The sequence below is a fragment of the Vanessa cardui genome, chromosome 6 (assembly GCF_905220365.1).
Source record: "Vanessa cardui chromosome 6, ilVanCard2.1, whole genome shotgun sequence".
Classification (NCBI taxonomy): Eukaryota; Metazoa; Arthropoda; class Insecta; order Lepidoptera; family Nymphalidae; genus Vanessa; species Vanessa cardui.
Window position 1 is genome coordinate 10,807,542 of NC_061128.1, and position 127,990 is coordinate 10,935,531.

The 127,990-nt window shown below is 32.1% G+C and overlaps 3 protein-coding genes across 5 annotated transcripts; 1 reads left to right on the forward strand and 2 right to left on the reverse strand.

Moving 5' to 3' along the window:
* Nucleotides 1-1,345: 1,345 nt before the first annotated feature.
* On the reverse strand, nt 1,346-4,589 carry LOC124530493 (elongation of very long chain fatty acids protein 7-like). Its single transcript, XM_047104678.1, has 5 exons — nt 4,538-4,589; nt 3,799-3,986; nt 3,652-3,720; nt 3,264-3,563; nt 1,346-1,567 (listed from the first exon to the last, which is right to left on the reverse strand). The coding sequence occupies exons 1-5, from the start codon at nt 4,587-4,589 to the stop codon at nt 1,346-1,348; spliced, it is 831 nt and encodes a 276-aa protein (XP_046960634.1).
* A 12,936-nt stretch (nt 4,590-17,525) lies between these two features.
* Nucleotides 17,526-121,273, forward strand: LOC124530226 (elongation of very long chain fatty acids protein 7-like). Of its 3 annotated transcripts, XM_047104277.1 has the most exons (9): nt 17,526-17,597; nt 51,321-51,550; nt 78,769-78,989; nt 90,207-90,397; nt 93,223-93,303; nt 97,666-97,828; nt 98,099-98,235; nt 119,155-119,219; nt 119,938-121,273. In XM_047104277.1, the coding sequence occupies exons 3-9, from the start codon at nt 78,890-78,892 to the stop codon at nt 120,254-120,256; spliced, it is 1,056 nt and encodes a 351-aa protein (XP_046960233.1). In that variant the 5' UTR covers nt 17,526-17,597; nt 51,321-51,550; nt 78,769-78,889; the 3' UTR covers nt 120,257-121,273. The 3 variants fall into 3 exon arrangements, with proteins under 3 accessions (XP_046960233.1, XP_046960231.1, XP_046960232.1); XM_047104275.1 differs by lacking the exons at nt 17,526-17,597; nt 51,321-51,550 and adding an exon at nt 55,515-55,730; XM_047104276.1 differs by lacking the exons at nt 17,526-17,597; nt 51,321-51,550 and adding an exon at nt 78,557-78,696.
* LOC124530227 lies at nt 112,630-116,129 on the reverse strand. The gene is made up of 5 exons (XM_047104278.1): nt 115,748-116,129; nt 115,326-115,370; nt 115,055-115,148; nt 114,461-114,544; nt 112,630-114,371 (listed from the first exon to the last, which is right to left on the reverse strand). Exons 1-5 carry the CDS (start codon nt 115,828-115,830, stop codon nt 113,937-113,939), a joined length of 741 nt encoding a protein of 246 aa, XP_046960234.1. The 5' UTR covers nt 115,831-116,129; the 3' UTR covers nt 112,630-113,936.
* Nucleotides 121,274-127,990: the final 6,717 nt, after the last annotated feature.

Genomic DNA, 127,990 nt, shown 5'->3' on the forward strand with positions numbered 1-127,990 from the left:
TAATAGGAAATGGTCACCATCAGGTGACCATTTCCCATGATTTCATAAAAGATGTGTTAGATTTTTCAAACATTTTTGTAACTATAAAATGAAATCCAAATATTTGAACTGCAACCCACTAATTTTGGAGACAAAATTTGCACGAAGCGTTCGTTTATTATTTAAATCGATTAAATAGAATTAAATAAATATATTATTTATTTAATACACTTAGTTAATATGTGAAAATGTTTCATTGAATATACTACAAACATTGTAATCGTTGACGAAGATCAATGGTTCAATAATCAATACCTATTTTAATTATTAATCGGTCATTGTTACGACCTAGTACATGTAATTTAGAATATAGGTAAAATTTTACATACCTGAATAGAGAGTACCTAATGAATATGTATTATATTTTATGTAAAACGATATTGTAGTACCAATGCATGTTTTATTTTTTATTTTATAGAACCCTAACGGGCTATCTGATGGTAATTTCTCATCATAGCTTTTAAATATTGGTACTTTAATTGGAATCTTAACGGAGAATTTAAAGGGATAAACCATCAATTACCAGAAATTTTTATGTGCTTCTATTTGGGTTCATGTTGTGTGTTGACCGTAAGAGAAAACGAGAAATCATCATCACGAGAAATTTGGCTTATGACGAGTAATATGTTATCCACATGGCCAATAAAGATCCCCGAACCCATTGGAGTAGCTGATAGAGCAAACTCCGACACTTCTTCAAATAACAGTACTCAGTATTGTTGTGTTCCGGTCTGAAGGGTGAGTGAGCCAGTGTAACTACAGGCACAATGGACATAACATCTTAGTTCCAAAGGTTGGTGGCACATTGACGATGTAAGGAATAGTTAATTTTTCTTCCAGTGTCATTGTCTATGGGCGATGGTGACAACTTACCATCAGGTGGCCCATGCTCGTCTGCCAATCTATTCCATAAAAAAAAACTTCCTTTTAAACATAAAATTAGTTCGAACAACGGACTAATTTTCTTTTCAAAAATTGTGTTACATACAACTGGAACACACATATGACCATTGTATTGTTTAACGATATTACGATACAATAGTCACTGTCGTTTATGCAAATGGAAATAAATGTATTGTTACGTTTGTAATGTTTTACTTTCAAACTAATCAATGCTACACAATCGTTTAATTAATTAACATTATAAATAGTTTGTCCTAAAGCTAATTTTAGGTATTACTTAAAAATAATCTTGTATTATACAAAATTTTTGGAGAACATCAACTCACTTCACGTGAAATTAAATCTTGTTTCTCTCAAGCATTTTAATCGCAAAATCTTCGTAGACAAATGATACACACTGTGTTTAATTGGTTTTATCTACATCTACATTACATCCAGTACTATTAACAGTGTTCACAATGTTCTTCTCTTTTCTAGTCCCATAACTTCTGAAGTAGAATTTCATGAAGAGGAAGAAGAATGAGCTTATACTGGACAAGCAAAAGTAGTGGAAAATTGAAGGAATAGGACACGGTGACAGCTTCTGCTGGTAGTGCAGGTTCAAGAGCACTAAGATAAATTGGATCTGTTAAAAGAAATAAGCGTAGTCAATTATTATTATTCACTGCGCCAATTAATCTTCTTTGTATTTTCTTAATAGTATATATTTTTGAAATAATCGAGTAAGTGATTCAATTAAAATTGAATAATATTATTATGATGATCTGAACATTTGCTTAGATTAATTGGTAGTATAAATCTACGCAAAAGTAATTATCACTGTATACATGATTATAATGTTTATCTTACTAAAATTTTAACAAAAAGAAAATCCGACTTCAAACAAAACACTATTTTAAAACAAATGAATATGTTAACATTTTTATTTATTTTTTGATTTTAAGTGAAGCTGATGTTGACTAACTAATTTTTTTATATGGATAGACTAAGCGTTCCGTTTATATGAGTCAGAAACTACTTCGAGGACAATTTCAAAGGAAACTTGCGAATATAGCAAAAATAGACTTTCGAAAATGCGGATTTAATACCTCACGCGGCGTAAACTACAAGGATCCCGCGAAAGAGCTGTAATCGAACTCAAAAAAAATCTTTGAAAAAGACCAACTATATTTTGGACATCATATGACATCACATCACATACACAAAATTTGATTAAAGATAGTAAGAAATTCTGCCCCATATCGCACCCTAACTGCGAGCCGTATAGGAGTTCCATCACTACATAGTATAAAACAAAGTCGCTTTCTCTGTCCCTATATCTTTAAATCTACGCAACGGATTTTGATGCGACTTTTTTTTAAAAGATAGTGTGATTCAAGGGGAAGGTTTGTGTATATAATACATGAACAATATAGTAAAGAAACACTGATAATTTTAGAAGTTTGCGATGTGATGTCGTAAATAAACAAATTCTGTAGTATATTTAGTATCAGTATTGCACCCGTGCGAAGCCGGGGTCGGTAGCTAGTTGATTATAATATTCGACTATGATAATTACATAAACATAACCACATTACGGAAGGTGACTCAAATATCCAAATAACCTATAAATAAAAGATTCGACTGAGTATCGCTAACGTGCTCCTCAGAATTGTTCCGTTCCCTTCCGTTCCGTTACTTTGTCATGGATCCTGTGCTCAGAACCTTACCAAACTTTCACCAAATTACCCTTGAAGTATATACTTTATAATAAAAAAAGAATTATCAAAATTGGTTAACGTGATTTTCAGTGATTCACCTATTTGTCGCGCGTATACATAATGCAAATTTAAGACTTATGTCGTTTTCATATGGACACCATCATCGGAAAAAAAAAAAAAAAAAAAAAATGGGACCCCACGGGAAGCACTACCTTTCAAACAAAAAAAAAATTATCAAAATCGGTCCGCCCAGTGAAAAGTTATGAGGTAACAAACATAAAAAAAAAATACAGACGAATTGATAACCTCCTCCTTTTGGAAGTCGGTTGAAAACTATATAATTATATTAATTTTAATGATTACTATTTCATGTCAACTAGCATTATTTGTTTATATTATTTCATTCAATCAATTTAATTCAATGTTTGAGGGATTAAAGACTCGAAAAGAGAGTAAAATGAAGAAAGAAAATGATAATACTTTAAATTAGCCGTTTTAGTAACATTATTAAGGAACATAAATTTCATGTTTATTTATAATCCTGAATAACAATAATAAATGTAAACGTAGGACTTATTGTGGTCAGATTTAATTAATTTATGTATTATTTAATCAACTTACCAATTGAACTTTGGTCAAATGTTTCTTCCACCACACAAACTTTGCGTACTTTGGTCCTAAAGACGATAATCCATAGTATGCATACATTAATACATGGACGAAACTATTAATAAGTCCCACAACAACAAAATGGTCTGAAGGATGGTACATGAGATGGAACCATGTCCAAGTAACCATCAGAGTGTGATGTAAGACGTGGAGGAAAGTCACTTGATTATCCTTCTTACGGAGAACAAAAAATACAGTATCTAGAAGATCTATATGTTTTGCTATGAAATAGGGCCAGATTTCTGTAATAACCTGAAAATGATTTATAGCATATTTGTAATGTGTAGTTTTAGCTTCAATATATTCACAGGCGCATTTTTTTTATAGTAATAATACTCACTGCTTTCAAATCGTCAGCTTTCGGGCATCTTGTTGTTATAACACCATGATTTAATATGTATCTGGTATACTTTAAAGAAAAAAAATATTATAGCCAATTGTTACAAAAATAATAAACATTCACATTTACAACTATATTAATACTCACTAGGAATACTGCATATGCCGAAAATGCTACTTGAAAAGCATTATATAAAAGTAGTAGTTGTTTCAACTGATACGGCGATCTATTTTTCATGAAATATGGCAGTAATTTTAGAACTAGAACTAGATAAGATGCTATTACAAGGGCCAGTCCGACTGAAGTCTCACCAAATGACCATGTTGGAACTAATACTGAAATAAATAAATTTAAAATTTATATTTTAATTAAGGTAACAAACATTATTTTGTGATCATTATTAAGCTCGGTTCAGGATTTCTATAACATTTTTTCAACTTGAACAATTGTCGTATATTTGATGGTTAGGACGTCATTCAAGCCCGTCTGGGTAGATCCCACCCACACATCATAAAAAATACCACCTAATAAATAAAATGATATTATTTTGATATCATTTGAAGGACAAATGAGCCAAATACAAGGGCATACTCCAAACACATATATATATAATCATCACACATCTTCCAAAGTCTGGAGTGCATTAGCAATATTAAGAATCATTAATATTTCGTATTGTTGTTGTTGTTGTGTTAGTTTTCTTTTACTTATATTTCATTATAAACCGATTATGTTCGTAAATTAAGCACATTGTTTTTTTAATGAATACAATAGGTGATTTCTGAGATGGCTTTATAAAATCGCTGTAGACAACTTAAGAGTTTAAGTGATATCATATTTATTAATTTTTTTTTCTTCATTATTTTTATTTGATTAATGTACTTACATGATTCATTGTCATCACTTTCTATAAAACGTTCTTCTAATCTCGTAGCCATTGCTAATAATCTTAAAATAATTTAAAAAAAAAACAAATTGACGAATATTAACGTGTTCGTTCAAAAGTCTTTCCTAAACTAAGCTCATGTTAAGGTAAGTCAGGGAACCTTATAACTTGGGCTGTAATGTCACTAAAAAGACATGCAAATGCAAAGAATTATAAAAGAATCGGTTTGACAAAAGATATTTAACCTTTATCCCTAATAATAAGAACTACTTTTGTAAAATTTCTTTTCGATTTAGTAAATCTCGTATTAAATGCATGTATAACACAAATCACTTTGTATTCAAATTAGTATTTCTATTTAGCTCATGCTGATCAATAGATGTATGTTTGTATGTTCAACAGAATTTCTAGATTATTATTTTATATTTTTTACAAAAATATCAAGCTTCAATTTTTATGTGTGTGTAACTTTATTCTTTAAGCACATTACAAAGAAACAGTATTATTGTAATGTAATTAAAATGTAAAGGTTTTTATAAGGAAAGCTGGAAATCATAAGTGATCAATCTATGAAATATAATATAAAGTTTAATAAATATTAATTACTTTTGCACTCCTTTCAGGAATACTCTACTGGCTCATCCTTAAAACGTATACAAGGCGACACAAAATACTGTTAAGCTGTAGAATGACTGATAAATTTAAGGTACCCAGCCAAATCAGAGAATATATTATAGTTCTACTGCCGGCTAGATCGAAATATTTTAGATGGTACGGCTATTCTATTCATTAATTAAGGTTTACTTAAATTTGCTTCATTTAATGTTTAATCTCCTCAATTTTATGTAGTGAAAATTATATAAAGATTACTTCACAGTTGATTCTTATTAAAATTAAAAAAAAAGTATAAATAAACAAAAGCCGCAAAAAGCGACTTAATTTATAATTTTATAAGTTATTTATGAGTGAAATTTAGGTTTTCAGGTGTGTAATGCATATTTACATATATTAACTTTAATTTAAGAACGTTAGTCATCATTGTTGATTTGAAATTATTACTATTTTTCCTAACAGTTTTTACTTAGTAAAGTCACGTGCGCATATTTTGCTATTAATGTTTAACAGGCGTTTTAATATAACGTGTAATTTACGAAGAAGCTAATTTCTGAGAATGATATAATAGAGTCACAATTTTTTCGTGTTAATCAATCGAGATAATCTAGTATATTGTACGTGAAATCTTTGAAAGTTTTGTATTTTTACTCGGTAAGGTGTCAATGGGGCAAAAGGATATGTTTTAACCATTCATAACACCTACAGTCACATATATTATTTATAGATATTATATATTATTATAGGCTCTGGGTACCACCATCCACCTTTCAACCCAAAGCGTCGACCTCATGCAGAGTATATTGTTGATACGACAACTGTCAGGAAGATTTATCGCTAAACTTCGCGAAATTAGATCTGCCATGAGATCTGATGTCTTACTAAGCTTCTTGATTTGCAGCTGTTTCTTAAACCATTTTAAGGTATTCGACAAGACAACCGTGACCGCTCGATATCTGTGTAAGTCAAGAGGCATATTGTTGATCGAAGAGTGAAGTATGAATCCGTACATATATTAAGGACAAGGAACAGTTTTATACAGTAAGACATTCGATACAATCTTTATAATTATATTATTTATACATATAATAAAATTTGAGTGGCTGTTTGTAATATTAAAATAGCCATTTACATATACCAAAATAACATTTTTTACAATTTTTGTATGTAGTCTGTCTGTTTGTTTCGGCTAATCTCTGGACATTCACTGGCAGGTAACTGATATAATAAGGAGTAACTTTTTTCACAACTTTTTTTTTGTCAAATTCAAACCCGTGCAAGGGCACAGCGATATATATAAATAGTTTACGTACATATATATATATATATATATATATATATATGTAAGATATCATAGTTTATTCTAGTCAACTTAATTTTATATTCAGCGGGTCATTTTCCAACAGTTGAAGTACTTAGTAAATATGGAAGAATAGTTTTCGCCCCCGGCTTCACTCGCGTTTAAGGGTGTTTATTGTCATGTGTTAGGCAAAAATGTCCTTTCTGGGAGTTCAAGTTTGCGGGATACCAAATTTCATCAAGTTCGATTCAGCGGATTGGTTAAGCGTAATAGACAGACAGAGAGACAGAGATTTTCACATTTATAACATTTATTAACAGATAAGTACAAAAAATGACATTAAGAAAAAACTATAGTAATTATCAATAGAAAAATCAACAAACTTATCGATTATAAATTTAAAAAAAAATAACTTATGTGATAACTTGCACTTAATAAAATGAAAATTGAAGAATCGCATTTGGTAACGTCTACAAATCGGTGTAACAAGTTGTGACATCAGACGCTGCACTTTGTGTCAATCCGCCCGTGTTCTACACGATTGCTTAAGATTTTGTTTCCATTGTATGGATTTATCGATTCTATTCATTGACTAGTTCTAAATTAATGGAGTACGATTTTAGTTTGTTATATAAATAACTTAATATTACATCTCGGTTTAATTTAATCTAAACGTTCTTTTCAGGTTAAAGAAAAAATTAATTTTAATTTTTGTTATTTATTATTTTGTTTCAAAACAAACAAAAAGCGTTATTATCATTTTTGATATACAAAAAAAAATTATAAAAAAAATACGAGACCTAGGGTAGGTCTCGTATTTTTTTTTTATATATTTTTATTCTCGTATTAAATAGCCCTTTTTTACTCCATGCATATGTATGTATACACTTCAATTTTTGTCTTTTTGTCTGTTTGTTCCGGCTAATCTCTGGAATGGCTGGATCGATTTTGACGGGCCTTTCACTGGCAGACAACTGATATAATAAGAAGTAACATAGGCTACAATATTTATTTTTTTGTTAAAGTCAAACGCGTAAAAGGTCACGGACACGGCTAGTTCTCAATATAAATCACATAGACTAAGATTGTTTGACGTCAATCAAACGCAATGGAAACAAACTCTTACTCTTGCAAACACGACAAAAAATAAGTGTGACTATTGATCCAAGATACATTGTGTCACACGCTGTTGAATGATCTCGAAAAACTTGCGAGTGAATGATAAGCGAATGGATAAGTATATGATGATTATTTATTATTCATTAATTATGTAAATTCGAAATAAACTATATTAGTGTATTTATCAATGTTTTTATGATGTATAAGGTCGTTCTTAACTTTTATTCGTATATATTTAGTAATCAATCTCATACGATGCAATTTTTTTTAAATGTAAATAAATAACGAAACTGATATCAGTCCGTTTATAATATTCGTTCTACTGTCGTCTGTGGTTTAAATATAATAATAATAAATATATGAAATGAATGGTTATACTTATTTCTCCATATCGCACATACAATTGTTTCGAACCATTATTTTTCTTAAGAAGTAAAGCATAAAATTATCTTATTCATTATACGAGTGATTAATAAAATCTAATCTAAATAGTTTCACGATTGATGAAATTGCTAATTTTGGACTATCGCCAACCATAGTTATATATCTAACCCATTAGACACCGGCATCACATTTTTGTATCTCTTCTGAGAGCAGATATGTTTATCATAGATTAATGAAATCCATAATATTAATATACTGTACTTTCCTTTACAATTTATTTTTTTATTTAAAATACTTTATTGCACAACACATTACACGACAGTTAATGGTAATAAAGAAATTAAAAAAAAAAAAAAATGGTGCGCAAAGGCTGCTTATCGCTTAAAGCGATCTCTCACAGACAACCTTTGGTGATAGGAGCTTGAGACAAAAACAGAAGAGTGTAGATAGAAAGAGGAGATAATAATTACAATGTAAGTATACTAATATTATAATAACAACAACAACAACAACAACAGCCTGTAAATTCCCACTGCTGGGCTAAAGGCCTCCTCTCCGTTTGAGGAGAAGGTTTTGGAACATATTCCACCACGCTGTTCCAATGTGGGTTGGTGGAATACACATGTGGCAGAATTTCAATGAAATTTGTCACATGCAGGTTTCCTCACGATGTTTTCCTTCACCGCTGAGCACGAGATGAATTATAAAGACAAATTAAGCACATGAATCAGCGGTGCCTGCCTGGGTTTGAACCCGCAATCATCGGTTAAAATGTACGCGTTCTAACCACTAGGCCATCTTCACTCTTAATTATAATATTATAATAAACTACACACAATTACATCCAAATAAATAATATAATATATAATACTCATATAATAACATAATATATATATATATATATATCAAAATATATACATAATTATAAACTACATATCATTTCATACCTACATACATTCTTGGCATATGGACAGATAATAGTTTTTCAAGCGATGTTTAGACGGGCAAGGATTTCAAGTGCCGAATATCATCGGGTAGTGTAGTAGTATCATTCCAAAGTTTGACGGTTTTCATAGTAAAAGAGTTACTGTAAGTTTGTGTCCGGCTGTAGGGTGTTACAAGTGTTTTTTCTTAAGATTCATATTTTGCAAGTACAAAACGATGAACGAAACGATTACATTATTTATTATTCTCCAATCACAAATTATAATTGATACAATTTATTGGTTACAATCTTTATTTGCAAACTTATAAAATACATAGATAATATACTTAAGATCAGTTTCACTTTAATATTAAGCTCTTCCAACGTCCAATGTTCTCTTAACTAAAATATAGAAAGAACTGAACTCACTACTCAGTATCCATCGATCATACGAAAGATCGCTGTAGGTGTCGCTACTTGTCAAAACAAGCTAGCCAACTTCGTAGCAAACATATTTCCATAGTAAATCCAATGGTGACAACATCCTACATTTTAGTGGGGGGATCTACTAATTAGCCATGAGTTTCTAAAAGTTGTGTTTGTCACTCCGTTGTCCGTCAATGTGGTTCATTGGATTTAAGTATGAAACGCCAATGCCTCCATTTGACCTTCCGTAAAATACATTTTTAAAGCCTTTTTTTAATTAATCTACTGTAACATAATAAAAACTTTTTGTTAAGCTGAACAATTGATTTGTTTGTGAATAACATAAACATAAGAATATACAGATTATATATAAACTTGTTTTTTTTTTATGATAATAATTGTATCGTTAATTCTTTGCACTTTCGAAGTCGTCGTCCCGTCAATCATGGACCTGACGTGAACGTAGATTTAAATGGTAACGCGATCAAAGATATCACAAACAGCATAAGTTAAAGATTTTATTCTCATAAATTATTCCATGTACAATCATTCGTATTGGTACTTATGTAAAAATATTCTTTAAAAACTATAGCTAGTGTTGTAAGGCTTATTTTATATTCACTATGGAATTCTTGGAAAAACTTCGATATGATTATATGTTTTACGAAATTATATATTATTAGCTGTGTTCCTGACATTTCGCGAGATTTTCCAGTACCTAATATTCAGAATATAAAAACACTAGTTGTTAAGATATACACCGGTAGAATTCAGCCACAAATCGTTGGAAGCCGTATACAAATATTTACTATCTGTAAAACACAATCCAAAATCTTTTCTGCTTTAAAGACTAAATAGGCGATGTTTATGGAACACTTAATATATATCAAACATTTTTTTTAAATAAAATAAAATACCAAAATTAAAAATAATTCTGTACATTACCTAAGTAATAAAAACTTTGTTGTTAATCTGCAACAAAAAAATTGGAAATGAAGATATGTACGAGTATAGAAATCCTGTGTCAAATAGGTACCATTATCTTATAATATCAATGTGTATTGTTATACTTATTACTGAAACATATATTTTCATGTCTGATACATACAAACATTTATTGAATTACATGTCTATATATAATTAATAAATAATTCTTAAGACATTTAATAAAAAGTGCAATCTTTAAAATTCAATTTTCTACATGTCATGTTTCGTAACTCAATGTTTTATTGATATAAACTTAGAAATGAAATATCAATGAGTATCTTACTCAATTGCCTCTAGACGTCGAGTAGGCAGAGGACGAGATGGCCCAGTGGTTAGATCGCGTGCATCTTAACCTATGATTGCGGGTTCAAACCCAGGCAAGCACCGCTGATTCATGTGCTTAATTTGTCTTTATAATTCATCTCGTGCTCAGCGGTGAAGGAAAACATCGTGAGGAAACCTGCATGTGACAAATTTCATAGAAATTCTGCCACATGTGTATTCCACCAACCGGCATTGAAACAGCGTGGTGGATGTTCCAAAACCTTCTCCTCAAAGGGAGAAGAGGCCTTTTAGCCCAGCAGTGGGAATTTACAGGCTGTTGTTGTTGTTGTTCTTTTTGTCGAGTAGGCTGAGGATAATATAGCTTTTGAATACAGTAAAGCTAAGTTTAGTTGTAACTTGTTTTATGATAAAATTGATGTATAAGTCTTCATATATATAATAAGGAGAAATGATCTTTGTAAGTACTAGTAGTCCCCTAATAGTCGAAATTTAACCTTAGTTCACCGTGAATAGGCTAGAAAGTACACTTGTGAGAGTTCTTTGTATTTTTTTTTACACTTTGAACATATTAATTGTCCAATTATTACACCAAATAAAAAACTACAAAAAAGTAGTATAACGCATTTTTTATGTGATAGGTTGACGGACAGACAAATGGTCAACTGATGTTTAGTGGTCACCACCAACCACACACATTGGTGCCATTCAATTTTAACCATTCCTTATATAATCCACATCCTCAAACGTTATATCGCTTGTGTCTGTAGCTGCACTGGCCGTCTCACCAACTAACCGGACCACAAAAATATTGAGTATTGCTGTAGGATGGCAGAATACTTGATGATGGGTTGTTCCTACACAGGCGGCTTCTTTTTTTTTGGTACAAGTACATAATTGTAAAGACCATACAACATTTTGATGCCTATGCCAGCTGGTTGGGGAAAAGAAACAGTTAAAATGAATTTAATACAATATTAATAATAATAATAATATGCATTTATTTCAGATTATTAATCTATATACAAATAAAAACAATTACAAACAAAACAATTAAAATTTTAATTCGTGATACATTTAAATAATTTAGAAATAATTTAAAACTAACCAATAAAAAATGACAAAACAAATTTACGGTTTCCGGTGAGACCCCCGTTCTAAAAAAGATGTTTAGTAGAGGGAGCTTTAGACATATGTAAATATTATCTACACTTCTTCCAAACAACTGGTGTATGAGAACTAGAGAAAATTACATAAGTTCTTTTTCACAAGGTTTTTGCCTCCTATATCTTCTTATGAATGTCTTTTAATGTACTACTGTGGTGACAAGACTGATTGGTGTGTGGATGATGCGTAAAAGTCGAGAATTGCGCGTCTTTATTTCGATTCGTTGTAAGATGGTACAGATTTCTGCAGACTTGTCTTTTTTTATATCATTGATTCAGGCCTAAGAGCAAATAATCCACCCCTATCACCTCCTAACGTATATACGTCGGATAACCAATAACCCTGTATACATTAAATAAATTACAAGAGACATAACCTAATGTCGAAGTGAAACTTCTTCATAATAACAATAATAAATGAGATAGAATAAAGTTCCATCATCAAATCATAGTAAATACTATTATTCTCATAAGAAAATATTTACATATTAATAGTTAATTAAATAATTATAACATAATAGCCGCGTGGACCATTCCGTTATGATTTTTTTTTTTTTGTAAACAGTTCTAAATTCTATTTTTAAATAAGTTTTGTTATTTCGTAATTAGGCACATACTTTAAAATCATTAACACTAATGATTGTCCTAGTTTCATATGACGAAGTTTCGACACGTTTTTTTTTTATACAATTATAAAGTCATCATCAATGTGAACTTAAAATTAGATTCGTTAACATTTGAAATACAATTTATTACTTCTTTAAAAAAAACAATTTTGACATATCGGTACATCATTCCAATTTCAAATTGTTATTACTTTGACAGATCTGAATGTTGCAGAATTAGATTTATCATTTAAATTAATATGTACATAAATGTCTGTGTGTTTGTGAGTTTCTTATGCATGTCAATAATACATAAATGGCAATTAAGATTTTTCGATTTAATATAAAGAAGTATCATAATGAAAAAGTATCACATCCATAGAAGTTAAAAAGTAGAATATATAGGAGCCTGCCATTCAACAACAAGACTTCGATTTAATATGTATAATCTTCACGAAACGTATATCTGTCGGTTGTGATTTCACAGCGAAACTATTGAACCGATTTTGATGAAATTTGTTATAAAGCAACCTTGACGCTTTAATATCTACCAATCTTAAACGCGAACGAAACGGCGGGCAACAAATAGTAAGTACATATTTCTCTAGCTTTACGTGTCATTCTTGAACACATGATATTTATAGTATTCGTTCCAACGCAACATCTTGTATCATACACATAGCAAGGTCATAATTGAATTAAGCAAGCCTTTTCAAGAATTTCTTTTGTATGCAGTATGTCTTCATGTAATTCATTATACAATAGTAAATTGAAATTGTCAAGATAATACTAGGATTTCGTACGAAATTCGGACTCGTTTGCAATTATTCACGCTATGTTTGGATGGAAGTTACAAAGGTTAAATCAAATTGAATATGATAAATGATAAAATTAAATCTTCGCTTTTTAGATTTCCTGATAATAATAGGCTATTTGACTGGTTTTTTTACCTATTTTACATTGCTTAGTAGAGGTAAAGGAACCTAGTAAAAGTTGATTTTTTTATTCCTAGTGCATATTTGCCGAAAAATATCATATTAAAAACTCTATATTTAAACAGCGCGCGAAACGCTAATTGGACAATATGGAACTGCAATGGGGTCGGTGACATCACTTGCCTGTATTTTAATCCGTGTTACACATAGCAGGCAATCAAGATTAACAAGCAAGTGACTTCATCATAAGCCCGACCAATGAGAAGCGTTTCGTCACGTGACAAACTTTTAAAACATTGCATTTTTATTAATGGATTATGTTTGCTTGGTAATATGTTCTTTCTTGGTGGTAGGGCTTTGTGCAAGCCCGTCTGCGTAGGTAACACCCACTCGTCAGATATTCTACCACCAAAAACAGTACTTAGCATAGTTGTGTTCCGGTTTGAAGGGTGAGTGAGCCAGTGTTACTACAGGCACAAGGGACATAACATCATAGTTACCAATGTTGGTGGCGCATTGGCGATGTAAGAAATGGTAAATATTTCTGACTGCGCTAATATCAATGGGGGGTGGTGACCGCTTACCAATAGATTCCCCACATGCTCGTCCGCAAAAAAGAACATAATTCATCTCGTGTTGGTAAAGGATAATATTGCGAGAAACTATATGTCTTATATAATTTATTAACATAAGAATTTATAACATTAAATGCTTAAATATATACAAATATTAGCTAAAACTAGTTACTGTATAAATCTTGACCGCGTGGAAAAGTGGCAAGAATGCTAGCAGCATTTCCCCGTTGAATCGCAATTCCGATCCTCTGGGCAAAAAACGAACCAGCCCTCCTGTCACCAGTGGAGGCAATGAGGCGAGGTGTTATACTTTTGATTAAGCTTTTTGCACCACTACTCCAAGAGCCAAGTGTTTCGACAGCAAATGGAAAAAAAACATGATAATGTGTGTCTTATTCAATAAATTCTATCACATGTGTATCCACTGGCCTGCACTGGAACAACAGATACATGGATCATGCCCTATTGTAAGCCTTTCCTTAGCAGTGAAACTTTTACAAGCTGTTAAAGTAATTTCCCACAAGTAATATTTAATATGATGGTATATATTTTTTGGCCAGGAATAAAGCAATGGATCGATTTGTTAAGGTAAGGTATGTTATAAGGTAACTCTTTATACTGATTACAATCATGAAAAATCTGAGAATGATAATAATAATATCTTTAGTTTTCTCTGCTCTAGATGGATCATCAAAAAGGCCGCGCTTAAGGAAACTTGTAGGTTTCAAAACGAATTCTAGGACGTGTATATCCGCTAACGTGCAATAGACCACGACAAATCTATCAAGAATGCCTACATGAAACTTACTACATCTTAATGTTGTATTAGATAGTACAGACAGACACTTCATTTAATTCATTTGAATGATTTATATGTGTATTTCTCTAATCTAATCATCGATTAATCTCTGTTAGTTACTTAAACGTAGCTACTACTAACATTTATTTGATAACTTAAGTACTCTAATTGCAGGTGAAATTAATTGATCACATGTCAAAAATAATCTATAATTTTAAACAGTAAGTGGTCACCACAGCCCATGGTCGTTGGAACTGACTGATTAACCATTCTGCATTCATTACATCAGTTACTTCCTTTGTGTCTGTTGTTTTTGATTACTTACACGCCCTTAAAACCAAAACTCAGAGGAAGTTTCACTTAATATAGTTTTATTAAATAACATTTCAAAAGCGATTGTAATAGCTTAATAAACAAATAAAGTATTTTTAATATGAATAAAGTATATTTTGATTTAGACTTTGATGTAGACGCTTGCACAAGACCTTACCAAGTGCTGTAGTAAGTATAAAAAAACAGGATATTTAATTAAAATTTAAGTAGAATTATAGTAGGTTGTATAGTCCCACACGAAATGTTCTGATGGAAAATGCACTGAATATTATCCGAGACATTGTACATTGTGACACACAGACGTATATTTGTGACATATGAGTGTATAAATTCTAAGAAATCTATCTTCTCTGGATTTCCGAATAGCATTTAGCAACATGCTAGCTCGCATTGGATACTTGCAACATTGACTTATGCAACGGTCCCTTACCGTGACGACTGGCCAGGTTACTCACATTAAAGTATGGGCTTTTGACCGGATTACATATCGAAACAGGGGTACCTAAAGACTGTTTTATACCATCACAAGACCTAAATGTAATAATACAATTTCATACATTTCAATGAGTCTTTTTATCGAGTGTTCCTTGATAATATTATGAACGCTTCTGATTGTTAGGTGGGAAAAGGTTACATATTTTGACATTGTGGATATATAAGAAGAGCTGACATGGCCCATGGTTAGAACGCGTGCAGCTTAACCGATGATTTCGGGTTCAAACCCAGGCAAGCACTACTATATATATACGTGCTTAATTTTTGTGCTTATAATTCATGTCGTGCTCAGCGGTGAAGGAACACATCTACCACGTGTGCATTCCACCAACCCGCATTAGAACAGCGTGGTAGAATATGCTAAACCTTGACTGTTACTTTACTTTTTTTATTTTTAGATGTATTAGTTTTATATTTTATGAAGTTCACAAAGCGTTATTTTAAATAAGCTTACAAATAAGCCTGTTAGTTAAAATACGTAAATCTTATCCACTGATTTCTAACTTAAGCAAGTACCACTGAATTTTCATAAGTTTAAATTGTGTTTATTCTCGATAATCAATGAAGATTTAACCATTCATTTTTTGCATAATGTTTGCTGTTTAAATATTAATTGAGGTATACTCAGGGTAAGAAAACCTTCGTCAGTTTTCAAATTCATTCCTTTAACAAATCGTAAACTCTTAGTACCTTTTGAAACTAAAGTACTAAACTGACAACTGCATATAAAATTCAACTTACATAGTATGACAACTTGGTTCAAAAGTGTATAACATCTTTGGACTACGTCTAGTTTTATATCAACATGAAACCTTTTTAATGGCGTAACATACGAATTAGATATTATATATTCTACTGAATTGTCAAAATATGTCTGTCAGTGTCATATATTCTCGATCGGTACAGCAGATAATCGCTCACACTGAGCACACGAAAATAGGTCTTAAGGTGACGAACCTTTTCTTACCGTGTCTGTACGTATAGATATATACAGGATTTTTTTCACAATCATAATCTAAATCTTTATTCCTATAAATCTATTACTGGAAAGAGATATTGATATCGGCAAAATTTCTCCTAGAAATGTCGTTTTGTAATTGCTGTGGAATAATAATAATTCATATTCATCTTTCTTCTTTCTTTCTTTCTTTCTATAAGTGTGTCATCTTTGATTATACGTATACAGTTTCCTATAAAAAAAAGGAAACAAAAACAATTAATTCAAACAAATAAAAATCTTCAACACGGCAAACTTGACAAACGAATAATTTATAAATCGATAAAATGTTTTTATTACGCATCGAATTAAAACAAAATTGACGGAAAAATGTATTTTCTTGCTTTACTTTGAGACGCAAAAACCGGTAACGAAGAGATATTATCACATGATATTATTTTTGATTCCCATAGTCATAAAAAACATAAATATTTTTAGTAGTCATGTGTAGCCTGGACGTGTCATGTTATATTTGTGAGTACACTTGTAATATACCTAATTATACCTATTTAAAATAACTTATACCGCACAAAATGGTATTTCATTGAATGATTATGACTAAGGTTTCATTAAAATATAGTTGACATTTTTAATCAAATAGTAAATAAAAAAATACTTTAACGTTCAGACCCTCAGTGGAATGAGAAATAGATGGAAGAACAGAGACATCAAGATAAAAAAAAAAAAACATAATCTAGTACGATTTATACAACTATTTGTAATAACCTGGAATAAACCATTCCCACAAAAATAACCATAACAAAATAACCAAAGATAGTTCTTCCAAGAACTAGCAATAGACGTAGTAGTTGTTTCAAGGACATTATATATTCGAAAGGACTTATATGGTAATAATTACGTTTTTGGCGTCAGATGACCTTGAAAATAAAAGAAAATAGGTCATTCATTCACAAACAAGTTTAACAAGAAAACTGTAAAGTAATGCAAAGTAAATAATGAAAAAAAATCACTCGTCCCTTACAAATACAATCACTGCGAAATGTTAAGACACCACCACACGGGGTTGTGAAATCGCTGAGCGTTCGAGCTCGGCTCTCAGTAGTGAACCGACGGTGGAAGACTTGCTTTGTGCGCTGCGCAACCTTCGAGTGACCTTGAGGTGAGTGTGGCAACGTCTTAAACTTGACTTTGGCATTTTACGCGCATTATTTGACAGGTATACTTTTTTATCTATGCCTTGTTTATAATCTGTGGTGATGAAATGACATTGCATGCAGCGTTGTATTATCGTATTTATTTTAATGTATGTGTTTCAGCAAGTACTTATTTCATTTAGCCTTTAACTAATATTTAAGAGTTATTGAATTTGGCAAGCTTGCAATTACAACGATAATAGTGTAATAGTTGTGTAAGAAAGTTGTTGTAATCTGCCAATTATCTATTTCTTTTTAGATTCTTCGCTATTCGTTTTATTATTTATATTCTATAGGAGGTATCCACTATTTATAACGCTTACGTTAAATTCTATATGTTAGATTTTTTAAAATTAATTAAAAAAAAACTAAATCACCTAGATATTTGAAATAAATATCGACATTATAACATATAAAGAAAATGATCTCACGTCTAGGTTCAATAGGAATGTACCAGAGAATTTAAAAAAAAATAGCAATTTACCCAAATAGATCTGTACATTATTCCGCCTATTATGTAAATAACCCATTAGTTGTCAATCCAGTATTCTGAATTCCACACATGTAAAATCGATGAGTTTTATAGTTCCTAACTTGTTTCTATTTAAAAGTATTTTGTAATAAAAATATAAAACATTCTAAAACGTTATAAATAAATATATACATTCGATTTTAAATAAGTATTATTTATAAACATATGACATACATATTATTCACAAGCTGAAAAAATGTTCTTAAACTCTTTTGGAAAATGCGGTATAAAGTTTTTGCTATATATCATATATTATTATGATATATTTATGAACAGTAATTAATGAGATTTCATTAATTCTCCTTTGAATCAATTCAAAGATTTTCAAACAGTTTAAAACAATTAAAGTGTTTTTCTTTTTGAAACTTCAAGGAACTTGGAATCTGCTGCCATGTAAACTAACCTTTGGACGAGGGCAGAAAACAATATTTATAGTCACATACGACTTTTGTTACTTTGACTATTGCTATCTGCCATCGTTAAACAATGAAACTAAAAAATAAAAAATCCAACTTTTGTTTTTAATATTTAAAAGTTTCATCATCAAAATCAAAAAAAATACCCATCTAACATATTATATGTTATTATAAAATTTAGAGACATTTTTTTGTTTCTACAGACGAAGGTATAACAGATGATGCTATTTATAATTTGTCGTTATAATATCCTAAAAGTGGATAATATAATCGGCAGTAATCGGTTTTACGAATTTTGCCGATGGTACATCTAGATTTTGTCGTACTATACCTATTTACATGGGCTTTTTTATGATATAGTTATCTGGATGACCAATGGTCAATGGTAAATGGCAACCTGATGCAAAAAAGAAACCACCGCCTCAGACAACGGCGCTATAAGTATTACTAACCATTCCTTAAATTGCCATCAACCTTGGAAACTAAGACGTTATATATCTTGTGCCTGTTACACTGGCTCACTGACCTTTCAAAACGAAACACAACTAACGGGTACTATTGTTTAGCGGTGGAACAACTGATAAATAGGTGGTTCCTAATCAGACGCTTGCAAAATTAACTACAACCTAGTATTTATCTACTAATATCTAATTTAAGCTTACTTTCAAATTTATTATATAATTTAATCGACATTCAAAGCGCAATTTTTTCACGTATCCATAATGCCTGTACTAGATTACTCTCGATCTCCAGCAATGATATTTTGTCAATTCAATGTCAAATTTCTTTACAGTCAGAGTAAGAAAACCTTCGTCACTTTTCAAATTCATTCCTTTATTAAGTCGTAAACTCTTAGTACCTTTTAAATCTAAACATCAAATCATTGCGACGCAATATGTCATTCTCGATCGGTAAAGCAGATTATCGCTCATACTGAGCACGCGAAAACAGATCTTAAGGTGACGAACCTTTTCTTACCCTGACTGTACTAATCATTACTTCTGTGATTGGAATAGGTTATAGATCGTAATCATATTTCGTAACAATGCTAGAGTAATTTAAAATCATATCGATACAAAGCTATTTGTAATACGTTTTTAATCATCGCGTTCATTGGCTATCGGTTACCTGTGTGACAAACCTCATTAATTTGATTGCACAAATTATTATTGTTATTTTTTATACAGTGTATATACATGTATATACATACACTTATTTGATTATAAAGATGAGATCTTAGGCGATAATTGCGGACTGAAACCCAGGAGAGCACCATTGAATGTTCATTTGCTTAATTTGTGGTTATAATTCATCTCGTGCTCGGCGGTGAAGGAAAACATCGTGAGGATACCAGCATGAGTCTAATTTCACAGAAATTTTGCGACATGTGTATTCCACCAACCCGCATTGGAACTGAGTGTTGGAATTTGTTCCAAAGCTTCTCCTCAAAGGGAGAGGAACTTAGCCCAGCAATGGGAAGTCTACAGGTTTTTGTGGTTGATAAAGATGAGCTATATGATAAGATATAATAAAATATGGTCTGACATAGATTTGGATTCGTACATTGGATTCGGTTGTCTAGATACTCCTAATAAAATAAAATGCCGAAGATCGCACACAAAGTCTCAGACCGTGTAAGAAATTCGCATAGTGTGTTATATTTCTTATATATATTTTCGGTCATATCAGACTTCCGTCTCAGTGAAATATGACAGTGAGTGAATCAAGTAATTGGCTAATCTTCTTTGCGTGAATCAATTTTAACTTTGTGATGTCAAAATTCCAAATTTTGATATACGTTTGTGTGATATTGATTACGATATAACATTTCAAATTCTTTTTTTGTCATATATTTAATTTTGTTATTTTTTTTATTTTTAATTCGAAAATTCAAGTGGCATATGAGAACTTAATTAGATAATTGTCCATGTATTGCTAGGCTAAAAAATTAAATATAATATAATTGAGGAATACGGCTGAAACTTTTTACTTACCTTTCTTTACGTTTCTCTACTCGCATATACATATGTTACACTACATAAAATACTTTGAATTTTTTAATACATGTGAATTTTAACCTTGGTGTAAATACTTATACTCAATTAAAACAAATCGAATGGAAAAGATATGTTTAGTTGGTGTGAGTTCATATGAATTCGCATAACTCCTAAGCTAGCTATTATATTTTTTACCTTTACACATCTCTGTCCCGCGAATAATAACCGCCTTTATAACGTGACATAGATAAATAATGAATATAAATAAAAAAAAAAAGTATTGATTGCCTGAGTTTGAAGCCGGAAATATCGATTTTAATATACATAATAACTATAGATGCATCGTAGGTTAAAAAAAAAATAATAACAAAAATTAGGTGCATATACTATTGATTAATCGTTTTCATTTAACAAATGTTTTAAATGTAACGTAACGTAAAAAGTAACGTATAATATATTAAATATAAAATGGCATTTTAAGTATATTTCTATGGCAGTTCGTGTTTTGAGTATTTAACTTTATCAATTTGGAAGTTCGATACAAATCAATGAAGCAAAATACAAAATAGTATTTAATAGTGACGCAAATTATTATTGCAGATCTGTCAGTTAGCGGTAATTTCGACAACATTACATCACTGCTCGGCTGAGATCAAATTCACAACACTGTAAGACGTTGGTGCAACTTAGTAACAAAGTTAAAATTAAATAGAGAATGGATATATATTTTTAATACTGTTGTAGACTAAACTATACATAACCTAAAATCATTTTGAATACTGTTTTTAACCGACTTCTAAAAAAGGAGGTTATCAGTTCGACATGTATGTATGTAACATTGTTAGAATTGAATAATATTTGGGTATGACGATCCAGTTAGACTTCTAAGCATATGAGCTTAATTTTGTAAGTGTATGTTTGTATGTTTGTCTACGGAGTAGATTTAATTTTTTTTACAAATAAAATAATACGTAAAGAATGAACATGAATAAAAGAGGTTCATTAAACCTCTTTTAACCCTCTAGTAGAGTAAATGACAGATTAAAAATGAATTATTGAAGCTTATTATCGACACACTGTACGGATCGGTGGAAACACGCCTCTATTAGATAACATGAAACAAAAGAAAATACTGTAAAAAATATAATATAATATTTTAACAAAGCCTATATTAACAAATATGGACTATTATTGTCTGAAAATAAATGAATTATTATTATTAGTATATAAATATGATAAAATTTATTAGATTCTCTTCCGTTTTTCTATAAATTAATAAATAGTTGTAAGAATTACTCGTGAAGGTGAAAAAGTTTGACTAAATACAAAGATTATACGCGGCATTTATTTTTTATAAGGAAATTACTTTTATAAGATAAATAATCACGAATTATTTGTTATAAGCTTATGTTCGTACAAAATATAATATTGTTAAGCATTGTTTTTCCGGTTTTATGACAGTTGGACACAAAGTAAATAAATGTATTATAAGTAACAAGGAATGTTGGTATATCCGATTAATATGAAATTTAGATAAACTAATCAGTGGGCAGACCAGGTTAAATCGAATTTATTTACTTGGTGGTACGGCTTTGAGCAACCCCGCCGGAGTAAATACCTAGGTGGTATTTACCGGATCGAAAATTGTACCGTTGAACAGAAATTGGGGGGGAGGGGGGGGGGGCAGAGTGAGGAAGCTGTTGTAACTACTGGCACAAGGGAAACAATATCTTAATTCTCAAAGAAAGGAATGATTAATATTACTTACAGAGCTGCTATGAGCACTTCCCATAAGATGGTCCATTTGCCATCTACTGATGCCATCAAATTTAAAAAAAATCATAATTAACGAGGCTTAGTCTTTGAGCTAGATAAGCGCCAACTTTTAGGTCACCAGAAGTTTGAACAACGCTCCTAATTGTGTTAGTATCTTCGTAAGAAAACAGACAGAATATCTCGAACGAAACCCGACGTGGTTTGTTAGTACAGTACGACATAACCTAGATGTAGCATCGGCAAAATTCGTAAAACCGATCACATCCGAATTAAGTACACTATCCCAAATTATAAATATTTATTTCTTGTGTGAATATGATCTTTACACAATCATAATAACTTGTAATAACATGCACTTGCTTTCTCGGGTTGAACTGACGCGAGAAGCTATAGCGACGAATATCGTCGAATGGCGCGATAGGGAGCAATTAATATTGGTTGTGTAAATCGGCAGTAATCAGTTTTATTGAATTTGTCGATGCTGCATCTAAGTTGTGTCGTACTATACAATGTTCGTACGGTCTTTAGTTATTCTAAAGGCGAGTCACACAAGTCGTTCCGTTTCACATGTACTTGCATCACGCAATTAGCGTCAATATGTTTTGCTTATAGTTAACATATTTAACCCTATATGATTTGGAAAGACGATTATCATTTGACATTACAATATTCGTGTCATTGTGTGAAACAATTACCGTGAAAACGGGTATATATTTTAGAATTCTCATGAAATTATTACTAAATAACCACCATTCATAAATATGTATGTAAAAAAATAAAAACACATTTAACGGGCCGTTACTTTTTACATTATCCTTACATAGTATCAAAAAGTCGCTTACCGCTGTCTGTCCCTATGTATGCTTAGATCATTAAAATTACGCAACGGATTAAGATACGGTCTTTCTGTAATCAATAGAGTTACTCGAGAAGAAGGTTTTAGAAACAAGAATTTTTTTTTTTGTATATTCAGTATCAGTATAGGAGTGATACGAGATATTTTAGAAACAAGAATATTTCTGTAGTACCTATATTTAGTATCAGTATAGCACCTGTGCGAAGACGTGACGGGTCGCTAGTACTATTTAATATAGCTTTCCATTACAAAACATCGAAATAATAGTTATATATAATAGTACTTAGATAATTAATAACATAATTTGTATTGTCTATATATAATTAGCGCTCCAAAACAAACTTTCTATCGTTTTGATCGCGTAATATCTTTTGTCTCACACAATGCTCGAATACAGCCTCCCTTTAAAAAGAAGGTTGGTCTTGCTCAATCTCAGTGCTATAAAGCAAGTTGGTGACACTTAATTGATTGGTGAACACATAAAAATTCAGAATAGCGTAGCGGATGTAAGTCCGAAATTTACGATTAAGATTTACGTTCTCTAAGAGTGAAATGTCGATTCATAATGATGAATACTGCAAAAAATATGAGTCATATTTGATATTCATGTAATTTTATATCATATACGTTTAGAAGTAAAATGATCCGGTACTTATCTCAGTTAGTAATAGCCATTCCGTTCTGTTTTAGGTTTTACCTTCAAAGGTGAACGGCTTAGAAATGTAGCAACAGTTTGCAATAACTGCAAATCAAATGTGTTTGTAACGGTATACTTAATACTGCATTAAAATGCAGTATAAATACCCGCGACTTGATTTATTTCGACATTTATTATTATTTTTTTGATTTTCGTAGTACTTATTAATTTATTTAACTAATAACTACTATATCAAGTTAAGGAACTTTATTACTCATTAAGAACCTTATGGTTTACTGTACATATCAATATGAACAAGACTATATTGTTATCATGTTGATAATTATTTCGATGATTTAGTCTCATTATTGAAATAATATAATTATATTTTTATTTTTGAAAATATTACTAATTTTGATAATCAAAATTTAACGAAATAACCCAGAACTAACTTTCCAGTTAACTGCTTGGAATAATATATAGAACGCAATACATACAAGCCCCGGCGCATTATTTATTTTTATCAATTGATTAGACCGCAACGCTGGACCGAAAAATTAAATAGAACACGAGGAACAGTAAACAATCTATTTTTTTTTTATTGAAATAAGAATGCACACTACGAAATTCTAACCAACAGCGATGTTGTTAACACTGTGAACACTGAAATGTTAAAAAAATTATAGTACGACAAAACTTAGATGTAGCAGCGGCAAATTCAATAAAACCGATTACTGCCGATATACACAACTAATATAAATAGCTCCCTATCAGTTCTATGTCAATTCAACACCAGAAAGCGAGTGCATGTAAATCGACGTATCAAATTGACGAATATATTAGGTCAAACGATATTACAAGTTATTATTTTTGTGTAAAAATCATATTCACATAAGAAATTAATATTGATAATTTGGGACAGCGTACATAATTCAGATGTGATCGGTTCTACGAATTTTGCGGATGCTACACCTAAGTTGTGGCGTACTATACTTAACTTATCCTTCACAACAAAGCATCTGTCACAGACCCTGGGCTTCATTATCATTATCATATCATTACATAGTATAAAACAAAGTCGCTCACCGCTGTCTGTCGCTATGCATACTTAGATCATTTAAATTACACAATATATTTCAAAGCGTTTTATTAATAGATTGATTCAAGAGGAAGGTTGATAGAAAAAGGATGTATAATACATGTACAATATAATAGAGAAACACTGAAAATTTTAGAGGTTTCTAAAGTGATGTCGTAGATTAAAAACACTTTTTTTGCGCTTACATTGTACAAGATAGATCAAAATAAAAGTATTGTACTCATTATTAAGGTCTTCAAAAAAGTCAGTCAGGCATTCTGTAGTATCAGAATTACAGTCGTGTGCAGCCAGGGCGGGTCGCTAGTATTCTTATAATCATAGACGGACATTAAAACTACCTCCGAGTTATATAAAGTAAATATAATAATCATGATTTGTAGAATAAAAGTGTCAAGTTATTTCAACAATATGCATTTTCACAAGTTTAACGCAATAGTGTGAAAAGATTTTGTTTGTGCCCCGCATTGGCCAACGCCTTCGCACTTTAAATATTGAATAGATACTATATTGGGCATAATATTTGTCTTATTTGTAATCTATACTGGTTTGTTTGAATTAAATTGTTTCATACAATCTGAAATAGTTGTTACAACGTAATGAATATTATAATATTTTGATTAATGCCTTCATAATATATTAATGTTTTGTACAAGATTCTGAACGCGTTTCCTCCACGTGTTAGGGAAGGTTAGTATTTGGTAAGGTTTGTACTTTTCTATATCCCTGGCAGCTCACAAGAGACAATTCTCACAAGAAAATTACTGATCCATTTTCACGCAATAAACACTACGCTTTTTGGATAAAGAAAACATAAGTAACATAATAACTTCGGTTTTTTTATATTGTACAAATAGAAAATATTTTTAAATCATTTCGATCGTATATATGTAAAAAATTGAATATTTCATACCTTTTTTTAAGGAAAAAAAGGTATACTCATTACTAACGACACCTAAGTCGTATCAGTGTGACATGAGATCTATGTTATAGAAAAACCGACTTTTTAAAACACTAAAACAGTTCATCATTCAGCACAGCTGTTTAATAATAATAAATCGTTTCAAACGCACGTATAAATCGTGCAACAACATATTATGTTCTAGTGTTGTAAGTAATTTATTTTGTCATTTATTCCAAGGATACAATTTAATACATATAATGGAAGAGACAGTCTTTGTTTAAAAAGTTAATAACACAACATAAAACTAATTATTTCTATATAGTTTATTGAATGAGCCGAGATTGCCCAGTGGTTAGAGCGCGTAAATAACCGATGATTGCGGGTTCAAATCCAAACAAGCACCTCTATTTTTACTTGTTTAATTTGTATTTATAATACATGTCGATCTAGACGGTGTAGGAAAACATAGTAAGGTAGCCTGCATGTGTCTAATTACAACGAAATTCTGCCACGTATAAATCCTAAGAGAGGGAAAGCCTTAGCCCAGCAATGAGAAATTTACAGGCTGTTTGTATTATTATCATACGATAACTTTAATAAATTCCATTTATGAATATTTAAATTGAGTATAAGCCCATTGCTATATTTTCGTAGAGTGTATAAACTAGATAACACTTAAATGTCCAAAAAAAGAAACAAGGTCGTATCATACATTACGAAGTAATTCACATTCACGTCACAATTTTAGCGAGTTATTAAACACGAGATTTTCACAATCCACTATGACAATATTTGATAACCTTGGACTAAGAAGCAAGGCTGAAATAAGTGAAATTTGTGTTTTTTTTTTTTTATTTATGTTATGTTATGAGCCGATATGGCCAAGTGATTTGAACGCGTGCAACTAAACCGATGATTACGGCTTCAAACCCGGTATTAAGAGAACTTATCTCTGTCTCAGCGTTATAGGAAAAGATAGTGAGCAAACCTACATACATAACGTGTCTAATTTCAATTAAATTCTAAGGCATGTGTTACTTTTAAGGGTGGGAAGGCCTAGCCCATCAGTAGGTCATTATAGGCTGTCACTTTTACTTTATTTATATGTTTAAGGTTCATAACAATAAAGTATTTCATTTAATAATATTGTTTAGAAGCTAAGATGCAGCTATCGTAAATTTCATTATCTTAGATTCGAATCCGCGTCAGGACAATATGACTGTTGCACAACATCACAGTCCCTCGCTGGTCTAGCAGCTACCTTATAGGGCTGGTTAGTAATCGAGCTAAGCCAACAGATGTTTTTGATATTTTTAATAAAGAAGTATTAATTTTACGCTCCCATACTTTGAAAAATACGTAAAACGTCCATAGGATTAATATCCTATGACTGACCTTTTTCAGAGTTTCTGGATTACAGGATTGGAGGAAATAAAGACTTAATACAGACAGTTATATTTTTTCCAACATATATTATATCTAAGAAATTAACTTATACTTAAGATTGATTAACACAACCAAAATTCAATAGGAATAAAATCAATGAAATAACTAAACTTGCGATTTATTAATTATGAATTAATTAAATTAACGATGCAATATTATTTGAACCTTGGGATGACCCACTAGAGCTGTATTTGAACGTGTCGTATGACGAAACTTTTCATCGAACAACCATCAATAGAGCCTTTTAAATCTTAACTATTAAATATGCAACAATTAAATTTACGACAAAATATGAGGTTTTTACTGTCATTAAATCTTTATTAATTTTAATTATCAACAATGAATATTTGTTTACTTAATATTAAATATTTCCATCATATATATACTCTGCAAACGTCAGATAGATATGGACACTTCTGATATTTTGACGTATCAAGTTTGTCTAATGTAAATCACTTGAACAATTCCGGACCTAAAAGTGCGCCTGCTGATGAAATTCAAACAATTGTAACATCGTTCTCGATCACTTCGTATCTGACTCGTTAAATGTTAAAAAACGAACTTGTGTAACACTATTCAGATGCATGTATCGTTAAATTGTTATTATTATAGTCAGTATTACTTATTACTTCAGAAAGTAAACCTACGTGAAATGTCAGATAATTTCGTGATCGTATTCCGTAATTATTTTCGAGTTTGTGGTCACCGAATAGTTGTTAGAAAATTTTGAGCCACTAATTCTGTTTTAATAAAATAAAATTAAATATTCTTTTATATTTATAAACATTATTATTCTTAAGTAAAGAGAACAATTTTATGTAAGCACTAATAATGTAACAAATAAAGCAGCGTTCGTAAGCACTCTAAGACGAATGCCTTACTGCTAAAAACAATCTCCAACAAAAAAAAAAAAAAAACTTGTGTAAAATCATTTAAATCACCAGTTACATAGTGCATCATTTCTGTCGAATTTAAATGAAATGGCAATTCTCAGTGTGCATAACAATTATGTTGATTCAATTTTTTCACAACTATATTATATAAGATTTGGGACTTATTCAACCACCCGTCTTCAGTGAGATTTGATGTTGTAGAGTTTGGACTATCAATTTTAGGTTAACATTCATATGCCCAAACGACTAGAGTGAGCTTTATTCTATGTATAAAGCTTTATAATTGAAAAATATGTTAAGTATATCTTAATACAAAAAAAAATGACGAAAATAGTTTTTCATAGCTTATTAAATGTTCGATCATATTATTTCCTAAAGCATTTATGTAATCAACTTTTATAATAAGATAAATCATTTTAAAATACATTCAAGGTTTCAATTAAGATAAAATACAATCCATAATAATGTATTGTGTACACTGATTTACGTGATACACATATCGCTTCCACCAGATATAGAATTGTTGAGATATTGATCCCTATTAAATTATTTAAAATCAAAGGGAAGAATATAATATCTAAAAAGTAAACCAACTTTCATACTTAATATTTCTGTTCCAGCGATTGAACACAGAATAATAATACATTTTTCAAGTACAAGACGATAATAAAAAATTATAACATGGAGGTCTCCTAAGAAACTTCAAACGTTTGGCAATCCTATCCTTGCATATGCAAGGCTGGCATTTTGAAATGTTCTTTGAAGTATCCCTTCAAAGATTGCAAATATATTCGAGATTAATTTTGTAATGATCTTCATGAGTTCTTCAAAGATTTCGTAATTGAATACGCGGTTTTGTTAATTTTTCTTAATATTGTAACTATATTTTTAACTTTTTTTGATTATAGTATTTGAAGTTGTTTTTCGTATAATGTATTATTAAAGAACGAGTGAAATTTAAACTATAAGATGAAGTTGCGCGCCACCAACTAAGTGTCAAATCACTATTTACTTGGTGGTAGGGCCTTGTGCAAGCCCGCCTGGGTAGGTACCACCCACTCATCAGATATTCTGCCACTAAAGTCAGTGAGCCAGTGTAACTATAGGCACAAGAGACATAGCACCTTAGTTCCTTAGGCCCATATGCTCGTCAAATTCAAATTCAAATTCAATTCAAATAACTTTATTCAATATGGAAGCATTACACTTTCTTATTGATGGTCAATTGAAACACTACCACCGGTTCGGAAAAGAAAATACACTGACCTGAGAAGAACCGGCGAAAGAAACTCAGCGGGTTTTTTTTTTTTTTTTTTTTATTTTTTTTTTTTTTGTCCGCCGTCCGCCAACCTATTCCATAAAACAAATAAAAATAAAGTCAGTCGAAATTGACAACTCGGTATCTTTAATCTTATCTTACAACATTTATTTTACTACAAATTAAAATTATCAATATTTAAATTTGGAAGTGAAGTGGTAAAAAATAAATCATATTGAATAAAAAAAAAATTTTAATTAGTTACTATCTGCATGAAATAAAAAAAAGTTATTTTAAACTAAGCCGAAGTAATACACCTTCTCACACACATACATAAGTACACTTACTTATTTTATATAAAAGTAAAATACTGATTAAAAATACATTAAATATTAAATAACAAGACTCTATAATCAAAATAATAAATCGATGCAGACTGGAACGGTCATTGAACTCGAACCGGTGAACAAGATTAAACCAACTAGATAATGATTAATACAAAGACATTTTGCAACTGAACGTTCTAAATTTATAAATTAAATTACTATTAAATCGTTATTTTAACAAATCGATATAATAATGATTTAACATTGCTGCGATAAATTCTTGACAGAAAGACCCAGTAGATGTTATTGGGTACTTTGGTCCAACTTGGACCAAAGTGATTGGTATATTGGACGATTCGCGAATAGCAGTCAAAAGTAGTGCGATTCTGATGACTTGATTTACTATCGATCCCACTACTATCACATGTTTTACTTAAAAATTGAATGACCTAACTATTAACGCACAACCAAATTTATTGCGTCAAGCAACTTGGAAACAAAAGTTTAATTTATAAGAGAGACTTTGCGCGGCTGCAAATCTGACAACCGACTATGTCACTGCATTTTAAATATCTTCGAAAATATTCATTTAAATTACATTTGGTAAAAGGCTCTTTTGATCTATATTAAATAGACAATGTATTTAAGGTATTTTATTTGATAACGATTAATTGTGTCATAAAAAAACGTGCTTATTTATTTCAAATCATCAGTGTTTCTCTATTATATTGCGCATGTGTCATGTTTCAAACCTTTCTCTTACATATATCTATCTATTAAAAAACGCATCAAAATCAGTTGTGTGACTATAAAGATCAAAGCATACAAAGGGACAGACAATGGTAAGAGACTTTGTTTCATGATGATATACAGTAAAATATTACAATAATTTATAAAAATAAGTAAAGGAGAGTGGGTTTATTTATGTTTCTTTTCCAAACAATGAGCTAATTTACAATGACAAACACAGTATTATATATTTAAAAGAATGTCGATAAAGTAAATCTAATATTAAATACTTAATGAGTTGATACCTGCAAAATAAGCTCGACACAAAATCAACGGTCACCGAAGGAGGTCAAGATCGTGACTTTTCACAGCTACGACATATTACGACATATTATGCTTCATTTGCGAGATGACACAGAAATTTTATATCAATAAAAGTATGACAGATGTCGAGTTTAACTTTAATACTTTTGTTAATAAATCTTAATATTCTTTATTCAAAACTTACAAACATTCTGCTTAATATTTGTTTTTAATTGATCATTTGAACGGCTGTGAGGAAAAACATCCTATAATGCCATGTATGTCCGTGTATAATCCTCCCTTTTTCCACCAGCAAGGTAGAATAAACTTCAAATATTCAGCAATAGGATACTAGTAATTGTCAAGGTGTTCATTTGTAAAAGCACATTTACATACATGTTGTCAAGCTAGACAAACTGCTTAAACCGGTTTGACAAAAAAGGGGTACAACCACGTTTAAATATGATGACACTACTATATAAAATGGCGGGTCATCAAATTGTACGAATATTTTTGACGTTAGTCAGCTTAATATTTTATAACTATGGCTTACAATACTCTAAAAATTCGACTGAAAGACTACGAGGAATATGTCAGAAAAAAATTCAACTTAATTATTATAAAAATAATAATAAATTCACTAAAATAAAAAATATTATTGAATTTTAAAGAGCTGTTTTTAGTACGAATTCGTTCATTTTCGAATACGAATTTCCACCAGCGTCCTTTCTGATCATTTTATTACTGTTGCTTTGATTTTAATTTATATAATATAATAATAATATAACAATAACTGCATAATATAATCTTAAATCGAATTTTAAGTTGTCTAATATTTTTCATTTCATTTTTACTAAGGTGATATTTTGAATACGCAATTATTTTTGCTACTTCTAGTGCATATGAATTTGTTTTAAAATAGTTTCTAGTTAGTGTCGGTTTTTCTTTTTGTTAAATTTTTTTTTAAATATTCCGTTCTGAATTTGTTTTCGTCATAAATTATTCACTTATATTTCCTGGTCAAGTGCTCTCGTTCTAAGTGTCGGACTTAAGCGTACCTTAGTCGGTCAAGGTGAATGTTTATGATCGGTAACGCATTGCGTCAATACGCATCGCACTAAAGACTTATTGCATCGTGTGCCTTAATAAGCATTCCAAAATGATTTTAGATAACGATTAGGCTAAGATTTTAATTTTATTTATGAACAGATAGACTTACAAATGACCCACTTTTTAAAAAAAGAATGCAAGCAGTGCCCCTAATTAAATAAGGAATTACTAATATTCCTTTCACTTCTGTTAGAATTGGGTAAGACAATAACCAAATGGATCAGGATCGAACCTGCGACTTTTACGGTAGGCAGCTTGTAAACCACTATAGTAAGCTCATACACATTAAGCACTGTAAAACTATGAATCATTCCTAACATCGTCCTATATAACTAACACTAGTTCACCCAAACTACCAGGGTACCATACGATCGAATGAATATCCCTAACAAAAAATATGAAAGCAATCTTTAGCCAAGATACATTTTTTAATCATGAATATTATTCTTTTTTTGAATTTACAATTTAAGCAACATTTCTATAAGTATAAGTAATGTTTGTTTGTAAAGATTCTCATCAACAAAGGCACCACTGTTGTCACATGTCAGATGGACGCTTTGTCATTTATATCTGCTGCATCCATACGCGACTTGAATAGAAAGTTTAATTGTTTATTTATTGATGTTCGATACTATGGTCGTCGAACTCATATACGTGGCGATTGGCAAGTGAGTCAAGGTTGACGAATACGTCGTATTATAAACGAGAGATTCGACACAAACTCACTCAAACCCTTATAAAAGCAATTCTAATATAGAATTATTTCTTGTATGAATCACTATTTAAAAAAAAAAAGATAATATTAGCAATGTTCTTTTTAAGGGCTTTATATATGTATTAGTCCTTCTTATTACCTTAAGCTTGTGTTAGGATTAGGAATGACGTCGAGGTATCCCGAAAGATATGGCCCTGTTGAAGCTTCAAGTGCTGGAACAAGTTTCACATGTCATGGCAAAACAGTCCTTACAAATATACCGCGGATTTAGCAGCGCAATAGCGCTTTATATCTGAATTATTTTCCATAAACACTTACTTCAAGAATTAAATTATATTATAAAAGAAATTAGTATATTCAACATTTCTTGTGACGTAATTTTGTAATGGTAATAAAATTGTTGGAGTCGTTTCAATGGTAGAAGTATCTTTAATTAAAACAACCCTAAAAACTTACCTCTTTATAAAATTAGTAAGTATTGCTAATCTCCTGTTCGATATCTCGTGACGGAAATCTAAAGAAATTGACATTACACACTCCTTAATGTAAATTGTCAGGCGATTCAATGGTTCCATTTCAATACTGATAATAGCATAAAGTAAAGTAAAGTAAAGTAAAGTAACAGCCTGTACATTTTCCCATTGCTGAGATAAGGCCTCCTCTTCCATTAAGGAGAGGGTTTGGAACATATTCCACCACGCTGTGGGTTCCAATGCGGGTTGGTGGAATGCACATGTGGCAGAATTTCAATGAAATTAGACACATGCAGGTTTCCTCACGATGTTTTCCTTCACCGCCAAGCACGAGATGAATTATAAACACAAATTAAGCACATATATATAGTGGTGCTTGCCTGGATTTGAACCCGCAATCATCGGTTAAGATGCACTCGTTCTAACCACTGGGCCATCTCAGCGAATACGAAATACGATTTTGCGTAATTATTAAGTTAAGAGTTATGAATAAGTTACCCCCCAATCGGCGTGCCAATTGACGAATAATTATTTATTTTCGTACAATTACATCACTAAAAATAAAATTTTATTTAGACTAGTTAATTTATTTGCGTATTGAATATAATCGTATTCATTCATTGTAGTCTATATTATTGTATGAAATTTAAATATTATACGTAATTATAGGCGTAAAAATAAAGTGCGTATTATAATTATAATATTATGCGTAATATAACTATATAAACATGTCATTCATAATTACATTTAAATTCGTATAAGTGATAACAATTTAAAAAAAACTCATAACTTTTGGCATTCTATTACACAGATTATTGGCTCTTTTACTGTGCAATTAAAAAAAAATATCTTTATGATTTAAAATATAATTTTAAAATTGGAATGCATTTGAAAGCGTTTATTTCACGTTTTGTTAAGCATTACCCTATCGGCGAGTGTTTCAAGGATGCATGAACGACAACCGGTACAGTTACAACACTACATCGTACGAGATGGGTGTTTATAGATATGAATAAAAATGTTTTGTCTCTTTCTAATGCTTACAAAACTTGTGAAGACGTATGAAATAACAATAATGTACATGATTTATCCTCCTTTGTCGTTAGTGTTTTGTTTTAATTAATCTCGAGAGCGATTTTGTTGACACAGAAGTAGGACCTGTATTTCCAGAAATAATTATAAATAAAGCCAAAATGAGCCACTGAATTTGAACTATAGGTCAACTGCATAGTTCATCTTGTTTGCAACGGTACCCAGTAACATCGTGAGGAAACCTGCATATATTTCAATTTCTTGATTTAATCTACTTCCCAGCTGTGTCTTTAAATAAACTATTAAATATTTTCCGTAAAAGTACACCTTTTCGAGCATGACACAGACTTAGTTTAATTGAAATTTTATATTTAAAAAAATCTGTTTTTAAAAATATAAATTATGGGTCTTATTGTATCTAGAATGCTTGACTGAATCTCTTATACTCCTAACTTAATAATCTGTTTAGCTCATACCAAGTTACTGTAATGTAATGCCTACTATACACAATTACTACGCACAGGTCCACCTCACTTCGTATTGGGACCAAAAGCAATACTTTCTTAGATCTTCGTCTTAATATTTAGTTTAAGATTATATCGTAATTTTATTAGCCAACTACTCCTGTACAAAAATTGTAAAATTATTTCTTCTTTCTTAGTAATTATAGCACATTGTTTTTGATTGTTTTGCCAACGGTACTAAAACTGCGTGCATGTTTTGCTAAACCGATTGCTGAAACTCTAAAACGTACTTGTGAAATATTTATATACAGCTATAGTTAAATTAAAATGTATAAAAATAATCTCAACGAGATAAAGCCTAAAGACTACTGTTACCTAGTAGAATTAAAAGTGAAAGCAATGTATGTTTGTAATGATTTATCTGAAACATTATTCAAACAGACGGTATAAGAAATTAAGGCACCTTAATCATTAGTGTAGTGAAGTTTTTGAAGTCCAAAGACTTCATGTCAAAATATGCACCAGTGGTCATTTGGGCCAAGGACACCAGCCGCATTTTCGTGTTGAGATACATTAACCAATGGCAATAAGGAGAGCGGAGAACTGATTTGTTGGTTTTTTTTTATTAGAATCAATTTTTTTTTTCTCATTTCTTACAAACAAATACTACTTAATATCTTCATAGTTACTTAATCTTAAATTGCAATGTTATCAATTTGTTGACTGCTTGAGAAATTCGTTTCAGCGATTTGCTAAATTTATCTTTGTTAAACCTTTAATTATGGTTTTGATTTTGAACATTACACGAACATATAGATTAGAACTGAACTCCAATTAACTCTCAATCAAGAATAAAGTTTAACTCGGCACTAAGTAATTTAGATGTATTAAATATTTATTAATATATAAAATATTAACGTGAGTTATTCATTAATAACTATTAATATTAAAAATACAGAAGTAATTCTGTGTATATGTATGTCTGTTGAATTATCAGGACCGAACCTCTGAATAGACTTTGATAAAATTTGATTAAAAAATAAAACATCTAAGGAAGGACATAAGCTGTTCTTCATAGCTGTCAGATGACGGCCAACCCCCAAAAAGCGAGGGAAGCAAAAACTAGTACTTTATATTTTTTATTCCGCTTTTAAGAGAAATCTTCATTTTCATCTTTTTTTTTAATTTACCTAACGTTTCCACCTGCTGTAGTCGATATCTAACTAAATGTAACTTATTTAAATACACAAAATTTATGACACATCGATAGTTTCATGTACAAAAAGATCATTATTTTTGAGGTTTTAAAAAAGGAAGTTAAGTCTAATTCAAAATGTTAGGAAAATTTTACTTTAAAGTAATCTCATTAAGGTCGATTTTGCAATAATAGAGGATATGCTTACAGTTTTAGAAGTGTTTAACTTTAAGTAGCGTCAATTAATGATTAGGTTTGAGTTCCACTGCGAAGATAAAGCTAAACGATATAGCTTTAAAAGATGCTACGTAAAGATAAAGGAAAATAACCGAACAATTCTTCACATGGTAAGGGTTGAAACGTATACCATCGGCTGTTTTGAATATCCTCCAGCTAAAGCAGGTTTCTCCACGATGTTTCTAACGTTGAACATACATGAATAGACTTTGTTTCTGACCTCTTAAGGATTAAAGCGTTGAACAAATTTGGATGAAATTAGCTATGGACGTAGTTTGAATCCCGAAAGGACTAAGGTTACTTTTAGACATTAATGATGTAGGTGAAGAGATAAGGTTTTTAATAATGTGCAGATAAAGCCGCAGGTTCAACTAGTTAGAATACATCCACAAATATAGAACTTGAGTCAAACTCAATGGTGCTTGATCGGAATTAAGATCACGAAGTAAAATTTTAAGCCAATGTATTCTCATTATACGTACTCTCGCAGCCGACTCACCAAGAATAGAATTATAGAATTTGAAACGATGCTAAACATATACAAAATTACATTATTAAAACAAAAGTTCACGCATGTTAATGTACGCGCGTGAGAAGTTCAACTTCGGCGTAATTAAAAATAGTTTTTATATGCATGCAAGTGATTAATTACATAATAATAATAATCGACTTATTAATAACAAAATATAAATACTATTATGATAAATTTAACATATTTTCTAACCAGTACTATTTAAAAAACTATTAGAAAAAAAAACATAGTAAAGCAAGATAAGGTGTGAAGTTGTCTGAGCGAATTGACACTTTAATTGACGGCTTACCTCTAACATTTTAATTCACTAAAAGTTTTTCATTACGTGCCAAAGAATATTACTTCAACAAAACCGCGATAAAATCAAAAATAATTTGTTTTTTTTTTTTATGGAATAGGTTGGCGGACGAGCATATGGGCCACCTGGTTGTAAGTGGTCACCATCACCCATAGACAATGACGCTGTAAGAAATATCAACTATTCTTTACATCGTCAAAGTGCCACCAACCTTGGGAACTAAGATGTTATGTCCCTTGTGCCTGTAGTTACACTGGCTCACTCACCCTTCTAACCGGAACACAACAATACTGAGTACTGTTATTTGGCGGTAGAATATCTGATGAGTGGTTGGTACCTATCCAGACGGGCTAGCACAATTTGACTTCTATCAATTATTATATCTGCTTAGCTGATGTTTATTACGTATTACTATAGTATTGGCATAGTTCATTCAATAAAACAATAGAAATGTGCGAACTGTAATGTTCGTCTTGACGTATTATATGACGTAAGTATTGTTTCTGAACTGTTACATTAAATGAAAATTTTTCATTGTGAGTAAACTTGATTCTTACATTATTTTGCACTAGAATAAACTACATTTTTTTTAATTTATCGGAGGAAGTGCCATGTAGAGATATAGTTTTAGAAGTACTGTTTGTAAATTAGACACTAATATTTTTTAAAGTATCGTAACCCTATAAATTAATAAATAATTTTGTTTGAAAAAAGTAAAAAAAAATGAAATATTTTAGTAAATCACACTGTTAATTTTTGTTACTAGTTCATAAAGTGGCATATCACCTTGATCTTGTAACTTTAAGTAACACTTACCTTATTTCAACATTTTTAAGTATCCATTTATTTTTAGAAAAACTTTTTAAAAACCAGACTTTACGTTATACAATAAGTTACAATAAATACAAGAAAGAATATAAATACAATATGTTTATCATTAAACAAGAAAAAATAAACAAATTTCTTACAAAATAAACTAAGAAATATAAATCTACGCATTTATCGCTCGCCGTGGAACGCCAGCATAAATCTCGTTCCGTTAACTTAATTCATATACTTCTAGAAAGGTGACTTGCGAAAGACGATTGCACACCAACTGTACACCGGATTCCGTTGTGACAGGTCATTCTGGAAACTTCCGAAGGAAAAACGAAATATAAGAATAACAACTACTATATAATTATTATAAGCAATTATTATCTAGTGCCTTACTTGCAGATTTTAAGGTTTTGGGTTCAAATATCAAATCGAGTCGCTATAAATTTATTGAGAATTTCTCTTAAATTTGTCTGGTAGCTAAGTGACTGGAGTATGTAGTTTTAATATTTACAGTATTGCATCACAGAAATCTCGCAAAGCGATCGTTCCTATCTTATATATAATATTTCTCAAACTTGATTCTGTAAATACAATTGTTTTTTTCTTAAAAACAGCTGATATTGTTCATTTTTCAAAATCTAATATTTATTAATTAAATTATTTAACTGTATACTTGATATGACTACATGCAGTGCGGGTAAACACAACTTACCAAACATACATGCTACCTTTGAACAACAACTTAGGATTACTGTTAACCCCGGGCAAAGGGGACATAACATTAGCCCCTTAGTTGTGATTAATATTTCTTAAAGCGTTTATTATAAGTGATTGTAGTGACTATCAGGCTGCCCATTCAACCTTTTTTCCTACCTATTACATAAGAATATGAAATACGTTTAATTAAGTCAATCATTATGGCCTAAATACGTTTATAAATTTTCTTTATGCGTATTATTTGATCAGTCAATAACCTCAAATCTAAAATATTAGGTTGGGGAAAAAGTCTTTTCGCATATAGTATGTATGAACTTCTAATAAAATCTCTTTGGCTATACCATTTGTATCTGGCTGGTTTTGGGATCATTAAAAAGTTTTAATTTTAAAGAAGGCACTTCCAAATTAATATAAATAAAATTTTAACAAAAAGAAAAACCGACTTCAAACAAAACACTATTTTAAAACAAATGAATATGCACGAAAAAGTAATAAAAATAATTGCGTATTCAACATATTTTTTAGAGTCTTCCTAAGTTAAAGTAAATGAAAAATATTAGACTACTTAAAAGTCGATTAACGATTATATCATGTAGTTATAGTTATTGGTATATTTGGAGCCGTTGTCAGCCACGGTGCCCTTGCCCCAACAATCAAAAGAAAGAAGCGATACGAGCCCCTTGATTGATCCAGTATATTATTGTGTTAAAGGTAATTTGTAAAAAACATATTTGTTAAAGTATTCTCGTATTGTTTTTTGATAGATATACTGTAGGGTTTTATTGGCTGACACCGACTCCAAATATAACAATAATTATAACTACATGATATAATCGTTAATCGACTTTTAAGTAGTCTAATATTTTTCATTTCATTTAACTTAGGAAGACTCTAAAAAATATGTTGAATACGCAATTATTTTTATTACTTTTTCGTGCATATTCATTTGTTTTAAAATAGTGTTTTGTTTGAAGTCGGTTTTTCTTTTTGTTAAAATTTTATTTATTTTTTGATTTTAAGTGAAGCTGATGTTGACTAACTATTTTTTTTAATACGGATAGATTAAGCGTTCCGTTTATATGAGTCAGAAACTACTTCGAGGACAATTTCAAAGGAAACTTGCGAATAAAGCAAAAATAGACTTTCGAAAATGCGGATTTAATACGTCACGCGGCGTAAACTACAAGGATCCCTCGAAAGAGCTGTAATCGAACTCAGCAAAAAAACTTTGAAAAAGACCAACTATATATCGTACATCATATGACATCACATCACATACACAAAATTTGATTAAAGATAGTAAGAAATTCTGCCCCATATCGCACCCTAACTGCGAGCCGTATAGGAGTTCCATCACTACATAGTATAAAACAAAGTCGCTTTCTCTGTCCCTATATCTTTAAATCTACGCAACGGATTTTGATGCGGTTTTTTTTAAAGATAGTGTGATTCAAGGGGAAGGTTTGTGTATATAATACATGAACAATATAGTAAAGAAACACTGACAATTTTAGAAGTTTGCGATGTGATGTCGTATATAAACAAATTCTGTAGTATATTTAGTATCAGTATTGCACCCGTGCGAAGCCGGGGTGGGTAGCTAGTTGATTATAATATTCGACTATGATAATTACATAAACATAACCACATTACGGAAGGTGACTCAAATATCCAAATAACCTATAAATAAAAGATTCGACCGAGTATCGCTAACGTGCTCCTCAGAATTGTTCCGTTCCCTTCCGTTCCGTTACTTTGTCATGGATCCTGTGCTCAGAACCTTACCAAACTTTCACCAAATTACCCTTGAAGTATATATTTTATAATAAAAAAAGAATTATCAAAATTGGTTAACGTGATTTTCAGTTATTCACCTATTTGTCGCGCATACACGTAATGCAAATTTAAGACTTATGTCGTTTTCACATGGATACCATCATCGGAAAAAAAAAAAAAAAATGGGACCCCACGGGAAGCACTACCTATCAAACAAAAAAAATATTATCAAAATCGGTCCACCCAGTAAAAAGTTATGAGGTAACAAACATAAAAAAAAAAAAAAAAAAAAAAAATACAGACGAATTGATTGATAACCTCCTCCTTTTGGAAGTCGGTTGAAAATAATTAAGAGATGCTAAACAGCCTGAGCGATTCTTCGAGACGAGTAGGTTTCGGGATGAACATTGAAAAGACCAAAATTATGGCAAACAATCATGTATCCCCAGGACCAGTGGTCGTAAATGGCGCTCCACTTGAAGTTGTGCAGGAATATATCTACCTGGGCCAAACTATACAACTTGGCCGGCACAACTTTGAGAAGGAGGCTAAAAGAAGAATACGTTTGGGCTGGGCGGCATTCGGGAAGTTGCGTCATATTTTTGAATCGTCGATCCCACAGTCGCTTAAGACCAGGGTCTTTAATCAGTGCATCCTACCTGTAATGACTTACGGTGCCGAAACGTGGACACTCACCGTAGAACTGGTCCACAAATTTAAGGTCGCTCAGCGAGCGATGGAACGCGCGATGCTTGGGGTTTCTCTGGGCGATAGAATCCGAAATGAGGACATTCGCCAGAGAACTAAAGTCACCGACATCGCGCGGAGAATTAGCTCGCTGAAGTGGAAGTGGGCTGGCTCTCCAGACGCATTGATGGCCGATGGAGCCGACACGTGTTAGAGTGGAGACCGCGCTTAGGCAAACGTAGTGTAGGGCGCCCTGTGACAAGATGGACCGACGATTTGAAGAAGGTGGCGGGCACGGGATGGATGCGGACTGCCCAAGATTGGGATGGTTGGCGTTCTATGGGGGAGGCTTTCGTCCAGCAGTGGACGGCAAAAGGCTGAAAAAAAAAACTTCCAATTTCAAATTAGGAATTTGTGTGATTTTCATTTGTTTTTGTTGTTGTTAAAATGAGTGAATCTAAAGAAGAAATTCGATACATTTTAAAATTTTACTATAAAAAAGGTAAAAATGCAACTCAAGCCGCGAAAAAAAATTGTGATGTTTATGGACCTAATGCAGTATCTGTGAGAGTAGCGCAAGTTTGGTTTAAGCGTTTTCAAGCCGGAAATTATGATATCAAAGATGCATCTCGCTCTGGTCGCCCTGTTACGGACAAAATTGATGCCATTTTTGAAAAAGTGGAGCAAGATCGGCATATTAGTAGTTACGATGTAGCTGAAAAACTGGCAATTGACCACAAAACGGTTTTGACTCATTTGAATAAAGCTGGGTACACAAAAATGCTCGATATATGGGTGCCTCATGAACTCACTGAAAGAAACCTAATGAACCGTATACTCATTTGTGATTCTTTATTACGACGTAATGAAACCGAACCATTTTTGAAGAAGCTGATAACTGGTGATGAAAAGTGGATCACATACGAAAAGAACGTGCGAAAAAGATCGTGGTCAAAGGCCGGTCAAGCTTCACAGACTGAGGCAAAACCCGGATTAACTCGCAACAAGGTAATGCTGTGTGTATGGTGGGATTAGAAGGGCATCATTAATTATGAGCTGTTACCGCCCGGCAGGACCATCGATTCAGAACTGTATTGCGAACAATTGATGAGATTTAAGCAAGAAATTGAGAGAAAGCGGCCAGAATTGATCAACAGAAGGGGTGTGGTCCTCACACATCTTTAGCCACTCAACAAGAATTACGAGAGTTGGGCTGGGAGGTATTAATGCATCCGCCGTATAGTCCTGACCTTGCACCTTCAGATTTTCATCTGTTTCGGTCTCTGCAGAATTTCTTAGGCAGTGTCAGGTTAACATCACGAGAGGACTGCCAAAACCACTACATACTACTATATAACTACATAGGGACAGACAGTGATAAGCGACTTTGTTTTATGCTATGTAATGAAGAAGTGTACCTTAAGAATTATTCAGTAGTTAAACCTCCCCAAAATACCAGACATTTAAAAAAAAACGTATTTTGTTGAAAAACCCAGGAAACAAATGCGTCAATGTAAATGACATAACCATCCGTGGCATCACTTAAACAAACAATCACGACAATTATGTCTAGCGTCACATGCTGACGTCGAATCGAGATGCACTTGACCTATAATTATGTATGTATCTTTGTTAACATGTAAAGTTGTTACTGAATAATACAACGACTTACGCGATAGCAAAAAGAAAAACATTTATTCTGTCGAATTGAGGGAGCAAGTAAGTGTTCTTCTTGGGGAAAAATATTTGGAGAAAATTCCATCATGCTCCATAATTGGTTTGGATATAGATAATTATCTCTTACTTACAGGGTTTTGTATGATTTTGAAAATACTACCTCACTACTAACTACTTAACTAAAACCTCTAAATTCTTCCAGTATAATCGCTGGCCCAAGAGACATAACCAAAATAAAAAAAAATCGTTCATACAAATAACTAAACTTTTAGGAGCACTTAGCTTTATCGATTAGAACAAACGTATTATGTCAAAAGGATCCCAAAGACAGTCTGGAGCTACAAGGTTGTAGTAGGTACATTTATTAATACAAAATAACCCTGAAAATATCGATCGAAAATAGAGATGATCAGCAAAAAGTGGATTTGAACCCGAGAATTTTGTTGATTTTTAATTTATTTCATCTATTCTACTATCTCCATCCTATACAAATTAATTAATAATAATCTCTAAAACAGCTGAAATGGCCCAATGGTGAGCTGAGATGGCCCAGTGGTTAGAAGGCGTGTATTTTAACCGATGTTTACCGGTTCAAACCCAGGCAAGCACCACTGTACATTTGTGTGTGCTTAATTTGTGTTTCTAATTCATATCGTGCTCGGCGGTGAAGGAAAACATCGTGAGGAAACCTGCATGTATCTTATTTCATCGAAATTCTGCCACATATGCCTTCCACGAACCCGCAGCTTGGTGAAATATGTTCCAAAACCTCTCATTAAAGGGAGAGGAGGTCTTAGCCCAGTAGTAGGAAATTTACGGGCTCTTACTTTCTTTACTATAAAACAGGCAATTACAATCCACTGTTGAACATCCTTTCATCACACAGTGCACCAGAGTTCCATATTCTACTAGTTCACATTTAATCGAATCTCGACTTCAACGCCTAAAAGATGTGTACATAATTAAGAAATCGTAACTAATACTGATATATAATATAATATAACAAAAGATTATCTTATTTATAGGGGAATAACCTAGCTTATCAACCTAGGTTGATCTACCGCTTCAACCTAGGTCGATGTCGTATTTAATAACGTTCAAGTCATGTACATAGGTTTAATAATATTGTAGCGCAAATTTGAGCTCGTTATCTTTGTCAAGCTGCCTATCCGCCATCATCTCAGGCCATATGTAACACTGAAAAAAAGTAACTCAAGGCCATCTACGATGTACTAATCTCACGTGCAAATCTTTCGTAGGTTCCATATTCGTGATGTTCTGACGCAAAAAAAAAAATCGTCGGCTAATTTTAATGTTGCATGATTATTACGCGAATTAATAAAAAAAAACCCCGGAGTTTACGGGCTTACCTACTTTATCACTGTGTTATCATTACAGAATATGAAACAAAGTCACTTACCGCTGTCTATCCCTATGTGTGTTTAGATCTTTAAAATTAGATTTTTCATAAATAGAGTGATTCGAGAGGATGGTTTTTATATATAATACATGGATAATATAGTATAGAAATGCTGATAATTTTAGGAGTTTCCAATGTGATGTAAATAAACAAATTCTTTAGTATATTTAGTATTAGTATTGCCCCCTTGCGAGGGCGGGTCGCCTAGTACAAGATAGATAATTTTTATAACGTTTTACTACGTTATGAAAATGCGTCTCTTGTTTCATACTGGAGAACTCATAATATTACAATGTGATCCTTTCCTCACCATTCACTAACGTCTTTATAAGTTTGAGTATAGTTTAAGTAACGATTCAATTTGTAAGGTATCATTATCGTTGCACACACAAGTGGCTCACTCACCATATGGAACACGACATTTCTGAGTAAGGCTATTGAGCAATAGAATAAATAAGCGGGTGGTACCTACTTACAGGCTTACACTCAGTCCTAATACCAAAAGCACTTAAATTGTGTAACGGATAAAATAACTTTTATTACCCACACGACGGTACAAATGGATTTAAACAAATACGGCTTTCAATCCTAAAACAAAAGAGGAATAATTTAATTATAATATATTAATTGATAAACCTCTAAAGTATTTTATGATCATTACTGACATTATTAATTTAATAATATTTTATGTTTGAAAGTATGTAAATGACAGCTATTTAAATTTAAAAAAATATGGAAAGAACAAAAAAAATTTAAAAACATGTTTTTAAAATTTTTTGTTTCTATATTTTAATTGATAATAATTCAAACCTGAGATTTTTTTTGTATTAATAGTAATGATTGACGTCACGTGGTGTACTTACATAAGTATGCAAAATTTCAGCTCAATCCGCAACTGACACTTGGATAAAATTAAATTTCCAAGATTTGATAAAAATCATCGGGACAGAAAAAGCTAAATAAAAATCATGTAAAATAGCTCAGTCTAAACAAAGCCAACTTCTATTTTTCGAGCACCGACCGAGACAGGAAAATCGGATAACTTTTTAATCCGAATTTTGAGCCCAGGACCTGACCCTGACCTGATCTGCGAGTCAATCATGCATTCAATAATAAAAAGACAAAATACATTAAATTCTAATCAAAATGTATACTACTATTATAAAGAGGAAAACTTTGCTTTTTTGGGAGTAGGAGTAAATTCAGAAATAATAAAGTAAAGTAAAAGTAAAGTAACAGCCTGTAAATTTCCCACTGCTGAGATAAGGCCTCCTCTACCATTAACGAGAGGGTTTGGAACGTATTCCACCACGCTGTTCCAATGCGGGTTGGTGGAATGCACATGTGGCAGAATTTCGATGAAATTTGTCACATGCAGGTTTCCTCACGACGTTTTCCTTCACCGATGAGCACGAGATGAATTATAAAGACAAATTAAGCACATGAAACAGCGGTGCTTGCCTGGGTTTGAACCCGCAATCATCGGTTAAGATGCACGCGTTCTAACCACTGGGCCACCTCAGCTCTCAGAAATAATGATATACTTAAAATAAAAATTAATCATAGGAAGCTATTTCTGAGTGTTATAGTGTATAAATTATAGTTAAATAATACCAATGTTTATACATAAAATGCATCCATTCGAAATAGGGATGAATAGAATAATTTATTATACAAATATGTATAATACACAATTAACTTTATTGACCTTTAAGGATTGTGTGCTTTATGCTTGTAAAGGCTTGAATTAAGCAATGAGTATAGCGCATCAATAGGTTAGCTATTGCACATCTTGTATTAAGAAACGGTTATACCTTACTAAATGATTTTAATATTGCCTTTCGATGTTCGGGATATATTGTGCACACAACCGCAGGTTCCGAGCAGCTTATTTCCGAACCGGTGCGGTGGATTTTTGACAATAAATAAAGTATGTGAAGGCTTCTTTAATCTATATTCAATAGACATTTTTGACTTATGACTATTTAGTGTCTAGGATATGTGTTAGTTTAACTCCGGAGTGAGAAGTTATTTTGTATCAAAATAGCATAGTATACATTTTTTATTTAGTAGTAATTTATTATTATTTTTTATTCCAGTGATTTCTTATAAGGAAATTACTCGGCATTCTAAATGTTTTTTTTTGTGTTTGTACCTGTATCTATGCAATTCCATAACATTAATTCATTCTTATTCATTAGAAATTCCCCAAATAAACAAGACTTTTAACTTTTTACATTTTTTTAACATTTGTGAAACGTTCAATCGTAATAAAAATTGATTATTAATCAAATCATAAAGCGTTACTTATCATGCACGGTGTAAATATATAAATATCTGTATTTACGAGCAAATGTAAACTGAAAACGTTTACTTCCCACATAAATTAAGTTATCTAAAATTGTATATTGCAACTAAGAAAAAAAAATACACATGTTTTAACAAGTCTTAATATAATTACGTTTTTTTTTTCTTATTATGTTTTAATTACTTTACAAATGTTGACCTTCTATTTTACACGGTGTATGACTAACTAGAAGCCACTATTTTTTATGATATAGTTTGGCGGACGAGCATATAGGCCACCTGATGGTAAGTGGTCACCATCACTAATAGACAATGATGCTGTAAGAAATATTAACTATTCCTTACATCGTCAATGTGCCACCAACCTTGGGATCTAAGATGTTATGTCCCTTGTGTAGTAGTTATACGACTTCGTAAGAGTAAAATTAGGCTTCAGACTTTTTTTTATTCGAGATATTTACAAACACATACATACATTGCTATGATTATTATAATTGAGCCATCTCCATTCTTTTATCGGACTACTAGGCGCAGACAAAAGTTTCATCCATACATTGTTGACATACCCAAAACTAAACGGTTTGACAGCTCGTTTTTGGTGAGAGTCGCCAAGATTTGGAACGACCCTCCTTTGTCTATTTTTTTTGATAAGTTGGACTCCGGAGCCTTTAAGAGAAGTGAACAGGTTTCTTTTGGATGGGTGTGTACCACCTTGGTCTTTATCTACACTTTCCATCAGGTGAGATGGAAAACAAACGCCTGTTCTATTAAAATATGTATAAAAAAATATATGTATACATTACTATGATCCAAGAGTAAGTAGCTAAAGCACTTGTGTTATGGATAATCAAAACTAACGGTACCACAATCAGTCAGACCCAAGGTAACATAGAAAACCAATGACATTTTTCTAAACTATTCTATTTCTATATAGACTCGGCCGGGAATCGAACCCGGGACGTTAGAGTAGCATACCCATGAAAACCGGTGTACATACTACTCGACCATAGAGGTCGTCAAGCAGTATAAGACCCATATTGCTTACTACAACACTTTATACATGCCTAATGTAGCTACCGTCTAATCCACCTTGCAGAATTTCAACTAGCGAAAATTGAATGCAGGTTCTTAATATCATACCTCAACATCAAGCAGGAACATAAATTTACACATTAGATTTACATATATTGATTATAAATAATGTATTCAAAATCTTATGGTAAACCTGAGACCTGCCTTCCTCCTATTGTACGTAACAATCATGACAAAACATTCGAGAAAATAACAAAGAAAAAATGTCCAAAGTTCAAACAAATCGCATAGAAAACAAGTGCGCATAAAAATTCCTATTGTATTATATTTTTAGCAGAGGTTAATTATCAATTTAAAAATATAACAATTTTAGTAAATATTAAACAAAAAAGAATAAAATTCAACCACATTATATCAGATGCAATTTAACAAACCACCAGTAACTCTCTAATAACCCAAAGACTCGACTCATCGACACAGCTGCCAGGCCTATTGTCTACCAATAAATTAAAAATTAACAATTTTAATAATCATTTTATAAAAAAAAAAACAAATTCAACGACATTCTACCACATACAATACTTACAAACCAATAGGCACCGTGCAGAAACAATAGAGGGCGTTATAATCCCGACAGTAGAGACACCGTGCGAGTAAAAAAAGAAACTTCCCATACACATTGGTGGCAGGCTGGCAGCTGTCAAGTCTGTAAATATGATTTTACAATGATCAAAATTATAAAACAGGGTATTTTACCGATTAACAATGAAAGTAATGGGCGCTGCAGACTACTAAAAGAAACAACGGTTATAGGTTAGATTCAACGATCGACGAAAATTAAACTGTCTTCCATAACAGTTACCCACAAAATTGGTGATTTTTATATAAATAAAATCAAATAGTATTTTTTAAATAATTGAAGGTATACTTACGTGTGTTTTATAAATGCATTTATCCATTTCACTCTTTTATCCCTAAGCCACAGAAATAGTAAAATTTTACACCCTTAAATTTGTTTTTGGATGTATTACGGCATCCAGAAATACGACAATACATTTTGATAGCTCAAATTATCAAAAATTAACACGATAATTTAGAAATATTTTCCGAATAACCGTAAAAAAAGAGTTCTAAATTCAAATAACTGTCACGGGCACAAAAGCGTCGAAATGCATGCTGCCAGGCCTATTGTACACTATTAATTGATAACAGTTTTTTTATGGAATAACACTTTCTATTTTTATCGCATAGTATTGGTGATCTGGGTAAATAATCACTGGGCATATCGCACCTTTATTTATATAAGGAATCAATTTTTGTGAGAACTGTGATTTTAAAAGCTAAAGGCAAAAGATTAGATGCGTTACTGATTAGCGTTGACAGAGAGAGAAAAAGAACCATAAGCTGTTCCAGTTCCCCGCTCTTACTGCTACAAGGGCGCAATTCGCGTTTTTGTCCTTCTACGACGAAAAACCTGATAAGTTTGGTTTTAAATATTTTGTATTATGCAAAATGTAATAAACAATTGGGTCTAATTCATAATCGATCGCTATATTGCCTTAAAGTAAATTTTATTTATGGAATCATGTCTTATTTCTTTGTTATAGTATGTAAATTATTATATATTTAATAATTAAACTTATTACTTCCATTACGTTATGTTTATTGTACTATAGGTATGGGTCTAATTTGAAAGTGTTTTTTCAAATGCTGTTAATTTTAGTTTCTTTTTAATATTATTTCTTAATATGTATACATTGTGATAGTGTATTTATCAAAGAACAAATCTGCCAAATTTCATGTTTACAACTTAAATAATAAAAATGTTATTTAAAAAAAATATCTGTTATGTAAGAATCTAAAATCTTTGAATGCTATTTCCCAAAAATCTACTTTTTTGGATTGTGCCTTTATATTACTATGAGTGCGATATATTCTTTATATAACGAATGTGCCATCAATTTTGGGTACTTATTTTATGTCCCTTGTGCCTTTTGTTACACTAGATGCGTCGTCACCCCCGGTAAACACAATACTAGGGATTGTTGCTTGGCGTTAAAATATACTACGACTGGCTAAAATATGCAGACTAGAAAATGAAACATTCTATTTATGAATTTGTTAGTTAATTTTTTTATACCAAATCATTGTATGCAAGAGATGGTCTAGACAGTCGTTTATCTCGTATTTTGTTGAACTATACAGCGTCATATAAGAATTAATAATAATAATTCTAAAATATTCGTTACCGCCATGAAAAGTCAATAAATAATAGTAACAGCCTGGAAATTCCCAATGCCGTTCTAAGGCATCCTCTCTCTCTGAGGCTAGGAGCATATATCAATCACGCTGATCCAATGCGGGTTTGGGGGTTTCAATTGTGGTTGGATTTCATTGGAGGCGATGTTTTCTTTTACCACCGAGCTCGAGATGGATTACTAAAACAAATTAAGCACATGAAAATTCGATAGTGCTGGGTTTGGACCCGCAATTATCGGTTGAGTTGCACGCTCCCTAACCACTGGGCCATCTTGGCTCTGAAAAGTCAAACAGACACGTCTTTCAAATAGTCGTGACTACAAATTAAACTCGGAATTTACGTAAATAAATATTAAAGAGATCACGACACAGGTGACTCATTGGTATTATATCGTTGTCCTGTTAAATTCAGTATTCATCTCGCGTCTAATGCGAACGATCACAAGATCATGTGAGTTTTATTACTTATTATAACGATTACTATTACTATTGACAATGTAATAATCACACAAATATCATCAAATGATATATCAAAAACAAAACCGATTTGCACCTTTTTCTATTGTCTGTTTTATTACGTATAATAACTATTACTATTACTATTGACAAACTAATAAAAAAATAATATGAGGCAACATCACATACATTACTCTGATCCCAATGTAAGTAGCTGAAGCACTTGTGTTATGGAAATCAGAAGTAACGACGGTACCACAGTCACCCAGACCCAAGACAACATAAAAAACTAATGGTAATCTACATCGACTCGGCCGGGAATCGAACCCGGGATCTCAGAGTGGCGTACCTATGAAAACCGGTGTACACCCCACTCGACCATGGAGGCCGTCAAAATAATCACACGTATATTATATATCAAATGAAATATCATAAACAAAACCGATTTGTACTTTTTTCTTTTGTCTGTCAAACGATTTTCCCTTTCTCGGAAACTATTGTCGAGTCAAATACCCATATAAATAAAGTTGTTTCAAATTTCATACTGAGTTTTCTTCAAATTTTCAATAAGAATTTCAACCTTGTTTTATATACATAATTGCAGTAACCACAAGTTATTTGCTTTACAAATTGTTGAATTAAAAAACATAAGTTAGTTTTTATTTTCTCATGAAATGGTAGGCGTCAGGGTCAGTGGTCAAATAGGCCATTTGATGGTAAACCTTCTGATAATTGGTCACCATCGTATCTATAATGCGCCATCAACCTTGAGAACAATGATGTTATATCCGAAATGTATACACTGGCTCACTCACCCTTCAATCTGGAATATAATAATATAAAATTATAGTACACAAATCTTAACACACAAACTAACTTCGATATTTAAAAAAAAAGGAAGAGTTTCTTAATTTATAAAAAAATACCCTAATACAATTATTTTCTGTCAGTAATTAATATACATTATTAACAATAAGTAAAAAAAATCGCAGAAGGTGATATCGTACGTATGTTGTATTCAATTAAAAAAATATAATATGATCTACATTATTATACTACCAATGAGATTTGAGAATTCAATTATATTACTTTTAATTTTTTATAACTCACAATTAACATTTTAAAAACGTTTTAAAAATTTATAACATTTATTAATATTTTATAGTTATCGTACGACACCTCGTCAAATATTCAAACACATAAAATAATAATAACGCAATTGTAATAAAAATTACGTAATGTTATCACTATTTTAAGTTAATTTTAACAAATTCTAAATTATGTTATTATTTACTAGAAAAATATTCTTTTCAGATTGGTATACCATCTACTCAAAAGACCACAGCGATGTTGTTCACAATTCTCCTTTACATTATATACTACATGGTGTACACTGTCCTTCTCGCGATTGCTGGACTCTGGTGCTTCGAAGAATGTGCTCTTACAGAAGAAGAGGAATACGAGTTCATGCACCATCATCGAGCAATGCCGTATTGAACGTCGCCAGCATCGAGATTTGTTCTACTTGGTCTACTTGACAGATTGTAAGTATTTTGTACTTCGATCAGATTTTATTCATCTAGACACGCGGCAGCGTGTCAAAGCCAAGTACTAATAACAGTACTGGCGAGCAGCACCGTGTGTATTACCCGAACCATTTGGAGCCACGTTTGAGTTATGAGGACTAGCCAAGTCAATCTTTAGGCTACAATAGTTTATCCTAAGATATAGAAATAAATGATGTTTTATGTAGTTATAAATACATTCAGGACTGGTCGTTGTACTTGGCACACATTTAGATCTCACTTCTTTTGTCGTTGGAGTCAACAACCAAGGCTTATATCTTAATATGGTACTTGGCTTGCATTTTACATTTATGTTTTTGATGTGAAAGTAACTCTGTCTGTCAGCCTGTCTGTCGCTCTTTTACGACCAAACCGCTGAACCGAATTTAATGAAATTTGAAAAATAAGTCTTGAACTCCAAGAAAGGACTATAAAATCTATACAAGCACCAGTGCGTTTTCATTTACTTACAAATTAAGGAAGTTTGTGTTTATTTTATGTTAAGCTTATTAATATTTTTTCATTTATGTGTGTTTATTGTGTGGGAATCCGCATTTGACGAAGCGTAAAGAGGCATATATGTATATATAAATGTATATATAAATAGCATAAACTACAAACCAAAGAATGTTTAGTACGAATCGACAGGACTTTGTCCAAGTATTGAGACAATCTAAATTAATTATTTCAAAGGTCTTATCGTAAAAGATCGTCATTGTTATTTAATTTCAGAATAAACAATAAACAAATACACGTGTCATTTATAAAAATTAAAGGTTTTTGTTTTCGACGAACTGACGAGGAAACACAAATAATAATTTAAATATATTTTATATTTCAATACATAATACAACGGAATGCCAATCATTTCTAAATATTTTGTTTTTTTTTAAACGATATTTGTTGACATAAGAATTATTTACAGTAGGCATGACCTTAATTTATTATGCACAAAAAAATAAAATAAAAAATTATAACTATAGAAATAATTACTGTTACGAATGTTGACAATGAGGATAGCAACATTTCCCCGTTGAATCGCAGTTTAAATCCTATGGGCAAAACAATAAAATTTCATTTTAAGATGAATACACCCCCTGCGGGAACAAAGTTGTTTAAATTGCTATATAATATTATGTAATAAGTAAATAATTAAAAATCAACAATGTTTGAGAATAATGAAATGATAAAAACTAAAATTGTTATTAAAAATGCCGCGAGAATTAAAACTAAAATGAGGTTTAGTAATCTGTACTAATATTGTATTTTAATAACAGTCCATCTGTTGTTCTACCACTGAACCAAATTTAATACGAAGCAAGTATGAATCCCAAGGAGTCATTCCGTGGATAGGCTACTTCGCTACATAACAGCGCGAAACCAAGGGCGAGAACTAGTATTATTAATTAATACCTATTGACTCCCACGCAGAATATATTAATTTAAATAATTGTATTAACTAACATGACTTTGTATTTTTTAAATGTTGAAAAAGAATAAGTTTCTTGCTGGTTCTTCTCGGTAGAATCTACTTTCCGAACCGGTGGTAGCTTCACTTAATTGTTATGTTAATTGACGATTCAAAAGTGCTTGTAAAAGCCCACTTGAATAAAGTTTATTTTGATTTTTTTTAATGTTAAACAATTATAAAGAGAAAGATAATAAAAGTTTACCTGGGAAGGCATAACGCTTTCCCTTACGTGAAGATTACGATTTTAATTAAGATACGTTCCATACTACAGTAAAATTTATAATTTAAAACAGCATCGGATCCGATTTTTATAGTATGGATAAAGAAAGTGACTTACGACATTTATATTTTCTGTATAAGATAGATTTTCCTACTTATATTTTTTAACTTATGACCTTAATTATTCGAGTCGAGATGGCCCAGTGGTTAGAACACGTGCATCTTAACCGATGATTGCGGGTTTAAATCCAGGCAACCACCGCTGATTCATGTGCTTAATTTGTCTTTATAATTAATCTCGTACTCAGCGGTGAAGGAAAACATCTGCCACATGTGTATTCCACCAACCCGCATTAGAACAGCGTGGTGGAATATGTTCCAAACCTTCTCCCCAAAGGGAGAGGAGGCCTTTAGCCCAGCAGTGGGAATTTACAGGCTGTTGATGTATTACGCATTAGAACTTCTAACGTTGTTTATCAACTTGCTATATGCTTTTGCTTAAACGCTCGTTTTATTTTAAGAGATGGTCGATATTTGTTACAAAACCAATGTTTATGGTCAGTGGTAACCTATTAACATCAGGTGTTGTATCATACATGTTTGTATCATACATACATGTATGATACAAAAAAGATTTAAAACTTATACAACTTTTACAAACAACGCTATAAGTACTTTTAGATCATATAAATTATGATTTTATACACGATTTTAAGAATATTCTGTTAATTTGAAGTATCAGAAACTTAACATCACTGAGAACATCTCGTATCGTAAAAACCAAATCAAGAGTAACGTACAATTTAATTTTGGTCTGAGCCTGTAACTTGGAACGTTAAAAGAAAGGTATTCTTTATGTTCACTTATAAATTAAGATAACAATATTTACTTGGTGCAAGGCTTTGTGTAAGCCCGCCTGGTTAGGTACCACCCACTCATCAGATATTCTACCGCTAAACAACAGTAAGCAGTATTGTTGTGTTCCGGTTTGAAGGGTGAGTGAGCCAGTGTAACTACAGGCAGAAGGGACATAGCATCTTAGTTCCCAAGGTTGTTGGCATTGACGATGTAAGGAATAGTTAATATTTCTTAGAGCGTCATTGTCTATGGGTGATGGTGGACCACTTACTATCAGGTGGCGTATATGCTCGTCTGACAACCTATTCCATTAAAAAAATTATAATATTTTACTGACACGAAAAAGTAACAATCTAAACGCGAACTTTTTTTTTTTTAAATAATTTACCCCGAAATCATTTACACAGCCCGTAACTAACTAACAAACTACGGTATATATCATTGATTATTTTTTAAATAAATTCGTGCATTGAAAAAACTTTCAGGAACACACTCACTATATTATATAAAACGCATTGAGTTCTTTTAAGGTTTACGCATATACTCAGTCGTAGATAAAATGTTCTGTAAGCATTCTAATAAGTAAGACGTTCTAAAATTTCAACAAAAAATATTAACGCATTATATAATACGTATTATGTACGCACATACCACATATTTGTTTCGAGAGGGAAATAAACTCATGACCCCCTATGACACAAAGTACAAAGTTAATGATTGTAAAAAAACGCAAACAGTATACATATTTTGTTCAAACATTACGAAACATAATACTTTATTTTCTAGAGGATAATTGCAGTAAACAATTTTTCAAACATGGAATAACAAAAGTGATTGTTGACATTTTGTGACGTTTCCAAAATCTAATAAAGACGTAAATATGACAAAAAAAGTTAAAAAAAAATGCCTTGAACATAGAGTTGAGATACGACAGAGCTGCGATGTGATGCGTGTACCGCCAAAACTAACAAACTTTTTTATCAAATTTGATTTTAATGCGACGATATATCTATTAATTGCGCTGACCAAATCTTGCAACGAATGTTAAATTTTATATAACTTTCACTTCCTTTTTCATTTGTCTTAAACATTTACATTCTGCTGCGAGGTGAAGGAAACATAGAAAGGAAACTTTCATGTAACGTGAAATAGTGTAATTAATTTTATTCATCTAATCTTAAAAGGAAAATACCACATTCAAATAAATTGCACAGCGACAATTAAATTGGATTTTCAAAGTTGAATAATACCTTTGTGCACATTGTAACTTATGTAACAATTATTGTAAAGAATAATACAGAAATAATAAATATTACAAGACAAGATTACACAATTATATATCGCAATAAACAACCGGACGATGCAAGGCTGTTCTAATGAACAGACGCCTCTATTTGTTTCAGTACTCTATGTAATTCAACCGGCTAAAGAACATACAGTTGTTTGTATATATTATGAAAACAATTCTTGCAAAATATTCAGTCTGTGGCAGGCCTCATGTAGGAAGGCTTTTATTGTGATCCGTTTCTATTATTCATTAAAGGATTTGTGTCCGCTAATTTGTGACTAATAAATTAGTTCGGAATTCGATTATTATTAACGACTGAGAAGGTATGTAGTATTTTATTTATTTAATAATTATTTTAATTATAATTTATTAGAACAACGTTTTGGAATTATATAATATCTTGATTGAACATTGTTATAAGGTTGGGTTAAGGCCATCTCCTCTTTTGAGGAGAAGATTCTGAAGAGTTAAAGTTTAGCCGCATACAGGTTTCCTCGCGATTACTTTCTTCATAGACAAACACAAAATTATTTAGAAAAACAAATTACATGCATGCAAATTCAGGCACATGAAAATTCAGTGGTGCTCGCCTAGGTTTGAGTTTGTAAGCAACGATTAAGATGCACGCGTTTTAACTGGTCAATTTCGTCTCCATTAGTACATATATTTATTAATGTATACATAAAAATTTAAAAAAATACATAAAATATCAAATGAGAACTTAAGTACTACAAAAAGCATGCATTCATATACAATAGGAACTTTATTTTTTTTTAATTAAGTACTTAGCATTCAAGTTATTCCGTGCCGTCTTTGTTAGAAAAAAATACGTCAAGATCAGAAACATCCCGGAACAAATAGATAACGTACGTAGAATACGCAAATAATATGTAGTATTTGTTTTATAAACGCCTTTGTTATTTACCCGTTTACAATGTTGGTAAATGTAATTATTTTGAGTAACTTTTGTATTGAATATAAATAAATCAATTTGAGAAAATTTTGCTCATTGAATGTGATCGCAAGTCTGTAGCAGATACGAGTTTTAAAAATTATCTTCAATATAAATTGATATGGCTTTTCCTTATTACTGGATGATATTTCCTTGAGATAGAGATGTGCGTTGTTATCTGATAGCGCTTTTTCATCGAATAAGACTGTCCTTTCCACGCTTACATGAATCTGTTTTTCCACATTTACCATCAATTCTGAAATTGAAAAAGGTCATTTAATAGCATAATTTTATTATTTTAATATGTGTTTATTTTTTATCATATTCAACAATTAAATTATAATGATAAAAATAATTCTTTGTTGTGAGAACACTTTATAATAACTCGTTATAATATTTAGGGTTCCTAACGAAAAACTATCGCAAGACATAATTGTAATAATACGTAAAATTTTTCATTTTTGTTTTTTTGGTACATAAATTAATGAACAGTAAAGAACAAATTCGCTGTATTTCTTTCAGCTACAAGTGCAAACTTTTTAAAAAATAAAGTTATTTTTCATTGCCTAAATTTAAGTGACGTTTAATTTATGTTATATGTGTGTGTATCTATTAAATGCTACATTTAATTTCCCTTCCAAAAGTGTAATAAAAGATTCAAGTTAATTATATTTTACGCACACATATGGCTTTTTAAATAAAAAGTGATTTAGTTTAAGACATTTAACAGTCTATGTATACGATAAGACAGGATTATATCAACAATTGATTGATGATTTTATACCCCCTGTATTAGAACCGACACTATAATCAAATGCTCTAACAAATTGCATAACAATTGCTTTTTTATATTATTTTTGCAAATTCCCAACAATTTTCGGACTTTTTTTTCGTTTAAAATTAATTATACGAGATTATTGTAATTGAAACTATATTTTTGAAACCGTGTGATTATTATTGAAACCATTGTTTTGCTTAGACGTTTTCAAATTAATATTTTGATACCGATGATAAAAAGGGTACTCAGCTATAATTAGAATATTACATAATGTTTATGTTACTTCATATTTCATTAAGAGGATATATAAATCATAGTATACCGACAAACAGCAATACTAAATATTGTTGTGTTCCGTTTTGAAGGGTGAGTGAGCCAATGTGACTACGGATACAAAATACTTAGTACCTTAGTACCCAATTTGGTGGCACATTGGCGTATCAAGGGTTTTATGATCTGATAATCGTACCATCAGGAGAGCCATTAAATTTATTAACGAATTTACAAACAATTTATAATCGTGTAGTGAAATATATAAAAGCTTAGAACATGCTAGTAACTCTGAATCTGCTTAATTTTTTTACCGAAGATCACAGGTTCAAACACCTACGAGTGAATTTTCTTGTTATAAATCATCTGACAGTTCGCTTAACCACTTTAACTATATATATTATTGTAATCAAATAAATTTGAGGCTCATTAGACAATGCATAATAATATAAATTATATAATAATCTAAGTTACCTCTTTAGAAATAATATTTGTGATAAATCTTTTTTTTTCTTTCCCGTAGCTTAAACTATCTCCATACCAAATTTAATCTTAATCGGCTCAGCATGACATGGTTTAGATTAAATATAAATTTAAATTTCATTCATGGAGATAACAATGTCAAACCCGGCAATACGGTATATTTTAATAAAGAAATCTATCGTACTATGTTTTATTATGTATAAACTATATTATCATACTGTTTCATCATAATCAGTACTCAGTAGCTTTTGCGTAGAAGCTAACAAACATACATCTTAAGTATGTACATAAATACTATAAATATGGCACATAATACTATATATACGACGTCGTATGAATGAGAATAATACCAAAATGCTCTTTCGACTTCTCCTTAATCAATCATATTTTCAAAATCAATTAGTAAATCCCATGTGTCAGAAAAGTCAATGACCTCCATTTGGTTTTTGGCATTAACGTCAAACTTTATTATTTCTAGTCTTCTATTAATAGAATAACGAAATAACAAACATTCTTAATTTATATTTATTATAACTACACAGAAAATATATTTTAGAATATAATTTATACCTATTATAGTAACTATGCTGGTCGTGATTGTACTACGTTGGTAGTGCTTTGATAAAGGTTTTTCATACGATACAAGTGTCTATGAACCACGCTGTAAATTATTGAGTGACCACTTATGATCACATAACTAATATTTCAGTCTTCCTTCCTGTAAATACACTCGTCAGGGACTTAATCTTAGATCCTAAAGTAAGTGTCATAAGGAATGGTGAATATTTATTATGTCATTGGTGACGTAATAAATGTCAGTGTCTATAAGCGATCTATGAAGTGACCTATTTATTTGTCACCCTTATTTATTTTATATAAATAATATATTAGAATAGACAATATTAGCATTAATTATATTTCACGGAATTAAAAAAATCTATATAATTTTTCATAACAATTTAACGATTAATTGATTAATTTCATAATAAATTGTTATCATTTACATCTTCCTTTTTCATTAAATTTATTCTAATTAATAATTGATACGAACTTTGCAGAACACATTCAATCAACTTTTTAATTTAAATATCAATGACCGATAAACGAAAGCTCCTAAAGTTTTATTTCACAACTTATTTTATGTATAAAAAAGTTTGCTATAATAAAATAAAAGGGATACTTAATTTTTGATACAAAATTTCAATCTACATTGTAACGATACTAAATTAGAGTTTCTTATTTTATTCTAAAATAATAAAAATGTTGTTATATATTGAAGGATGTGTAGTTATTTGTGATCCTTAGCTAGAATAACTAGTATTCCCACCTAGTATATTTCTTAAGAAAAACCTCGATCTTAATTTTTTTTTTCAAATTCAAATATTAAAATGAAGTTTAATATAGACCTCATGAACACTTCTTGCTAGAATCGATTCGATTATTTGTAGTATTTTTTGTACCACATTAAATTATTATGTAAAGCTGTAAACGTATAGCTTATTCAAATGGAAATAGGAAAAAAGATAAACAACTCTTAAATTTACGTATTCTATGCGATTTGCTAAAAACCTAACCTAATACTTGGTGGTTTGTGCTTTGTCTGGGTAGGTACCACCCACTCTTCAATTATTTTACCGCCAAATAACAGTACTCAGTATTGTTGTGTTCCGGTTTGAAGGGTGAGTGAGCCAGTGTAACTACAGGCACAAGGGACATAACATCTCAAGGTTGGTGGCACGATGACGATGTAAGGAATAGTTAATATTTCTTGAAAGAAGAATAAAAAAAAATAACTAATATAGCTGATATTGTACATTCCTAAGAGTTTATGATCAGTACATATGTATGTGTTGTCTTTAATACAACATTATTACATTAAACTACGTAATTCCACTTTAATTTTACTTCCAAAATTTCAATAGCAAATTTGTCGACGTTCGAAATGTCATTTTGTTGATAATCCATTGTAAATATCGTAGCTCTTAACCAATTATATCGTTTTAATATGCCGTCAAATGTTGTTTATTTGGCTATCCTACTGTTATGGTTGGCATTGCGTAAATTACGTAGGGCTGCCGTTGAGGATGCAGAATGAAACCGAACGAATTTAACTTATACGTTTATTTAAGTAATTCAATTTAACAATTAATTATTTCTAATTTATAATACGTGACAGTCTGTTCGATGTCAGAACAGAAAGTGAAGTTCTGTAGTCTGAATTACATATTTATATACGAAATCGGTAAATCACTGAATGGTCCCCACGGTATGGTGATTCTTGGTAGCGCTCGATGTTCGGGAGGTCTTGCGAAACAAAGCAGCGACGCTGGCAACAGGTGGTAGCTTCAAGGAATGCATGGTGTGATTATTTCTCACGGTATGGTAATTCTTGGTAGCGCTCGATGTTCGGGAGGTCTTGCGATTATTTCTTAACAACTCCCTCCGCAGGATCAGCAGCTATTTGGAGACTTTTGTCGAAAATAGTGCTGATAGAGACATAGGATCTCTGGGGCTGTCCTGGACTTCTTGTGTTCTGGTTGCCTCATTGTCCTTCTGGTTGGTATTTCTTAAATGCATACATTTGCGACGAATGAGGACGATGCTAATAGTGAGTACTGATGCACCGATGAGTAGGTAGACAGGTATAGTCGTGTGATAGAGCGTGTCTAAGTTCGACAATTCCAAAGTCACTGGTTCTTGAGAGGCAATCCTGGTATTGGTTGAATGTAAGTGAGTCAAATCTATACTGTTCAATTTCAAGATGTTCTTCGCTGTCGCTTTGTATGGATCTTCATTACTATATTCTATATTCAACATTTTCAAAACTTGTCCTTTTACTTGATCATGGTGGTTAGTGATGGTGAAGATGGACGTTTGTAGAGCACACCCTTTAGGTATTTCAGCTAGATAGCTTCCGAGAAGGTTTTTGTATTGATCTTGAGAACAGGTTAAATGAACTTTCGTTAAGTTGGGAAAGCTCAGAACATAGTGACGATCATCCAATTGTTCCATGGCTTGAGAAGATAAGATTACTGGAGTAACCCGACAGGTTTCATGGATATGTTGCTGGAGTATAAGATGTTGAATGCAGCTCGTTTGCTCTCCATAGTGTCGGTTTAAGTTGTCCTCGCAAAGATGACCGTGACTGTACTTCGGACATTCTGTCTCTATATACAGTAGATCTTTCTCGTTAATTGCTACGTATGGATAGGTAGGGATTATAATTTTATCATTACTATTAGGGGCTAAGGACAATTTGTAAAGGATGTAGTTATTGGGATTCATGATTGGAAACTTAATTACCAAGATTATATCATTATCTTTATAATAATATCCTAATCTTAATAGATCTAAATATTCCCTAAAATTAATATCTAGCACTACATTTGAATTGTATAAACCTTTTAGTTTATTTAACATAACTATATAAGTGTCGTAATCGAGAACGGAATAATGGATGCTTTTAGCTCTTATGAATGCCAATAGATTCTGTAGTTTTGACAACTCTTGTGACAAATTGTCTATGTCATCACCTAGTATTGTAAGTAGCTGGGCTAAATGAAAATACTTAATTGCATCTTCTTCTTTCCTAACATCATTATCTAAGATGGTTTTAATAATGTTCTCTATTTTCCTCTGGTTTTCTACTATCCTATCTGTAACATTTGAACTCTGAGATGCCCACTGCTTGCTTAAACTTATTTGATGATTTATTTCAATGGCTAAGTTATTTTCGTTCTTTTGTAGAATAGCAATGGCATTTTCGTACTTTAGTGCGTCCGTATAATCTAAATTTCCGGAGATACTTTTGATTATGGAACCAAGACCGTTAACGAGGCCTCTTTTTGAACGTTTTCCTTGAAAGGTTAACAGTTGCTCTGACATGTCATTTAATTTCGTTGCAAGAAATTTGATATGCGGGGCGTAAAGTAACGAAGTTTTATTATTTAAGTCAGGTGCTAGGTTGCTTAACTTCTCTCGAACGGATTCTAACCTATTTCGCACATTATTTAAATTTATAATTTGAACAAAAGAATGGAAATGGGAAATTATTCTAGTAGGTCCTAGGTTGAAGGGGAGAATACCCGGTCCATTTTTTAAGCTTTCAAGTGTTATCACGTCTGCTTGTCCCAGCTTCAGGATCTGAGCCAGTATTAACGCGAGTAGTGTTTTCTGTATCCTGTAACAAACGAGCACTATTAGGTACCCGTTTCAGGCGCGACTTGGGTACGGGTTCTCTCTTTCTCTTTGTATAAATATGTATAGGTAAATCTGTTACAACCGTATCGTTCGTATAGCGGGCAGCTAATTTCTGTCTATTAGCTAGGGGATTTCTGACATAGATTCGTTGATCAGGTGCATATGTTTGCTCAGGCTCGCGATTTCTATTAATGTTCTCGGTTATTTCAGTACGACGCTGAAGGGCGGTTTCATTAATGATTTCGTATACCTTTAACATTCGCTTACGGTGATCTAGTATATATTCCTGCAATAGGTGCTCTGTTATATTCATGTCTAAAGGATCTCGCGGATCTAAATGACCAGTAATTATTTCTATTGGGCGACATTTCGTGAAAGAATGGATTGAACTATTATATGCCATTACAGCGTACGTCATAAGGTTGGTAACGGATTCATTGCGGTGTTCTAATTTTAAGATACGCAAGTGTTCGAGTAGGGTATTATGAAAGCGTTCTATCATTCCATTTTCATTGGGTGTATTGGGGCATATTCTATGATGTTCAATTTTGTGTAATTTAATGAATTCAGAAAATAGTTGATTTGTAAATTCAGGGCCATTATCCGTAATGTATTTAAGAGCCATACCATGATGGGAAGAGAACTTTAATAAAGCCTGAACTACACTAACGGCTGTAGCATCTCTCAAAGAATATGCTTGTGCATATTTCGAGAATGCATCGATAATTGTTAGGTACTTGTTACTATCTACGCTGAATAAATCCAAGTGTACAACTTCCATAGGCTTGGTAGGTGGTGGTACAATTTCATATCTAGGTCTTACAGGATTTCGGTCATATTTTGCCTGACCGCAAATAAGACACTCATTAATGAATTTTGTCACTTGGTTTTTCATTTTTGGCCAGAAATAACGTTTAGACAGAGCTAAACAACATTCATTAATGCCTCTATGGTTCGTCTTGCCTTCATGATAGTTCTTAATAATTTCTTGTTGCTTTAGGTAATCCTTAACGTTTTCAACTTCTAATTTGGAAAGAACTAGGTTCATTGCGGAATTTTTGAAATACTTTTGTATAACCGGTATAATTTTGTACATTTCAAGCGGGGGATTAATTAAGATTCCTGTTTTTATACGTGGTGTAACGTATTCTTTTATGGCATCTATTACATCTTGTTCTAGGTTTGATTTGGAGATTTGTATGCAAGTTTTTGTGTAAGTTTCAAAAGGGTGAGTTATGTGAGGTCTACTTTTAATATCGCCAACAACGTTAAATACGATTTGTCTGCTAAATTTGTTAAGGGGATCATCAGTAATAGGGACTTCTAGTATAGGGCTTTCTGCATCGCTATGAATACTGTCGGTTCTTGAGTCGATACTTCTGGTTCTTTCTGAATCAGATTTGTCTGAGATGTTAACGACAATAGAACTAGACTCTTCATTATGGATTTCTATTCGTGATAGGGCGTCGGCGTTGGAATTAATTTTCCCTGGTTTATAAATGACTGTGTAATCATATTCACTTAGGCGTAGTCTCCAACGTGTTAAGCGCGAATTGGGCTCTTTCATGTTCATTACCCATTGCAAAGGCCGATGGTCTGTCATAATTTTAAACTTCCTACCAAAAAGATAGGGTCGAAAGTATTTCGTTGCCCACACAATGGCGAGTAATTCCTTTTCTATCGTACTGTAGTTTATTTCGCTTGAATTAAGCGTTCTCGATGCGTATGCTATTGGTTTATCTGATCCAATGGGGCCTTGAGAAAGAACGGCTCCAATTGCTAAATTCGAAGCATCTGTTGTGAGTATAAATTCCTTTGAAAAGTCCGGATATTGAAGGATCGGATCATTGACAAGTAGAGTTTTACACTTTTCAAAGCATTGGATATAATTCTGATCTTGGACAATTTTGGAACCTTTCTTCAAGCATTGGGTCAGAGGCTTGGTTATTTTAGCAAAGTCTGGTATGAATTTTCTATAATAACCAAGTAATCCTAAAAAGCGTTTTATTTCTGTACGGGTATTAGGTAAGGGGTAATTCTTAATTGCCGATATTTTGTCAGGGTTAGGTTTTATACCATCCTTGCTAATAACATGCCCAAGGTACGCCGTTTCTAGTTTTAGGAATTCTGATTTGTCCATCTGTATTTTAAAATTTGACTCACGTAATTTCTTAAATACTTTTTCTAGGTTAATTATGTGCTCCTGAAGGGATGTACTAAATACTATTATATCATCTAGGTATACTAGACAAATAGTATTCTGTAGCTCTCTCAACACATTGTCCATGACTCTCTGAAAAGTGGATGGACTATTTTTAAGGCCCATAGGCATGCGTAAGAATTCAAAATGGCCGTGTTCAACATTAAAAGCTGTTTTAGGTATATCTTGGGGGTTCATTTCTACTTGATAGAAGCCACTAGCAAGGTCTAAGGTTGTGAAATATTGGCAATTACCTAATTTATCTAATACGTCGGCTATATTAGGAATGGGATACTTGTCGTCTACGGTCTTTTCATTGAGTTTTCGGAAATCAACTACTATACGCCATTTAGCTTTCCCTGACGCGTCTGCTTTCTTAGCTACAACCCAAATTGGGGAGCTCCATGCTGAATTCGAAGGCCTAATGATTCCCTGTTCTAGCATCTTACCTATCTGTTCTTGTACTTCCTGTCTGTGGACATAGGGATACCGATAACTTTTTGTGTAAACCGGAACCTCATCAGTTGTTTTAATCGAGTGCTTTACTTTGTTGGTGAAAGTTAAAGGCTCTCCTTCTAAGTAGAAAACATCGGCATACTGCGCACAAAGCAGCTCTAAGTTCGTACGTTCTTCGATATTTAAGTGATCAGTGCGTAGACGCGAAATTACTTCTTTTATGCGATCTTGCTGTTTATTGGCAGGTGTACACTGTACGTTATACATTTCTGCAGAGATTGCTCGGTCCATAGAGAATATGACGTCGCTTCGACTTGGATTGGTTACTTCAACTATTCCCCTGTTATTCGAAACGGTAGTTAAGCATTCGCCTATAATACAATTTGAAACGGTTTGTTCTTCTATAAATGCATGTCCGTCATGAATATTTATCGGAATCCTAAGTAATTTCGAAGTATTCGCTGGTATAATGTCCTCATACAAATTCGCGTTGCGGGAATCATATACCTTAATCGGATTTGAAGCGGTTTTAGTTTTTAGCAATTTGTTCTTATAATCTATTACAGCCTCCCACTTATCTAATAGGTCTGTACCAATAAGCCCATCGAAATAATCATGGAACTTATAAATGTAAAATGTCGTATTATCCGAATCATTAAATTCTTTAAAGCTAGGTAACGTAATTGAATAGTAATTTCTAGAGGTGGCGTGAATATTCTTAACTTCAAAAGGATCGTAATTTACTGGTAAGTTACTATAGTATCTTTCCACTACCTCGGGACACAGAAAAGATTGATTTGCTCCTGTATCTATTAATAGTTTCATAGGAGGTGATGCGATTTGAATGTACGGAAGCTGACGTTGGGTTTGAAGATTAATTTCTATTTTAAGGTGTCGGACTTCCGGTCCTTCGAAAAATCCTGCTCGTTTGTTTTAACGCTATCGGCTTCCACTTGGGGTGTTTCTGTACAATTTTCTAAAGGTTCCTGTACGGAATATTCATAGGGTTGCTGGTATTCTACGTACTCGCTAATATCGTAATAAGGATCGTAATAATCGGCATATTCATCGTATATAGAATTGTCAATGAAACTATTGTAATTTACTTCTTTAGATTTAAAGTAGTTCGTAGGGGGTGGGTTCCCGGATTTTGCCCAGTTATGTCCTGTAATTGTTGGTTGTGTAGGCGGCAATGGTCTTGTAACATAATGGCTTACTCCACTCATAGGACGTGGTTGGTTAACAGCTTGGTGGTTAAGACGTGAACCTATTTGAAAGTTATTTTGTTGAGGGTTATAATTTGGCGGTGACGATCTAAAAATTTGTTGCGTATGTGTTGGACCGAATTGGCGGGGTTGATACCGATTCTGTCTCCATTGCGGTGTAGATGGTGGAACGAAATGAGGGCGTGAAGGGCCAGGTATATTAAAGTTAAAAGGTTTAGGCGTGGGCATTGAAAACTGTTGGTTAGGCATTTTATAGGCACTTACAAAATGATTTGGTACGGACATAGAATTTATAGATTTTTTGTCAGGTAATTTTTGGTTCCGATTTTGTAGGTACATAGTATTCATCTCCTCGTGTACGAATTCTAATGCCTTTTCGATGGTCTCAGGGCGCATGCAACGTATGCGCGATCCTAAGGGATCGTTCAAACCTCGCAAATACGCTTGAAGCGTTAATTTACGATAAAGATCTCGTTTAGCATTAATGGTGGTCTCAAGGGTATCATGCAGGCTTACATAGGTCATTATAGTACTGTATAGATTCTGGCAACGCTCATAATACTCCTGCGCGGTGCTAGAACCTTGCGATAAAATAGCTAAATCGTTATATAGAGCGGTTTCATCTCGTTGGTCCGCGAAGTTGTTCACTAAAGCAGTTCGAATGCCTTGCCAGTCGGATGGAATCCCATTAGAATTAATTAAGCGAGCAGCAGAGCCTGTTACTTTGTTAAGAATTCCGTTGAGAAGAGCACACCTACTTAATTCACTACTACTATCACTACAAAACTGTCCTACCAATTGATCACATAATTTTAAAAATCTAGTAAGTACATTTGGGTTCCCGTCGAACTCGGGTACCAACCTTAAGGCTTTATAAATGGTGTCTAACTCAGACATTTCCGTTTGTTCTTCTATACTACTTAAACTAATATCTCTTCTATTATCTACGAAAGTTTGCCTACTACTAATAACTATCCTAGGTTCCTTCGATTTTCTTAAATGAAAAATCTTGGCAAATTTTATTAACACACAGGTTAGTTAGGCTAGGATTGAGCAACCACTAAAAAGAATCTAGTGTACTCACATGAACATGTTTCGGTCTCTCTGCGTTATCGATGTCTGGATACCTCTCGTGCAGCACTACTCGTAGATTCGGATGCTACGGATGCAGCAGCTAGACAAGCTACGGCGGGGCTTCACGCGATTACGGAAATCTTCTACGCGAAACGTTCCGCGAGCATCCTACCGACTGCGCCAATTACGTAGGGCTGCCGTTGAGGATGCAGAATGAAACCGAACGAATTTAACTTATACGTTTATTTAAGTAATTCAATTTAACAATTAATTATTTCTAATTTATAATACGTGACAGTCTGTTCGATGTCAGAACAGAAAGTGAAGTTCTGTAGTCTGAATTACATATTTATATACGAAATCGGTAAATCACTGAATGGTCCCCACGGTATGGTGATTCTTGGTAGCGCTCGATGTTCGGGAGGTCTTGCGAAACAAAGCAGCGACGCTGGCAACAGGTGGTAGCTTCAAGGAATGCATGGTGTGATTATTTCTCACGGTATGGTAATTCTTGGTAGCGCTCGATGTTCGGGAGGTCTTGCGATTATTTCTTAACACGTATAATAACAGATCATATTCGACAAAATGCGAGCCTTTTAAAAACATATGCATAAATAATTTAGTAATTTCATAGAGCTTTACACTTCTTATATTTCCATTGTCGGGCAAAGACTGATTTTACTCGACTATAATTTTTTTTGACGTCAATGATTTTGCTAATCCTTCCAAATAACTATAGAAAATTCAAAACCATACATTTTTCATAATATATTTTTTTCCTGCATAATAACTAACCAACCAACTATTATAAATAATACATTAAAAATAATAACCATGACAATGATAAAATAATGCACTTTTTTTTAAATACAAATCAAGTAAAATTTTAACCAGCAATAAGAATTTTCAATTCATTTGTTTCGTTATGAAATACCTATCAAAAGGGTTACATATTAATTCAATTATTTGATATATACAAAATATCTTTGATAAAAATCCCTTACGATAAGATCACACCCAAAGAACTTAAACAATAAAAACTGTCTTATCTTTTATGAAACTTATTTAAAACAACCTTCTTTAATAAAATTTGGTATTTATGATTTTAACATGCAAAACATTAATCGTGTTCCATTTTCAAAATTGCAAGTACAGACTCAATTGTTTTTTATATCATTTCGACCTCAGAAACCACAATGTTTGTAAATTGCAATTATAAAAGTAATTTCATAACAACCTTCATGGTTTCACCCAGCCTCGTTCGTGTGTACTCAGCCTAGCTCAGGTCACTGTCACGTCCCACATAATGATTCTTCGAACTTGATGTTTGAACTTGTAGAAACTATAAGACTACCACACGAGGTCGAAGTTTTGAGCAAATCTTGATAGTAAACTCAACAATCAAGACTTATTATTTTATATTAGAACGCGTTAATTTTAAACAAAAACAACAGCATGTTAAAGTCCCACTACTGATCTAAGGCCTCCTTTCCCTTTGAGGAGATGGTTTAGAACATATTTCACCACGCTGTTCCAATGTGGGTTGGTGGAATAAACATGTGGCAGATTTTCTGTGGAATTAGACACATGCAGATATCCTCTCGATATTTTCCTTCACCGCCGACCACGAGATGAACTTAAAAACACAAATTAAGCACATGAACATTCAGTGGTGCTTGCCTGGGTTTGAACCCGCAATCATCGGTTAAGATGCACGCGTTCTAACCACTGGGCCACCTCGGCTCTCCACTAATTTTAAATGAAACTTGAACAAATACAAACTGTCAAAGCAAACCCATTATAATAAACTTGTGTTAGTTTAGGAAATAAGAAAATCGCCAAATTGAAAATTTAATTTAATGAAATCCTATCAATTGTATGAATGACCAGCATATGTTGAGCTGCACAAGTATATAGAAATAAATATAGCCGACAGGATACCATACCAAGGACTTAACTATAATAAATAAATGCACCGGATATTTTGATGATAGCTGAAAATTTATGTTGAACATGTCCTGAATAATTTATAATAAACTACTATAATTATTAATCATCCGTCCAGTAATGTATGAACTTTTAAATGTATGGAGGTAAAAACCAGAGTTTCAATGATCAAACGAATGAAAGATGCAACATCTAAATTAGAAAATGTATATCGAACGAAATTCCGATATTTCTTTTTCAATTAGAATCAGTAAAATAGAGGAAAAATGTTTCTGTGCAAGTTTTAAGAGAAAGTGGAAAAGATTAAGATCGCAAGAAAAATTTGGAAATTACATTCGTAATAAAAGATAATAGTGATAGGCTGATAAAATATACTAAAATGGTTCCCTAGTTAGTCTAAAGAATGTGAATATAATAGTTTAGCTTTTCTATACCAATAACTAACAGTAATTTCCTAGTTATTTCCAACCGCCAATGAACGCCAAGTTGAGGATTATTTCCATAATTTATAAGTACAAATAACTTCAATACGTAATAGTTTAAATAATGTATATAGTTATTAAAATCATCTTAAGTTTTTTTTTAATTATATCAAATAATACATAAAATATTACTTCAATGGACAAAGCTAAAGTAACAAAATTATATCAGCCCTGCTCATAAGCTTATAAGCTCTCAAGCAACAGTTGTTCCACTCTAGAGCACAGGTCTCTTAAAATGAGAAGACTTATGCCATATATTGGCTCAGTAGGTTGAATACGGTAGAATTATGCTAGTTTAAAAGATATCATTAGAAAATACAAGTTTCCCGCGACGTTTTCCTTAACAAAAACTCTCAAAAAAATGTATAAATACAAATATTATAATATATTCAGACTTCTCAAAAAACAAGAAGTCTGAATAACGGCCGTGGGATCAATCTTTTTTCTCTAATCCAACGATCTTTAGACCTACCTACTAGATAAAGCTAGTTCCTTATTGTTCAGTTTCTCACTATAAAAAACGGCTCAAACATGGATTTTTATCCCAAAATAAATAACTACGCAAGCAAAGCCGCGGTTTCAAGTAGTCTATTGTAAGACGTACCATACATAATTCTTACTAAATATATCATTATTTAACCAATCTAGAATAAAGATATATGACATTTAGCCTTCCTAATAAAAGAAATACATGTATTCAATCGAACATACAATTCTTGAGATTAACTCAACATTCTAAAATACAAACTCTATATTTTTAATACATGATAATCATCATCAAATTTTAGTCCAACTTGTCAATTTGTCTATACTATTCAAATTGTGTATAACTATTCAAATTGTCATGTTTCAAATTTCAAAGAACAGGCTTCCTCCATGAAGACGTTCTGAAAAGTAAAGTTAGCAAATATATTTTCTCAGTGCTTGCTTACGTCATAAAATAAACCTGTGTTCCAGAAATTTCTAGTAGATTCGATTGAGATTGATAGATTATCACGTCAGACAATTTTTCTGAACATAGATATGTAATCTGTATTTAATCGCAGCTTTGTAGATCGGGAAAATATTTCATTAAATTAAACGAAGCTGCAAGAATCAACATTTTTTATAATAGCAAAGATCAGTGTACGCAGAAAATTATATCATTATATAACATATAAGCTACTAGAAACTATTATTTGAAACGTACTTTAACATTTGATCCTGACATTGTCTCAAATAAAACAATGGAATAGGAAAAAAACTAATGAGTACCAGACGCGTAAACAAAGCAAAATTGACGTTATTATACTTTTAATATACATTGGACAAAAAAATATATAAAGAATAAATACATATATATATACAAGTGATGACTTCTAAATATCCACAGCAAAACTTAAAAGGAAGTCCAAAGGATTCAAGGCTCTGCGCGAGATCCGTAGCAAAATGTCAAATCAAATCAAATCAAATCAATTTTATTCAAGTAAACTTCACAAAGAAGCGTTTTTGAATCGTCGACAATTAAATACTACCACCGTTTCGGAAAGCAGCTTCTAGCGAGAAGAAACGGCAAGAATCTCGCATAGTTGCTCTTTTTAAATAAACAGATTTACAATGCTGTTGTAAATGTGCAATTTACAGTAATTAGTGTCCTATGATGGAACCCGAGCCTAACTCCAGGCGTTTCTTTCTAAAAAGTACTCTTTTAATGAATAATATGATTTATTTATTAATGTGGTCTTAATAATCTTTTTAAATTTCGAGAATAGTAAATTGATTATATTTTCCGGTATCTTATTATATATGCGTATACCATGTCAACCATTTAGCAAGACCTGTGCTCTCTAAAACAGAGTTACACAAATGCACTTAATATTAAATATATGCGTGTTAGTTAGACATGATATACACCCTTTGTATTGCAACATGATATGCATGTTAGTTGCCAATTAACATTTTAAACTTGCATTGCAATGCGTTTATTTAAATTTAATCATATTATTGCAGCATAACGCTTCTTTTGTGCGTCGGAGGTTAAATTAATTACGTAACCGATTGTTTATCATCATTGCATATAAGAAAACAAAGTCACTTAAGTCTGTCTGCTTAGATCTTTCAATTTACACAACGTAAGAAATAAACTTAATTCGGATGTGATCGGTTTTACGAATTTTGCCGATGCTACATCTAAGCTGTGTCGTACTATACTTAACTTATCCTTCACAACTAAGCATCTGTCACAGACTCTGGGCTTCATTATCATTATCATTACATAGTATAAAACAAAGTCGCACACCGCTGTCTGTCACTATGTATACTTAGATCTTTAAATTTACACAACGGATATTGAAGCGGTTTTTTTTTCTAAAGGGAAAAATTGATCCAAGAGGAAGGTTTATATGTATGATACGTGCACAATGAAGTAGAAGAATGTCTGTGAACATTGTAAGACATTCTACAGTATATTTAGTATCGGCATTGCAACCGTGCGAAGTCGGGATGGGCCGCTAGTTAGAAGAATAAGTATAATGATTGTTTTGAATTCATTTCAATTGACGTGTTTTTTATCTGACCTGTGATGATAATTTAATTATATTCATTTGTTAAGAAATTACTTAGTTATTTCTATTGAAACTCGTAGCTACGACTAATTTTCAATTTTTTTTAAACTATAACTTGTATGTATTATGAAATAATTTACATTTAAATGGGCAGTAACCTAAATGACTACTAGGATATGTGCTGTTTATTACATATTAAAATATATATTTTTTTAATAAACAAGCAACATCTGCGCCAAGTCAAACAACTTTCGTTTAAAAAAAAGGCGATAGATTCGTGGTTGACCCATTGAGATCGCGAATATAATTATTACGGTTTAATGTGATTATTGATGGTTATTTGTGTTGTAGACTGAATGTTTTTCTATTGTGGTAGATTGATTGTTATTTTAAATTAAAGATAATTGTTTTAGAGGTTAACCTACTTCCTACTTCTGGTTCTAAAAATATATATAACCAGGAGTATCAAGCTGTCATCAGTCATGATGACATTCAAAATATGTCTCGTCGTTCACGTTCGTAATACCTCTCCTTTAGATATTCCATCAAACATGACTTTTCGGCTGTCATATGTTCTTCGTCATACTGACGTTGCATAATGTACAATACAACAACAACAGCCTGTAAATTCCCACTGCTGGGCTAAAGGCCTCCTCTCCCTTTTGAGGAGAAGGTTTGGAACATACTCCACCACGCTGTTCCAATGCGGGTTGGTGGAATACACATGTGGCAGAATTTCTATGAAATTTGTCACATGCAGGTTTCCTCACGATGTTTTTCTTCACCGCTGAGCACGAGATGAATTATAAAGACAAATTAAGCACATCACAAGCGAATCAGCGGTGCTTGCCTGGGTTTGAACCCGCAATCATCGGTTGAGATGCACGCGTTCTAACCACTGGGCCATCTCGACTAATGTTCAATAAAGAAATAAATAAATCCTAATTTAACTTTTTATGATGCTATGACATATATATTTCGAAAATTAGTTCGGCGGATGAGTAAATGGGCCAAATGACAGTAAGTGCTCACGACTACCCGTCATAAAAATCAGTCAATGCGCCGTCAACCTTGGGAGATGTTATGCCACTTGTACCGGTAGTTGGCTCACTAATTCTTCAAACCGGAATACAATAATAGTACGTACTGTTGCTTGGCGGTAGAATATCTCTATAATCTCTATCGTAGAGAGGATGGTAGTAACCCAGGGTTTGCACACTTATAATAGTAACAGCCTGAAACTGTCCCACTGCTGAGATAGGGCTTCCTCTCCTTTTAGGAGCAGGTTAGAAGCATATTCAATAGCGCTGTTTCAATGCAAATGCATAGATTCACGTGTGGCAAAATTTCCTTCACCACGGATCTCGAGGTTAGCACATATTAAGAACATGAAAATCAGTAGTGCTAACCTGGGTTAGATCCCGCAATCATCGGATAAGGTGAAAGCTCTAACTACTGGGCCATCTCAGCTCAAGTAAATCGCTCGTCATCTTTAAACAATAATTGTTCATACAATAATATTTTCAATTACGCAAATTCCATTCGCGGCCCTAACCTAAATGGTGTTTATTAGCCTAATGACACGCTTTGTAAACGTTTGATGTGGACATTTCGTAATATTGACGAAAGTTGACCTTGGAACATCTGTTCATATAGGTACCGTTTGTACAAACATTTGTCCAGATTTTGGTGACATTGACAATCATGCGTCGAGAACATTCAGGGATTGATTTATTCCGGTTCAAACCGGAATTTTATCAATGCACGTTCTTCGATTATATAATTTTTTTTCAACGGTACACGTGCCGCGTTGTAATGTGAAAGTTGCAGATTCGATCCTACCCCCCAGGCTATTGTCCCCACTCCTAATGCAAGCTATATGCTTAATTCAAGAGAAAAACAGGTATATTATTGTCTTCAAAAATATTATATGTATATTTTATATTGTTTTATATACGAATTATTGGCTGTGTTGTTAAAAAATACTGTATATCTACACATTATTTCGCGATTGATAGGTCAAGTTAATTCTTACAGAATCGCATTGTTAATTGGAACTCATAATTCATACTCATTTACATTTATTTATACAGTATAGACAATAAAGACATGATATCAAAAATATTTTATAAGTAATGTTTTTTTTTTAATAATAATAAATTCTTATTGATTTTCATCCTAAATAACTGTAATAAGGTATTGGACTATTTTCGATTTTAATTTGTTACATTATCAAACGTCAATTCTGGTTCTCTTATCTTCAAGTAAAGCACGTCATAAACCCATCTTCTTCCACGTCATATTGGCAACAGTACAGCGGGTCTTTAATACTTTACAGAGTATTGGTAATAGCAGACAGTACGCTAACAGTAGCTAACTTACGGATTCTATATAATAGTTATATAGTAAATTTTAGCGCTATTTTTCAGCTCTATTTCAAAGTTATCAAAATTATTTTCCCAAGTAGGTCACTAATTTTGTTTTAGTAACACTTACGCAATTAATTTAATTAATATATCTCGCTATTTACACTTTCAGTTTAATTACAATTCAAATTAAACGTAAGTAGCTTATTGCAAACGTAATTTTGACATAGTAAGATACAGTCCGTAAACGTAACTTGAATGCGAAATGTATATGTTATCAATTATGTTATATTATAAAATATATATATATTCGTTTATTTCACACCTGATAGAAGCCAAAAATTGTCCACTTAAGGTAAATCAAACTCGCCTTTAGACTGTGACAAAGTAAAGTTACACCGTCATGCTGGCTAGCTATAAGTGTGACATTCGTTGGATTACTAACCCTTTAAAACAATTTAACAAAAGTAAAAAACAAAACACAATAGCAAAACAAAGTAATAAGATTTGTCCGTGCCCTATGTACCTATTACAGTAGAAGTCATATAATCAAATCCTTCCATTTTCTTTGAAAATAAATACCAAGAAATATTCATTAATATTATTCAAAAAAAGTGAGAAAACAGTCTGTCAAATGGTTTCAACTCTTTTAACTTCTAAATATTTAATTTAAAATCGTTGAACTTTTTAAATTTATTATTGTAAATGTATTGTTATATAAAAAAATACTAAAATAGAAGACATGCGTCAAAATGCGGTGCTAACGCAAATATTAATATTCATATATTAACACCGCGTTTGCCTACAAGCTTGTCTCGAAGTATTTTTTGTAAAAATTAACATAAATACTTATATTTATATTCTACAACTATTTCGCCATTCATTCATAATATTTTTATTATATTAATTCATATATCTTTACATCATTTATAATGTATGCTAATTGATTATTAAATCAGCTATATGTTATTTAGTCACATAATAATTCACTTCCCATTAAAACTACGTTGTCCATGACATTGATCGCTTAAGAGTGCAAGTTCACAAAACTCAATACTACTAGCGCCATCTCTTGACCACTTCTGAAACTAAATAGTGAGTATCATTTTAAGACGATGCATTTTTTGGCAAGTATTGAGTTAAACCTATATCAAATTCAGGGGCTATATTATCTCCCGTTAAATAAGTTTGTTTGATTATTATCGATACGTCTATATAATAAAATTGGAATGTCTGTTTGTAATATTAAAATAGCCCTTTTTACTAAATACATATGTATTTATACACGGTATATGTACATACCAAAATAACATTTTTTACCATTTTTGTCTGTCTGTCTGTTTGTTCCGGCTAATCTCTGTAACGCCTGGACCGGTTTTGACGGGACTTTCACTGGCAGATAACTGATATAATAAGGAGTAACTTAGGCTATTTTTTTGGTTAAATTCAAACGCGCACAAGGTCGCGGGCACAGCTAGTTTAATTCTATACAACTTTTATTAAATACAATATAATAAATGTAAATCAAATTGTATAATTTAACTCCAAATTCTTCTAATACTGTTTTATGTAACGCAGGGAACTATCTTATAAAGCCCTTGTTGGTCTATTATATGTTTCTATTAAGAAATAAAACCAGCCGGGGTTTCGAAGTAGACAGTAATAGTACCTAACTTCAGGCCCTTACATCAACCTAAAAATGAAAATATTATTGTAAATTAAAAAATAAAATAAAGGATGCAAATGAAAAACGTGTGTGGGATAAATCGCATTGAAACAATATTTATATATATTTAAAAAAAAACGTACTTTGTTACCAGTATAAAAAAAAACTTCATTTAAAAAATTTTGAGTGTTTATATTACGCATACAGTAACAGATACTTGACGAAAAATTGCAAAAGAAAAAAAATTAATGAAATAAATGCGAAAATTAGAAACCTCTGAAGGCCATTGCTGTTCCAAAGACGAATTGCCCAACTGATCTGTTGTGTGTTGACCATTGCGCATTGCAAATGCTAGAGGAGCGCATCAGAGCGTTACGGTACTTAGGCGGTGTATACATTATAGACTTAGCGTTTTTTTATATAATTTCCATCTTGAATCTATTTTTGCAATTTTGGAGTAACGCTCTTTAAGAAATAAAGAACTGTTGGAAAACACATCGTTTGGGAACTTAAGTGACTATTTATCACATTATATAGCTTAGAACACGTGCAACTTAACCAATGATCTCGGGTTCAAGCCCAGCCAAGCACCACTATATATATGTGCTTAATTTGTATTTATAATATATCTCGTCCTCGGTGTTGAAGGAAAACATCGTGAATAAACCTGCATGTGTCTAATTTCATCGAAATTCTGCCACATGTACATTCCACCAACCCGCATTGGAATAGCGTGTTGGAATATGTTCCAAGCCATCTCCTTAATGGGAGAGGACGCATTCCAGCAATGGGAAAATTACAGGCTGTTACTACTACTTTACTTTATTTAATGTCGACCATTTCAAAGTGATTTTAAATAGTTTATTGTAATATTGAGTATATACAAACATATAGATTCAGTTATTTTAGACCACAAGGAATAATTATGGTATGCCTGTAGTCTATAGCTTTTTATTCGTACGTCTGTTGTTATTGAAATGTAATATAGATTACAATTAAACCTAAATAAAATATTTTAAATAAAACGTAAAATAAGATTTGAAAGTAACTCTGTCTGTCTGTCTGTCGCACTATCACGACCAAACCGCTGAGCCGAATTTGATGAAATTTGGTATAAGCAAACTTGAAGAAAGGACATAGGCTACTTTTTTGACAAACATATGACAAGCAACGCCGTAAAACGCGAACGAAGCCGCGGGCGAATACTAGTTACCAAATACATCCACATCAAACTCTATGATCAACACCGCATACATCTTATACCAAAGCGCTTAAAGCAAGCACAAACACTCCAATTTTATTATATGCATAGATGGTTAGTTGCAGTGTTAGTATATATTTGTTAATAATTTTGCAAATTCACTTTTAATTGAAATAAAAATCAACGTACTCTGATATAAAGACTTTTTTCTTTAACCAAAATATTGCCAAGTCTAATGAATTCAAATGAAAAATAAAATGAATGGAAATTATGAATTAATAGCCTGATTATACTGCTACTTAATATAGTCTACAAAATAATATAGTCTGTTGATTGAAAAATTGACAAAAAGTTAAAGTTATTAAAACCAGTAAAATTCCATTTCTAGGCTAAGGATTTTTCTTCTGCCTCGATTCGAACCTGAAATTGTCTTACCTACTGACTTATTACCTTATTTATTACCGACTCATCTCGACATATTCGCGTTTGGTTTCATTAAGTTCACATTCATGTTACGCGTTACACTTAAACCTTTATTGAACGGTATGTGTATGATTTAACCCCATTTAGACTTAGAAGAGGCTTTCTCGTAACTTTCTTTTATATCATAAGCACATATTATATAGTCAATGATATTGTAGATTTTACTGCCTGAGATGCGTTAGAATAACAAACATCCTTAATTTTTAAAGAACGATTGATACGATAAGGTTCTAAGTGTTATTTATGTCACTTAGAACCTTATCGTATTAACCGTTAATGGCACACGGAATGATATTTTGTTTATTTTGCAAAGAGTAAATGCGACATGGTAAAACCAATCTTTTTTTATACTTACTGGTTTTCTCTAAAGTGAAATTTAGTTGAGAATCAAAATGGTGTGTCGAAAAAATGTATATAAGTTTTCTATAATAATTAATCTGTCATAATAAAGTAATTTCCTAAATATTATAAATAAACATATGATAACAAATTAACTTGAATAAAACATCAGTGATTTTAAATACTTAATGTATTATATATACATAATTCATTAAGTATCTCATTAAAACAACGAGAACATTATCTGAATCGTTGTACTTACACACGAGAAAAGCCAAATTATAATCAAATAAAAATAAATCATCGAAATGTACGAGTAAAATTGTCGGAATCATTGAAAAAGTAACTAACAATCACTGATACGATAACCATTGCGGAAATGCTAACCCTTTTACAATAATAATAGAACGCAGTTTAGAATGACGCAACACAGTACTTACGTCCTTGCGTTCGCGTGGGGCGGAATAGCTACGATTGGTGGAAGTGCGGCGCGAGATTCAATTGCTGACTTGTGACCGACGCGCGCGCACTTTCCAAGCTTTCGTTTTCATCTGTCGAGATGACTACTCGTTAATATCATATATTATTTTCAAAGAAATGATTTGCGCGAACAATATAAATCGGTATTCTATTTTTAAAAAATAATTCTCCATTTCTGTGTTTACAATAAATACAGTCATCATATTGAATTTCAGGTGACAGCTTGCTAGAAGCAAATTGTTGCCGTGCGAAGAAAGTGACTTTAGAAAAAAGGCAAGTGGAGTGAAGTGTTGTGTTTAAACTTCAAAGTGTACCAGTGTTAGACTTTTCCGCAAAATGTCCGGTTTCGTTAAAATCGCGATAGACGATTACTATTCAGACAACAATTGGACGACAATCATCAACAAATATTGGATGCTAGCGGAAAGAGTCTCAGGTGAGTTTACCAACATTTTTTTACACTTACATTATAAAATTGTAATCAGTTATAAAACTCCAAAATTCAAATTAGGAATTTTTTACTTTTTAAATATATCCTATGAATTCTAATAAGCTAATACAAAAAATTAACTTCCTGATATGTTATCTGTCGCGGTAAAGGAAGTGTTAATTTTACTTCTGGTTGTAAATTATAGTGATCTTAATATTTTATGCCTTGAGCCATAATACTATGAACACGACATTACATATAGACAAAATGTTCATTATAAAGCAATAAATATGTAATAAATAGCTATAAGTAATTCACAGTTCATTAAATGTTAATAAAATTCAGAATTATAAGTTCTATACAACTAACGCGCTTTTAATAAAAAGCACGTACGTAAGAAAATCTTTAAATATAAAAAATAGTCAAATGAATGAATTTACACTTCATTATCAATAGCCCATTTAATTAGCCTTACCAAAAACCTAAACAAAAAATATCGTATGTATAAAATATAATATATATAAAAGAATATATAATTTACCTAAGTTAATAATGAGACCAAAGATTAAAAAGAGAAATATTATCTAGGGAGCACTAGACCGACTATTAAAACATAAAAAAAATGTCTTGATGTAATGCTTTCAGTGAAAATTATTATATTATTTGAAATTGACTATCTCATTATTTTCATTGCAAATATGAACCTTATATAAAAGCATAAAGGAGTAGAAAAATTTCGAGTATAAAGACGTAATATTCATATTATTGAGACAATATATTCATATTAATTTGACACCTTTCATTTTCTATTCGAATTTCAAAACCAAAATGAAAGTGTAATATGTGTATAAAAATTTTCGGCACGCTTCACGTAACTGAAATTAAAAACTAGAAACTAATCTGATAAGAGAATATATTATTTTAAACCGTTCAGCTTAACGGTTTTCACATTATAATGTAACAACCATATAAACTTTCATGTATTTGTTATTTATAGAGTAAAATGATATAATAATTTATAAATTAAATTAAAGAAGATTAAGTGAAGAAAGTAACGTAGTTTTTAATAAATAAATAAAAAAAAGGTTTTAAAGATTTTTTTTCATATGATATTGGCGACTATGATAAGATACATAACCATTCCTCACATCGTCAATGGTCCGTCACCCTTGCTTACTAAGATATTATAAAAAGGCACCAGCCTTTTTTTTGCTGGAAAAAGGCTGGTGCTAAGCTTTTCCTCATATGATGTGATGGCTCGCCGGTACTGATAGTGCTGAAATACTCACTAAAAACCAGTATAGTAATTCCATCTTTTTGATGGTAGTTTCTCTTACACACTCTTCAAACCGAACACAACAATACAGACGATTGCTATTTGGAGGAAGAATATCTGATGAAGTTATGGTATCTAATGTGGATGGTACCTACCCGGACCGGCTTGCACAAAGCCTTATTTGCAATAATATATTCAGATTACAATAGATAGGTATATTATTATCAGATGCGCTAGATCCATTTCATGCGTTTATTTAAGTAGCTTGTAATACGTCTAAAACTGCTGATCCAAATTAGTACATTTCGAGCATCCTACCAGATAATAAATTTAATAATGTGAATACTTATTTTTTTTCGTTTAATACCCTGTGAATAATTGCAGTGCAATGTCTAGACCAATATTTTGCCCCTTCCACTTATTTGACATACTAAATTGTTTTTAAAAATATAAAAATAAGGTTATATATATTCAGCCTGTATTACCGCTAAAATTTAGAGCCGTGTTAATATGAATTTTGTTTGGTCTTAGTATAACAATTTACGTAATTAATTATTAAAAAAAAACTTTAGTTGCCAGTCGTGATGTAGAAAAATTTGTAGTAACGTCATATATGTTTTATATATATTATATGTTTTTTTTCAAGTGGTAGTGCCACACTGCATACCTCTTGGTTGCAGTCGAATGGGCCGGCACGCCCGGGGAAGTACCACTCTCTCACTTAAAATCGGCGTGAAGTGGTAGCTATGCTACCGCGTTTCGTCCGGTAAGTGAGAGTTCCGGAGGCCCGATCCCTCTCCCCCCAAAACATGGTTGTGCAGAATTTGGTGACATTACCCCAGGAGGGTACCATCAGCGACTGCGGTGGAGAATCCCTCTCTGGGCATCCATGCTCAGGACGTACACCGCCTGAGCAGGGATGCCCAGGCTGCCCTCCGAATTCTGGGGGGGGCAATTTTGCGCTCGCCACTGTTCGGGGCAAGCGGAGCAGGCATCATAAGGCAACCCCTACCACACTCGCTGTGGACTTCTGCAACATAAGGGGACTCAACTCCAACTTGAATGCCGTTCACTTTCACCTTGAGACGGCGAAGCCGGCCTTGCTCTTTCTTACCGAGACCCAGATATCTTCTCCTGCCGATACGTCTTTTCTCTCTTACCCCGGGTACAAATTGGAGCATACTTTTGTGCCACGAGCAGGGGTGTGCGTTTACGTCAGAGATGATATCTGTTCTCGACGCCTCGGCAGCCTTGAAGGGCAGGACCTATCAATTATCTGGCTGCGCGTAGACTGCGACGACCATCCGCGAATCTACGCGTGCCTTTATAGGTCCCATAGCGGTAATGCCGAAACCGACCGACTGGTTGAGCACGTCCAATTGGCTACTGATTCCTTGCTGCAGCAGACTCCATCCGCAGAGATCATTATTCTGGGCGATTTCAATGCTCATCATACAGAGTGGCTTGGATCACGCACCACTGATCATGCGGGTAGATCTGTTCTCGACTTCGCTTTGGCTTATGATTTGACACAACTGGTCACCTCGCCAACGCGAATACCGGACGTGGAGGATCATACACCTTCCCTGTTGGACCTTCTGCTGACTTCGCATCCGGACGGCTATAAGATTGTCGTCGATCCCCCTCTGGGCTCGTCGGACCACTGTCTCGTCCGGAGTACAGTGCCAGTTACACGATACTCACGACCTCGTTTCGCGGGCTGTCGTCGCGTGTGGCACTACAAGTCAGCAGATTGGGATGGGATGCGGTCCTTCTTTGCATCTTACCCATGGGGGCGGGTTTGTTTCTCGATGGATGATCCGAGCGTTGTTGCTGACTCTGTCGCCGATGTGGTGCTTCAGGGTATGGAACTTTTCATTCCATATTCTGCGGTGCCCATTGGTGGCAAGTCCCAGCCCTGGTTTGGTCGCCTCTGTAAGACGGCTTCACGCCGAAAATGGGAACGCTACCAAGACTGGGCTAACGCATCGGCGTCTCGTGATACAAACACCAGCACATTCAGAAAGGAATATAACTCTGCCTCCAGGTCCTTCAAAAACGTGATAGCTGAGGCGAAGTCGAAGTACATTGGCAGAATTGGCGAGAGACTGGTGCGCTTCCCATCAGGAACACGTGCGTTCTGGTCTCTCGCTAAGGCTGTCCTAGGGAATTTCTGTCAGCCTTCTTTTCCATCTTTGCACAGGGACGGTGAGTCATTGGCCCATACCGCGAAGGAGAAGGCCGATCTTTTAGGGTCTCTCTTTGCGTCGAACTCGACTCTGGATGACCAAGGAAAGTCACCACCATCAATCCCGCGATGTGATACGACGATGCCGGAGGTTAAACTTCGGCAAAGTGCAGTTCGGAAAGCACTTCTTTCCTTGGACATTCACAAGTCGAGCGGACCCGATGGCATCCCTCCAATCGTGCTACGGACATGTGCTCCCGAGTTGGCACCGGTCTTAACGCGTCTTTTCCGGCAATCCTACGCATTAGGCGTCGTCCCGAACTCCTGGAAGACTGCTTTGGTGCATTCGATCCCTAAAAAAGGCAACCGCTCAGATCCGTCCAATTATAGGCCTATAGCCATCACCTCCTTGCTCTCCAAGATAATGGAGTCCCTTATTAACTGCCAGCTCCTGCGGTACCTAGAGGAGAATCAGCTGATTAGTGACCGCCAGTACGGTTTCCGTCGGGGTCGCTCAGCCGGTGATCTTCTAGTTTACCTTACTCACAGGTGGGCTGAAGCAGTTGAGAGCAAGGGGGAGGCATTAGCAGCCAGCTTGGACATAGCGAAGGCCTTCGATCGTGTATGGCACAAAGCGCTTCTTTCGAAGCTTCCTTCCTATGGGCTTCCCGGGAAATTATGCAATTGGATTACCAGCTTTTTGGCAGATCGGAGCATCAAGGTCGTTGTCGACGGTGCATGCTCTGACTTAAAATTCGTCAATGCTGGTGTTCCACAAGGCTGTGTTCTATCACCCACTCTGTTTCTTCTGCATATCAATGATTTGTTGCAAATCGGGAACATCCATTGCTATGCAGACGACAGTACCGTTGACACCTTATACACCGGCCGCGCTAATATTTCTCGGGAAAACGTCGAAGAAAACCGGAACAAACTTGTGTCTGAAATCGAGTCTTCGTTAAACGAAGTCTCGAACTGGGGCCGGCTAAATTTAGTCCACTTCAACCCCAAAAAGACGCAAGTTTGCGCGTTAACCGCTAAAAAAACACCATTTGTCGTATCTCCACGATTTGAGAACATCCCGATAGCCGCTACAGGTAGTATCGGAATACTTAGCGTTGATATTTCGAGCCTCGTTCAGTTCCGCGGTCAATTGGAAGGCAAAGCCAAATTGGCTTCAAAGAAGCTCGGTGTGCTCAGCAAGGCGAGACAGTATTTCACGTCGGCCCATCGCCTAAAACTTTACAAGGCGCAAATTCGGCCTCACATGGAGTACTGCTCTCACCTCTGGGCGGGTGCTCCCCAGTACCAGCTCCTTCCATTTGACCGCATCCAACGTAGAGCGGCTCGAGTTATCGACGATCAAGCCCTTTCCGATCTCCTTGATCCTTTAGCTTTGCGTAGAGATGTTGGATCACTCTGCATCTTCTACCGAATTTTTCACGGGGAATGTTCCGAGGAATTGTTCGGATTAATCCCGGCTGCTGAATTTCACCTTCGGACATCTCGTCAAAATTCTAAGTTTCACCCGCACCATCTTGATGTCCGAAAATCCACAACAGCGCGATTTCTTAGACATTTTCTGCCTCGCACAACCACTCTGTGGAACCAGCTTTCGCCGGCGGTTTTTCCGAACCGATACGACATGGGAACCTTCAAGAAAAGAGCCTACTCCTTTCTCAAAGGCCGGCAACGCACCTGCAAGCCCCCTGGTGTTGCAGATGTCCATGGGCGGTGGTAGTCACTTTCCATCAGGTGAGCCTCCTGCTCGTTTGCCACCTATTCCATAAAAAAAAAAAAAAAAAAAAAAAATATGTATAAAAAAAAACAATGTCCTGCAACGAAATACTCAGATAATTCGTAACTATAATGCTCTAGTGCTGAAACAGTTCTTTATGAAATTACAATTCAATTAATTCAACTAGGGCACCATCTATTATTATTGTACATAAAAGAAGTGACGTCATCACTGCTGTTCTGTAATAATTAACTACTCATCTCACTTAATAAATGTTTATCTTTACATATAATAAAATTGGAGCGTCTGTTTGTAATTATAAAATACCTGCTTTTTACTAAATGTATACATGTACATGATACATATAGCATTATAAAAAAATAACAATAATTTTTCATCTGGTTGTTCCTAATTTCTGGAACCGCTGAACCGATTTTGGCGGGACTTTCACTGATGTAGTTACTTCCTATAACTTAGGCTACAACTATAACTTTTTTGTTAAATTCTACATCACATGATGTTGCGGTCACAGCAAGTATTGAAATAAGAGTAAATGTTATAATTATTATTATAGCCCATGTCGCTTATCACTTTTTAACATTTCACTTTCAATTTGTGAATTTGTTCCTGCAATAGCATCTGATAAATTATAAGTGTAACTGGTGCAACAAAACAAATATTAATTTGTTCCACTGACATCAACATCAAGTATTTTTTGTATCTGTGTCTTGACAGACGGTCCGACAGTTCGTCAGCCTTGTACATGCAACACTCGTTAAAACTGCAAGTTTTAAAAATGTAACTCATCGTAGGAACTCTTTCCTATTTATAATTAGTTTGTATTTTTGAAGTTCCACGGGTACTGGTTATTTTTGGATCGATTTAGAATATAATAATAATAAAAAATACTTGTTTTTTATTTTACTACTTATTATTTGATAATTCACTTAATTAATGTAAAAAAATTGAATTATTTTCTAAACCAAAAATCATAAAGAATATCTGATAAATACAAAATTGTTTTATATCAAATGCGAAAATTTTAAGCATAATTCGCTGTTGCAAATCCGGGCAAGCATCACTGAGTTTGTTTGCTTTGTGCTTATAATTCTTAATCTCCTGCTCGGTGAAAGAAAACGTGAGGAAACCTGCATATGTCAGATGATATTGTGCCACATGTGTAACCGGAGCAGCGTGGTGGAACAGAATTATTTAAACTTGTTAACATAGTTTAAAATCTTAAACAAGTTATACAAACACAACTAGAAAGATAAAGCAGTAATTAATGAATAAAATTGTAATACGGCAATTTAAAATGCCTCTCTACAACAATAAATAAAGCTATTTTTGTGTTGCGGCAAAATTCTTAGTAATAAACAAACAGTTCTACTAAAAATGTTATTTAATCTGTGCAAGATTTGCAAGTAGTTACATCGTTGCAAAGGCAGCTGTTTTATAAAAAAAATAAGAGTTTCTTATTTTATAATATATGATTATAATATGACTGATATTTGGATAAGTCCTTCGATCATCAACATATTTTTGTTAAACACAAACAAAAATACATTGTCATTCAATTATCGTCTTACGTTAAATAAAGATTGCTTTCAAAAAACTTTCACTCGCATATTAAAACATCGAAATAATTTTATCAATATGAGATAAGTAAGATTACTTGAAGGTAAATTGTAGGTAAAGCATCTCCGGTCGATGGATATCACGTGACTTATACGTCAAAAAAATTTCTGCAATTTCCTTTTCATTTGTATATTTTTTTATTTTAATTTACTGGCTAAGATCGAAGATTATTCAGCCGAAACGTAAAAAGTTTTTAATGAGAATTATTCAATTTAATTTAACTTAATTAAAATAATACAATATTGTTTCATTGTTTCATTTCTAGTCTGTCATCACTACTTTTAATATTATTACTAGTTTAGTATGTAGACTAAAATAAAACCATATTTTAAAAATCTGCGAGATACTTTCACATACTTTTATACTACCTTCCTAACTGAATATATTTTATTAATCTTCTATTTAATGAACAACTTCTTTGATTATTATTTGCTTGGCATGCTGATAATAATTCATATTCTCTGAATTCAACCCCGACTCAAATACGCTTGTATTTGCGCATACACTTTTGTAATTGACACTATTCTGTCTACTGGCTCGTAATGGCTTACATGGTGGTGGGGCTGTAAACAAGTTCGTCTGGATATGTACCAAGCACTAATCTCTTAGTATACCGCCTAACAACAATGCTTAGTATTGTTGCGTTTTGGTTTCCAAGTGAGTCTGCGCAACTACAAACACAAGGATCATAACATCTTAGTTCCCATACCATACTGCACTTCATAAGAATGTCGTATCATATAGACAAATGTGGCGTAAGACTTTCGTTAATAATTAAAAAAAATTATAGAAAAAAAAAAAACAAAAATTTTATTTTTAAAATAAGAACATTTTATTTTATTAGATTGACTTTTTTATAGACTTTTGTCTTATTTAAATTATTGTATGACGTTAAACACACAAATATGTCTCATTTCGACACATCCATTGTTTTCAGATACAATGGAAATAACGTCAATAAATCAAGAACTTAAATGAACATAATTTTAATGAACGTTTCTTTGTGAGCAATAACCGACGCCTTCGTCAAACGGTTTATAGACGCGACGTCAAGTTGACCAAATGTTTGCGTGACACTGAATATATACTCTTGGAGGCAATTATTTTTTAAATGCTATGAGATCTAATATACATTTTATTTACACTTGATAAATAAATCTATTAGCATTACGTAAGTTGGTAGTAGGGCTTTGTGCAAGCCTGTCTGGGTAGGTACCACCCACTCACACTTATTCTACCGCTAAATAACAGTACTCAGTATTGTTGTGTTCCGGTTTGAAGGGTGAGTGAGTGAGTCAGTGTAACTACAGGCACAAGGGACATAACATCTTAGTTCCCAAGGTTGATAGCACATTGAAGATGTAAGGAATAGTTAATATTTCTTACAGCGTCATTGTCTATGGGTGATGGTGACCACTTACTAGCAGGTGGCCCATATGCTCATCCGCCAACCTATACCATAAAACAGAACATGTAAGTTATTCAATCAGTAAAAGATCTTAATGTTTAGCTGTTTAGTTCATTGGTTTTTCACTGTTAAGAAAGAAGTAAATAAGATTGATATTTGATTGCGTTTATTTGCAAATAACGAACTTTATATGCCTATATACAAACATATTTTCTTATGACGTTCTCTTTCACCAATGACCAAGACATAAATTAGGAACACAAAGGCGTTTGAACGTTCTTGCGAGTTTAAGCTCAGACCTTCAATAAAGTATCACTGGACAACACATACAAATCTGATAATTAAAACTTTAATATACAGACAATTATTATAATTGAAGTTTGTCTGAAGAAATGAAACCAATACAATTGTTAATCTTCTGCCAAACAGTATTGATAAGTTCTAGTTTTATGAGTGAGAGCTCCAGTGTAATTGCAAATGTCTTCTTAGTCAAGGGCTCAAACCAGAGTCAGATCTTTTATAAAAAAGGCTGTCTGGCAAAAAGTCGTTAACCTGGAATTAAGTACTTGGTATTGTTTACAAGCAACTTACAAGTACGTGTTCACTTGGTTAGGTTTATGTACTGAAAGAATGATTAAATATTTTATAGTGGCAATGTATTCAATTGCCGAAAGTTACATTGTTCACTTACAAGGAAGTGGTATATTGTACTCGATTAGTTTACTATTTTAAATAAGAAAAACGACAACATTTAAATATAAACAAAACTTTTTACATTTCATCTTGACAAAATCACGGTCTGTAAAATCCCATGGTTATCTATTGTATTCAGCGATAACTAAGTAATCATTAATATTATAATGAACTGCAACAAGCTATTTGGCCTCAATACTCTCTTCCTAACAATAACAAGTACAAAGTGTACCTTAAATTTAGAACATTAAGGTTGACAATTATTATAATGGACTTGATTTTTAAGTATACCATTCCCAAAAAATTCTAATAAAAACTTAAAGGTCGATTGTGTATTATTTTAAAAATTGTGTTCCCTTGGTTTCTCTTGAGCAACAGGAATTTGTATAGTTCCAAGTTTTTACATCTGACCCAGTTTGTCATAATAAACAGCTGATTAGATTTTTATTTCTTCAAATACATTTTTTACGTCACCTACTACTGGCCCAACTTAGTCGCATTTCAACGATAGGTTGAAATGCGACTAAGTTGGGCCAGTGAAATGAGGTCCAAACTAAACCATTAAAATAAAAACAAACAATAATCGACCGACATCGGCCCAAACGCTAAGAAATTTGAAATATTTATATAAAGGTAAACTACATAAAAAGTAAATGCACAATGAAAGTGAAATTAGGTAGAACGTTTCTTTTTCGTTTTCATTTGAAAACCAGAACGCTGTTAAATAACATCAATGGTCTATAAAATGGCTGTGTGTAACCATTACAATTTTATATTAAGTTGTAAATCATCGGTTACATATATTTTCACCAGCGTCTTTGCTCGCGGCTTACGGTGTCAGTTGTCAAGTTTTAGGCAAAAAAGTAGTCTAGTCCTTCCTTGGAGTTCAAGGTTGCTTTATACCAAATTTCATCACATTCGGTTCGGTTTGGTCATGAAAGAATTACAGACAGACAGAGTTACTTTCACATGCATAATATTAGTATAGATTTATACTATCTTTACTATTACCCTACTACTACTCACTTTTATGCCTTTGTTCAAATCAAAGCAACTTCTTCCTAAACACAAATCAGCAACATTCTAAATTAAAAATTATCATCTTAGACTATTTGTTCGGAATATTTCAAACACAACTCTAGTAATCACAATAGGTGATGGGATTTATTCCAAATATTGTAGTCCATTTGCTATCAATACAATACCATTCCATTTTAAAGCAAAATAAATAAAACTTAGCTTAACTTTTAAATTATGAACATGTTATTTCGAATAATAAATATAATCACACTTAAAATAATACAGATTTATTTCAGAACGTATTGTAACCACAAAAACATCTAATAATATACGAATTAATATAATGACGTACTTTATAGAAATTCAAGTTTAATACATAAAAAACTTTAATGATAGTCGACCCCAAAAACAGAATACTCCATTATCACAATCGGTGAAGTTAATACTAAAAAACTTCAAGACTTTCATTTTCTTAACTCTGGGTGGCCAAAGTGAAGCTTAAGGCCTAATAAGTTATATATACATTTTAAGAAATAGTACAAATATATCAAAGGCGTTTGAATTTAAGTAACAGCTTGTAAACGTTCCACTGCAAAGATATGACTCTCTTCTTCAGGAGATTACTTTGAATTTATTATACTAATTGGTGACTGGTTGGAATCAATCTTTGCACAGTTATTAAGTAGTGCAATTTTTTAAAAGCATTCTTATTTGAAAGCCCCGTTAAAATCTATTTGAATACATAGAGAGAGCGTACTGACATTTTTTAAGTACTGGCTATACAGTACATTGTAATTATGTATCACCTTTCAATTTCCTCTTTTTATAAAACGCGCATGCTTGCACAGCTATCAGCCATAGGCAAACTATTTAATTGAACCATTCGTTGTTGCAGTGTCTATTCCGAATACTTTTCCTGTTTTTCCTGATTTTTTTCCTGATTCATTTTATGTTAATTTCTGCCATACATATAGTTCTCATAATAGGAAATATTTATAAATAAGCTATTAAAAAAAAATCAAATAATCTACACATTTTTTATATATATAACAGTGGATTTTTGAATCGCTTCAGACAATAAATTGATTTCAGTTAAACATACAATTACTATGAATTAATTGTGCTCATCGTTTATGTTAAACCTTATCCCCTAACAGAAAGGAGGCTTTTAAATTTTATTTTTAATATTTATTTATAAAAAAATATTGATAATTTTATGGCCCCTGATTATTCAATGTATTCATTATTGGTCTTCCTTACAGATCCCAGGGTACAAGGATGGTTTCTATTCGACACACCAATAGCTACCTTCGCGATGGTGGTCGCATACCTCGCCATCGTTTTGGTGATAGGACCCTTATGGATGGCGAATAGAAAACCATTCCGCATCAAGAATGTTTTAGTCGGTTACAACGCAGCTCAAGTTTTCCTGTCTTCTTATATGTTTTATGAGGTAAGTCACATTTAATTATATAGTATACAATAATAAGCTAATGTAATATTCATTATATGAAATAAAGAAATGGAGGAGCCGAGATGGCACAGTGGTTAGAGTGCGTAAATCTAAAACGATGATTGCTGGTTCAAACCCAGGAAAGTGAAAGAAAATGCGCTTAATTTGTGTTTATAATTAATCTCGAGCCCGACGGTGAAGAAAAACATCGTGAGGAAACCTGCAAGTATCTAATATTCTAAAACTTGGTGGAATATGCCTCTAACCTTCTCCTCAAAAGGAGAGGAGGCTTTAACTCAGCATTGGGAAATTTACAGGCTACAGTACTATACACAAAAGAAATAGTTTTGGTATCACAAAAAATGTTTTAAAATGAAAAGCCATACTTTATAGAAATACCACGTAATTTAAATGAAGTAATTTAACAGCGCTTAGTTTTCGAGTCATGACGGATGGAATGTCATTTGATGTACTTATGTCAAAACTAAAAACATTGTAGCGAGGACATAAAGCCGCAATAAGTCATTGGAGAAGCTGTTATATTTGTACTTAGTACTTCAAAGACCGTACAAGAGTATTTCGTCATAATGTTCGCGTTTGTGATGTCAAGGTGCATCATTAAACAATTTTTCGACTCATGCATCCGTGACGTATCTAAAAAAATGTATATAAATAGGCTTTATTGCAAAGAATTAAGAATGTGGTTGTAATGTCTGAAGATTAATCGAATAAACAATAATAAAACTACTAATAGAAAGCTTTAGAAACTATAGGTAAGGTGTTATGTGTTGATGATAAAATATTTGTAAATGTGTAAGAATTTGTCAATTTGGAACGTGTTTATGGAATATTTCATACATAACTGTGAATTAAAAAAGCTGATAAACTATTTATAGAAAAAAATACAAAACAGCAAAGAAAGTGGATAATGAATGGAGCAGTGTTTTTGGTTAGTTTTTATCGTATGCCCATATAATATACGAAACTTCAGATATTGCTTAGTTTTAGTTTGACTACGAAAATCTCTGCAACTACCAGTTGAATTTGAAAAAAAATTGATTTTAAAATTGATAGGTTATAGGCCTAATACCACATAGTCCACGGATGTAAATTATATTTTTGGTTAATTTTACGGTATGTCCATATAATATAATGAAACCTAAAAGCTTGTTTTTTTTTAATACTAAAATTCTTGAAACCATCAATCGAAATTGAAAAACAGCCTTTAATAGCGCAATTCTTGTCACACAGACCATTAACCATGGGTTTGAAGTATGAACATTGATCGTGGGTGTCCCCGCTAGTTAGAATACTACAGGTGAACGGGGACTCAATATATGTCTAAGAAAATTATATCGTCATTAATAGTGCATTTTATTAACGTTGTAGACGCTACTGTTAGGACAAAAGGTCGTATGTTAAAATGATTACCAAATGTATTGCATACAAACTCACTTGTTTTTTGATATTTTATCGTTATGCACTTGTCATGGACACATAATTTTTATAATATTCTAAGCTTAAATACCACTTTCCACTTCTCCGTTTTTTATAATTGTAGAGTTTATTCAGGCGTTATTACGACGATGTTTAAAACTAACACTCAAGGGCGCTGATTGATTGATGATGATTTTATAATTTCATATTTAATTTTATTACACTAAATTCACAAAATTTGTAAGCCATTCAATCATAATTTATTAAAATATATTTTTTGTTATTTAGTAATTATATTATACTCTATATTAGAGGATTATTTCTTATTGGTGTTTGTGTATTTGTTAGCTCCTATTCCCAAAGCTCACTCAGATTTCTCTCTTTCAAAAATTCGTATTCAACGCTTCGCCTCCAATTTTAAACTTTGGTTAAAAAGAGTACCTAGTCTTTGTATCCTTGTGCTATATTTAAACAAAATTATTTGCACTAACAGATAGCCAAACAGGGATAAGCTCGCATTTGTTATATTAGCATAGATATCAAATTGGTAATATACATGCTGATTTTTTAACCTTTGTAGAATATTTTAATAGTCTTATAAAGTATACTTTATGCTTAATTAAAACAATTTCATTAATCTGAACATTAACTTTCCGAAATATGATACAGATATGACAATTCTGACGAACGAATGTTGAATAAATGAGAATGAATAAAAACGAAAATGAAAAAAAGACGTATTACAGCGCCGCGTTACTTTCTTTAGAACTATTCGTATATATATTTTTTGACATTTAGACTATTATTAATGTGTTCACAACTATTATCTTAATTATCTTGCGTGAGACAGGTTCGATTTTTTTATTCGTCTACAAATAAATGACATTTTAGTTGCGTTTAGAAATTACTCGTGGGTCATACGTTCGTTCAAAATGTTTTTTAGGAATTTGAAAAGTTATTTCTTGTCATTGTAAACTATAATACACACGTCTGCAGTGGCGTCAAAATGATGGAACGCTTTTTAATTTTTTATCGTCTAATCAAATACATTAGTTCAGTTAGAATTGGAGTTTGACGATATCAATTTACTATAATTTTGTGTACGTTTTTTTTTTCTTCTTATAACGGCCGTAACTCCGTTCTCTAAACGGCCAGTCACTATTAAATTAATAATTAATTAATTTTCTATACTTCTTAATTACTCTCCTACTCTTCAAAATGCTACTTGTGCATCTATCCCATAATCACTGGAACAAAAATATGCTTACGCTGTTAACAAATAAGGTTTTATTTAGAATTTTCAAATATAGAATGTGAATAGCAATGTGTCCGCTAAAATGATATGTCTAAGTTTGAATAATATTTGTAACCGTTTGTTTTGTTTTCAGCACTTAATGTCAGGTTGGTGGGGCGACTACAGTCTCTCTTGTCAACCAGTTGATTACAGCGACAGTGATAAAGCAAGACGGGTAAATATACTTTATTTAATACTAGTTTATTTAATAAAGTACTCTACTAACTAATCTGCTATTCCAATTTTAAAAAAACTTCCATCCATCCTAACATTAAATATTGGTAAGTCAGTAGAATATATTATGATTTCAAAAAAGGAATGTGTATTCCTGTGCCGTAGAAGTGAAAATTATTTAATAAAATGGTTGTTGGTCTCTTTGTCGTAATGCATTTTTCATTACAATCACACGTTTGTAATGAAGTTTCATTATATATTAACTTGTCTTATTTTTGTCATTCATACACAATTGTATGTAAAAAAAAATTAATGAATAACCATAATAACTAGAGGTTTTTCTGGCCACGTGTTATTTATATTTTTTATCAATTTATTTTTATAATTTAATATTTGCAATAAATATCAGAACTAGTTTACACACGTGTAGGCTTTTATCCAGTTCAGACGTTCTATTATAAATAACCGACCAAGTTATTTTAAGTTATTTACCGGTCGGGCTACGTACGAGGAGTTTCGTACCAAACATAGAAAAGGCAAAAAAACATGTTTCTTGTATGGGAACATATTTATTTTATTTCGTGTGTTTAGTATTCTCTGTTATATCGGCAACATAAATATATCATCTGTGATTTTTCAACTGTCTGTCGCGGCTTATGATATATGACGGACGCACGAACAGCTGATTCTTTGTAATAGGGCCCCGTTTAACTCTTTCGTATGGAACCTTAAATAATGACTGAAGTTTTAAGCGTCGTGATACCACTGTATCGCTTATCACATATATACTAAAATTTGTTGCTTGTCTACATAAATCATAGAAAAAATATAAACGCATATGTTTTATAATTTCATATTTAATTTTATTACACGTAATTCACAACTTTCCTAAACCATTCAGTCATAATTTAAACATAATACTATATTTTCTTTTTCATTATTTAAAAATTGTACTCTTTAAATTTATCTTGTAAAATAATTTGTTTTGACACTGAGCAATAACTATTAAATATATTTAAATTTCATATGTATTAGCATTACTACAAGCACATAAATAAAAATGAGATTATATTTACAAAACACATGTTTAAAATTACACGGTCAACGAGAAGCAAATGTTATTAGTCATAGAAAGTGCGAGATGAGACGATACCGGTTGTTTCAGGCCGAGGAACATTTGAAGACTTAGTAATTAATAGAAAGGTAACATTAAATATTGGAATACATTGTTTTTAAATATTTGCTATAAGCATGTCTGGAATTATGTAGTCAATCTATGTTTACGATTATCAGCGATATTTAATAATTGTAAAAAGATTTATTTTGGAGTCTCGTCTTCTTAACAGTGTAACATCAGCTTAAAAGGATGACAATTACACGTCTAATGATATGCATATGAAACACCAAAAAAAGCTATAATTTATGTTAATAACTATTGACAACTTATAGTATATATTTCTTTGAGATCTGATATATGAACTGTAAACATCCACAACTTGAATAATTATAACATAATAATTTTATTATAACTCTGTTGATATTATTTATTTTTAATCCACATATGCACATAAATTTATAATATATTGTAAATAGTAAAAAACAGCTCATTATAAATCGATCCATCTTTTCAAGAAAGCGTATGATGTTATACATATAAAAAAATTAGAGTGTCTGTTTGTAACATTTAAGTAACCGCTTTTTACTGAATGTATATGTAAATAAAATGTATATGTATGTGTACACGATACATATGCTAATATAACAAATTTTCAAATTATTGTCTGTCTGTCTGTTAGTTTCAGCCAATCTTTAAACCAATTTTGACGGGACATTTACTGCCAGAAAGCTGATATTATCAGGAGTAATTAAGGCTACAATAATAACTTTTTTGTTAAATTCAAACTCGGGCACAGCTAGCCAGTCGATAAAATAAAAATAAAATCAGCTTAAGAAAGTAAAAAAAAGGTCCGAAATTAACAAAAAAACATGTCTAATCGTTCGCAAGTCTTCACATGTCGGTCAAGTTCATTCAAAGGCACTCGCTTCACACACGCGGTTACTTTCGAAACGTTATTTATTTTCGCGTAAGAAACAAAAGAGAAATTACAATTTCTTCGAGGGTGTGGTCGGAAGTCGACGTTAATTTGTAAATATCTTATTGTCGATTTAGGGTTAATGTTTTACGATATTGAATTATAAAATCTTAAAGTTCAATTGAGGTTTTGGTTACGTTTCTTTCTTTCCTTATTCAATTTCAATATAGCTATAATTTTGAATTAATTAAATTACGTTTGTGTTTTGTTTTTGGAATGGAATACAATGACAATATTGAATATGTATTTAATTTAAATATATTTACTTAAATTGGAACACGTATGTTTCAATAAGTGTGAAAAATCTTCTTGCTTTCAGAACAGTTATGATCTTGTATAATTAAATTAATACAAAAAAATATAACGATTTACATTAACGTTTTGAGTCAAGATGGCCCAGTGGTTAGATCGCGTGCATCTTAACCGATGATTGCGCGTTCAAACCCAGGCAAGCACTGCTGATTCATGTGCTTAATTTATTTTAATAATTCATCTCGTGCTCAGCTGTGAAGGAAAACATCGTGAGGAAACCTGCATGTGTCTAATTTCATCAAAATTCTGCCACATGTCCATTCCACCAACTCGCATTGGAACAGCATGGTGGAATATGTTCCAAATGTTCTCCTCGAAGGGAGAGGCGGCCTTTAGCCCAGCAGTGGGAATTTACAGGCTGTTGTTGTTGTTGTAAATACCACTTGCTATAAAGATCCGTTTAGTTAACACAGCGAATGCTATGAACTAGGAACTAAAACGGCACACTTATCAAGAAAAACTCGTTTACAGTAATCAATACAAAAGCGAGTAACATTTCGATTAAAATGTGGTTTCACTGTTTCGTTGACCCCAACCTTTACTTGTTCTCGTGACGTAACAGTGAAAGCCGGTTAGGGAAGTGATCATTTGCGTCATCGTTAAAAGTGAAATTAGACTTGTATTTAACACTAGCTGTACCTGCATCTTTATGCCCGTTTAAATTTAATATAAATATTGTATATGATTCTATAATAAAATTAGCCTATGTGCCAAGTAAATCTCATCAAAATCGGTCCTGCCGACAAAAATTGTAAAAATGTTTTTTTTTTTTTTTATTATGTTATAATTATGTATCGTGTATACAAAAACGTTTATTAAAATATTACAAACAGACACTCCAATTTTATTGTATTGTATATTATACGTTTTTATAATAGTTTATAGGTCATATAAGTGGTCATTACACCCATAAAATAATCATTCCATATATTATATCCCTTACGTCTGTAATTATACTGGCTCACTCCCCCTAAACTGGATCACTAGAACACTGAGTAACGGTTGGTGATAGAATAAACGATGAGTTACCATATACTTTTTTATTACATAGTATTTTCTTAAAGTATTGAGAAAACAGTATTTTTATATGTATAGATATATTGCACTTATAATAGACATTTGATATCTTAATTTATAATTATGGTATTAAATGAGTCACTGACCGAATGAAAAAATAGCGAAATTCGAATGCATTTACGTTTTAGATTATGAAATTGAGCCAGCGAATTATTTCACGTAGGTGTGACAAGATTGTTATGAAAATTCACTTTACGCATTGTTGAAAATGTAGTTTAATATTTTAAATTTCGAAGTGCAGTAACTGTGTGACGCTTTATAAAATTACACCAAAGTGTGATGATGGCTCCAATATTTTTAAAAACAAATTAGTCTTGATCTAATTCTTTGCATACTTTGTTATAACTAGTTGAAATTCATAGGAATCATTGGTAGTCTTCTTTAACCGTTTTTATGAAACAATGTTTGCCGTTATTTTATCGTTTAAAACCGGTTATTTTCATAAATCGGTTGAATAGTCAGCGTGTAATGCTATTAATTTAATCGTTTACATGATTATTTCTGACGCAGAATTTAAAATTATCATGTTTCTCAAACTTTGGTGATATATTAATTAATACATTTTTATTGGATTCGTGATTGATATTTTGTTTTTGGGCACGCGGTCTAACCACTGAGCCGAGATGGCCGAGTGTATATAATTCATCTCGTGTTCGGCGGTGAAGGAAAACATCGTGAGGACCTGCATGTGTCTAATTTCATAGAAATTCTGCCACATGTGCATTCCACCAACCCGCATTGGAACAGCGTGGTTGAATATGTTCCAAACCTTACTCTCCTTAATGGAAGAGGAGGCCTTAGCCAAGCAGTGGGAAATTTACGGGCTGTTAGTTTGCTTTTTTTACTTTTATCTTGTTTTTTAATCATTATATTTCTTTCAGATGTTACATTTATGCTGGGTGTACTACTTCTCGAAGCTGTCAGAATTCGCAGACACAATATTCTTCGTGATGCGGAAAAAGAAGAGCCAGATCACGTGGCTGCATCTCTACCATCATTCGCTTACGCCATTCGAAGCTTGGCTTTTAGTCAAATTCATCGCAGGTACGTTTTGATTTAAAATTGTTAACTGTCAAATGATCCGTCTCTGTTAAACCATATTTAATTTATTATCCACCAACAAAAAATAAAAAATAAAAAACTATAATAATAGAAAAAGCCATGTTAATTAAAAAAAAACCTATTTTTAATTGTCATTTCCATTTAAAAGTTTGTAAGCTTATGAAATTTGGAATTGGAATCATTCATATTTGAGTCTTGAATGAGTGCTTGATTTTTTTAATATAATTTAATAAGAGGTTGTATTTTATAAAGGTGGCCACGGAACCTTCTCGAACATCGTGAATAACCTCGTCCACATCATCATGTACAGCTACTACATGATGGCGGCCATGGGACCTCAGTACCAGAAATACTTATGGTGGAAGAAGCATCTAACAACGTTACAACTAGTAAGTACTTCATTTAATTTTGACCTACATTTAAGATATTACAATATGGAATAGTTTATTTTAGCTTATACAAAAATACGAAATAAATATGAAATAAATAACGTTATTAGTGCAGTTTTCGCCACAAATATTTATAGGGACTCATTAAAAAAAATTAGAACTATGCATACGTAGGCTAAATAAATTTAATCGAATACTCAGACTGATTGACTTTGACAAAGTCTCAAAATATTTATTGTTTTTACTTTTTTTACATGTTTTAAGTTTGTGTCAAATCCTACACCTAGCTTGACGTATAAGCATAATTAAGTGATTAAAATCGTAAAAATTAAAATGTCATCTAAAGGATTCTAGGTGATATAATGAACTAGATCATAAGCCGTGCTAATATTATATACACGTTATATCCATCGAAACGATCGTAGTTAATTACGACTTACAACTATTAAGTAAAAAAAAAAACAATACTTTTAAAAGATTTATAAAAATAGACAAACATAAAACAGTTCAGTATTTGTTTTATCTTTTGTTTATTGATCGATATTCTTTTGTTTTTGTTCGATAGCTATCGATATTTTCATCGATGACACTAAATCCCGTTTAGTGTCATCGATAAAAAATCTTCAGATTTACGATAATCAAAACTAACTGAAAAATAATCAAAACGACTAAATCGAAAACTAGTTATTACTAGTTTTAAACCAATCATCGGTTTCAAATAAAAAATTAACACCAATAATTTTCACTTTGATTCAGTAATCGTCTTTTGTAATCATATAATCAATGAATCATAGGAAATAAGGTATATGTGTGATTTGACACTTACGAAACATATCCGCAGTTAAAGTATTTAACACATTCTAAACCTATTAGGACCTTTCATACCACACCTAGAATTCCTTGCGCTGTCTGAAATTGCGCAAAGCGTAGGATATAAACCTCGAACGTTTAATCTGTTGGAAATAATTTTCCGCAATGATAAATTAGGCGATACTCCATGTTTTAATACTTTGTGCAATAGGCTTCACTTGTCTCCAGAGACACAATTAATCTATATTAATTTTATAAATGTAAATATGTATTTGTGATCGATAAACTTCAAGCTAATAAAGCGATATTAATAATTATTTTACAATTATAAAGCTTCTCTATCCAGAAGTAATATAGGCGTTACTTTACATCTTTATCTATCTTCATAAAGTACAGCTTATTATATAATTTATCTATGAAAATCACCAATGAAGTTCTGACCAAGTATTATTAATATCAGGTACTTATAACTCACTGAGTATTTATACATAATTATATAGTCTAGTCATTATATACTTACATTTCTTGCATTACTATGCGCAGTAGAGTTATCGCAAAAAACGAAATTCAACATTTTTTTTCAAGACGTCGTCCAACGCACGTAGGAAATCGAGGTCAAAAATTTTTAAGTTTAAGTTAAGCTTTTCTAAGGCCCTAAAATCAACGTTCTCAATTCAATTACTTTTCTAAGTTTGACAGTAGTAATAATATAAAGGCCGAGTTGGCTCAATAATTAAAACGCGTAAATCTTAACCGATGTTTACAGTTTCAAAACCAGTCACCACTTAATTTTCATGTGCTTAATTTGTGTTTCCAAAGTTGCATTTGCATGTTTCCAATTTCAATGAAAAAAAAATCTGTCACATGTGTATTCCGCATTGGATCAGCTTGGCGGAATGTGTTCCTAACCTTATTCTGAAAAGGAGAGGAGGTCTTAGCCCAGTAGTGGGAAATTTACAATCTGTATATGTTACATGTTATGGTAGCAATAATTACAAATGGGTGGTATCTACTATAAGGGGCGAACTAAGTCCAAAACTATTTTTCATAACCTAATAAGATATTATAATCACATATGGAAATTCCCTTAATTGTATTATCAGATTTAAACAAACACTTTGTCGATTGATTGATCGATACATACTTATGAATTCAATTTTGTAATTATACCGTTTCCGAATAGAATCCTGAGTTAAAAGATATATTGTTCCGTTAACAGATGCTATTAATTTAATAAAATGATAAATCAAGCCGTTTTCCTATTTTCATAAATCACGACGGATATTCGTTACAAGGTTGTTCGTTATGAGGAAAAAAATTATCCGGTTTAGAATATTTTCACAGAAATGATTCAGTTGTAAAAAAATACTTATAGCATTGCATGACTGGAAATGACGCTGCAATGACGCTGTGAATAATTTGAGTTTTTTTTCTATTTTATTAGTCTACTACTGTCTCCCGCGACTTTACTTGCGTTTTAGGGTGTTGTTTGTTATATATTAGCCATTGTAATAAGTAGCCTATGTCCTTCGTTGGAGTTCAAGTCTGCTTTGTTTTAACAAATTTCGTCCAATTCGATTCAGTGGTTTGGCAGTGGCAGAACGGCAGAAAGACAGAGTTGCTTTGACATATATAATATTAGTTATACATCGATTTAACGGACCACGTGACTTGTCTAACTTGACTATTTATAAGTAATCCTTAAATAGTTCTCATTATCAAAATGACTCTTTCATTATGCATATTTGCGTAATTGTTGAAATAATAAGTTATTCCTTAATTGTGCAAATTAGTTAAAAAAGCATAGAAGGGAAGCTTTTTTTTTTAAACAAACAAACGTAGTGTAGGACGTCCTCGGGCACGGTGGTGTGACGACTTACGCAAGACGGCTGGCAGGAGCTGGATGCGTGTAGCCCAAGAACGACCTCAGTGGCGTGCAATTAAAGAGGCCTATGTCCAGCAGTGGATTGGAGTTAAAAAAAATGTATAATACTATATTTTAAGTAGACTGTATTTTATTTGAAAATTAAAAATACATAACACAGAGCTGAAATAACAACAAGGAAAAAAGTTTTCATCGAAACAAAGAGAAAAAAAATAATGTCCTTAGAAGTACAGTTCTGTAGAGAATAAGGCTATCAATCTCAAAACAGGCATACAGCAAATAGTTTGGTGACCTTTTCTTTCAAAATCAATCTACACTAATATAACAATTACTAAATAAACTTTCTCTGTCCATCTGTCACGGCTAAACCAATGAACTTAATTTGATGAAATTTGGTGTGAAGCAAACTCGAACAAAAAGTACCTACATAGGCTACTTTTTTATGCCTTACACCTGACGATCCCTTTACAAACAAACAAAGCCGTGGACATTATGTATATATATGACATAATATTCCGCTTCTTCGTAAAAAAACCATAACATCTAACTACACTCACTGCTTAATTTTGTTGTCAAGGATTCATTTAAAAAGTATAATAATAACACTATTAAAATAATTTATTCTAGTTCGTGTAATGATTGAATATAACGCTAAATAATATCTATCACATAGAGTAACAATGATAAAGACTATAATTATACAATTTTTATCTCGTCACAATATCAATTGTAAGCGAAGTAAAGCATAGCACTTGCATTTCTCATGACCCTGTAATAGAATGCAACTGTAACGTCGGATTAAAAAAGAAAAAAGAAAATATAATATTGTACAACAGCTCACTTCAATATTAGAGCAAGGCCGAATGCAGGCAACGTGAAAGACTCGATTAGGAAATTCTAATTGCTATCAAACTGCGAGTCAAACTATTTTCTTAAATAAATAATAATATGAAATAACACATTGTTTTAAGCACTTTAAAAGTAGTAAAGAATTTAGATTTCGGCAAGTTAAAATTACTATTTCTTATTCGTAAATTTCGTAGATTTTTTCTATGTGAAATATTTAATTACAAATAACTAACGAGAATATAGGGGTGTCAAAAGCGAGCGAGCTATTGATGTAAAAAGTCGCTAGTTTCATACCTATATATGTTGATATATATTTATTGGTTAACTAGGTGTAAATGGGAACATAAGTAATTCGTTTAAAGAGGGTATTGTAACTATTATTTATAAAAAATATTGCTAGGCATCCCTGCCACTGTGAGTGCCAGAAACACGCTCCCCTTTGATGAAACTTAACACGAACGCTTACATATACTACGATTCGATTTGATGTCGTATCAAAATATAATTTTAACAATATACACCAGTATTAATAGTTTATTTATCAAGTTAAATTGTGTTTAGAAATAACGAAATGTCTCATGTAACGAAACATGATGTCTTCGTTAGTTGCGTGATTCTCCCGCGATTTCGTTGATATAGATTACACCTTATGTTCACATATCATATACTATTAGTCGCCCTTCGCGTTTCAGGGTATTGGTTGTCATGTGTTAGGCAAACAAAGTTCCCTATGACCTTTCTCGGAGTTCAAGTTTTATTCCAAATTTCATCAAATTCAGTTCAGCGATTTCCTCGTGAAAGAGCGACAAACAGACACACAGAGTTACTTTCACACTTATAATATTAATAAAGATTAAGTATTTTATTCACAAACACACACACATACTTCAAACACAACGTTAACACGTTAAATCGTTAATCGATAAAGTAATAAAAAAATATGTTAACCCTTCAACCTGATACCTAAATGATTATAATTAAACAAAACGGTAGCTAAATTGCTATTCATTTAATAAAATAACCGTATTGATAGCGTGCGGACCAGCACTCGAAGATTTCAACATCGCAAGCGGAACGCCATATCCTTTCTCTGTTGCATTGCAGAGAACATTCTACCAGTTAGCGCTTAGGCCTTCGGATGCAGAGAAAACTAGTTAATTTAATTATGATTACTAGTTCTATGAATCATCAATGAAATGTAACGAAATCTTGGAAGATGAGATGTATTATTGATTTCAAGTCATAATCTGAAATCATAATTTATTTTTAATTTATCGAATTAGTGTGTTCTATGTACATTTGTTATAGATCCACCTGGTCTAATTGTTTATGTGTGTACTAATATGAAAGTAACTCTGTCTGTCTCTCTGTCGGTAGCTCTTTGTCTGTATTTTTAAATGTCGAAAAAGAGTAACTACTGAGTATCTTTCCAGTTGTTCTTGATAGAATCTCATTCTAAACCGGTGGTAGCGTCACTTAATCTATTTAAGGTTACTCGAATAAAGTATATTTTAATTTTATTTTAAAAATATCTTAACTGATTTTGTTGTTATTTGTATGAAGCTTGGAGTAATAGATATAGGCTATTTATTTATGCCCAACCCTTGACGACAGCGAATGCTGACACCTACTATTATACATTTCGTTACAATCAAATACTTGGTATTAGAGATTTCAACCATTATAACATAAACATATCTATATATAAGTATATATGTTTTGGGACTATAAAAGCGTTTAACATTTAAAAGAAATATACGAAATTATGATTTAAATCCTACTTTCCGTGAGTGCTCAATAATAGTTTTGGTTCGTGTTTTATAATCGTCACGTCTAATAATGGAGACATTGATGCTAAAATCGAAAGTACGGGAAGTGAAAGTTTGAAAGCATCAGTTCTAAATACAGCATATGGAGGTACTACCATGGTTTTTTTTCATCTTAGTCCAAGAGCATTGAAGACTGTTCCGGTTTTAAGTGAAAAACAAATGACTACTATATTCTTTTAATATTTATTTTACAAATTAATATACGCCTGAACTTATTAAGACACAATTATATTCAATTAATTTTAATCAATGATAGGCGTCTGAAGTAGGTAACGACATCTCGTGGTATAAACATTAAGTTATTGAACGATTAATGTAACTTAGATTATATTTAAAATATATATTTACTGGCATTTATTTCAATACAAGTGAGCAATCAAAGTAATAAATATATTTAGAGACTTATCAGGGGTCCAACCGCTTCTTTTGCAAAAATAATATAAAAAAAAAGTTTACTTGTTAGAAGCAAATAATCATTAATTGTAAAAAGGTTGATGAGACATCGGTTCGGAAAGCACCTGAGAAAAACCGAAATTAAAAAAAAACGAAGAAATACTTTTTTATTATAGATAAATATCAAAATTTTAATTATAATATTTATCGTAAAAAACTAACCACATTTTTGTTTTTTTATTTCCACACTGTATTTATAATTACGACAAGTTACTTCGACCTCGTAATAATTCAATTTGGGAAATTCCTTTTTTACGAAAAAAAAAAAAAACTAAAAGTATTCCATTTTCAAAACCGATTTCTGTAACTGAAGCCGTTATTTAATGAGTGCAATGTTAATTAGACCCTGACGCTACGTCAGATTCGAATAGCAAGACCTATGCAACACGTTATAAAATATCATTAAGAGATCAGTCTGAAGATATCAAGCTAGTACGTGTTGCAGATTCAAATTTGTGACTTAAATTAGTAATAGTACATCCTCGTCACAACCATTGAAAATCAGCGTTGGGTACTTGGAACCCAACTTGAAAGCTGAATGGTACACCTTGTGGGACTTTACTATCATTGTTTTGTTTTTGCTGTTGTTTTTTTAGATTAAGTTAGTTTAGTAGTTATAATTTTTATACTAGTTGTATTTCTTTTTTATTTATTTTTTTATACTTTTGATTTTTTTTATTGTGTCTCGTGTCATATTAAACATTTCTTTCTTACATAAATAGCTAACTATTACGCTTTGAACTTTTATATTTTTAAAAGAGAAAACTAGGAACTAATTTCTTCAAGACGCTATTAGACGATTTGGTGAGTCCACCTGTCAGATTTTCATCAAAAATTTATTCTTATTGCTTTTTTTTCACTGCTGACTGTACGGAAGCTTATCAACAAATTAAACCCGAAAACTTCGGTATTTTTATATTTGTATTTACACGTACAATATTTAGAACATTAACAGTTAGTAAATTTCTCACTACTGGGCTAAGGCCTCCTCCTCACTCTTTCATTACAAGGTTTGGAGCATGCTCCACAACGCTGTTCCAATGCGAGTGTAGATAGAGGCCGGATTGCGTTGAAATTAGACATATGCAAGTTTCCTCTCGATGTTTTCCTTTACCGCCGATTATGACATGAACTATAAACACAAATTAAGCACAAGAATATTCAGTGGTGCTTGCCTGGGTTTGAACCCGTAAACATCGGTTAAGATGCACGCGATCTAACCACTGGGCCATCTCGGCTTACAATATACACATATTAATTTATAATTTTATCTGGCTTTCGTTTCTTTGAGTTTACACTTCGTTAATATTACTTATGTTTTTATTATTATTAATGTTAATAAGCATTATCATTATTGCTCGTAAAATAATCACAATACGAGCGAAGTGGACGTTCGTTTAATTGTACGAGTATCCGATTTCAGTTGTTGATGTTTTAACTGTAGAAAGTTAATAACGATTTTTGTTGAATTTACGACTTTTTACATTTTATGTACACCTTCTTCATATAAGTGAAGTCTGTTTTTTTAAGACAAAAATTAAAGATAATGTATCAGTTTCATATTCTAAGCTTTCAAACCAAAACAAAGCACTATTACATCAATACACGATGCCTAATAACGATATTACTATAATATAAACAAATATGCTTTTTCTTCCTCTAATATATACCTATGTATAATACATACATTTGCTCACACATTTCATAGACTAAGGCTGTTGATGAGTTTGCCACACACTCATCATACATTCTACCCCTAAGCAGCAATTCATTTACTGTTGTTTGAGTTTTAGGAGTGAGTGAGTCAGTGTAAATATAAGGATAAGGGATATAACACCTTATTTACTCAGACGCGCAAATATCTATAGGTAATGATCAATTTCCATCAGGTGACCATTTGCCTGTCCATCTACCTAATCCATAAAAAAAAAAACAGATTATTACATAGAAGTTGAAATGAGATGGTAAATAAAGTATCCTATTTTCCTTCGAATCAAAACCCTCTGCTCGTAAGCAAAAATACGTGGAATTCGCTGTACTACTAGCTATAAACATACCCTATCCCTAACTTAACGGTATAAAGGTACATTATAACCTTAAACTCACAGCTTTTCTTAATCGTTGGGTTAGCATGAACTTATAGTTATAACGGTTAGCTATTATCGTCACTACTCTTATTCTTGCAAGAGTAGGGATAACTTTACCCTTAATTATAAAGTTCCATGAAAATATTTAAGTATCTATATTTTTAATATTATAAATGTGAAAGTAACTCTGTCTATCTGTCGATCTTTCGCGACCAAACCGCTGAACCGATTTTGATGAAATTTGGTACAGAGCAAACTTAAGTCCAAGAAAGGACATAGGCTATTTTTTTTGCCTGGCACATGACAATCATCACCCCAAAACGCGAGTGAATCTTGCGAATTAATATTTAATTATTATACATAACATTTGACTGAAACCTTACTCGATTATTCACTTCGTAATACAATAACTTCCAAAATGCTAATTATATAATTCGTTAATATGACAAGGTTGTTTAATTTTAATTCGTAATCAAAATGCAACTTTTGGAGCGGAACAATACTAATTCAGGAAATATTTTGAAACGTTTAAGTAAACTAATACGAATTTAGAAACCGGAACTTTCAGTTATTTTATTATATTTTTAATGTGTGATTTCCTGAATAAAAAGTGAAAATAAATAAATAAATATTCTTCTTGAATATATTACGCCGTCACGGATATATTGTTTTAAAAAGTCGTGATGACGCAAGTCTAGGCAACCAATGGGAGTTAGCAATTGATTAATTTATTGATCTCGTGATTGGCTGTGATTGGCTGTGAATAAAAACATCGTGAAGATACACGTACCGATTGGATATCTCACATATATACCTTTTTCTTTAAAGGAGTAGTGGTCTTAGCTCGGTCATTTGACGGTATCTAGCTATAACTTTTAATATTTACCTGATGACACTTTCATGTGAACATTGAAGTCGAAATAAACTAATATGTGAAATTGTTCTGGTTTTGATAAGAAGTTTATAATTTAAACTGCATCCAACTCAAAACATAAAAACTTTTACATTTATAGTGCTAAAGAATCATAAATGAAATTCTTCATAACTCTTAATTTTTATTCTTTATATTATTTATTATAACTTTCAAAAACAATTATAAGCGTATAGTCATTATAAGCGCCTATATATTAGAAGTTTTGATATAATATTTTTAATTTGAATATTACAATTTCATAGTATATTAAACGTATCAATAATGTTGACAAACACATAAATAAAACTGTATGTTTGTGTGCGTGCATGTGTATATACATATATATTTACAACCGCAGCTTCCGTCTCGTGTATCTCGAGATCAACTAATATCGATCTACCGCTAATTTAATCTGACATTCCGATACTATAATGAATTTAACATCTCTTTTAAAAATGCTTATTTAACTTGAGTTGAGTGAATTAGAACAATAAATAACCACACACAAGCACTCAAACAAATACACACATTACCTCAAGTGTTAAGAGTCTCGTAATATGAATAAATCGATAATGGGACAGATTAATCAAAATTTTTAGACTTCAGATTAAACATACATGTCTTGTTCTTGGACATGAAAACCATAAACAATCAATATATTAAATTTTTCGTTGACAGAATTTTCAATACACGAATAAGATGCACCACTAATAATAAAATCTAAATATAATTAAGGGAATATCGTCCTAATCGATGTTAGCCGTTGTATTGTTTTGGAAGAGAGATTTTTTTTACTATTAGGATCAAGATCAGTTGCAAGGAGTAAACATGCAAATAAACAAAACACTCACTATACTTAACATTGACATATTAGCGCTGTTACAAATATTCCGCATTCGATTATTTATACATATATCTAGATAAGACTACGAAAGCTGAGAACACGTTACAAAATAGTGGCCATCGGTTGGCTGATAAGTACACGTTAATAAAGTGATATGTCATTTGTCGAGTGCCAAGCACATCAAGATAAAAAAGTTGGTTCGTTTATTTTTAATTCTTTTGATGTCACACACACACACACACACACACACACACACACACACACACAAAAGTCTACATGTCATTTCTATTCTTCTGACGAAATAAAAAGTAAAAGTTCACAAAAGCAAAAAGAAAGCATTTTGAAAAGATGCAATAATGAGTATTTTGTAGAGCTAGTCTGCAAGAAGATACTCGTACACCGTAGAACAAGAGCGTAAATTATCAAACGGTGATATGCAACATTGACTATAATGCATAATATTACACGTATCAAAATAGCGTATTATCGTGACGGTGGCTACTAACGAGATTTGAAGTTAATTGTTATAGAATCGTCCCGCTAAGGTAGTTATTGTCAAATATAATATGACGAAATTAGAAAGTTCGTGACAAGTTTACTTTTTTATAAGCATTTATGCTCATTCGCACCTTGACGAATTTCTTGACTCGTCCAAAAAAATATTAATCCTTCAGAATAAGTCGTCACGATTTGTAAATATTCTTAACTTATAAACAATTCTTAACTTATAACTACCTACCTAACTTATAAGCGTTACATATAAACTTACTTTCGGTCTTATAAATAAAAGGTGGTATATTAATTCAGCTTTAAAATTAGTTATATTAGATGAATGACAGCGATCATATCGAATATTCAACTTTAAGGGGACTACAGGAGCTAATTGCCCTTGAGAATCACGCGCACACATACATACACTAACGAGTCTAACGACAAAAACGGCATGTCCCCGCGCGCACTACGCTTAGCGAGGCGGCGAGGCTACGCCTGAATATTCCAACAGATGGCGCCGAACCGCCGCGCGCCGCGCCGAGCGAAAGCGAAGCGAAGTCAATTCTATCAATTCCATCAATCACAGATGTCATAGAAATGGATAGGACAACAGAATTATTTTTATTTATTTTAAGTGTCATTTAAAAATCAATTATGGTAAAATTAATCTGATTCAATTAAACTTAAAGGATTCTTATTTATATTTTGTGTACAAAAAATAGACTGTTAATTTTAACCTTTTTTATTTAATTTATATTACATAACATTAGTTGTTTAATACTAAATATTATAACATACCAATTTTTAACATTTTATAAGTTTGATAATATATATATATATATTTATATATATATATATATATATATATATATATATATATATATATATATATATATATAAATTAAATTAAAAAAAATCTAAAACATGTTTAGTCGATTTGATTGAATTATTGGTTAACGAGGTCAATGAGAATGGGTTTGGTCATAAATCGCACAAAAATTGATACGATAGAATATAATTTCTATTGTTCTTGACTGTATATATATATATATATATATAAATTAAATTAAAAAAAAATCTAAAACATGTTTAGTCGATTTGATTGAATTATTGGTTAACGAGGTCAATGAGAATGGGTTTGGTCATAAATCGCACAAAAATTGATACGATAGAATATAATTTCTATTATTAACAAATAAAACTGATTCAATTAAACTTCAAACATTTTTATTTATATATGGTACTACAAAAAAAAATCGTTTTGTTTTTATTAAAATCGTTTATTTCATTTCATTCATATATATGAATGTATGTATGTCCTGGATACTTGCAATCAATATTTCACCCACTTCCACTGATGCTATGAGCTGAAATTTTTACACATGTTAAGTCTCGATGACAATGCACGATTCATTTATTGCCGCCATATTCAATACAATATGGCGGTCGTTACAAAATTGCGATTGAAATTTTTTACAACAATCCCTATGAAATGAAAGATCTCGATGTGAAAAATGCAACTAGTAAAGTAACGTTATTCAAGATTCAATACAGCGGACGTTACGAAAAGGTGATTAATGATGATGTTCTATATCTGGTATCAAAGCGGATGAAGAACGAGCAATGATTGAAAGTTGGCAATTCTATCATAATATGATGGAGAGTGAAATTATAGTAGAAGGTTTTAAACAATCATTGGCTATTCATGGTTTGATATATGGGCGACTGATATCTGATGGTGACTCAAGCACTTATTCCAAAATTTTGCAGGCAAGGCCATACAAAGACATTACAGTTGAGAAAGTGGAATGCAGGAATCATTTACTAAGGAATTTCTGTAATAAAATGCAAGCGCTACAAACTGAAACCAAATATTTAAAAAGTCACAGAAAGCTGTTAACAACATCACGAATCATGAGTATAAGGTCCTGCATAAGAAAAGCAATTAAAAAAAATAAAAATGACCCCTTTCCAGAAGAACAATATTTATTTGATGATATTTTGCAAGCACACCATCACGCCTTTGGGAATCACCATGAATGCAAATCATATTTTTGTGACGAAATAGGAAATCTGGAGAAAAATGATATCCCCAAAGATTTTGAGCTTGGTTCGTTGTGGCAAAGAATCTGTATCATGATTCAAAGTATTGCCGGTCAAGCTCGAAGCTTACTTCACGACGTGGACAGCAACGTGGTGGAACGTTATCACAGCATCATTGCAAAATACGTAGGAGGAAAGAGAGTAAACTATTCGCTCAAAAATTCGTACCAGACGCGATGCGTTGCTTCAGCAGTGTCGTATAATGAAGAAAATGCGCTGTCAAAATTATATAAAAAAATGACCAATAAAAGCCCGGGAGGTAAACTCAAAATGTGGGAAGAAAGCAAATATAAACAAAAAATCCTTAGTAAGAGGTATACGAAAAAGAAGAGAAGGTTAGTTTTTAACAAAAAACAAAGTGACAAGGACTATGGCCAGTCATGTCAAAAGCCGGATATGCCGGTAGACTTACTAGATAAAATGAAAAATGATTTCATTAAAAGTTTAGATAAGACGGATGAAGAGCGAGCAATGATTGAAAGAAAAACTATTTTACAAAGCGCTAACGGAGAATGGCTTGAGATGAGGAGATCGTTATTGACTGCATCTAATTTCGGTAGAGTTATAAAAAGGCGTGTTAATACACCTTGTGCCAATTTAGTAAAAGATATACTGTATCGAAAAAATATAGACCACGTAGAATCCATAGCCCATGGCCAACAAAATGAAAAAACCGCCCTGGCACAATTGGCTCTACAAGAACAAATAACTATAAGACCATGTGGTTTATTTATAGACCGACAATTATTTTTCTTAGGTGCAACACCTGATGGTTTAATTGGAGATGATACTGTGGTTGAAGTGAAGTGTCCTTTGACAGCCTATAAAATGGGCCTTGCAGCAGCAATTGAGAACAAAAAAATTAACTTCTGGCAAAAAACAAAATCAGGTGAACTATTAGTTAACAAAAAACATGTTTGGTATTACCAAGCTCAAGGTCAGTTACACGTGACCCAAAGAAGATATTGCCTGTTTGCCGTATGGGGGAATGAAAAAGAAAACCTCAAAACGGAAATAATTCAACGAGATGATGAATTTTGGGAGAAAGAAATGAAAGAAAAATTGACAAAATTCTATTTCGATTGCATATTACCTGAGATACTAGATCCCCGAACATCAAGAAATATGAAAATTCGAGAGCCATATGTGAAAAATAAAGATGAAAATATAAAAACAAGTTACAACGAAGATAAAAGTAAAAGTTGAAGATAACAATATAGAATAAAATAAAAATATATAAAACAGTGAAATGAAAACATAGAAAATAGTGAAAACGAAGATAGCACGAAAGATAAACGGAACATACGATATGTTCCGTATAAACGGATAAAAATTGACACATTAGATTACTAATTAATTATTAAATAATTTCTTTGGTTTACGTTTTTCCAAATTTGATATAATATTTTTTAGGTATTTATTTTTTATAACTGACTAAAATCCAAGTAACGTGTGGAGGTTGGCAATTCAAATGAATAGTTTTCTTTATGATTTTTACTTTCTTCTTCATTGTTTTCTTCAACTTTTCTTTCGCTTTTACTTTTATCTTCGTTGTAACTTGTTTTTATATTTTCATCTTTATTTTTCACATATGGCTCTCGAATTTTCATATTTCTTGATGTTCGGGGATCTAGTATCTCAGGTAATATGCAATCGAAATAGAATTTTGTCAATTTTTCTTTCATTTCTTTCTCCCAAAATTCATCATCTCGTTGAATTATTTCCGTTTTGAGGTTTTCTTTTTCATTCCCCCATACGGCAAACAGGCAATATCTTCTTTGGGTCACGTGTAACTGACCTTGAGCTTGGTAATACCAAACATGTTTTTTGTTAACTAATAGTTCACCTGATTTTGTTTTTTGCCAGAAGTTAATTTTTTTGTTCTCAATTGCTGCTGCAAGGCCCATTTTATAGGCTGTCAAAGGACACTTCACTTCAACCACAGTATCATCTCCAATTAAACCATCAGGTGTTGCACCTAAGAAAAATAATTGTCGGTCTATAAATAAACCACATGGTCTTATAGTTATTTGTTCTTGTAGAGCCAATTGTGCCAGGGCGGTTTTTTCATTTTGTTGGCCATGGGCTATGGATTCTACGTGGTCTATATTTTTTCGATACAGTATATCTTTTACTAAATTGGCACAAGGTGTATTAACACGCCTTTTTATAACTCTACCGAAATTAGATGCAGTCAATAACGATCTCCTCATCTCAAGCCATTCTCCGTTAGCGCTTTGTAAAATAGTTTTTCTTTCAATCATTGCTCGCTCTTCATCCGTCTTATCTAAACTTTTAATGAAATCATTTTTCATTTTATCTAGTAAGTCTACCGGCATATCCGGCTTTTGACATGACTGGCCATAGTCCTTGTCACTTTGTTTTTTGTTAAAAACTAACCTTCTCTTCTTTTTCGTATACCTCTTACTAAGGATTTTTTGTTTATATTTGCTTTCTTCCCACATTTTGAGTTTACCTCCCGGGCTTTTATTGGTCATTTTTTTATATAATTTTGACAGCGCATTTTCTTCATTATACGACACTGCTGAAGCAACGCATCGCGTCTGGTACGAATTTTTGAGCGAATAGTTTACTCTCTTTCCTCCTACGTATTTTGCAATGATGCTGTGATAACGTTCCACCACGTTGCTGTCCACGTCGTGAAGTAAGCTTCGAGCTTGACCGGCAATACTTTGAATCATGATACAGATTCTTTGCCACAACGAACCAAGCTCAAAATCTTTGGGGATATCATTTTTCTCCAGATTTCCTATTTCGTCACAAAAATATGATTTGCATTCATGGTGATTCCCAAAGGCGTGATGGTGTGCTTGCAAAATATCATCAAATAAATATTGTTCTTCTGGAAAGGGGTCATTTTTATTTTTTTTAATTGCTTTTCTTATGCAGGACCTTATACTCATGATTCGTGATGTTGTTAACAGCTTTCTGTGACTTTTTAAATATTTGGTTTCAGTTTGTAGCGCTTGCATTTTATTACAGAAATTCCTTAGTAAATGATTCCTGCATTCCACTTTCTCAACTGTAATGTCTTTGTATGGCCTTGCCTGCAAAATTTTGGAATAAGTGCTTGAGTCACCATCAGATATCAGTCGCCCATATATCAAACCATGAATAGCCAATGATTGTTTAAAACCTTCTACTATAATTTCACTCTCCATTCCTGTGGACGGCCCGGAATAGTTTTTAGAACAGAAATGCTCGGCCACTGCAATTTTTTTCTTTTCGGCTCGATCACAGTGGTAGCAGTATTTGTTTCGCACTCCCAAGTACAAAATTTTGCCTGTTTTCCGACCTATGATTGCAGCGGCGCCGGATAGTGCCGAATAGTTTTTTTTGTATGATCTTTTCCCATAAACACCATCTGCTACCACATCTATAACTGGTGTGCCATTTTTTGTGACTCTACCGTCTACTATAGCCATTTTTTCTCTTCTTCAGCTGCTTGTTCCATGGACTGTTGTGCAAGTTGCTGCCAATTCTGAGAGAGTAATTTGTGGTTAGTTTGGTATGTTTTTTGAGACATCATTGGTAAATTCATGGCTGATGATAATTCTTGTAACTGAGAATGTCCACACCCAATTGAAATTATACCAGCTACAACACATGTGTTAATTGGCAAACAATTATCATCGTCATTACCGATTACAAATTTTCGGTTACACATTTTGCATAAAAAAGTAAATATGGACGATAAACCGTGAAGCTTTTCGCTAACTAATTCAATGCAAGTTAGACCGCAGTCTAACGGTCCATGATTTGAAATCTCATACAACTTTTCCAAAAAATAAGAAACGTTAATAATTCTTCGTCCAATGCTGATGTTTGTTTTAGGAGTAGGGTTGTCCATCTGAAATAAAAAGAAAATCAAGAGATAAATTAAATTAAATTAAAAAGTAATTTTAATTCATTTTTTTATGTTTTCGCGGAAAAACTCACTTCTATACTGTAACTTAACCCATCTTTATCTTGGTTTTGGTTGGAAGTCCGAAAGTTACTTTGACTGACAGAGACAGCAATCACCTAAAATTCAAATATAAATTATATTTATAGGTTTTGAAAATATCAAAATCTATAAATTCTAAGCGTGTTTCTGGCAAGGGGCCATTCATTTATTACGTAAGACGGTCTAGGGGGTCGACCATGTCTTATGTTTTCTTACAAGGAGAGGGGAAGGAGTTTCGATAGTTCTTAGTTCGGATAAAAAAATGTGCAAAATTAAAATTATTGAGAAAAGAGCCGGAAACCGCGCAATTGCCGAGGTTCGTTCGAATGCGTACCATTAAGAACCATTGAAAATACAAAAGTTTTAAAAATTGATACTTTGAAATAAAAATAAACAAAATATTTATAATTTTTTTCCTTTAAATTATTACGTAATAAATATTGTACAGGGAGGAGGGGGTTCGCCCTATTCTTATTTACTCTTATAATATGGGGGAGAACAACTAGTGTAAATATGATTTACGTAATAAATGAATGGCAAGGTGATATTACCTAGCAACATGCGGCTGATGTTAACAATATTATTACCTGTGAATTAGAGGCTTCTTCTAGTACACGCTTATATGAATGTGTACTTTTATCATTTAATTCACAATCATCGTGATTTTTTAGTGTTTCCAAACTATAAAAAAAAATTGATTTACGTACAAATGACACATCCAAATATTTTAGATCTTTGGTTCACAACAATTACATATTTCTATGGTAACGACTTCACTTTTTTTTTTTATTATTAAAATTAATTCATACAAAACTATAATTCCTATTATAAACAAAATCTATAAAATTAAACTCTTACGCATTAGAAACAGCTTCCGTGTTATGATTTTCCACTATCTTCATCCTGTAAAAAATAAAAAGATGTTAATCGTTATATTTTATTAATTAAAAAAGTATTAAAAAATATATGTTTCTAAATATAGTCATTTAAAAAAAAACTTCGGACTTGTGGGGATCGAACCAAAACACTTACATCAGATTTCCGTACTTTGACTAAATACTCCAAGGTAACCGATTGAGAACTTGACGAAAAATCTGATTCTATGCGAACTGATTGAATGTTTTTTCTAATAGATGTGTCCAATATTCATTATTTATGAATATATATATATATATATATATATATATATATATATATATATATATATATATATATATATATATATATATATATATATATATATATATATATATATATGTTTACTAATAAAATACTCTTACCTTTTTATATCGTTCATATGTTCGGCTCTTAATTTATATGAACGTTTTTGAGTTTTTTTCACAGATTTTACTTTATTACCCATATTTGCAAAATGAAACTTTATTAATAATAACTGAATAAAAAACAAATGGCTAATTACAACTAGACTATTTTAACTTAATATATATATTTACAAGAAAGAATAATACTTGACAATTAAAATTACACAAAAAAATATCTCGTAACGCAATGATCCGGTGAAAACAGCGACACGTCCGTTTAGCAACAGGCCTCGGCCGGCAGTGTCTGTACGAGGCGTTCACGCACACATGCTTACGCATTTCGTTCGAAAATAAGAAAATCTGATTTAAAAAAAATCTATTGATATTACTAAAAAATTATGACAATAATTATTTACTATATTGTTTGTAGAATAATCTGACAAAAGACAAAAATTATTGAATGTATATAAGTATAGTTTTGAAACAAAAAAATACTTTTTTAGAGGTATCTTTGCGATTTTTTTCTATCGAACCAAATTAATTACATCATGTTTTCATATCAATAAATAGCTAGGATGTATCCTGAATATTATCATATATTTTTTTCATTTTTTTTATTGCATTGGATTATATACTTTTGGGCATTATAAAACTTGCATTTAGCTCATGTAGTCCCCTTAACGATATGGTTTTGCTGTGTTCACTTAAATTTCCTAATTATTTTACACGGTAACCGTTTGACATGACAAGAATGTCCCCTTGCATTCGTATGTAGGTCACTAAGGTCTTAACAAAAACTAAACCTGCGAGCTTGATACAATTTCACCATAGCATTGGAATGCTTTAAGTTAACAAGATTTTTAACATAAGCGTAAAAAACGTACTAAATCTACTAATATAAAAATTCAAATTTAAATTTCAGTCTTTATTGATCTATGTTGAAAATATATTGTAATAATTTTAAATAAACATTTACAGGTGAAATAAATGATGATTATTCGTTATTTGTATTGTGGTTAGTTATTTCGGTTTCATTGTTATTCGAGAAAGCTTCTTCGTTTGATATCTAATTATAATGAAGAGACGTGCGAACATAACTATTTCCAATTGAAAAGAAAAGAAGAGGAATAAAAAACACTTCGATGATGAAATGACAACATTATCGACGAAAATAAACGATACCGTATTCGTAACAGATTATTAAATACTTTTTTTTTAATTGTATACTGAAAGTAAAAATAAATCGGGTATAGGTACCTTTATAGTTATGTGAAATATTAAAGTTATATTAGATTTGTTATCCCTATTACATTGAATGTCCCGTTAAAATCGGTCCAGCCGTTCCAGAGATTAGCCGGAATAAACAGACAGACAGACAGGCAAAAATCGAAAAAAAGTTATTTTGGTATATGTACAGCATATCCATAAATATGCATTTAGTAAAGCGGTTATTTTAATACCCACTCTCACTGCTGTACTTGTGAAGTGGTGAATGCTTTTATGTCAAAAAAAATTTACAAAGTATTGTTACGTGACTCTATCTATCGCGGAATTTGATGGCGTTTCTTTTTCGTATTCAATAAAAATTGCCTACGGCCTTGCAAACTTGATTTACTTCAATACATATTAGAACCCACCTCCGTCTCTCTGTCTGTAATTACCATACTTTTTAACCACGATGGATTCGAGTTGGTGCACGAAAGCGGGACAAAAAATTACTTTCACTATTATGGTATAACTAAACACACAATAATTAATATACCAATAACTAGTGGTCGCTCGCGTTTGGGTATTGGTTGTCATGTGTCAGGCAAAAGGACTAATCTATGTCCTTTCTTATAGTTCAGTTTCTTACAGTGAAGGAGCAACATACAAGCAGACTTACTGATACTCTGTTATTCGGCCTTACTGAAACACTGATACTCTGTTGCTTCAAGTGTTAAATTTTATTGACACATATCCAATTGCCAACGAATCATGAAACCCTTACAATACGTAAGAGATTCTGACAGATAAAAAAATCAAACCCTCTAACTCTGGATATGAATTTTGAAATGTTCACGCTTTTCCCATTGAGTTATTAAAGACTAGCTCGGTGGAATCGGAAACGTCATAGAGACTATACAACCTTTCACAAATGTCACAGTTTTTGGGTAACCGGATGTGCTCATACCGTCTGTAAAACGGATGTACCTCGTTGCAACATGTTTGGTCGCGATGAGTGATATCTTCAACATTAACAAGAAAAAATAAAAGAAAGACCTATCATTGAATTCTATACGTTTTACCTACTTTATACCTACTATTTGTCTCCCTTCGAATATATATTGACTAAAAGCTCTAACAGAGCAGATTTTAATTTATTAATTTTACATATATACATTTTATTAGCCAAACAGTTTACTCTGTAAAATATATGTGATGATTAAGATAAACATCGAGTCAGTTAATCAGTAACAACTGAATCTCACCATTCTAATAATAAAAAATATATCTATGAAACCACTAGACCTATTTTAATGAAACTTCCAGCGTTCCTTAATTTGAAGTATACCTAAATTAGATTAGAAATGATCTATACGACTTTTACTTTTAAATTTCGTAGACAAACATACACTTATAAAATTAAGCGTCGAGCTAACCTCCTTTTTTAGAAGTCGGTATTATTTATTATCTTTTTCAAATTCAAGGTTGATTTTCATTTGTCGGTATTTTTATTACAATGACTTTAGAAATTTTAATCGTTTGTAACACCATTCTTACACGCGAAACAATCGTTATATTTTTATTTAACAATTATTTATTGACTGTGGTCAAGTACGGTAGCGCTATTGCGTTAGAACGAACTTGAAATTGACCGCAGAACGCGATCGTGAAATTTCAGAAAGTTTTTAACATTGATTAGAATTAAAGCGTTCAATGCTTACACGCATTTAAATAGCCTGTAATGGTTTATTAACATTTCACAATTGTAATAAACTTAGTTGTTACAGAATAGTACCGCATATTTGGAATACGTTCCATTTTCAAATTTCAATTATTAAATGAAATTCATTTATGTATTGAATATCTTGTATTTATATAAGTATAAATGCGTATACAAAATCGGTTATGGTCTCATCTTGAAGAGCTCTCGCCAAAGATTTAAAGAGTATTCTTGTTTGCTACTTACCAAATTGTTGCGATTTACTGGCCGGTTAGAGTGTTGTATTACGGCTGTATAAGAAAAAAAAATGAAAAACCTAAATAAAATTGAAGAAAATTGTTATCAACAAGCTCCAAATTTTTGAATAAACTTTCGCGGGAGATCTACTTCTTTTTAAATGATTCGTGTAGGGTACAGTTGACCCCAACTACTATGGGTAAACTATTTGAGATAGGTTAAATGGTAATTATTATTAATTATATGTATTCTTCTTTTTCAGATCCAATTCTTTATGGTGCTCTTCCACTCCATAAGCGCGCTCGTGTACGACTGTGGCTACCCTAAGTAAGCTTTTTTATTACCCATATATACTTTACTAGTTATCGTTATTGATTCATGTATTAGGCAAAAAAGTAGCCTGTGTCTTTCTTTGGAGTTCTGTTTCGTACCAAAATCCATCGAATTCGGTTTATTGGTTTTGTAGTGAAAGAGTGAGTGAGACAGACATACAGAGTTACTTTATAATATGCTATTTCAAACATGAAATACGAAATAGGTTTTATATTTCGATTGATTGTTAATGTAAAATATCTAATGTTTGCGGTCGTATGTTACATTGCCCTTTGTATTGTGGCCCTTGACCAGTGACAATGAATGGTTCTAGATAATGATTTTTTTAAAAGAATGAAGAATTGTTTAAAAGAACGATTTTCCTTAATATTTTTTTTTTTTTAAGATTTAACGATTTCTTGTTATTTTGTAATGACTTGTGTCTTGATTTATTATTAGGTTTTCAAAACGGGGCTTATATATTAAGATTCCAAAGAGAAAAATCTTAAAGTACAATTTGTGTATGAATCATGTAATTAAAAACCTTACTTAAGAAATATAAAATGTGTATGAGTCATACATATAAGTAAATACCTTACCTAAGTAATATAAAATAAAATCCATGCATCTCCAACACATACACATACGATTTCGATGCGAATAGCATTGAAAACGCACACATAGAAAGTTATTCACAAACTCCGCAATTAATTTCGAATTATTTATTTTTCAGAATCATCGCCTCGGGCCTGATACTGCATTCATCCATCTTCATTGTTCTATTCACAAACTTCTACATGCAAGCGTATAAAAAGGACAAACCAAAAACGACTGTGGATGTATGCAATAACGTCACTAATGGCTTCATACCGAATGGACACGCGAACTCAAACGCACACGTTTCAGTCAACCAAATAGACAGGGCAAACGCGTATGAAAACGTCACCAATGGCTACATGGATGAATTACATTCATCCGACGCGTTCATAAACGACACAAATCTAACAAACGGCTACATAAACCACGTCGGTACGAAAGAAAAAGTGCAATAAACAAAAATAGTGATCGTAAAAACGAAAGACTTTGTAAATAATTTACTTTTAATACGGTACAAAGACTTTGCTACAGAAATGGTTATACAATTAATGCTCAATTTAATAAAGAAAATCGAATTTATATTAATGGCGTTCTTTGAACGTTGGATTTGTTTTATTCGAAAAAAATTACAACAGTTTTTTTTTTAATTAATACACGATAATATTTCGACTGCATTAAAAACTTCTTGGACGTTTTTATTTGCCATATAATTCTATAAATTAGAATTAACGAATCATATTTTTAATCATCAAAACAAAAAAATCGTATACAAATGATTTGAATATTTCATTTATATAAAGTCATTACAAAGATTTGAATGCGTTTATCTTTTATTGAATCAATAAAACTTAAACGATTTGTGGTAATAAAATTAATATAAGCCGCTGACAATGATTTTAAAATAAACGGATTCTCTTATAATAGTTTAGCGCGTGTTTAGTTAAACATAGCTTTCTCTTTCCCTCATAATTGACTTTACATTTGAAAGAAGGAAACGGCAATGTTTAAGTAATACCGCCTTAAAATTTTTATATGGCAATCCGTTGATTTTAAAACTGTTAGTCCAGTGTGTGTTTTTTTTTGTATAATAATGTGTCTATTATTCTTTAATGTTTTATTTTGTACTAAAATCTTTAATGGTGCTATCTAATATTTTTATATTATTACGCATTATACTTTTTCCTTTCTATGGACGCGACTTAAATTAATCTACCTCATAGTCTTCCGTCCTTTACATACAATTCGTCCAATATAGCTTTATTTAATCTTAGACGTAAATGTACATATAAGTATGTAAGTGTTCTTGGTTCGATAGAACTGAGTCCGATAAGGTTAGGTTTCTCTGTCTTGAACTGAATTTATAGTGACCATTTAAAGAGATTTTTTTCATATAAGGTACGGGATATTTTAAATCATACCGTGAATAATATATAAGGAATTATAATGCGACAAAATTTGAAAGATGTTATATACATAATACCAGTTGATAAAAAAATGAATATGTAATTTATATACTTTAACACAAACAAATAAATATTCTAAATATATTATAAAAGAAATTCTACATGAAATAGGTATTATTTTTCATATTCGAATTATCCAACGCTAACAGTATTACAAGGAAAATTATCAAAATTAAATTATACATTTGCTATACAACTATACGTATTTCTACAATGTATATAATTATATTATACATATTATAGTTCCCGGTGGAAGTAAATGTTTAGAAATGTTTTAAAGTTGGCAATTTTATGTATAATATTAATTTAGTGAATGCAACGTATACCAGTCAGTTGTAGCTCAAATATTATAATTATATAATAATGTTAGATTTAGAATAAGAAAATTTAAGACTATATTTTAAATGTACACTTTTTTACATAAATAAAATATATTTAAACATCCAATGTAATTTTTATTTTTACCACAATGACGAAGACAAAACTTATCATGCCTACAGATTACTAAAATGTTTTGGAGAGAACTTAAATCTACCTTTGTATCAATTAACCAAAAGATCGTAAGTCGTACGTTGAAGTAAAAATTTAATTACTACGTGATATTAATAATATTAGTAGCTTTTGGTCACCTCACAGCGAAAACTAGGCAAATTATGGTACCTATTTGGAAACAAAAAAAAGAACCACAATAAGTAGCACAGCGAAAATATTTCACTGTTAATTAATCTAAATAAAAATATGATGTATTCAAGTAGGCTCATAAAAGTAGATTCTATGGAGAAATCTTCAAGAATCTCTTTTACTTTCCCGCCATTTATTAACATAGTATCACAGTAAAGCACAATTAAATTTTTTGATCTCCCGCCAATCAATAAATACAAAGTACGTTTTTGTATATGCAACATGCCTTGGTTATTAATGTTTTTTGAAACGAGATTTTATTCTTTTATTAGATGGCCCAGTGGTTAGAACACTACATGGTTTAAACTCAGGCAAGCACGACTGAATTTTCATGTGCTTAATGTCTGTTTATAATTCATCTCGAACTCAGCGGTGAAGGAAAACATCGTGAGGTAACCTGTACGTGTCTACTTTCACAGAAAATTTACCACGTGTGCCACCATCCCGCTTTGGAACAGCGTGGTAGCATATGTTCCAAAAACCTTCCCCTCAAATGGAGAGGAGGCCTTAGTCCAGCTGTGGGAAATTTACAGGCTGTTGTTGCCTATAATGTTTAGAAATGGGCTTCGTTGGTAACAAATTTCCTTTTGAATAATAAAAATAAATTAATACCGAGAATGGTTAAAATAAAGAAATCATTAGGATGTATCGCATATTTCAATACGATGCATAAGAATCGGCGCCTCATATACTTTGTACTATTATGGCGGCACTTTACTTGAGGTAGCGCGTTTACTTATTTACATTAAAGTTTCTAATAGTTACTAGTTAGTAAGTTTCAACAATGAAGTGTGATTTTTCATCTTTAAGTGAAACGTCACCGGTCTATTAATTAGCAAGACAACTCCTATCTTCTTCTTCTTCTTGTTGACGTGGTAATATATTAAAATTTGGCACATCAATTGAAGAGTTGTATTCGTGATTGTATGACGTTGTACGCGACGTAATTAGTCTTTTAACCGAACTAAAAATGACAGTTGGTCATGTATATATAATAGAAGAATAAGCCAAATAGTCTAGGACGTCCTCATGCACGGTGGAGTGATGATATACGCATGGCGGCAGGCAGGAGCTGAATGCGAGTAGCCGGAGAAAGACCACAGTGGCGTGCTCTTGGAGAGGCCTACGTTCAGCAGTGGACAAAAACAGGCTGATGATGTGATATGATCAATGGTAATACCCGACGTAGGCAGAATGAACGTTATGACTGATATCATTCGGATAATTTATACATCATAGATGCGAGTTACCCACAATAAAGATCTAAAACAAACTAGCCAACTTTATAACTGTGATGTGCGTGAAAGTTACACCAGACAATCGCCAAACGTGATAGAGTACCTTCCACTCTTTTTTATTGGTTTGATCTTGCTTAATTTCGAAGAAAAACGCGTGTCGTTTCCCCAAGTGGAACTGCGGCGGCATGTGGGACTCGCTGGTGCACTGGACGACGAAAGCGCCCCGGTACACTGAAATATCTACTAATAAACCAGCGGTACCCCCTCCGTCTCTTCGACAGGCGCCAGTGGTTTCGTATGCTAACGTGACACTCTATATCGTACTGCACCAAGGGTCAGCTATATATAATTAAAGGTTCTTGGAGTTAAAAACTTTTCACGTTTTTATAATAATCGTAATAGTCGAATTTTTACCTCTGCTCGAAAACTAGTTATAATTATTTAACTAAAATTCTAACTCAATTGTTTAAGTAATTATTTATTTTAACAAAAACAAAGAACGAAAGGAGAAGAGAAGACAGAGAAGCGTTTCTACAGATCCCCTTCGTCCGTCGAGGTACGATAGATGCTTCAGAAACACGCAGCCTCTATGATCCATAATAATAAATATCATATACATAGATCATAGATAACACAGAATCCTTTAAGACAAGGAAGTGGACTTGGACATATTTATAAGATTTATTTAGATTGAAAAAAAGTTTCTATATTTCGAAACGGAATATTATGACTGGCTAGTATTTCTTATATAAAGAAATAAAAAAGCATACATTATTAATAATGAATAACGTCATAATAAAACCACTGAAATTGAATTAGCGTGTTCGAAGTTTGAAAGAGCAAATACGAGCTTATAAGTTACAGCAGTGGCTCAGTGTAAAGTAACCTAACTTTGGTTTGTTAAACTTGGTACTGTGAGACTTGTTAGGCGTACGACTGTTGTACTGACGAAATCTTTGTTGCAGTTTGAAAGTACGTACTTACTTTCAAAATACTTGTCTACCTATAAGACGTCATAATATAGAATATATATTATGCAGCTTAGAAAAAATAAATCTTTTTTTCTGTCTAGTGAACGACATCGAAAATATAACCATTATCAAACTAGTAGAGTTTTGTTTGGAGATTAAAATAGGCCTGATGGTAAGTTACTACCAGCGCCCTTAGATATTGGCGCCGTAAAATATTTGAATCAATCCTTAAATCTCCAATGAGCTCAAGTTACCGAATCCTTTGTGCCTGTATTATGTTTCTAGAACACAATACACAGTATTGCTTGCTGCATAACTTTTTTGAAGACAAAACGTAAAATAAATTGATTACATAATTTTCATTGCTTTTACTTAACATATCACCGTTGATGTCATTCTCGATCGGTAAAGCAGATTATAGCTCACACTGACCACACGAAAATAGATCTTAAGATGACGAATCTTTTCTTACCCCGACTGTACATTGAAATTCAATGTTCAAGTCAAACAAAGTATAATCGCGACATCTATGTGTGAATACTTGAACTACGACGATGTAGTTCGTTCATCGTCCGTAATTTTTAGTACCAAATAATAATAATAGATGTCGCTACTTGGGACATTTTATACCATATTTTATTTATATCTATAAAAAGCTTACTGTTTTTAGCGAGTATCTCGCAAAGACTCTTAAATACTTTGACATAAGTATCATTATATTCAGCATGTGTTGTACATATTATCACATAACATAATTCAACATATTATGTATTACGTTACCATAGCAACGCTTGGCGGAGTCTGTGGGTAGCCTATAATTAAACTAATTACAATATTATATAGTTTGTGTCCAATGTACAATCTATCCAATTGTAAAATCAACATATTTGTCTAATATTATTATTAAACAAATTAAAATTAGTAATGTTATTTTCCAAATATTGTCATGAAAAATAATGTGCTAACAGTTTTCTTTATATTATATCATTTGCTAATTTATGTTTTATACGAATATAATAAAAAATAGGTACCATCATGACAAACTTTATTATGATATTTTTGAAAGAGCATACGTTTTATAAGATCAGATAACGATAAAACTATATATTGGTATTTAATTCTTAATTGACCTCCGAACTCCCACTTATTTTCAAAACAATATTTCGAAATTACTTTCAAATTATTGATTTCGAATACCATTTAAAAGCGGCAATAATAATAACGTGCTTACAGACCCTAACAAACGTAATCCCAAGGGTCCGATAACAATACAACACATACAAACAGAGATTTAAATGTTTGATATCGTAATACTTGGTACAAAGTAAAATTAATTTGCGAACTTATGAAGTAAATACGAGATTTGCACTAGTGACCTGTTTCCAGTTCGCTTCACTTTATGTCTGTTTATGCAAATAAGATAATTACCGATTATAATATATTTTTAATTATTAATTAACTAGTAGTTACCCGCGAATACGCTGGCGTTATAGGTTGTCAGTTGACATGTGTTAGACAAAAAAGGGGCATATGTTCTTACTTGGAGTCCAAGCTTCATACCAAATTTCATCAAATTCGGTTCAGCGGTTTGGTCGTAAAAGAGCAGCAAACAGAGAGAGATAGAGTTACTTTCAAATTTATAATATTAATATAAATTATATACTGATTGTACGGTTTATTGTAAACTCGTGGTATATACCTACTCATTAGATACAGTCAACAGAAGTACTTAATAATGAAGTTTTGAAGCATGGGTGAGCCAATATAACTAGGAACATCATAATATATCAGTTGCTGTATTGGCGATGTTAGTAAGAATGAACATTTCTTACAGCGCCAATGTTTTTGGGCGGTGGTGATCGGTGATTAGGTAGCTCGTTTTACCCCGCCTTCATATATTATGAAATAATTAGATATTTATGAACAATTTAATCTACGTCGATCATTATCAGGCTAGTCAACTGCGCAGGGTATAATAATAGAGCTTATTATATTGTTATAGATCATTAGATATAACTCTGTCATACTGAGATCTTTGCAAACAAAAATCTACAATTTTGATTTGACGTATTACTGAGTTCTTAATATAGAATTAATACTGGGAATTTGTATGTGTGCGTGCACCCACACATAGTCCGATGGGTTGGTAATCCGATACGCCTGAGCAGAGATCAAGCGCAGGACATACGTCTTTACGCGCTTTACGATATGCCGGAATGTAAAGTTAAACTCCGACTATGTTATTAAAATTTTAAAGATAATCACAATAATCTTTAATACCCGAACCTGTTTTTGAGCTTCGTCATATACAGCGTTATAAGCCACCAAGAAGACAATTACATTGTATTATATGACAGGCATATACCTACGCTATGCCGTGGAAAGTTATTCTCGTCATATCTGATAATCTGCTGTCGAAAAACCTATAGTATTTACTTGGATTCAAAAATTTGTCTGTTTAGTCTCTCAAAAGTGTTGATGACGAAGGCAACTTGCTTATTTAGCCTTTTAATAATAGCTATTTTACTACACGTGGACGTTTCAAACAACGGCTAAGCTCTTAGTTCATATTTTGGCTAATTAAGCAAGTTGGCTGCGACATATTCATAGTAATAAAATTTACACAACTCAAACAGCGTCTATGTACTTAATCTGACTTTAAAATTTATCACAAATATTATCATATAAAAATGCAAATGAAATTACTTTCCTTTTCTGTATGTTACATACAAAAGAATTCAATTTATTTACAGTTTAGATATCGAAAGCCTTATTTCTAAAATGTCATAAATACTTTCGCCGTTTTAAGCCCTTTCGATGATGACACTCTAAGCTAGGGTCGGTCTCATAGGAGTCCCCAAAGGACGAGGGTATTTTGAGCCCTTAAATGCACTCCAAACACCTGACTTGAGTCTCACAGCTCACTGCCCCACACAGTGATATACGGCCATCACACTTACACGATCCAATAGCCGATAGTGTCGTAGATACTCAATGCATCTCATATCTTCATGTACCCCATACCAAAATATTAATTCTTTACCCGACGAAATAATTACAGTCAAAACATTCAAAATTAATACATATTTAATGTATCAAGGAAAGCTATGAAGTAAAAAATACAGACGAATTGATAACCTCCTCCTTTTTGAAGTCGGTTAAAATACATATACAACGCGTAGTAACGCATACTGAAACATTGTTTACAACTAATATTTATGAAATTTATTAAAATAAAGAATTTAACAGTAAATCACATATTATCAGTAATTAACAAAACGTATTTAAATAAATCTTAGAAAAACATCTTAGGTAACTTTACCTAATATGCGATTGGTGTTTCGATAATCGTCGTGTTCAGACTTTTGTTGTGAACTAAAAAAATGCCAGTTCTTGATGTCTTCTTAGTTATCACCAAAGGTAATTTGTTAACGTTGTGATGCTAAATAGATATATTTCGTAGCGTCAAATATATTTAGCCTTATCAAATATATAACGGAATTTTAAAATAAAAATCTCTTTTTTGATTCTTATTTTTGGGAATCAAAAACGAATACAGTCAGGAATCTCATAATTTATAATCTCATACTTTCGCAGACATATTTCTAATTAAAAAAAGGCGAAAGTTGTTTATTTTAAATATAATAAAATATGTCTCAATTTAGGTTCTTTATAATGTAAAAATAAACATAAATTACAAATGTAGAGAAAAGTTAATTGAAAGAAATAATAGCAATTAACATTTGTAAAGTTACTTTGCGAACCTAATCAAAGACTCTTTAATCGCAGCTAATTAAGTACGCTATTTCTTTTTATATCGACGTCTTATGCGACAG

Excerpts from the sequence above, each read along its gene's own strand:
- LOC124530226 (XM_047104277.1), top strand. The coding sequence starts at position 78,890 with ATGTCCGGTTTCGTTAAAATCGCGATAGACGATTACTATTCAGACAAC. Across the intron at positions 78,990-90,206 it reads GCTAGCGGAAAGAGTCTCAG|ATCCCAGGGTACAAGGATGG; the intron begins GTGAGTTTACCA and ends TCTTCCTTACAG. Across the intron at positions 119,220-119,937 it reads TACGACTGTGGCTACCCTAA|AATCATCGCCTCGGGCCTGA; the intron begins GTAAGCTTTTTT and ends TTTATTTTTCAG.
- LOC124530227 (XM_047104278.1), bottom strand. The coding sequence starts at position 115,830 with ATGGGTAATAAAGTAAAATCTGTGAAAAAAACTCAAAAACGTTCATAT. Across the intron at positions 114,545-115,054 it reads AAGAAGCCTCTAATTCACAG|GTGATTGCTGTCTCTGTCAG; the intron begins GTAATAATATTG and ends TTTGAATTTTAG. Across the intron at positions 114,372-114,460 it reads GGTTAAGTTACAGTATAGAA|ATGGACAACCCTACTCCTAA; the intron begins GTGAGTTTTTCC and ends TTTTTATTTCAG.
- LOC124530493 (XM_047104678.1), bottom strand. The coding sequence starts at position 4,589 with ATGGCTACGAGATTAGAAGAACGTTTTATAGAAAGTGATGACAATGAA. Across the intron at positions 3,987-4,537 it reads AAGTGATGACAATGAATCAT|TATTAGTTCCAACATGGTCA; the intron begins GTAAGTACATTA and ends TATTTATTTCAG. Across the intron at positions 1,568-3,263 it reads ATTTGACCAAAGTTCAATTG|ATCCAATTTATCTTAGTGCT; the intron begins GTAAGTTGATTA and ends TTCTTTTAACAG.